The sequence below is a fragment of the Mastigoproctus giganteus genome, chromosome 14 (assembly GCF_048544385.1).
Source record: "Mastigoproctus giganteus isolate SK-2022 chromosome 14, ASM4854438v1, whole genome shotgun sequence".
NCBI classification, from domain to species: Eukaryota; Metazoa; Arthropoda; class Arachnida; order Uropygi; family Thelyphonidae; genus Mastigoproctus; species Mastigoproctus giganteus.
Window position 1 is genome coordinate 116,547,414 of NC_143588.1, and position 141,001 is coordinate 116,688,414.

At 39.5% G+C, this 141,001-nt stretch overlaps 4 protein-coding genes, 1 non-coding gene and 6 pseudogenes across 7 annotated transcripts; 3 read left to right on the forward strand and 8 right to left on the reverse strand.

Moving 5' to 3' along the window:
* Positions 1-17,315: 17,315 nt before the first annotated feature.
* LOC150075628 (uncharacterized) lies at positions 17,316-52,269 on the reverse strand. The gene is made up of 3 exons (XM_090388599.1): positions 52,155-52,269; positions 25,640-26,874; positions 17,316-18,550 (listed from the first exon to the last, which is right to left on the reverse strand). Exons 2-3 carry the CDS (start codon positions 26,868-26,870, stop codon positions 17,316-17,318), a joined length of 2,466 nt encoding a protein of 821 aa, XP_090244725.1. The 5' UTR covers positions 26,871-26,874; positions 52,155-52,269.
* Positions 28,421-29,647, reverse strand: LOC150075629 (iripin-2 pseudogene; annotated as a pseudogene).
* LOC150075630 (iripin-2-like) lies at positions 36,910-38,139 on the reverse strand. Its single transcript, XM_090388600.1, has one exon. The coding sequence runs from the start codon at positions 38,137-38,139 to the stop codon at positions 36,910-36,912; it is 1,230 nt and encodes a 409-aa protein (XP_090244726.1).
* Positions 52,270-66,528: 14,259 nt separating the features above from the next.
* On the reverse strand, positions 66,529-93,107 carry LOC150075631 (iripin-2 pseudogene; annotated as a pseudogene). Its single transcript, XR_016547909.1, has 2 exons — positions 92,737-93,107; positions 66,529-68,121 (listed from the first exon to the last, which is right to left on the reverse strand). The product of XR_016547909.1 is annotated as an iripin-2 pseudogene (transcript).
* Positions 89,810-89,891, forward strand: TRNAL-AAG (transfer RNA leucine (anticodon AAG)). The gene has a single exon. It is a non-coding gene; the product is annotated as a tRNA-Leu (tRNA).
* Positions 93,108-96,068: 2,961 nt separating the features above from the next.
* LOC150075633 (serpin B3-like) lies at positions 96,069-101,142 on the reverse strand. Its single transcript, XM_090388359.1, has 2 exons — positions 100,842-101,142; positions 96,069-97,311 (listed from the first exon to the last, which is right to left on the reverse strand). Exon 2 carries the CDS (start codon positions 97,307-97,309, stop codon positions 96,113-96,115), a length of 1,197 nt encoding a protein of 398 aa, XP_090244485.1. The 5' UTR covers positions 97,310-97,311; positions 100,842-101,142; the 3' UTR covers positions 96,069-96,112.
* Positions 101,143-102,972: 1,830 nt separating this feature from the next.
* LOC150075634 (intracellular coagulation inhibitor 3 pseudogene) lies at positions 102,973-112,957 on the forward strand (annotated as a pseudogene).
* Positions 110,531-114,730, forward strand: LOC150075635 (intracellular coagulation inhibitor 3 pseudogene; annotated as a pseudogene). The gene is made up of 2 exons (XR_016547892.1): positions 110,531-110,655; positions 113,166-114,730. The product of XR_016547892.1 is annotated as an intracellular coagulation inhibitor 3 pseudogene (transcript).
* Positions 114,731-116,516: 1,786 nt separating this feature from the next.
* LOC150075636 (serpin B3-like) lies at positions 116,517-117,860 on the reverse strand. Its single transcript, XM_090388318.1, has one exon. The coding sequence runs from the start codon at positions 117,765-117,767 to the stop codon at positions 116,556-116,558; it is 1,212 nt and encodes a 403-aa protein (XP_090244444.1). The 5' UTR covers positions 117,768-117,860; the 3' UTR covers positions 116,517-116,555.
* A 1,225-nt stretch (positions 117,861-119,085) lies between these two features.
* On the reverse strand, positions 119,086-120,875 carry LOC150075637 (serpin B3 pseudogene; annotated as a pseudogene).
* Positions 120,876-121,067: 192 nt separating this feature from the next.
* On the reverse strand, positions 121,068-122,357 carry LOC150075638 (intracellular coagulation inhibitor 1 pseudogene; annotated as a pseudogene).
* Positions 122,358-141,001: the final 18,644 nt, after the last annotated feature.

The window sequence follows — 141,001 nt, forward strand, 5'->3', positions numbered from 1 at the left end:
GGGAATACAATGTGTATAGAAAGGATAGACAGGACAGGAGGGGAGGAGGGGTTATGCTATTAGTTAAGAAACACATAAAGTCCAAGGAAGTGAAGCCAGTCGACATCGATGGACAGGGCAGTGTCGAGTCAGTTTGGTGTGACATAAGCATAGGGAAATCAAAATTGAGAGTAGGAGTGTGCTATAGGCCTAATGACTCTGATGACTATAATAAGATATTGTACAGGGAAATAGAGTGGGCCAGTAAATCAGAGAGTCTTATAATGGGGGATTTTAATTTCCCAGATATTGACTGGAATTTGTGGGTTGGTCACTCGCACACTAGCAAGGCTTTTGTGGATTTATTGGATGATTGTTTTCTACATCAGCATGTTCGTGAGGCAACAAGAGGGAGCAATACTCTTGATCTGATTATCAGTAGCGATTCTTCATGCATTAAGAATCTGCAGATAAATGAACCACTAGGTGGCAGTGATCACAGTGTGTTGAAGTGGGATTTACTCAAGGAGGTAACTACCATCAGAGGTAAAGGGAAGGGATTTTGTTTTCGTAAAGGCGACTATGATGGTCTGAGACAGTATTTAAATTCTATACAGTGGGACCAACTGATGATGTTACCAACAGCAAACTCAAAATGGGAAGCATTCAAGGAACTAATCTTGAAGGCTACCAGGCTTTACATACCAACTAAGAAATATTGTTCAAGGTTTAGGCCTAAATGGTTGTAAGATGAACTAATGAGACAGGTGGCAGAGAAGAAAAATGCATGGGATACATACACATTAATGGGTGACATGGAAGCCTATGATAGATATAATTTGGTCTGTAACCAAGTCACAAAGGAGATTAGGCAGGCAAAGGCAGACTACGAAAAATCCTTGGCAAAGGATGCAAAGAAAAACAGAAAAGAGTTCTTTACATATTTAAACTCAAGAAGGAAAGGGATGAATCAGATTAGTCCACTGGATATTGATGGTTCAACAGTTGAGGATCCTGCTCAGGTGGCTAACAATCTAAACGACTATTTTGCATCTACATTCACGCATGAGGAGTTATTCAGGAAGGAGAATGATGTAGGTAAAGTAAACATTGGTAGTGAGCTGGATGATTTTGTAATAACTGAGAAGAAAGTGGAGGAGAGATTGTTGAGGATAAACATAAAAAAGGCACCTGCGGTGGATGGGATCTATCCAGTTATATTAAAGGAGGCAGCAATGGAAGTAAGCAAACCCCTAGCCATAATTATGAGAGCTTATTTGGACTCAGGGGAGGTACCCATAGACTGGAGATGTGCAAATGTAACCCCAATTCACAAAGGAGGATCAAAGGCTGACACAAGTAATTATAGACCAGTTAGTTTAACTTCTGTTCCAGGTAAATTAATGGAGGCACTGGTTAAAGAAGCACTGCAGGATCATCAGATCACCGGCGAGGTGATCTGATAGAGGTGTATAGGGCTTTGAATGGTTTGAGCATGCTCATTGCCAATGGGATTCTTCATCTTGCTCAGAATAATCACCTCAGAGGGCATAAATTCAAATTGAGGAAGGACGGATGTCGGATAGATGTGCGGAAATTTGCCTTTGGCCAGCGGGTGGTTGGTTGGTGGAACCGACTTCCATCACTTGTTGTTGAAGTTGATAGCCTGAACAAATTTAAAGCTCAACTGGACAGGTATTTCGAACGAACGGAGGGGTGAAATGGGAGTGGTGTGTTTTTTTTTTTTTTTTTTGGCTGATGCTGAATAAGCTTGCTTTCTTGCATCATATGCCTCTACTAATGCTAATGCTAATGCTAGTTCCAAGTGATTAGTGGAGTTGGGAGAACGGTAGAGACAACAGATGAATTTTACACAATGAGGTAGAGAGATTTTAAGCCAGAGAAGATCAAAGACAGTAGATTCCAAATTGCCAAGTCTCTGACAGGGAATATCAGAACGGACATATATGCACAACTACCACCTTTGAGGCGAAAGGAATCATACAGCGAATAATTTGGGCATCTGAGATGAGCACTAGTTGAATAAACCGATAACTTGGGATGGGATCTATCCAGTCATATTAAAGGAGGCAGCAAAGGAAGTAAGCAAACCCTTTGCCATAATTATGAGAGCTTCCTTGGACTCAGGGGAAGTACCCATGGACTGGAGATGTGCAAATGTGACCCCAATTCACAAAAGAGGATCAAAGGCCGACAAAAGTAATTATAGACCTCTTAGTTTAACTTCTGTTCCTGGAAAATTAATGGAGGCACTGGTTAAAGAAGCACTGCAGGATCATCTAGACAAGACTTCAGTTATAGCTCAGACACAGCATGGTTTTGTTAAGGGGAAGTCTTGCCTGACCAATTTGATTGGATACTATGATGCAGTCACAAATAAAACTGGATGCAGGGAATAACTTTGATATTATATACTTGGATCTTAGAAAGGCTTTTGATACTGTTGCACATGGAAGACTGCTGCACAAATTGGAGCAATGTGGCATTGGAGGCAAATTGCTGCTATGGATAAAGGGGTGGTTGAGGGGGAGAAGACAGAGAGTGGTAATCAATGGACACTGCCTATCGTGGACTAACGTTATTAGTGGAGTCCCTCAGGGTTCAGTATTGGGTCCATTATTGTTTTCTGTATTTATAAATGATATCGATGATGGTATATCAAGCTTAATGTCCAAGTTTGCAGACGACACGAAGGTTGGTAGGGTTGTTAAGGACACTACTGACACTATGCTACTGCAACAGTATCTGGAAAGGTTGAGCAGATGGGCTGAGAGGTGGCAAATGAAGTTTAACATTGACAAATGTAAAGTACTACATATGGGAAACAGCAACCCCAGAGCAACGTATCAACTCTGTGGTACTACACTGATAGTGGTAGAGAATGAAAGGGACCTGGGGGTGGTTGTGCAGGCAAATATGAAGTTTTCTGAGCAGTGCAGACAGGCTGCGAAGAGTAGCTCATGGTGTATTGTCAATGATATATAGGAATTTTTGTAGCAGGTAAAAGGAAGTGATTATTCCCTTGTATAAGGCAATGGTCAGGCCACACCTAGAGTACTGTATTCAGGTCTGGAGGCCTCATTTCAAGAAGGATGTAGAGATGCTGGAACGAGTACAGAGAAGGGCAACAAGATTAGTGAATGGAACAAAGGGGGGCTCTTACGAAGAAAGGCTTAAATTTTGCGAATTACAGTGTCTGGAGACTAGTTACCAGCGAGGTGATCTGATAGAGGTGTATAAAGCCTTGAATGGTGTGAGCATGCTCAATGGTGATGAGATCTTCCTCTTGCTCAGAATAATCACCTGAGATGGCATAAATTCAAATTGAGAAAAGACAGATGTAGGATAGACGTGAGGAAATTTGCCTTTAGCCAGCGGTTGGTTGGTTGGTGGAATAGACTTCCATCCCTTGTCGTGGAAGTTGATAGCCTAAATTAGTTTAAGGCTCATCTGGACAGGTATTTCGAACGAACAGAGGGGTGAAGTGGAAATGGTTATTTTTTATTTATTTAATTTTTATTTTTTTATTTTATTTATTTATTTTATTTTATTTTTATTTTTTTGGCTGATGCTGCATAAGCTTGCTTTCTTGCATCAAATGCCTCTACTAATGCTAATGCTAATGCTAACTGAGATTCTGTCAGAAAAAGTACATGAGGTTTGGCAGACTGCAAGTGGAAACGGACATCGTTAATATTAGAATTGAGACCACATTTATTTGTGAAATGAATTAGGAAGTGTTTGGGATGTTGAGATATTTTTGCAGATAAGCTTGCTCTATTATTTTGACAATTTATGGTGTATTCAATAGTAAGAAAAAAGTGGATGGGACATGCTGTATGAAGTAATGAGATTTTTGGATATGGCGTACATGTGGTAAGAATATACCCAGATCCTTGACATAACGTGGCCTCGACAATGCTCCCCGCATATACACTACTCGGACTCCCACCAGCCACTATCTTTCAGAGTAGAGGTAGCAAGATTATACACTAGCTGATCGGGAAGCCTCCTAGAGAGTTACCAATAGGTTTGGCCCGGTGTACTAACTAGCGGCTGGCCGGAGAACACCGTTTTAGAGGTGTACCCTCGAAATGTAAGGAATATTGGATCTCTCCACGACGTTCATCATAACCTCAAAAGTCATCAATCATACTGAATGTGGAAGAGATAGGGAAGGGTTGACCGGAACTTAGCTTTAGAGACTGAACATGGGTTCCACCACTTCAAGCCTCCAATAAGCAAAGTGGTGGTATTGCACCGTTTGATGAGAGTCATCTACCACCTAGTACTGCCTGGTAACATAGAGGGGCGGCGTTCCTCCATGTGGTGTGGGCGCCACACCTTGACCCCTGCTTACGTTTGTTCACACCTGGGTGGTCACCCACAATGTACTTGTGCATGGAGGTTATACCCAGGATTATTAACAGTCCCACCATCATGAAGGTGCAAGCAGAGGATTTGGCTGTCACAGACCGTCCGGGCTTTGCCGAAATTGGGTCCACTTGACTTGAGTGTCACCCGAATATCAGTTCCATCAGCGTTTTAGACTCCCAGGTAGCAAGTGCAGCTTGTCTAGCATATCTGAGAGAACGTCTGTGACAACCTCAAGGACCACCAGATAAGAGCGCCTGGGTTTAAAGCCAACCCACATCGGGCTATCATCATGAATATTCACAAAATGGCTTCCTGTTGCCTTTGTAACGTCCTATGTTATATTATCTCTTTATGTTACCTTAGAATATCAGAGAATATATATAAATCTCAACTAGTAAATTGAAATTTAATTACTATTTTTACTCGGACATGCGAAGTCATATTTTTACCTTCTTACTTGAGAAGAGCCATCAATTCGATCCTTTTCTTAAATGCTGCCACTAAAAATCGTTGTAAGGCAGCAAAAATATCTGGGCTTTCCACCAGAAGGTTAACGGTCTGTTAGCGTGGGTAGATTTTCCAGAATTTCCAGTCTTTCGTTGTCATAATTACTGTAATCCAGTTACTCATGCTTCATGTCTGGAGCCCACCCCCGTAGTAGCAAAAGGGGTTCGGCTCAAGGCCTCTATCGAAGACTTTAGTCCCGAGCGAGCTGTGGCCCGTCAGAAGATAAAGTAAAGTAAAGTCTTGACTGGAGAAAACCAAGCTGCCACGACACGTTTTTCAGCAAAGTCAGCCTGAAGAATAAATAAATTTTCTGTTTATAATCCGGGACGACCAAACGGTCAGAGGAGTTGGCATGACTGATTGAATATAAGAAACAGCACCGTATTCAGTAGTCACTGGCTTGAACCCTCGTCACTCAAGGCACGTGTACTTAGCACCCCCGCGCCCAACCACAAGGCTACGGCGGTCTCTGAGTTGCTAACATTGTATCAAATTTTCCCATATAAGTCATTTCTCTTCCTTTAAGCTATTTGCAGGATTCTATTCAATTTCCAAAATGTCGGTAGAAACACCTTTTTTCAGTTCATATATTTTATCTCTGAATATAACAACTAGATGCAAGGGTAAAGTTCCCACTATGAATTGAAGTGCATCATTCGATACAGTCCTGGGAGCTTGTAGGAAGGACAAAATTACTGCTTGCTGGAGTGAGTTGAGTTGAGTTGTCTTAATCTTGGACTTAATAGCAGCCCGAAACCATACACTCCTGTAGCATATGTGACGATGGGGAGAAAAATGGTTCTGTAGTATGAGAACAAGGTTTTTTGTTCTGTGCCCATTACTTGTGTGTAATCCAAACCGGAATGGTAGCGAAGTAACGAATTTGAAATGCAATGTTGTAAACACGAGTAAGGAAACTTAATTTATCATTGATTATTTTCTCTAAATATTTGGTATGAGAAACATACGAAAGTTGATGGCCATTCAGCATTACTCTGGGTAGCCTACCATAGTTAAACTGCTTTTTGAACACCATGAAGTTAGTTTTTGTTGCTTAAATTTTTAGTTTATTTGTTTTAGACCATGCAGAAAGATCATTTAGCACTGCCAGAATTCGTTGTTCTAAAACGATTCTTGACATACCCGTCGCTCGAACCACAAGGTCGTCCGCATATGCTGTTTTAATATATCCATCGTTATCTCTCATCAGCCACTGGTCCAATACTGCGTTCCAGAGGAGAGGCCCCAATACTGACCTTTGAGGGCATCCTCTGGAAACAGTTGTACTATATTCAAGGTGCCTTGCATAAATTTTGATTCTCCTATCCTTAAAATAAGAATGCATTACTTGGTATGTGTATTGGTCACATTTCAATCATCTTCTGAAAGAGCTTGCTGAGATTCGCCAATAGAAATATTGGCCTATATGCTCTTAGGTCTGTTTTCTTCTTGGCCGGTTTATTCAGGATTTTGAAGAGAGAGAGAGAGATTGAAGAAATTGCATGTAGTCTCTTTTCAAGCTTCATTTATAAAAAAAAACATTTTTTCAAATTTTTTCTCACATTTTTATAGTTTTAACACGTTATATAACTGAAAAATTTCAGAGAAAATTTAACTGAAATTATTTAACCTTATTTAACTGAAGATTTTCAGAAACAAATTACAGTTAAATAAGGTGTAAAAACTAAAAATAATTTAAAAACATGTTTTTTCATAAATGGAAACAAATTCTGTGTGAAATAAAAATGAAAGTGAATTTAACTCATCTCATCCTTATTGCAAAGATTGTAAACAAAAATATCAAAACGAATATTATAAATCTAAAAAACCACTCAAAAAAACAGAAAATATTTTATGTGAATATAAAAGAAAAGTACAAATAATTATTTGGAGAAACAGAAATACAGACTTACATGTGAGAAAACTTATGGGAATTAAAGGGAAAAAAGGGTATGCACAAAATGATAAAAGATAAAATTCATACATTAGAATAGGGTTATTATTAAATTTAAAATTAAATCTTCTTTATCTATCCATGAATTAAATGAATCTGAATAACCTTTCCATTTAACTAAATATTTCCTTTTTTTCTAATATTTTTTTCTGTTTGATAAACAACATCTTGTTTATTATATTTTACTCTTGTTCATAAAATGAATCTTGTATTTGTTCATTATTGAAGTCTCTTATCTTATATATAATAGGCTCAATCTTCAAAATTTCAGAAATATTTTCTCAGTAAAATTAGGTAAATAACCCTTTATCACTACAATTTTGTGGGTGATGGTAGATGGCTCTCTGTCTTCTAACTTCTCCACTAATGCCGGTATCCCCCCAATCTTCAGTTCTTTCCCCCACTCTTCCCTTTGTATATTAATGACCTTCCATTGACTGGAAATCCTATCCATAATTTTGCCGATGACAGCACATTGCATTCCACTTTCCATTTTGCAAATCCTTGCACTGCTCAATCAGCTTCTCGAATATCCGCTGCCAATTCCTTAAATGCCGATCTCCAGGTAATTCTCCAGTGGGGCAAAGACAACTTAGTTGATTTCAATCCTTCTAAAACTCAGTCTTGTCTTATATCTCGCAAAAAGGATTCTTCTGCTCTTATGCTTATCTTTAGTGACATTCCGATTTCTAGGCAAAATGCTATATCTCTTTCGAGGATTACCCTGACTTCTAATTTCTCTTGGCACAAGCACATTACAAATATTGCTTCCTCTGCATCTAAAAAACTTGGTTTCCTCTTTCACCCTCGGCGTTACTTTTCTTCCAAACAGCTGTTCACTTTTTACAAATCGCAAATCCGGAATATAATTGTTCCCACATCTGGGGTGGTGCCCCGAAAACCTCTCTCAGGCTTCTTGATTCCATTCAGAAGAGGGCACTTAGGTTAATTAATGATTCATCCCTAACAGAGTCTCTCCACTCGCTGTCTCATGGACGCACTGTTTCTGCTGCATGGCTCTTCTACAGATACTTCCATGGGCAGTGTTCTTCTGAATTGGCTTCTATAATTCCCACTCTCTCTCTTTCAAAAAAGTTCGAACACGTGCCGCCACCAGCCAACATCCATTTGCTGTCCAACTTCAAACTCACAGAGCCAACTTTTCATCTTCCTCGTTTATTCATTCAACTGCCGTTTTCTGGAACAACCTTCCTTCATATGTATTTCCTGAAAATTACGGTCTACAGAAGTTCAAGTCCAATGTCAACAAATATCTTCTTTCATCTTCTCAACCTCCAACCCAAGCACGGTACTAAGTACTATAGGTTCTAATACCTCTCGTGTTCGGGGTATACATTAAAAGAGAAAAAAGAAAGAAAAGAAAAGGTATCATTACGGCTTCCACCACTTAAGCCTTTATTTATTATAGAAAGTAATTTTTTACAAAATATATCAGGAGAAACTGCTAACTTGTTATGGAAGTGTGGTAATGTATGCTTATCTAATATAATAAATAATAATGGTAGTAATTGGCTAATTTCTAAAACAGAAAAATCATCCTATATAAAATTTAATAAAATAGCTGGATTTGACAAATGAGGTCAAAATTCAGGTCCAGTCTCATGTGAAAGACTATGAGTGCAATTATGAGGTAGAGGTCCCGGACGCAATAATCTAAAAGAAAATGAAACTGTTGATAACAACAGCAGTCTTTTCTCAAAAACCTTTCAGGAAAATGCTTGGAAAGGTCAAAATATCCCAACGATAAGCATGAATTCCTGGCCGGTCTGAAGAAAACGATTCCTGAGCATTCTTCTCTGATCCTATTAGTTAATACATGAATGTAATACGTGATCCCAGCTCTCAACTCCACGCAAAGACATAAATCCGTAGTAGCCTCCAATAAGCAACATTGGAGAACAATAGCTAATACCTGTAATGCAGGGGTCGAAACTGTACAACATTATCTAACTATGGATAACAGAATTGTTTATCTGCAGAGAAGTAGAAGGAAAGTCCACGGTGACCTATCGATGATTTATCGCACGTTATCCTGTAGAGATAGGGACGTCGTAATCCCACTGTATAAGGCAACTGTAAGACCACATTTGGAACATTGTGTTCAAGTACGGAGAACTCGTCTGAAAAAAAAAAACAAAAAAAAAAACCCAAAAACAATGAGCTTCTTGGTCCAAAGACGGGCAACTCAAATGAAGTGGTCGTCCTACCAATCTCACTATTCACCTATATACCTGCCAAGCGGTGGGTTCGTCCACTAGCGAGAGGGGTGACAGCGTCGCGTTGCCCAGGAACTAGGTATCCCATGAATTCTATCCTTTCAGTGTACATCATAGATAGATACCAAAGTCCGATGATAATTTGTTGCACAATACGTTTAAAATATTGTAAGTTGAAATCAATTATAGATTAATTTCCTGTAATTCTAAACTCTTGATAGGCGACCCCAAAGAACACATACAGTATAATAGGTATTTCTTACATGTTATACTTAATTTTTATATTAAAAACGAGTGTTTTATTTAAAAAAACAAACAATAAATTAGCATTTACCATAGACTTGAAGTGCAGGGCTGATGAAATCAATGGTGACGTAAATGTAGTGGATCTAGATCAAGTGTCAGGTGTCTTTTCAGTCTTTTGTTTTTGCTGCTACTGGCAAAGAAACTGTCCAAAGTGGACTGTTTTGGCGACCGTTTTTTTTTTCTGAAGTAAATCATGGAAAATATCTGGAAAGACAAAAACGTCAGCCTTTGTCTTTCCAGATCTTTTCTGACCAATCTGATTAGCACTAGATTCAATAACAAAAGAGCTGAATGCAAAAGATTATTTTGATATCATAACCTTGAATTGCAGTAAGGCTTTTGATACCGTTTGAACAAAAAAGACTGCCATACAAAGTGGAACAATGTGGCGATAAGAGAAAGTTATCGCTATGGATAAAAGGATGGCTGAGTGGGAGAAGAGAGAGAGAGAGAGAGAGAGAGAGAGAGAGAGAGAGAGAGAGAGAGAGAGAGAGAGAGAGAGAGAGAGAGAGAGAGAGAGAGAGAGTAGTAATCAATGAACATTGCTCTTCGCAGTCTAATATTACTAGAAGAATCAACCAGATTTTAGTGCTGGGACCATTGCTGTTTTCAATATTTATTACTGATATCGATAAAGATATACACTGTGGTGCCACTTTATTAGATACAACCCTGCTGTGCACACAAATGGTTTGTCCCACAACGTTGCAAGTCACATGACCACAGTTGTGGATATAAATGCAGCAGAACAACCTTTCTAGTATCAGTTAAGCGTGCAAACCGTAGCAAGAATGAGAAAAAGGAGTGATCTAACGGACTTCGAAAGTGGCATGGTAGTAGGTGCAAGACGTGCTGGACAAAGCATCTTTGAAACGGCAGTTCTCCTGAACTTTTCACGCACCACAGTTTCAAGGTTGTATCGAGAATGGTAGAACGAACAGAAAACATCCTCTCAACGCACTCCTGTGGAAGAAAATCGCTTGTTGATGAGAGAGGTCAGAGGAGGACGGCTAGAATTGTGCAAGCAAACACGTAAAACCAGTTCCAAAAATAAACAATTCTAAAACCAGTAAAGATTTCAGGCCCATCGCAATCGGATGCTCTCTGCAAAAAGTTTTTGAGAAAGCAATCCTCAACACTGTCAATCAGCACTGCTTTGGGGACAGATCAGAATACTTACATTCTGTGCTTCCTCGAAGGTCGACTATTACAAATTTAATGGAGACTACTCCGAATACAGCTAGCTTTAAACAATAAACAACAGTTGGACATCGTTTTCCCTGGATGTAGCAGCAGCCTTCGACAACGTCTCAATTCCAGCTATAACAGTAATCCTCAAGGAGTATTTCCTCATTTCAGGAAGCACTTTAAGCATTCTCACTAACACCCTTCAAGAAAGACAAATTATCGCAATAAACGGGAAACAAACAGCAACTTACTGTATCTCTAGGGGAGTACCTCAAGGGGGCGTATTGTCCGCCACCTTCTTCGCAATAGCACTAGCCCCATTTTTAGCTCAAAACTGTGAGCAATTTATTACATATGCTGACGATTTGAAATTTTTTGTAATCTCTAAAGAACAAGAAACTGCACCCCATCTATCAGAGGAAGCAAACAAGGCAATCAGGAAACTAGAAGAATATCTGCACTACATTGGCCTGAAAGTTAATGAAAAAAAAACTGCCCAAATGACCTTCACCAATAAAAAGAAGAAAAATGAAATTACGATTTTCGTTAACAATACCAGAGTCCACAAATCTCCCGCACATGTTGACCTTGGCCTTAAGTGGGATGAAGGATTAAACTTCATACCTCACTTCGAATACATTAGGAAAAAGACATACGCAGCACTCTGGAGCACTAGACAAGAACTCACCGGTCTCCGAAGCCCTCATCTCATGATTCAATACATCCTTAAATGCGTTACACAGATTCCGTTGTACGCATCGACTATCTGGTCATCGGCCCCCGAGAACAACATCAAGGCCTTCTTAGGAGTAGAATACTGGCTCCTGAGATGGCTAAACAAGATCGCCGGGAAACCGTTTACCATCTCAAGAGCGGTCTTGTCTGCCAATCTGGACATCACACCCTGGAAGTATATCATCACAACCAGAAACATCTTAACTCTGGCAAAGCTACTAACGGAGAGAACAGATGCGCCGAAAGTGGGAAACGTGATCACTCGCCCTCGGATGACACGACCGAGAATAAACAGAGAAGAACCAAGTTTCAAGTGCCAACTGACTCAATTGGACTCTCTGGGGAGATTTTTCCCAGCAAATACTGTGAATTATTTTAATAATTTAAATATAGATGCAGAGAAACTATGTACAGACAAAATGTATAGGTCAGAAATATTTGGTAATGTGTACCGGCAGGTACAAATATAATAAGAAGACTAATTTAATAATTTATATAATAATATTTAGCATTTAACAATCATTCGCAATTAATCCATTAACACATATTCTGTGTTTTGTCATCTCCAAATATTGTAAATAAGTTCATGTAAATATGCTTGTAAATACTGATATATTGTAACCACACCCTCTAGCCACGTGCTGTCTATGGGTGTCTCGTAAGAGAAATAAACAGATAATAATAAAAAACAGACGGGCCACAATTTCGCACATCACGTCAGAATACAACCATGGTGCGCGAAACAAAATATCAAAATGGACCACGTCGCATTTTGTCGCGAATGGGCTACAATAGCCGACGGCCGCATCGCGTACCTTTGTTATCAATGAAGAACAACAGAGCAGGCCTTCTGTAGGCACAGCAACACCAGCACTGGACTATCGAGAATTGGAAAAAAGTTGCTTGGTCTGACAAGTCCAAGGTGGGTCGGAAAACTGCTAGATTGGGGGGATACAAGGACTAATAGATTAACAGTAGCCACTGGCAGAGGTGAAAGTCATTCTTGCACTGCTTCTATTGGAATGAGCCGCAGCCTGGAAAATAAGATGCAGGATATTTCAGAGACTGCTGGGAATCATTGGGGTACAAGTAAACACATGGGTTGTGTTAGGGTAGCTAAGAAAAAGAACAGGTGCATGTATACTTGTGTGTACACCAATGCTAGGAGTTTAGTAAATAAATTTGATGGATTTGAGGTATTGCTCAAAACATCAAAGGCAGATATTGTGGGGATTTCAGAGACGTGGTGTCACACAGATATAAGAAATGCAGAACTGGAATTTGGGGAGTACAATGTCTACAGAAAGGATAGACAGGATAGGAAGGGAGGAGGGGTTATGCTATTAGTTAAAAAACACATAAAATCCAAGGAAGTGAAGCCAGTCGACATCGCTGGACAGTGCAGTGTCGAGTCAGTTTGGTGTGACATAAGCATTGGGAGATCAAAATTGAGAGTAGGAGTGTGCTATAGGCCTAATGACTCTGATGAGTATAATAAGAAACTGTTCGGAGAAATAGAGTGGGCCAGTAAATCAGAGAGTCTTATAATGGGGGATTTTAATTTCCCAGATATTGACTGGAATTTGGGGGCTGGTCACTCACACAGTAGCAAGGCTTTTGTGGATTTATTGGATGATTGTTTTCTACATCAGCATGTTCGGGAGGCAACTAGAGGGAGTAATACTCTTGATTTGATTATCAGTAGTGATTCTTCATGCATTAAGAATCTGCAGATAAATGAACCACTTGGTGGCAGTGATCACAGTGTGCTGAAGTGGGAGTTACTCAAAGAGGTAACTACCATTAGGGGTAAACGGAAGGGGTATTGCTTTCGTAAAGGCGACTACAATGGACTGAGACAGTATTTAAATTCTATACAGTGGGATCAACTGATGATATTGCCAACAGCAAATTCAAAATGGGAAGCATTCAAAGAACCTATCGTGGAAGCTACTAGGCTTTACATACCAACTAAGAAATATTGTTCAAGGTTTAGGCCTAAATGGTTGTCAGATGAACTAATGAGGCATATGGCAGAGAAGAAAAATGCATGGGATACATACAAATTAACACGTGACACGGACGCCTATGATAGATACAAGTTGATCTGTAACCAAGTTACAAAGGAGGTTAGGCAGGCGAAGGCAGATTACGAGAGATCCTTGGCAAGGGATGCAAAGAAAAACAGCAAAGAGTTCTTTACTTATGTAAACTCTAGAAGGAAGGGGATGAATCAGATTGGTCCACTTGAGATCGATGGGTCAACTGTTGATGACCCTGCTCGGGTAGCTAACAAACTAAATGAATATTTTGCATCGACATTCACACATGAGGAGTTATTCAGCGAGGGGAATGCCAGAGGTGTATTCAATTCTAGCAGTAAGCTAGAGAATCTTGTAATAACTGAGAGCAAAGTGGAGGAGAAATTGTTGAAGATAAACACAAGAAAGGCACCTGGGGTGGATGGGATCTATCCAGTTATATTAAAGGAGGCAGCAAAGGAGGTAAGCAAACCCTTAGCCATAATTATGAGAGCTTCCTTGGACTCAGGGGAGGTACCCATTGACTGGAGATGTGCAAATGTGACTCCAATTCACAAAGGGGGATCAAAGGCTGACACAAGTAATTATAGACCTGTGAGTTTAACTTCTGTTCCCGGAAAATTAATGGAGGCACTGGTGAAAGAAGCACTGCAGGATCATCTAGACAAGACTTCAGTTATAGCTAGGACACAGCATGGTTTTGTTAAGGGGAAGTCTTGCCTGACCAATTTGATTGGATACTATGATGCAGTCACAAAAGAACTGGATGCAGGGAATAACTTTAATATTATATACTTGGATCTTAGAAAGGCTTTTGATACTGTTGCACATGGAAGACTGCTGCACAAATTGGAGCAGTGTGGCATTGGAGGCAAGTTGCTGCTATGGATAAAGGGGTGGTTGAGTGGGAGAAGACAGAGAGTGGTAATCAATGGACACTGCTCATCGTGGACTAATGTTATTAGTGGAGTCCCTCAGGGTTCAGTATTGGGGCCTTTATTGTTTTCTGTATTTATAAATGATATTGATGATGGTATATCAGGCTTAATGTCCAAGTTTGCAGACGATACGAAGGTTGGCAGGGTTGTCAAGGACAGTACTGACACTATGCTGCTGCAACAGGATCTGGAAAGGTTGAGCAGATGGGCTGAGAGGTGGCAAATGAAGTTTAACATTGACAAATGTAAAGTACTACATATGGGAAACAGCAACCCCAGAGCAGCGTATCAACTCTGTGGTACTACACTGACAGTGGTAGAGAATGAAAGGGACCTGGGGGTGGTGGTGCAGGCAGATATGAAGTTCTCTGAGCAGTGCAGACGAGCTGCAAGAGTAGCTCATGGTGTATTGTCAATGATATGTAGGAATTTTTCTAGCAGGGATAAGGAGGTGATTATTCCCTTGTATAAGGCAATGGTCAGGCCACACCTAGAGTATTGTATACAGGCCTGGAGGCCTCATTTCAGGAAGGACGTAGAGCTTCTGGAACGAGTACAGAGAAGGGCAACTAGATTGGTGAATGGGACAAAGGGGTTCTCTTACGAAGAAAGGCTTAAGTTTTGCAAATTACAGTGTCTGGAAACTAGGCACCAGCGGGGTGATCTGATAGAGGTGTACAAAGCCTTGAATGGTTTGAGCATGCTCAATGCTGATGGGATTCTTCCTCTAGCTCAGAAAAATCACCTGAGAGGGCATAAATTCAAATTGAGGAAAGACAGATGTAGGATAGATGTGCGGAAATTTGCCTTTAGCCAGCGGGTGGTTGGTGGGTGGAACAGACTTCCATCCCTTGTCGTGGAAGTTGATAGCCTAAATAAGTTTAAGACTCAGCTGGACAGGTATTTCGAACGAACAGAGGGGTGAAGTGGAAGTGGTTATTTTTATTTATTTATGTTACTTTTTTTTTTTTTTTTTTTTTTTTTTTGGCTGATGCTGCATAAGCTTGCTTTCTTGCATCAAATGCCTCTACTAATGCTAATGCTAATGCTAATGCTAAGTCGAAGTTCCTGGTGCATCATTTTTTTTTTTATTATTATTATTATATTAGCCATATGGTATAAGGAAGCCTGAGGCTTATGCTGCACCAGCCAAAAAAAAAAAAAATTCCCTGAGAGAGAGAAGTAGAAAGGAATCATCAAGAAAGAGAAGAATGATGATATCCATTCAACCTTTAATTGCCAATTCATTTAATTGAATATGGGTTTGCCAAGCCCATATTCACCAGATGTGAGCCCCCGGGGTTAAATGTTGATGGAAGGCTCAGAATTTTACGAAAACATTAATCCATGGACCCGTCATGTGTGACGACTACTGTGCAAGGTGGTGGGGGCAGTGTTATGGTGTGCGGAATGTTTTCTTGGCACATTTTGGGTCCACTGATAGGTACAATGTTTAGGTACAATGTGGCATTCACGTCTGAATGCCACATTGTACCTAAACATCGTTGCTGACCAAGTGCATCCGTTCATGTTGACAATTTATCCTCGGTCAGCTGGTTACGTCCAGCAGGATAATGCGCCGTTGCACAAAACCCGAATCACTATGGAATGGTTCCAGGAACATGACAATGACTTTACTCTGCTGCAGTGGCCCGCTCAGTCCGCGGATCTCAATCCTATTGAACATCTTTTGGATGAGTTGGAAAGGGTTGTTCGCTGCAGGCCTACACCTCCTCCGTCGAATCTCAAGGAACTGCGTGACACACTCATGTCTGCATGGTACTCCATTCCTGCACAACGTTTTCAGGGTCTTATTTAATCCATGCCTAGACGAATACAGACTGCTTTGAAGGCTACTAGGTAGGTGTACCTAATAAAGTGGCAGCATAGTGTATCATGCTTATTTTGTAAGATTTCATGATGATTTTATTATGTAAGATTTCAGATGATACAAAGGTTTGCAGGGTGGTTAATGACAATCACGAAGTTATGCCACTGTAACAAGAACTAGAAATTAGTTTCATGGGATGATAAATGGCAATTGAAGTTCAACTTTGCAAATGTACGATGCATATGTTTAGCAGTAATCCCATAGTAGCCAAAAATGAAGAGATTTCGTGGGTAATTGTGCAATGACATATAAATTCCACTGAATAGTGCAGTCAGGTAGCCAGCTCAGCTCACGAAGTTTTGTCAATAATATACAGGAACTTTGCTAGCAGGAAATGGGAGAAGTTTATCCTTTGTACAAGGCTATAGTTAGGCCCCTTCTTCAGTACTGTATACAGATTTTGAGGACTCATTTTTGGAAAGCCGTAGATCTGCTGAAAAGGGTAAAGAGAAGGGCAATTTAGTTGGTGAAGGGGAAAAGAAAATGATGCTTTTAATAAGAAATGCTGCATTTCAACAAATTCGAAATTGCATCAAATTCTTTTTTCTGCTATTGTCGCTGAACATTTCAAATGTGAATTATGGACATTTACTTTCGCGAGACAATTTAAAGCTGAATTTAATTGCTGCTTTTTCAGTAAAGGTGTTTTTATCATCAACAATAATTGTATATTTTACTCCATCCTCTACCCCACCTGTTTGAATCCATCAGGAACAAAAAATTCTCGCTGTGATTTCGGCTTTTACTCTGGAGATACTTGTAGAATTACTGGAAGAACATCCAACTGTTCTTTTTGGACGTTCTTTTACAAATTTCTCCTAATATGCAATTTTTTAGAGGGCTACCTAAGTTTCATTTGAATATCATCGTATCCAGTTGATATTCAAGTAAATAATGTGTTTTTCACGAGCAAATGTTACTTCACTGTTTTAAAGATGAACTGCAAAGTTAACTCAAAGATTTGTTAAAACAGAACAATAATTATGATTTTATTATTTTTGTCAATACAGAATTTGTTTTTTACATGAAGCTTGCTTCGCATGTCAATTAGAAATTGTCACAACAAAAACGAAGAAAAGCAATATTTTGCCTTTCAGAGAAAGCCAAAAGTCCAGTAGATAGTAGTGAAATCCATGGTTATTATGTCGGTGGAAGTTCATTCACACGACCTGCGAACAGGATCATTCCATTTCGGTTGTCCACGATAAAGAACATAAAGGGATGATCGGCTTCAAATAGGAGCACACGTGTAGAACTACTACTACTTAATATGAGATCTATGATGATGGGAACATCAGCAGCCTGGCAACCTTCTTCGTTTACTTCGATTGCAGCTTTGTGAAGTACTTCAGAAACCCTGATTTCACCTTCGCTAGCAATGCCTGACCAATCTGCAGAACTAAACACAGTTTCCATACCCATATCTGTCAGATCTTTTTTCAAGCTCTTGAAATATTCCAGCTGGAATTTGGGAATGGCCACATGAGCTAGAGACATATTCAACATGTTGCTGTGAAGTTTACGAAGATAATTTGCGGTTAGCTTCTGTTCTATTGCAGGCAAGCCATCGAGTTCCTTCGGTAACAAAATTAACATACTAAGGTCTCCACCCTTGTACGGTAACTCTAAAATTTTCACATCATTCTGCTCTGCATAGTAGAAGGCCACATTATAAAAGTGCATTGTGGGAACTTCATTTGTAGACCCAAAACCCTGACCGTGGAAGGGTGTGGAAACTATATTTTCTTCATCAAATTCGAATTTCCAAGTGCCTTTGAAATAGACAGCATTTAAAATGTCGAAAATAATGTTAGGATCTGGTTCAGATAGTATGGAATCTATTTTATTTTTAGTTTTACCTTTCACCCAGGCATTGATTTCTTTCATAGACTTTTCTGGTTTTCCAACAAAATCTGCCAGTCCAACTGCAGCCTTGTACACGTTTTGTACACCCGATGAATAATCGCTGGAAACGTCCAATCCTTTTTGGAAGAAAGCGCCATTGGCAATATCCAGTTGATATTCGTCAGGGGAATTTTCCAGAAGAGTAAGAAGTTGGTTGTATCCTTTCTCTATATTCTCATTGGAAAGTGCGTATTCATCGTATCCCAGAACTTCCCTCATTTCCGTCTGTGTTTTTCCTCGAGCTCCGTAGAACAACATTGCTAATGCTGCTGACACGCTGAAGGGTGAAAAGATTATGTTTTGTGGACTTTCTTCAAGCTGTTTGTAAAGATCTAAAAAGAAAGAGTTGCTTGCATCAGCTAATTTTCGCAGGATAGTGTCATCCGTGTCATTACAACGAGTTGCAGTTAAAGGTATCTGAAGCACCGCCACTGTAAGCAGCAGGAGATTAGATTGGTGGGCCCTCATAGCTATGAAAGAAGAAGGTAATAAAATGATTCATTGCAAAATATTGCACTGTTAACAGTTATCGGAAGGTCTGCTAATATTAAAATTTCATACATAAAATTGTGTAAAAATAAAATTGGATTACTTTATTTTTGCGAAATGTTGAGCATGCCTCTATAATGAACGTTAGGGAAAGTTGCACTTTCCTCTATAGGCTTTCATTGCAATAAGTTTTAATGGTCACAACTCTTTCCAATTTAATTTCATCCTTAAAAATAAGCTAATCCAATTTTATCCTCGGAACTAAACGTAATCCTCAATACAATTAAAAACAAAGTTACCTAGTAACGAGAACAGATTGTTACATTTACATGGAAAGAGCCAAGGGGTCCATATAACATGGAATTATTTCAATGATCACTGAACGTGTCCATTTAGATACTATCCTATTAGAAGTATTCCTGTGGTCAGTACAGTTGGTAGGATCGCCGTCCTCTCCATACTGGGTGGAAAAGACCCGAGTTCGAGTCCCTTCGATGACGGAGAGAATTTATGTGGGCCTTTTTCATAACATGGCTGAGTTAGTCAGTCTCATGTGAGAGTAGCCTGATTTTTCCTCCCGGAAACTCGGGATTTTTATCCAACAAATCTAAGAAAATTTGTGGTTTTTGATAACACTGTTCTCTACTGAAAGAAGTCATCTTGGAATTATCTGTCTTTTGCTAACTTTCTCGCCAAAAGGTTAACTGGCAGTTTGTCTGAAAGCCGAGACACCACTTTGACAAACTATTTCAGGACTTACTGGTAATAGTAGGCTAGGACAATTGGACTACTAACACAATTCTGAGACAAAACATTTCCTTCTGACAACAAAAACACATGAAAGGAAAAGACAGACCTTTAAAGTTCTCATAATTTCTCTCTTGCAATGTTGTGTTAGTAATATATAATATAAATTTGAACTTCATATATCACAGACGCTTTTAATGTGTAATTGCCTGGGTTTTGTAGTCGGTTTGCTGTTTGTTCGACAAAAAATATCCCATAGTTTCCGTTAGAGAACTCTATGTGATCCTCTCCTGAATCCGATGAAGAAAGCTGGTATACAACTTCCTGGAAAATTTCGCTTATCCTATGCAAAGGAATGGAATTTGAGCCCCTGGTTGTAAGAAACGGTTATATATTTTTTTATATTTAATATATTAATATATATTTTTCATTAATTAATGATAAAAAGGCTGCATTATTTTTATTTCGAGTTAAAGGAATTAAATGAATTAAATAAATAAAATGAAACTGCTTTAAAAATTAAATAAGAACGCTAATTGAGAAAATATTAGTTATTTATTTATTTTTAGTTAATTAAATATTGTGCTGAATTGAGCGAGAAAGTTTTGTGCTCTTGAAATGAATACGAAATTAGGTGATCGTTAGTAGCTGATCGTGTTAGGCCTAATTATGCAGAAAGCTGCACTGTTTATTACAATCATCAGAACAGAAAAGAAAAACGTAAATGTGTAAGTTCATTAATAAATATTAAAGTCTTGTTTAGTTAAGGGTTTGCTGTTTCGATTTTAAAGTGATTATTGAAAATTTTTTAAAGAAAATCTTACCTAATATAAGCACTCAACAGTTATCGCTGTTCACATGGTATGGTGACATCTGGCGAGAGATAAACTGGAACCCAACGAGAGTTAAAAGTTTAGCATTAAATTGCTCATTATATATATATATATATAAAACTCTTCTGACCTGGAGTATAAACGGTAAATTTATTAATTTATGTCTAAAGACGTAAATCATTCGCATCTGTAGGAATCTGCAGCCATGCTGCCTTCAAGGCTTTCCACAGTGTCAGAATAGATGATGGTTGCGTGTCTATACGCCTCACTTCCTTCCAAAACATCCCACAGGTGTTCAATTGAAATGAGATCAGGAAAATGTGAAGCTCAATTAAGATGAGTGCTATCTTCATTGTGTTCCTGGAACCACCCATGCAAGGACGAGCGCGGTGAGACGACGCATTATGTTCTTAAAAGGTTCCGTTTCTGTCTGGGAGAAATGCAACTTGTCAGGGTGCATATGGTCTCCTAAGAATTGCCAGCAGACCTTACCTTTTTGGACCACTTTTCTGGAATTTTGTTTTGCAAGACTGAATTACTTGAGTCTTTCAGAACGTGAAGATCATCACATCATGAAGACAACCGTACTCCCTATACTGCAGTTTGCTTCTCCTATATGGAATTCACACCATGTATGCTTGATACAGCAAATAGAATCACTCCAGATGAAATTTATCCACTATCTTTCCAGATGTAACCTCATGTTTTACCACAGAATCTTATACCGGAATTTCTGTTCCTACTTCAAGCTTCAATCTCTGGAAACTCGGCGAACTGTTCTTGACTTAAAACTGTTGTACCATATTTTCGCTGGTTCAACCTACCTGCCGGATCTTCTATGTCATATTGACCTTCACGCTCCAGCGGTGGCTACTAGACAGAAGACTACATTCCACATCGGTAACTCTAGATTAGAGATATCGAGGAACTCCTTCTTTAAAAGAACATTGGCACTCATGAACAGCAAGTTTGACTTGAGTATGACTGTGAACAAGAAACAGTTTCACAGAACTATTTGGAGTAGGTTGACTGATTGACGGATGAATTCTGGGCCAAAGATGTCCTCATTAATTCGTGTGAGTGTGATGATGTCTCCTGCAGCAACCTGCTCTCTGCGATTTTTCATGGCGCTGGACTTGACGTCATGAATAATTTCCGTGAATTGGACTTTTCCCGTTTGAATGAACTTTCATTGTACAAAGTGTATTACTACTTATTTTTATGTTTTGTACAATCTTTGTTCTGTTATCTTTTTTTTTACTCTGTTATACACTTTAACTGGGCGCATGACTGTTGTGTATATTATATGTTAAAAAATAATAATAAATAAATAAACAAAATAAACACATGCGGATGAGTTAACGGTCCTTGTTGGTGGTAATTCAAAATCTTCAGTTGAACTATCTATCGAGAAAGTTTTATCTGATCTTCAATAAAGGACACTTGCAAAAAAAGTTAAAAATTAAGTCTTACCAAGACAAAAATTTGGCTCTAAATTGCACGTTCATCGACCGCCAAGAGTTAAAATTAACAATGCACAAATACCTCTGGTAATGGAAATTAATCTTTTGGGAATAACTATTGACAGCAGGTTAAATTTTGTCTTCAAATTATCTAATCTGCGCATTAAGATTAAAAATTTCACTGCCGCCCATTTCAGAGTTTATAGAATTAAGTAGGGCTTTCTGGAAGATCTTTAATAATTTACAATAACTCTGTGTTCCTCCCTATGGTGTCTATGCTGCTGGTGCTTGGTTCCATAGAGTGGGGACAGTAAAGTTTCAATCAAAATTGATATGAATCCAGCTTAATACGTTACTTTGCATTTTGAAAATCTGTCGAACGGTTTCAACATCTGCTTTGCAGGTTTTAACTGGGACATTACCGCTTGATCTCTATGTAATTTTTAGAGGCTTATGTTTTCGCCTTAAACCTCAGATCCCCGCTCAGAATCTTGGAATTTATATTAACACTCAAGTCGATGCTAAAGCTGAACGACGATGGCAAGAATTGATCAGTTTGTGGCAAAGTAGGTGGAACACCACATCACTGAGCTGCGTAACACTTAATTTTTTCCTCGAGTTGACATTCTTATGGATAAAAAAGCTGCAGTCTTGAATTGTTTATATCTTATTTGTTATCAGGACATAGATCATTAAACCAGAAACTGTTTTAATTTCGCTTGTCTCCTACGAAACTCTGTCATTGCAGGCGGTGTGGAAGATTGTCAGCACGTTTTGTATTCGTGTCCCTCATACAATTAATTTCGAGTGGCTCTGCAGAATGCAATTCCCAAGTTTTCATTATGATTGGAACCTAATATTGTATCCAATGCCACCATTAATCACGACCTTCAGGATTTTGCTAAGGCAGCCTTCAATAAAAGGCTTACAATTCTTTTTACAATTACTGCATCTTCTAATATTTAAAATTCAGCTCAAGACCCCTCCAATGACGTCCACTTTCTATCATTTGCTTATCTTCTAACTAACGGAAGTTAGAAGTTTATTGTAAAGTTGCGCATGACGGTTAAAGGCTACTGGCTTAGGTTTAGTTTTAAATTTTTTTAGGTTGGAGATCGCGATCCTTGATTTATTTTCTCTGATTTTGTATATAACCTTTAATGTTTGATATTTATGTTTACATTTAAAATTTAATGAGATTACTTGCTTTGTAAACATCAAAGTATTGTTTGATTACCTCATGGTATAGAGATTAATCTTTTGTACAGTGTATAATTTTTGTATAGTTCTTAAAATACTCTCTTTTTTCTTTTTCTTTTTTTTAACAATGTTTGCCAAGATGTCACATTTAATCTAATCATGGCGTCCATCTCTTCTGCTGCTGGTTAGCAGTCCCAGGTTTACCTTCCCGTTGTGGTGGTGAACGTGCATTTGGTTTTGGTCGTCCAGGTGTTTGCTGATTCCAGGTAACCAAACGGCCAGTTCAACACAAACAACATACCACACACATATCTGACCATTTCTATAGCGGTGAGGTCTGTATATATAAATACATACAGACCTCACCATTCTCACCCGGACTTGTCAACTGCTGACCGACCCCTACCTCCAGGAGTGAGAGAGCTCTGCTTAACCCGCAAACCAATAAGGATCAGTGCGTGACACATTAAGCAAAAGTTCCACCGCTGCCTGGCTTGAAGTCGTTCAACAGACAGCCATCTCAACGAATCATCTAAAGCAGGGGTGGCCAACTTGTGATGTGATCTACTTTTGTGATGCCAACTTTGTGATGCGATCTACTTTTTTTCTTCAAAATGTGCCGCGATCTACCATTTTAAGAATTTCATTGCACATGGTTAAAAAAGTTAATCAATACATATTGAAAAATGTTGTTTATAAATTTTAAAATTAAATACAATTCAAAATTCTTATTTTAAATTCGCACGTATTTAAATTTTTAATTTATGCGATGTTTGTGTCTTCGTGTCATCTGCCAAGCTTTCAAAATCGGGGATATATTGTGATAAGGCCAACCGCAAAGAATCTTCTGTATGCAAGTCCATAATACTTTTAGTATTTAATCTTTTGCAGGCTAACACTTGTTGGTGGATGATACAGTGGTAACTCAAAAAATCTGGGAATTCATCATCCTTTTGGCACGATGCGATGAATCCGTTAAGATGCCCTGTCATTGCTTTAGCTCCATCTGTTGTTATTGATACGAGATTTTTTTCATTAATTTTTTCAAAAATTTTTCATTAAAATTATTGAATGCGTTAAATATATCAAGACCTCTAGATCTTTCTTTTAACGAAACCATACCCACAGTTCTTCTCTAGTGGCAGAATAATCGAAAACCATAAGAATAAAAACGAGCACTTGAGCTGTATCACTGACGTCTGTAGATTCATCCAGTTGTCAAGAAAAAGACACACAATTAGCAATGTGAGCATGTAATTTTTTGGAAGCGTTGCATCACAGTATTTCGAGATAATTGCAGATCTTGAAGAGCACTTTTGATTTCATTTTTGTTTTTAAAAATTTCAAAAAGAGAATCTGTTATTCCTAAAAATGCGTCTTTGATGAATTGACCATCAGAAAATGGTCTGCATTTTTTTTGCAAGAAGATGATTCACTTTAAATGATGCTACAGTTAACTGCTTTAGATTGTAAATTAGGTGTCATGAAGAAATTTTGTTGCGCGAATAATCTGGATTTAAGTTCTTTTAATTTATTTTTTTCTAAGGTCACTATTAGGCGCTAAATCCGATTGGTATTTACCATGGAGTTGCATTGAACTGCCTTTCTAAATTTCCTCTTTTGGGTATAGCCACGTAAATCAAACATTTTTCTTTCATCATTACAAAAAAATATTCTAGTTCCCATTCTTGACGAAAATGATACGTTTTACTCTTTTTCGTAGTATTCATTTTAAATCAAAGGGCATTAAATCAACGTATGAGTACTGTCCAGTTATTAATATTAAGTAAGCTAAATAAAAATTCGACGCATGCACTATGCTTTCTCCACAGCGTAACTGCGTAAATTTCCACTAGACAAACCTAGCGGCTGTACGGCGACAAGGGAAGTCACGTTGTTCAACGGATTTGTAATAAGCGTATGCAGTGGGGCGCCTAATAATAATAATTTAATCTGCTTTTTATATATATTTAAAATTCGAAATTAAAGCTGCGATCGACTTGTTGGCCACCCCTGATCTAAAGGACCATGAATTGCTATCCTGAGTACTGGAGGGGAGAAAGGCCAAAAGACAGGAAAGAATTGTTGTGGTCTCAACCCGTGTTTTTATAGGCATGAATAATTTGCATAATGAACGGCTCTGTAAGATAGTAGATCGATTTCTATTGGATACACGGAATTTGCATGCCAGGATGCCTGTTACATCAAATATTCACCTTGGCGACATATATTATTAAAAAACATTTTCTTCTGTTAATTTTGTCACGCAGTGTAGTTGCAAATTGGCTTTAAGTTACGTGCTGTTAATGTAATACCGTTTTGAGGTACATAATCTAAGATTTGAAGACTCAGTAGCTTGCAGTATGTAACTTAAGGTCATTTTCCAACAACAACACTTGTTGCGTACTTGGACATACACTCTATTCAGGTTCCAGCAAGAGATCTGGCAGTTTGCTGAAACCTGGGCGATTGTACTGCTTATAATCTTGAATTATCTCATTAACATTTACGTATGATTTTAATTTGAAGTTAAAAATCATGTTTTCGGACTTTATCCAGTAGATATTCAAGTAAATAAAGTGTTTTTAATGAACAATTGTTACATCATTATTTTCAAGATGGACTGCGAAGTCAAATCAAAGATTTGTTAAAACAGAATAGTAACTATGATTTTATTATTTTTGACATTACATATATTTCTTTTTAAAAGAAGCTTGCTTCACATGTCGATTAGAAATTCTCACAACAAAAACGAAGAAAAGAAATATTTTGCCATTAAGAGAAAGCCAATAGTCAAGCTGATAGCAATGAAATCCATGATGTTATTATTTCGGTGGAAGTTCATTCACACGACCTGCGAACAGAATCATTCCATTGCGATTGTCCACGATGAAGAACATAAAGGGATGATCGGCTTCAAATACGTGCACAGGTGTAGAACCACCAATACTTGTTCTGATACCTGTGATGAGGGTAACAGCAGCAGCCTCACTACCTTCTTCGTTTACTTCAATCGTAGCTTTATGAAGCACTTCAGAAACCCTGATTCCACCTTCGCTGGCAATACCTGACCAATCTGCAGGACCAAACACACTTCCCATTCCCATATCTATTAGATCTTTATTCAAGCTCTTGAAATATTCCAACTTGAATTTGGGAATGGATACATGAGTTAGAGACGCATTAGACAGGCTGCTGCGAAGTTCACGAAAATAATCTGCTGTGAGCTTCTGTTCTATTGCAGGTAAGCCATCGAGTTCCTTCGGTAACAAAATTAACATACTGATGTCTCCGCCCTTGTAGGGTAACTCTAACATTTTCACATCATTCTGCTCTGCATAGTGGAAGGCCACATCAAAAAAGTGCATTGTGGGAACTTCATTTTTAGATCCCAAACCTTGGCTATGGAAGGGTGTGGGAACTGTCTTTTCTTTATCAAATTCGAATTTCCAAGTGCCTTTGAAATAGACAGCATTTAAAATGGCGAAGATAATGTTAGGATTCGGTTCAGACAGTATGGAATCTATTTTATTTTTGGTTTTATCTTTCACCCAATCATTGATTTCGTTCATAGATTTTTCTGGTTCTCCAGCAAAGTCTTTGAGTCCGACTTCAGCCTTGTACACGTTTTGTAGACCGGACGAATAATCGCTGGAAACGTCCAACCCTTTTTGGAAGAAAGCACCATTGGCAATGTCCAGTTGATATTCGTTAGGGGAATTTTCCAGAAGAGTAAGAAGTTGGTTGTATCCTTTCTCTAGATTCTCATTGGAAAGTGTGTATTTATCGTATCCGAGAACTTTCCTCATGTCCGTCTGTGTTTGTCCTCGAGATCCGTAGAACAACATTGCTAATGCTGCTGACACGCTGAAGGGAGAAAAGATTATGTTTTGTGGACTTACTGCGAGCTTTTTGTAGAGGTCGAAGGAGAAAGAGTTGCTTGCATCAGCTAATTTTAGCGGAATAGTGCCATCCTTGTCATTAGGAGCAGTTGTAGTGAAAAGTATCTGAAGCACTGCCACTGTAAACAGCAGGAGATGAGATTGGTGGCCCATCATAGCTCTGAAACAAAAAGGTAACAAAATGATTCATGACAAAATATTGCATTGTTAACAGTTATCGAAAGATCTGCTAATACTAAAATTTCATAAATAAAATTACTTAGGAAAATAATTGTATTACTTCATTTTACAGAATGTTGTGCAAGCCTTTAATGAGAATGGTCCACTTTCCTCATTGCAATTTCATGTTACTAAGTTTTTAATTCTTTTTATCTGACAACTGCTTCCAATTTCAGTTCATCTTAATCGACATGTAAGTGGTTGGGAGAAAAGTTTTGTAAAAATAAAGTAATCCTATTTTATTCTTGTCACTTTTATCCTCGGAACTTAAGATCATCCACAATACAATCAAAATTAAAATCACCTAGTTACGAGAAGTTATTGTTATCTTTATGATAACATGTAAAGAGGCAAAGGGTCCATATAACATGGAATTATTTCAGTGATAACTGAACGTGTCCATTTAGACACTGTCCCACTGGAAGTACCCTTGTGGTTAGTACAGTGGGTAGGATCGCCGACCTGCCCACCCGGGTGGATTAGACCTGAGTTCGAGTCCCATCGGTATCGGGTGGAATTTTTATGGGCATTTATCACAATGTTGCTGAGTTACTTGGTCTCAGGCGAGGGTATATGGTTTTCTCTCCCGTAAACTCTGGTTTTTCGTGCAGCAAACGGAAAATCGACTTCAGGACAGAACTTAATGAATGCTACTAGTTTAGTGCTCCTTAGGAGATTTCGTTTTCTTTGAGTTGCTGTGATATTGTACTATATTCAGACACTATTTCGCCTATTTTGTCTGCAAGAGGATACCATCGTGACTGCCTTTTTCAGGACTTACTGGTACTAGCAGGTAGCCTCTACTGACAATTCTCTGACAAAACCTTTCCTTCTGGCAACAAAAACAGATGAAAGAAAAGACAGACCTATAAAGTTCTTATAACTTCTCTCAAGCAATATATAATGTTAGCTATATATAATATAGTTTGAATAATGAATTCATATATAAGAACTCGTGCGTGTAATTGCATGTATTCTGTAGTCGGTTTGCTAGAGAGAAAATCCAATAGAGTGTTTGATTTCTGGAACAAACTTCTAGCAGTCGTTGTGGAAGTTGATAGCTTAAATGGATTCAAGGAAGTACTGGATAAATTTTTCGAGCTAATGGATAGATGAAATGGAAGTTTTTTTGCTCTTAACTTTGCATAATACATTTACAAAATCGAGAGATTTCATTATGTGATGCAACATCGTAGATACTGCATTTGATTTGTATTGGGAGCATGTTAATAATGATAAGATAAGTACATTGTGAAACTCAGTGCACAATTGGCGCTGTTGCTGATGAACTGCAAAGTTAACTCAAAGATTTGTTAAAGCAGAATAATAATTATGATTTTATTACTTTTATCAATACAGAATATTATTTTAAATGAAGCTTCCTTCGCATGTCAAATAGAAATTGTCACAACAAAAAAGAAGAAAAGAAATATTTTGCCATTAAATAAAAGCCAAAAGTCCAGTGAATATCGTTAAAATTCATGATGTTATTTCGGTGGAAGTTCAATAACACGACCTGTGAACAGAATCATTCCGTTGCGGTTGTCCACGATGAAGAACATAAAGGGGTGATCGGCTCGAAACACGTGCGCAGGTTTAGAACCACCACTTATGCTGACACTTGTGACGATGGTAACAGCAGCGGCCTCACTGCCTTCTTCGTTTACTTCAATCGCAGCTTTGTGAAGCACCTCAGAAACCCTGAGCCCAACTCCGCTGGTAATACCTGACCAATCTGCAGGACCAAATACACTTCCCATACCCATATCTATCAGATCTTTGTTCAAGCTCTTGAAATATTCCAACTTGAATTTAGGAATGTCGATATGAGACAGAGATGCATTAGAGAGGCTGCTGCGAAGTTCACGAAAATAATCTGCTGTGAGCTTCTGTTCTATTGCAGCCAAGCCACCGAGTTTCTTTGGTAACAAAATTAACATACTGATGTCTCCGCCCTTGTAGGGTAACTCTAACATTTTCACATCATGCTGCTCTGCATAGTGGAAGGCCACATTATAAAAGTGCATTGTGGGAACTTCATTTGTATGCCCCCAACCGTGATTATGGAAGGGTGTAGGTACTGTCTCTTCTTCATCAAATTTTACTTTCCAAGTGCCTTTGAAATAGATAGCATTTAAAATGACGAAGATAATGTTAGGATTTGGTTCAGACAGTATGGAATCTATTTTATTTTTGGTTTTATCTTTCACCCAAGCATTGATTTCGTTCATAGACTTTTCTGGTTCCCCTCCAAAGTCTTTGAGTCCAACTTCAGCTTTGTACACGTTTTGTAGACCCGATGAATATTCATTGGACACGTCGAACCCGTTTTGGAAGAAAGCACCATTGGCAATGTTCAGTTGATATTCGTGAGCGGAATGTTTCAGAAGCTTAAGAATTTGGCTGTATCCTTTCTCTAGATTCTTATTGGAAAGTTCGTATTTGCGGTATCCCAGAACTTCCCTCATATCCTTCTGTGTTTTTCCTCGAGCTCCAAAGAACAACATTGCTAATGCTACTGATACGCTGAAAGGAGAGAAAATTATGTTTTGCGGACTTTTTGCGAGCTGTTTGTAGAGATCAAAAGAGAAAGAGTTGCTTGCATCAGCTAATTTGAGTGGGATTGTGTCATCCTTGTCAGTTGAAGCAGTTGCGGTTAAAAGTATCTGAAGCAACGACACTGTAAGCAGCAGGAGATGAGATTGGTGGCCCATCATAGTTCTGAAACAAGAAAGTAACAAAATGATTGAATGCAAAATGTTGCACTGTTAACAATTATCGGCAGATCTGCTAAAATCAAAATTTCATAAATAACATGACCTTGAAAGATAATTGGGTTCCTTTAATTTTACGGAATGTTGAGCAAGCCTCTAATGACCAACTTTAGAGAACGGTTCAGTTTCCTCTTTGTGATTTAATTTTAATATTTTTAACATTCGGAACTCTTTCCAACTTAATTTAATCCTGCTCGATACTTAAGGTGTTAGGAGGTCAGTTCCGTAAAAATAAGGTAAACCAATTTTATCCATGGAACTTAAGGTCGTCCCCAATACAATTAAAAATAAATTTTCCTATTAACGAGAACTGATTGGAAATAGCCAAAGAGTCCATATAACATGGAATTATATCGATGATGACGGTTGTTGTTGTTATTTGGTTTTTAGGAGCATTAGCAACTAAGGCCATATTGCTCCGGGAATATGCGGTGGTCATTCCCTTGACCTTTCCGCATCCTCCGTATTTGGTGGTGACGGGCTCGAACCCCAGTCTAATCAAGAAGCATGTGCTATGCACTGCTGCTCCTTCCCACCTGGCTACAGAGACGCCTGATGATAACGGAATGTGTCCATTGAGACACATTTACTGTCCTACTAGAAGTATTCTCCTGGGTGGCAGAGTTGGTAGGATAGCTGTCCTCACCACTCCGGTGGAAAAGACATGAGTTTGGGTACCGTCGATGACGGGAAAAATTTTTATGGGTATTTTTCGTGGCTGAGTTAGTCGATCTCAGGCGAGAGTAGCGTGGTTTTTTCTCCAGGAAACTCAGGTTTTTCGTCCAGTAAACAGAAAATCGACCACAGAACACTCGTAATTACAGATAATATAGGAGCATATGGCCTTAGTAGATGATGCTCCCGAAACCCAAGAAGAATAATAGCTTTATTGGTTTTTATCAGCCAACAAAATTTAAAGTGCTTAGTGAATGCTGCTATTTTATTGCTTCTTAGGAGATCTCTTTTTGGTTTGGTATTGCACTATATTTGCAAAAGTTTAACTGGCTATTTGTTTGCAAGCCGAGACATTATGGCAGCCTGCTTCAGGATTTACTGTTACTAGCAGGTAGGTTCTAGTGACATTTCTCAGACAAAACGTTTCCTTCTTGCAACAAAAACACGTGAAAGATTATTCTCTTCAAAGAACGCGTTTATATGTTTCACCTTTTAATATGGTGGGTTGTGAAGTTCGAAGGTGAAAGGGCCACTTTAATAAAATTGCCAAAACGTTAATATTAGAAGCAACAATCAAAAAAGTTGGCAATTTTTATTCTAAAATGCAGTGTTCCAATTGAGCAAATAAAGCATTTATGTGGTCTGCTATTAATTTTAATAACAGATTTAACAACACTCCAAGTAATTTTTTATAATTTTTTTTGGAAAAAGAACTCCACAAAAAAAAAAAAAAGATTCCAATAACCAAACTATTTAAAAGCAAATTTGGAGACGTTTCGAAACCCTTTTGGATAGCATTTCTAGTCTAGAGGGCATATACCCCTTCATCCCACCTCTTTAAGAAAGTGCTGATTTAAAATTTAGAAAAAGTTTCCCTTCTTTCCCCCCACTGGTGCTGATTTAAAATCGGGAAACAAGTTTCTCCCACCTTGGCACTGTTTTTATATCGGAAAACGATTTCAAATCATTTTCCCCGATTTCAAACTAACTCCAAAGGGAAAGTCGTTTTCAGATTTTAAACCAGTACCGGTGAGGGAGAACTTGTTTCTCGATTTCAAACCAGCACCAACGGGGGGGGAGAACACGTTTTACAATTTTAAACCAGCACCGATTTGGTGACGTTAAGAAATCGCTGTGGATATCATTTCTAGTCTAAATGAAGGGGAAAAAGGTTAATCTTTACAAGCATATACCCATCAGGCCGTGTCCTGGCTTAAAATTGAGAAACTGGCTCCCACCTCCTCGGTGTTTGTTTAAAATTGGGAAACGAGTTTTCTCCACCTAGGCACTGTTTTTATATCGGAAAGCGATTTCAAATCAGAGCCAAGAGGGAGTTAAGACTTCGTTTTCCGATTTTAAACCAACACCGGTGTGTGTGGGGGGGAGCTAGTTTCTCCATTTTAAACCAGTACCGATGAGGGGGGGAACTCTTTCCCGATTTTAAACCACCATCAAGTCGGCATTCACTCTTTCAGCATTCCTTCGCATCTTCATAATCTTTAGAAGATAAGTGGGTGGAGCTACACGTGTATCACTGCATGTTGCAATGATAAACAAGGTAAAACATGCCCCACTTGTATAGATTAAATAGAAATAACAATGTGGTTGTAAGAACTGGTTTTATCAAATTTTCAAATAAAAAAAAATTGATATAACCAGTTTTATCACTATTTTTAAATTAAAGAAATTATGTGAATTTAGAGCAAACATTAGTTTAGAAGAAACATTTTTTAATTAATTATTAATTAACTGAATACTGAATCGATAACTTTGAAATTGTCAAGTATGGAAAAATTAAAGAACTAAAAACGCTGTTTTTATTTCGAATTAAGGAGTAATTAAATAAGAACATCAGTTGCAAGATCACCATAAGTTATTTTAATTAATTAAAAATTGCGTTGAATTTGGTGAGAAAGTTTTGTAATTAACATGAATTAGGTAAACGTAAGTAGCTGATCAGGTTAGGCCTAATTATGTAAAACTCTGCATTGTTTACTGTTTATTACAATTCTCAGAAAACAGAAACAAATAACACATAAATGGATAAGTTCATAAATAAATATTAGCTTCTTGGTTAGTTAAAGTTTTGCTATTTTGATTTTAAAATGATTATTGAAAAATTTTTACATAAAATCTTACCTCATATAAACAGTCGACGATATCACTGTTCACGTGGTATCGCGATATTTCGCGAGAGATAAACTCGAACCCAGATGAGTGTAAAAATTTGGATTTTACAAATAATTATGAAGCTGAAAAGAAACTTGGTTTTTAAACATAAAATATTACAGAATTTCTAAAAACCAACTGAGAAATTACTTAATTCCGTTCTTTGCAGCAGTGGTGATAATGCTTTTGAATTAAGAGATTTATCAATTTTTTTTTGATAACACTGTTATCAAATTGCTGACTGTCGTTTTGATAAAATGATATCAACCTTTATGATAAAACTTATGTCGGTTTAGCAATAAACTCAGCAACATATATATATTAAACTTTATACATAACATAATATAATATAATTCATCCATTAATTAGTTGATTGCTAGTTACAATCGCCCATGAACAGCATGCAAACTACAGGGGAATATTAGCAAGTGAGAAAATATATTTACAATAGTATTTACACTGAGTGGACAGATTTCATGAAATATCTACCTCGTAACGGGTAGGCCCCAGATAAGGGCAGTCACACGGCGAGGTATTGAGTCCACTAGTTCACGTAAGCATTCCACAGGTATTTCCATCCATGCTTGCTGCACCGTTGTCCATAATTCCGTCGCATTCCTGGGTGGAGGATCCAAAGCGCGAACGGGCCTTCCCACAGCGTCCCAAAGATGCTCCACATGGTTCATGTCCGGTGAACGGGGAGGCCATTCCATGGTGGTAAACTGTGCGCAATGCTCTTCTAACCATGTTCTAGTCACCACGGCTCTGTGAGGATGCGCGTTGTCTTGCTGGAATAGTCCATTGCCCTGTCAGTGCACGATGGCCATGAAGGGATGCAGATGATCTGTAAGGATGGACACGTAAACTGGACCGTTCAGAGATAAGTCTAGACTAGACGTACCAGAGGTCCCAATGTGTGCCAATTTAACCCGCCCCAGACCATTACCGACCGTCCACCTGTTTGAACAGTTCCTTGTTGACATGACGAGTGCATAGCTTCGTGTGGTTTCTGGCAGAAACCACACGAAGCTATGCACCGAAATAACCGGAAACAAGACTCATCAGACCCGTCTCCAATCATGCAAGTCCAGTGCCGATGTTCTTTCGCTCATTTGAGACGTACAGTCTAGTGTCGTGGTGTTCGCAACGGAACTCTGGTATGTTCCACAACCTATATTGGCTAATGATCGCCTGATGGTCTTGGTGGAGAGGTTTCTGGCACCTCCCTTTGAAGTCGGTGGTGATTTGTGCCACTGTCCATCTCCCGTTGGCTGAAACAATGCGAGACAGAAGTCGACGGCCACGTTCATCTACCACCATTCTCCTCCCACAGCGCTGTCCACGATGAGATGTTAATCCGGAAATGGCGTATTCCGATACACTTTTGATACTGTCGAACGCAGATAGTGCAATTTCTGTACCACCTCCGCGATAGAGTGAACCATGCGTCGGGCACCCCACTATCATCCGTCTTTCACAGTCAGTTAAATCACGTTTATTGATACTGACATCGAATTACCGTCTACCTGAATGCAGTGTACCTATATATGTGCCAAGCGGTGGTTTCGTCCACTAACCAAAGGGGTTAGTGGACGAAATGGTTAGTGGATTCATGTGACAGCGTCGCATGAATTCTGGAACCATGAATTCTGTCCTTTCAGTGTACAGTTTGAGGGGAAAAACAAATTTGTTTAAATAATTGAGTTGTTCTTCATTGCTAGTTGACTTCGAAGGGGAGCATAAGCAGCCATTCTCAATACACAGTTAGCAATCAGACTGCTTTGTTGCAGCATGGCTTTCAGGAACATAACTGCGCCCCGAGACTGTTAACATCCTACACGATATCCTCGACCACGATTCATAACTAGGAGAGTGTTGCAGACCCCTTCCAACAGGACGCCTGCCTTCCAGCTCAGTTTTTGTTTGCACTGCAAGCAAAAGACTATGGGTTCCAGTTAGTACTGTCGGAACTCAGTTGTTTGTCGGAAAATAGTCGTTCTGTAGGCCTTACATATTTTTTCACAGTTGACTAGGTATTGGTTAAGGATTTACATTATAATCAGTGGAAACATCCTTTTGGTACACTTCAAGTTGATGCGACTGGAGTGGAGTGGCTTCTTTTGAAGACTGCATGGTTGCCTCTGACTATGTGGATGTGAGATGATGCCTGATAGTACTGACGCGTTGTATCTACCTGTCAGTGCTTGGCCAGGATATGAATATTATTCCTTATGGCAATAACCATCCAAGGTGTTCACTCCATATTCGCATACAGTATGCCTCTTGATACGGTGAATTATGTATATATTAAAATTAGAGCGCGCACACACACACACACACACACACACACACACACACACACACACACACACACACAGCCCTACCATTAATATCCCAACACCCTATCCATGGAAGGATGGAAGGTGAAACAGGTCATATGCATGTAACACGTCACAGAACCTGTTATAAATATGCACACTGAACAGGCAATTGCCAAAGTGGGCATGCAAGATGCCACGTTCAACAAAATTAGCTCAACAGTTCAACAGAATTGATCATTTCAACAAATGCTAGACGCCGATTCACATGGTGTAAGGATTGCAAATCCTGGACTGTAGAGCAGTGGAAAACAGTTCTATGGACTGTTTTCCACTGTTCTACTGGTCGAGGTTTGCACTCTATCAGTCTGATGGCTGTTGCTGATTGTGGCGAATGCCACGGGAACAGTTCCTTTCTGATTGTATCCTCGCAACAATGAAGTTTGGCGGAGGTAGTGTCATGGTATGGGACTGCTTTTCATGGTTTGGCTTGGGCCCATTAGTCGTTATCGACAAAACCATGAATGCTGTGCAATACCAAGACAGCCTGGACAATTAAATGCTTCCAACATTATGAACCCTATCGAGCATCTTTGGGAAGATGTATTGGATCGTCGGGTACGTGCACGTCGAGATCTCCCAAAGAACAAGGTCGAACTGGTGGCTGCATTAAAGGCCGAGTAGAAAAACATATCACCTGACATTCATGGAAAGCTGGGTGAGAGTATGCGGCGAAGATTGAAGGCTGTCATAAAAGCAAAAGGTTTCAGCACAAAATATTAAAGGACACAAAAAAGCTCTTTTTTTTTTTGTCTAAAAGCAGGTTTCCGGATATTAATGGTAGGGCAGTGTATACATTTTACTGACTGATTACTGGATTGTGGTTCAGGTTGTCTGTAAGAATACCTTCGTGCTTAAATTCTTTTAATATATTTTTTAGATTTTAATATTTTCTTATAGCTGACATTTAAAATTTCATTATTACCGCATAATTAATTACAAATATTTTCATTATGTTCACATTTCATGTGAATTTAGCGAAAATATTAGTTGTGAAGAAATAGTTCGAATTGAGACAGGAGAGGAGTTAAATCACCCAGGAAGGATCACCCAGTTTAGAGAAAAATCAAAACTATACGGCAGCCTCCAACAAATCCACGCCTCGCGAAACTTCTCCCTACATCTACCGTATTCAAAATTTCTGCAGTTCCTTGTAAAAATATCTGATTTTTGTTTTAAACAAATGAGCCCTAAATACTACATTATTTAAATCCCAATAATCGTTTTTGAAAACAAAACTTTGATCGCGAAATGGATTTTGTTCTTTACTAGCATCTAAAACTCACCCTCTACTGTAAACTGTATCCTGTTTTTAGTCAAGTACATAACTTTCTAATGTCGTTTCAACGTCCAGGTGTAACAACATGTATTTGTAGGTAAACTATACAGTCAATTGAGACAGAATTTCTGCAGCAGGATGATAAAATATTTTATTATTTTTGCATCAATACAAAATGTGCTTGTAATTTAAGTGTGCTTTGAATCACATTTAAAAAATGCCACATTAAAGTACAGCAATATCTTCTCAAAACGACATAATCACATCTCTAGAAGATAGCAGTGAAATTCAAAGAGTTGTTATTTTGGGGAAAGTTCCTTCACATACCCAACAAACAGTACCGATACACTCCAGTTTGTCCATGATGGAGAATGTGAATGGATGGATGATCGGTATCGAATACATACTTGAGAATAGGTTGGTGTTAACTATAAGTGCTAATTCTGATGGTAACTATAGCAGCCTCACTGCCTTCTTCGTTTACTCCAATCGCAGCTTTGTGAATGAGCTCAGAAACTCTAATTGCACAATCGCTCATAATTCCTGACCAGTGTGCAGAACCAAACACACTTCCCATACCGATATCTTTAAGATCTTTTTTTAAAACAGAATTTTTTTCACAACAAAAACAAAGAAAAGAAATATATTGCCATTAATAGAAAGCCAAAAGCCCAGTAGATAGCAATGAAATCCATGTGTTATTATTTCGGTGAAAGTTCATTCACACGACCAGCGAACAGAATCATTCCATTGCGGTTGTCTACGATGAAGAACATAAATGGATGATCGGCTTCAAATACGTGCACAGGTGTAGAACCACCAATACTTAGTCTGGTACCTAAGACGATGGTAACAGCAGCGGCCTCACTACCTTCTTCGTTTACTTCAATCACAGCTTTGTGAAGCACCTTAGAAACCCTGATTCCACCTTCGCTGGAAATACCTGACCAATCTGCAGGACCAAACACGCTTCCCATACCTATATCATTCAGATCTTTGTTCAAGTTCTTGAAATATTCCAACTTGAATTTGGGAATGGCCACATGAGTTAGAGACACATTAGACAGGCTGCTGCGAAGTTGACGAAAATAATCTGCTGTTAGCTTCTGTTCTATTGCAGGCAAGCCATCGAGTTCCTTCGGTAACAAAATTAACATACTGATGTCTTCGCCCTTGTACGGTAACTCTAACATTTTCACATCATTCTGCTCTGAATACCGGAAGGCAACATTATAAATGTGCATTGTAGGAACTTCATTTGTAGACTCCAAACCCTGATTATGGAAGGGTGTGGGCACTGTCTTTTCTTTATCAAATTCGACTTTCCAAGTGCCTTTGAAATATACAGCATTCAAAATGGCGAAAATTATGTTAGGATCTGGTTCTGACAGTATGGAATCTATTTTATTTTTGGTTTTATCTTTCACCCAAGCATTGATTTCGTCCATAGACTTTTTTGGCTCTCCAGCAAAGTCTTTGAGTCCAAATTCAGCCTTGTACACATTTTGTAGACCGGACGAATATTCGCTGGAAACGTCCAACCCTTTTTGGAAGAAAGCACTATTGGCAATGCCCAGTTGATATTCGTTAGGAGAATTTTCCAGAAGGGTAAGAAGTTGGTTGTATCCTTTCTCCAGATTCTCATTGGAAAGTGCGTATTTATCGTATCCGAGAACTTTCCTCATGTCCGTCTGTGTTTGTCCACGAGCTCCGTAGAACAACATTGCTAATGCTGCTGACACGCTGAAGGGAGAAAAGATTATGTTTTGTGGACTTTCTGCAAACTGTTTGTACAGTTCTAAGGAGAAAGAGTTGCTTGCATCAGCTAATTTTAGCGGAATAGTGCCATCCTTGTCATTAGGAGCAGTTGTAGCGAAAAGTATCTGAAGCACTGCCACTGTAAACAGCAGGAGTTGAGATTGGAAGCCCATCATAGCTCTGAAACAGGAATGTAATTATTAAAAAATAATATATTGAAAAATACTTGCATTGAGGATTTGTATATTATCTAATACCATTTACTAAGAAATTTGCTAGTGCTAATTAAAAATTTCATGAACGAAATTGAGCACTGATGAGAACAGATCTTTTTCTTTTTTGAATATGGTTAGAGAAAAGAGATTTGTACAAGCTGAGAGAATATTTATTGTAATAAAATAATGTTTAGAGATGTTAAGAAAACAATTGTTAAATAAAATAATGGAATCAAACGTTTCGTGGTATTTCCCACTTCTTCAGTGCAATATCACTTTCGCAAATTGTCTTTCCAATATCACTTCAGTCACAAGAACAACAAGTCCAATCAATAACATAAAAAGGATTAAATCGGAAGCTCCTATAAAGCAGGATTTTCCTGAGGAGGCATTACCACAACTTGAATATCTTTCTGCTTCTGAACTGACCCTTTTTATACAGTTCCTTGCTTTTCTCTGAGCAACTAGGAAAAACGTAATCGCCCCCAAAAATGCACAATGGTGGTCAAGGGAACTTGCAATCGTTCGTCAACAAGTAACTGCATCATGCCTGACCAATTTGATTGGATACTATGATGCAGTCACAAAAGAACTGGATGCAGGGAATAACTTTGATATTATATACTTGGATCTTAGAAAGGCTTTTGATACTGTTGCACATGGAAGACTGCTGCACAAATTGGAGCAGTGTGGCATTGGAGGCAAATTGCTGTTATGGATAAAAGGCGAGAAGACAGAGAGTGGTTATCAATGGACACTGCTCATCATAGACCAATGTTATTAGTGGAATCCCTCAGGGTTCAGTGTTGGGTCCATTGTTGTTTTCTGTATTTATAAATAATATTGATGATGGTATAACAAGCTTAATGTCCAAGTTTGCAGACGATACAAAAGTTGGCAGGGTTGTTAAGGACACTGCTGACGCTATGCTGCTGCAAAAATGATCTGGAAAGGTTGAGCAGATGGGCTGAGAGGTGGCAAATGAAGTTTAACATTGACAAATGTAAAGTACTACATATGGGAAACAGCAACCCCAGAGTAACGTATCAACTCTGTGGTACTATACTGACAGTGGTAGAGAATGAAAAAGACCTGGGGGTAATTGTGCAGGCAGATATGAAGTTCTCTGGACAGTGCAGACGGGCTGCAAGAGTAGCTCATGGTGTCTTATCAATGATAAACAGGAATTTTTCTAGAAGGGATAAGGAGGTGATATTCCCTTGTATAAGGCAGTGGTCAGGCCACACATTGAGTACTGTATACAGGTCTGGAGGCCTCATTTCAAGAAGGATGTAGAGCTGCTGGAACGAGTACAGAGAAGGGCAACAAGGTTAGTGAATGGAAAAAAGGGTTGCTCTTACGAAGGAAGGCTTAAGTTTTGCAAATTGCAGTGTCTGGAGACTAGGCACCGGCGAGGTGATCTGATAGAGGTGTATAAAGCCTTGAATGGTTTGAGCATGCTCAATGCTGATGGGATTCTTCCTCTTGCTCAGAATAATCACCTGAGAGGGCATAAATTCAAATTGGGGAAAGACAGTTGTAGGATAGATGTGCGGAAGTTTGCCTTTAGCCAGCGGGTGGTTGGTTGGTGGAACAGACTTCCATTCCTTGTTGTGGAAGTTGATAGCCTAAATAAATTTAAGGCTCAGCTGGACAGGTATTTTAAACGAACGGAGGGGTGAAATGGGAGTTTTTTTTTTTTTTTTTTGGCTGATGCTGCATAAGCTTGCTTTCTTGCATCATATGCCTCTACTAATGCTAAAGTGCACCAAGCTCGTGGTAATTATCAAATACACCGACATTGGCCTCAACATAAAACCGATAGACTTTGGCTAATCGATAAATATTGGAAAAAAAATCTATGTGTAATCTATTTCAACACATGAGACTAAAACCTGAGAAGATTTAGTTTAAATAACAGGCAATGAAAACCCATGGGGCATGATGCATAAAATTACACAGAATAAAATTCACCCCCAAGAGATTTATAATAATATCTTGAATAATTGCAATGAAACTAAAAACTGTTACTGCAACCTTGGGTCGTCTTCTTCCATCCGATGAACATGCTACATTCCATCTTTGGTCAATGCTATGTACACAGAGAACAGTGAACTGTTCTATTATAAATTTTATTATTAAACTGTTCTCTGTGAAGAACTGTTTAGGAAAAAAACTTTTCCTCATATCTGTAAAATAGCTCTATTAAGAATATTCTATTAAGAATATTCCCTAAACTGGACAAGCTTCCTTCCGACGCTAAATCTTAACGATCGGTATCTTTACTGGCCAATCCGGGAAAGTTTCTAGTCTCAGTGAAATAAGAATAATAAATCTATTTGAAATAAATAATTTGGCTTCACTAAAACAGTATGGATTTAGTCCCGGAAGTTCTTGTGCGGGCGCACTCATCGATTTCTTCACCCACTGAGACATCAAACTACAAGTACAAGTTAACTCTCTTTGTAGATTTCGAGGGCACATTTGATTCTCTTTGGTGGGAGCGCGCCCTAGATCGACTTAGGAGTTCCTCTCCAGCTTTATCATATAGTCCGTAGTTATTTCCCGAAAAGAAAGGCTCTTGTGGTTTCAAAGCATCAGATTGGTTCCAGAGTGATTACTCGAGGGTGCCCTCAAGGGTCTTGTAAGAGGTAAAATCTTACATGGTTAATATTTTAGAAGAAAAAGTGAGATTTATGTAAAATAAAGATTAGGATATGGCAATATGGGGGAGCGAACCTTACAAGTCAAGGGATTAAATTAGACAACGTCTGTACAAGGGGAGCGGTAAGTGGAAAGCTATTAGCAACCTGGGTACACTCGATTCCCAGCTCACACAGACAAACCAAAACAATAGAAGAGCGCAACTACTGCTATTTAGCAGAAGGTGGCAAATCTGGTAAACAATAGCGCCGTGGAACATCCTACTGTCAGGACATTTCTTTAATCGTGACACCTGGGGAAGAGAAGATAATATATACGGAACGAAATGCTGGGAATTAGATTTAAGGCTGGCGGCTGGTTGTTGTGATGGCAAAGTTGTTAGATCGTGGGAAATTAGTCTACCACAGTGTAGCTATAAGCGGCTGACTTCAAAGGTACTGACAGCCTGAGAAATTTTACAAAGTTCTTAAATTAAGAAGGGATAGGGCACAAAACGGACACCGTGAGAAAGATTAAAATTAGCTCTGAAGATACATACAGCTTGAGGAATTTTAAAGGACGAATAGAAGATAAAGAAAGTGGATAAAATGAGTATTATTGGTTAACTGTAAACTAGGGCGGATTTTTGGCATATGTAGGCGGTACAGAAATTCAGGGTAACAAAAAGTGAGTGAACAGGGGGAGACAGAATCACTGACCCCGAGTTGAGCTTTATGCGGGTTTTTGCTAAAATGAGTTAAGGGAGGACAAAGTGAGATTCTTGTGGGTGTTTGGGGAATCGAGTTAAGAACGACAAAGTTAAGATTCTTGTCGGAGTGTAAAATGAGTTGGAACAGACAGTTGGGTTTTTCGTCGATATAGGTAAAAATGTGTTAAGAACATGTACAGTTGAGGGTTCTGTTGTAGTAGAAAATATGTGTCAGTTAACAGTTGAGTGTTCGGTCGTGTTGGAAAATGGGAAAGGTAGCGCCCTGGGAAGTTATCTTCTGGAAAGAATTTTCAATAGGTGGAGCGGAAAAAGCGAGGTAGCACCCTATGAGCTTTCTCCTTGAGAAAGTTTTTAATAAGGTGGAGAAAAAAGAGCGAAAACTGCAGAATTAGTAGCTCGATGGAGGAGCGAAACTGCAGAATTAGTAGCTCGATGGAGGAGCAAAATCCGCAGAATCAGTAGCTCGTGAAGGAGCGAAAACTCGGAATTAGTAGCTCAATGAGAAGGAAGGAAGCAGTGAATGCCAGGTAGCCAAATAAAGTGGAGGAAGGACGCCAGATCCATGCAGCAAGGAGTTCTTGATAATTATCTATAGCAGTTCCAGGTGAAAGCAGATGAAGGAGAACCTCAGTGAGCCAAAAATGGAAGTTTGAAACCTCTCCGGAAAGGAAAGAAAAAGGATAATAGTAAGTAATGTAAGTTAACAAGGACTGTTAGGAAACAGTATAGTGATTAATTAAAATGAAAAAGAGTGGTAGCACTAGAAGTAAATTGATAGATAAATCATCTCTGAAGTAAATTATAGATATACAAACAGAGTTTAATTAGTCAAAAAAGGCTATTGTAGAATGCAAGATAAACGGAAGATAAGTAATAGATTAGATTGTTGTCAAATGATTATATAATGTGTTAGGAGGATAGTAAATTTAATATGAGAAGGTTTGATTATGTTTTAAGGATAGATAATTGTATATAGTGATTGTATTAATGAAGAATTGTTGGTTCAAAGATAGATAATTGAATTATAATTGAATTGAATTTAATTAGATAATTGATTGTTTTAAGGATAAATAATTGAATATATAGTGTTTGTATTGAAGAAGAATTGTTGGTCCAACTGAAAGACTAATAACAATAGAGACTTTAGGAAAATTAAGATTGGTCTTCAGTTATTGTAACAGAATGGTGAGAACACAGAGTATAATGATTGTTAATATAAGAATAATATATGCAAGGTATCCTATATTTAACCTGGTATGAATATTACATGTTTTTATTCAATTGCATATTATGTTGTATATATATATATATATGTAAATAAACATTGTTGCTTATTAAAGTGTGTTGTTTGTTATTCCTGAACACTCAGCCTTTCCGAAGGGAATTATAATTAATAAAGAAGTTCCCTTGAAACTGGAATTCTCCTGTAAAGTAAGGTCAGATGCGTAAGTGGGGGAATTAGGATAAGGTGGACAACAACATCTATAAGGGAACAAATAAAAATAGAACTAAATAAATAAATAAAATAAAAATAAAATAAGAATAAAAATAAATATAAAAGAAAAATATTTAATAAAATCCACCCCCCACAGTCTATCTTGGAACCTCTTGTTTGGAACATTGCGTTAGACTGTTGGCTCTTGCTTTACTTTGACAGTACTCATGCCACAGCCTATGAAGAGGACCTCACAATCGTCATTTTTAGTGGGACCCGCTCTGAACTGGAACATCATGAAGAAACACTTTTCAATGATCTATATGAATGGACTTGCACTCATAAACTAAAAGTTTCACCTTTCAAAACCAATATGATTGTTTTCGAGTTTCAATTAAATTATGTAGATCGCCAAAAGTTAAAATAAATGGCTCACAGGTTCCAATGATTACAGAAACTACATGTTTCTGCTTTAACATTGATGACAAATAAAGATTTATTTCTCATGTCAATCATGTTGCCAAAATCAAAAGATTCATTGGGATTTTAATAAAAATTTGAAGACAGTAATCCGGGGGCTGAAGGGAAAAACTGTACACATTTACTATAATGCTGTGTTTGTACCTAGGGCCACGCATAATGCAAAGGTGTGGTTCCATAGGGTCAAAAATGTGAAATTACAGTCCAAACTCAATACAATGCAGATTCATGTTACTTGTTATTGTTAGATCTTGTCGGACGCTCTTGACAATTATTTTTCAAATCCTGGCTTGGGCTTTGCCTCTTGAACCTGTATCTTGCCGTTAAAGGTCTCAGCTACAAAAGAAGAGAATTATGGCAAATTCGATGAGATACCTCTACAAAAGGAATTATCACAACAAACATTTCAAGATGTTACCTTTGCTGATGATAAGAATAATAAGAAATGGTTCTTCCTTAAGATATACACTTCATATTTAATCACACCCGGTTGAAAAGACCTCAGTTCAAGTCCATTGATGACATGAGGAATTTTTATGGGAGTGTTTCACAACGTGGCCGAGATAGTCGGTCTCAGAAAAGGGTGGCATGGTTTTTCGTTCAGAAAACAGAAACTCGACAACAGAACACACGCAATTTACATATAGTATACATGGATCAATATGGCCTTTGTTGCTAATGCTTCTAAAACCCTACTACAACAACAATCAGACTTATCATCTATTTCCTGGAAAGCTTTCTTTGACAGGTCAAGGTGAGTTTCTGAAGAGGGGAAAGGCTATTTCCTCGGGACTCTATTATATTATTAAAATCTAAAGATCATGACCTGAAAAGATTACGCAGACATCAGCTAACTGGTTACTACTATACTCCATCATTATTTTGAATAACTAGTAATTCACCTTGAACAATTCTGCCAGAATGCGGTAAGCACATCGTATTTCCTTATGTAGAAAGCCACAAAACCTAGGTTGAATATATCACTCTTACTGAGACACCTTTTGTACTCGTTTTCGTGTAGGTCTCCAATATCTACACTTTCCTATTATTTTAATTTTCCTCTTTTAATTCTATATTTTCTTCATTAACGTTTGTTTGTTTTCTCTAATGTTTACGCTGCTGCTCGCTATGTACGCTCACGTTTCTTTATTTAAAATGATTTGTTGTTGTTGTTTGCTTGTTGGTGTTGCTGTTGACTTCCGCCCTACTGAAGTCATAGGCAGGCACAAATCGTAACTTTGGTGCAATTCTAAGGAAATTCCAAATTGTAGGATGTGTAAAGTGGTGAGTTAGAAGAGCATGAAGACGACACAAATTTTTCATAAATAAACTTTTAAGCATTATATAACAAAAATTGCAAAAATAACAAATTTTTAAGAGACTTATATGACACAAAATTTACATATATACATATAAATTCCAAATTTAAATTTACATGTATAGGAACTATGATACAATCCAATTCACCATCTCACACACGTCATCAACTATTCTCAAATATTCCTCATATGTGTCCATAATTTACTACAAATCATCAATGTCTATCATTTCACCTATATATTAAAAGACATATCAAATCAATTACTATTTTTTATCCCCTTACATCAGTAATATTTTCTGCAAATCACTTATTTCTATCTTAGTTACTTCCTTAGTTAGCATCTTAGTTACTCCCCTTTTCTAAGACAGAGCAGGGTTCCCCTTTTCTCTCAACGTCTCTGAATAAAATGCATTTTTCCCCCTTCACACATTAACACTTTACCTATACACATTACCACATTCTCATCCTGCTACGCCTGTAATTTATTCTATTATTAATTCCCTTTTATATTGTTGTTTCTTCTTTACCTCTTTAGTCCCCTTATATCATTTCATGGTTATTAATTTTATCTAAAAAAAAAAGATTTCCTTTGAAAGACTGTCAAACAATATCTCAGAGTTCAGTTTCAAATCTCTCAGGTGATGTGTCACTTCTTCGGGGCTCTTGGACTGGATTCTCTCCTTCAACGTAGATTCTCGACTCACATATCTGTGCACCTGGCTCATTCTCGACAGGCTTGACCCTAGACACACTTGTAGATCCCTAATCAGTTATTGAGTTCAGAAATATATCATGTTTATACGTTGCTAGGCACGCCAATCACCCGATTGATGGCCAACTCTACCTTTACTTTATACTTCAGAATACGTTTCCCACTAGTCCTCACTTCACATAACTCTTTCGTTTCTTCACCTTTCCTTTCTCTCATATCTCACTATTTTCAAATTTATAATTTTAACTCAAAAATTTTTTCCCTGTCCTCACCTCCTTTCATCTTACTTCTCTTTCCGAACTCCAACAACTACTCCGACAATTCTAACAACTGAATTCAACTCACGACTCTCCCGAACTCACATCCTAACCCATTTTCCTCAACAGTTTTGGAACGCCTCCCAGGACGCTCAGCCAATCCCAATACTATACTAGTTTTTCACTCTCTCCTATTTGTTAAAAACAACTTACCATAAATTCTCTTCCTCGTGAACAAACCAACGCTTTTCTTGTGATTTCCTTGCTTTTCCTGTTTATTTAACACCCCTGCGTTACAATTTTTTTCATCTAAGGCGATCGCTTCGCAAAAGTAGTTATTTTTCCTATTTTCACAGTTTGCTAAATTGGTACCAACTTACCTAAAAATCCGCCACACTAACCTGCCTTTCCCACACAAACTCTGGCTGCCCTGATTTATATCTAGATGCCACTTAGATCAAAGGCACTTCTTCTTTGGGTCTTATTGTTTACGCTTCTAGTAACCCTTTCTCGCCTGTTCGCAAATGACCACGCCTTCCCTAGTTCACCTTCTTTGTACTACTTCTTTTCCCTTCAGTTCACCCTCTTTGTATTACTTCTTGTCTCCATTTAACTACTATTTAATTCACACCATTTGCAACCTCCCTATCTCTAAATGCTGTGTTTTCAAACCTTAAAATTTACCATATTCAAACTTAATGTTCAAACCTTAATAATTATTCTCACTTTTCTTCACCCTACATGAATTTATTTCAGATAAATAAATATTCCCATTATATTTGTAAGAGTATATACTCTTACAGCTTTAATTCCCCGTTGAAATTTTGTGAACAATGCGTCAGCATGGGAAGTGCGTTTGCCATTAGATGCTGACTCTCTGGAAAGTTTATATTTGGAGAACTCGAAAATAAATTACCGATGAATTGCCCTCGTGGGCAGCACAGTTGGTAGGGTTGCCGTCCCCTTACACCGGGTGGAAAAGACCTGAGTTCGAATACTATCGATGAAGGGAGAAATTTTTATGGCCCTTTTCCACAACGTGGTGGAGTTAGTCGGTTTCAGGCATGGTTTTTACTCCCAGAAAGTATGGTTTTTCTTCCAGCAAATAGAAAATCAGCCTCAGATCACACGCAATTTATAAACAGTATATATAGAGAGCAATGTGGTCATAGTTGCCGATACTCCAAACTCCATAGCGACAACCTAATACTCAAAAATCATACAAATATCGTTCAAGACCGAACAACGTGGCCACATTACGTAAAAAGCCGATAAAAGTTTCTCCGTTCTTAGATGGCAACCGAACCCAGGTTCTTTTCCACCTGGTGTTGTAGAACCCTGATCATAACCACTATGCTAACTACGATGGCCTTGGACTGTCACTGTCGGACTTCTTATGCCTTCGTATTATGAAGTTTAAACAAACAGTGGGCTCGGATTCTATCTTAAGTGTCCACTGCATATTTTTACTCCTGGCAACTTAGATGTTTCACCTAGTAACAGGTAAACTAGCCATAGACCACACACGTCATATGTACAAACTTATTTTCCTGGGCGTAATAAGCAATGGGTCCAGTCGTCGTGGCTGGAATACAAGAGATCAAATGCAATTAACAACAAATTTAATATAAACTAAAACCAACTAATCGATATGAAACATTTAGTTAAGTTTCAAACTATGTATTCACCAACTGATTTAAAATGGCATCTGAACAGCCTCATCTACTCAGCCACAGCAAAATTTTCTGCATAATGAAGATGAACAAAACTATTGTCCAGTATTAAATTAGTTGGTAAATCAGTCTACCATTCAACAAATAATAAATTCACTGAAACAAGTCACATCAGGCCCACATGACATTCCAACCTTGGTTATTGAGGCGTTCAGCGGTTACATTACCGCTCCTGTGGTGCTCATTACCAAGAGATGCGTCAGTCCGGCATATTTGCCCAGAATTTAGAGAACCTACAAAATCAGTCTCATTCCCAAGACCGGACACAGAGAGACATCAGATAAGGGCCTGTTTCAGTTCCTTGACAACTGCAAAAATAATTGAAACAGCTCTCCTTCTGAACCTCTAAAATTTGATTCACAGATGCTGTCCACTAATATCTATCTTGGTCTAGCAGGCACATGGGACCAAAATGGACCATCATCATTAATCTCGTCAATATCCTTAATGGGATAAAATCACCATTTCAAGAAAAAGCTCAGTGTGATATTCTCAACTTAGATATTAAGTCTGCGCACGTGCCACAGTGACATCGTACCGTCCTTCCCACACTGGGTGGAAAAGGCCAGCCTTCGAATCCCTTCAATAGCAAGGGGGTTCGAATTCCTCCCGGGAAACTCCGGTTTTTCGTCCACAAAAACAGGCAAACCGACCAAAGAACACACGCAATTTCACAAACGTAATTTATTATGAAATTAAGGGACTTTAGAGATGTGGCTATAAAGATCGAGGAATTACTTTACGAGTAAGTTAAAAATTGAACTCACCAATTATTTACTGTTGTCTAGTTTAGAGCAGTTTCCTTGGGTAGCTTCACATGCAATTACGATTGGAACCAGTTCTTGAACTCACATACATATCCAATTTAGTGCCTTCGACGCTGCTGACTTATTCCAATGACCCAACTGGTGTTATTTTCAGAAAGTTTTTATACATGGTAATAGGAATAAGGCAAATGAAGTTTAAATGAGGAAGATGTCCCATCTGAAGGATCTATTTCAAATGAGTGGTTAATCAAGATGGGGTACACTTAAATAGAAAGGGTGCAAGAGTATTTGCTGATGTAATCAAGGCAATGATGTAATCAAGATGTGGTGTCATCAGATATAAGGGATGCAGAATTTAAATATGGGGAGTAAAATATGAACAGAAAGGACAGGAGGGCGGTTATGCTCAGTTAAGAAGCACATAAAATCCAGGGCAGTGTATCCAGTTGACTTGGGTGGACGGTGCCATGTTGAGTCAGTTTGATGTCACATAACCACTGGGAAACAAAAATGACAATAGGAGTGTGTTATAGGCGGAATGACTGTGATGAATGGTGCAACGAACTACTGTACAGAGAAATAGAGTGGCCAGTAAATCAGAATGTCTTATAATGGAGGATTTTAATTTTGCTGTTATGGTCTGGAACTCGTAGGTTGGTTGATCCCACACCAGCAAAACTTTATTTATTGGAGACTCGATTTATTTATTGGATGATTGTTTTCTACAGCAGCATGTTTGAGAGGCAACAAGAGAGAGTAATACTCTTGATTTGATTATCAGTAGTGATTCTTCATGCATTAAGAATCTGCAGATAAAGGAACCACTAAGTGGTAGTGATCACAGTGTACGTACTGGGTGAGATTCACTTAAAGATGTAACTACCATCAGGGGTAAAGGGAAGGTGTTTTGCTTTCGTAAAGGAGACTACAGTGGTCTCAGACAGTTTTTAAATTCTATACAGTGATCTTATCATCAAATTCTAAACTATAAGCATTCAAAAATAATCATACAAGCAATTAAGCTTTTCATACCAACTAAGAAATACTGTTCAAGGCTTAGACCTAAATGGATGTCAGCTGAACTGTTGACACAGATGACAGGATACAAAAATGCATATAAATTATCAGATGACACAGAATTTTATGGTAGATATAAATTAGTCTGTAATCAAGTCACAAAGAAGGTTAGGAAAGCAAACGTAGATAACCAGAAATCTCATGGAAAGAATACTAAGAAAAGCAGCAAAGGATTTACAGTAGAAATAAGGAGTTGAATCCCTTTAATCTACTTGATGTCGATGATTTAACCTGGTGATCCTGATCAGGTTGCTGACAAACTGAATGAGTACGTTCCAACGATGACTAACACATGAGGAATTCTTTACGGAAGAGGTTGCTGGACGTTTATCAAACCCTAACAGGAGCTGAATGATTTTGTAATAATGGAGAGAAAAGTGAAAGAAAAACTTCATTGGGGTGAATGGGACTATCCAATTGATAGTCCCATTCACCCCAATGAAGAAGCAAAAGCAAAGGAGGTAAGCAAAAGCAAAGGAGGTAAGCAAAAGCAAACCGTGGGGTTATCAGATATAATTATGAGAGCATATTTTGATCCAGGTACTGGATTTTTTGGTCTGGCGATGTGCGAATATGCCATAAATTCACAAAGGGGAATTAAAGGATTACATGAATAATTACAGACCTGTTAGCTTACCTTCTGTTCCAAGTAAAACAATGGAGTCACTGGTTAAAGACGTAAACTTCAGTCGCAGCTTGACTTGCTTAAGAGGAAATACTGTCTAACCAATTGATCTTGTCTTGTCTTGTTTGAACGTGTGGAATTTTTGTAGGTATTTTTACGCAGCGTGGCTGAGTTAGTCGGTCTCAGGAGAGGGTAGCATGGTTTTCCTTTTGAAACTCGGGTTTTTCATTCAGCAAAGAGAAAATCGACCACAGAACATACGCAATATACAGACAGTATATACGGAGCAATAAGGCCTTTGTCGACGATGTTCCTAAAACTCTACTACTACAACTTGATCCTAAAAATAATTTTGATATTATATCCATGAATTTTAGGAAAGGTTTGATACTTTTGCGCATAAAGACTACTGTACAAATTTCAGCAGTGTGGTATTAAGGGAAAGTTATTGCTATGAATAAAGAATGGCTGAGTGATAGAAGACAGAGAATGGTTTTCAATAGATATTACTCTTCGTAGACTAATATATTAGAATTTCATAGGGTTCGGTGTGGGGCCAATCGTTGTTTTCTGTATTTATTAATGCTGATGAGGGTATATTAGGCTATATGTCTAAGTTTGCAGATGATACAAAGGTTGGCAGGGTGGTTAACGATAGTAATAAGGTATGCTGCTGCAACAAAATCTAAAAAAATTAGCCAGATGGGCTGAGAAATGGAAATTAAAGTTTAACACTGACAAAAGCAAAGTACTACATATGGGTAGCAGTGATCGCAGAGTAACGTACTAACTGTGTGGTATTACAGTCAGGGCATTGGAAAATGAAAAGGACGTGGGGTAATTTTAGTCTGATATGAAGTTTTCTGAGCAGTGCAGATAGGCTTCCAGGACAGCTCATTAGGTTTTGTCAATAATACACAAGAATATTGCTAGCAGGGTGATGATTATCTCCTTGTATAAGGCAATGATTGATTATCCCTTTGTATAAGGGGATAATCCCCTTGTGATGTGATTGTTCCTTTCTATAAGGCAATGGTCAGGCCATACCTTGAGTACTGCATACACGTCTGGAGGCTTCATTTAGGAATGATGTAGAACTACTGGAACGAGTACATATTAGTTCAGCGAGATTGGAGATGGTAACAAAGGGGTGCTTTTACCACTAAAGGCTTCAGTTCTGCAAATTGCAGTGTTTGGATTCCAGGCACCTGTTTAAGGTGCCTAGTCTCCAGTTTGTGTTAGTGTTTAAGGCTTTGAATGGATTGCGCACACCCAGTGCTGATGGGATTCTTCCTTTTGTTCAGACTATGCGCATGTATTTGAAATTGAGGTAGGATGGCTGCAGAATAGATCTGTGGAAGTTTTCCTTCAATCACATGGTTGAAGGCAATAGGTGGTGTTGCTGATTGCTTGGACAACCTTCCTTTCGCTATTGTGGAAGTGCATAATTTGAATAAATTGATGGAAGAACTAGACAGATTAATGTAGGGGATGGATAAGTGTAATGTGAATTTTTTTTTTTTTTTTTACTGATGCTGCTTTCTTGCAGAATTTGCGCTATTAATGTGTAGTTCGAATAAGTTCGAATTCGGCCATATAAATGGTCAATTTGAGACTTTGAGTAACTGAAAACTAGACTAGCTGCTGAATAGTTTTCTAGGTGAGCTGGTGGATATCTTGCTGGAATGTCAAGTGCTGTCTAGGGAATATTGTTTCATTCAGGAGCTTCAATATCTCCATTGGATTCTTCAGTCCGAAGAACAAAGTGATTACTGATATGTAAAGGTTGCAACATTTTGGTACATTTTTTTTTTTTTTTGTTTAATGTCCAAGCACAAAGTTCGACTTGCTACGTACAGGCACTTTCAGTCTTAACTTAACATAGATCGTAGTATGTATTCCCTTGTTTGACGTTAACTAAGGCATGATTAGTCTGTTTTGTTCTCTGTGTTTTTCTCTACAAATGTGTTCAGTTCAGTCATCAAAAATTGGTTATTAAGGTGAGTTGGATAATTCTTCAAGAAGAGTAACACACTCTTGTTTAAATGAACAAATAACACTCAGAAAATCACAAAATAATTGGTCAATCCTTTACGAATTTGGACGGAGATAAAATATTTCTTTACAATTGAGAAACAGTTGCTTATTTTAAACGTGATTAAAAAATATGCAATTTTAGAAAAGATTACTTACCTTTCACTCTTTATTGTGAATTTCACCAAGAGATGAAACAAGACTACGTGTTATGCCAATTGAGCAGAGCTGAAAAGTTCTGGTTTCCAGCAGCGGGTTGTTCATAAACGCTTCATTACCTGTCCAATTCCCAAGGTAATCAGGTAATCATCCCATTGGATAACAGTGATCTCCGATGTGCACGTGGCATCAGGGTTCACTTATGTCATTCATTTTCACTTTTTCTTTGGTTTGCTTTGGGAATTCCCCTCAATAAGTTCTCCCTGACATATTTCCGGATTTTATTTAATTTTTAAGTGTTCCTGTTCATTCGTTGGCTGATGGAAATTAGAAAGATAGACATAAACGAAGGATGAAGATGATATTAGAAACAGTAAATAAAATGAACGAAAAGGAATTGGAAGAATTTATAAATAAATACACTGAAATGGAAAATAAAAAACCTTATCAACTGCTGATCATTGCGTTTCAGTAAAGATTGCAAAACTTGAAAGGTAGGTTCAATTCAAGAAAAGATGAATGTAAGCTCAATAGTTTCCTTGGCACTCTGATATCTTTATGGATTCTCCTCAATTAGTTGTTAGGAGACGCTGTTTATTACAAAGCAAAGAAATAAACTTATTTTATTCGTGTAACATTTCGTAAAGGGAAGGGAAATCTTCATGTCACGGAACTGGGTTGTTTAGAATTTTTACTGAGGCAAATAAGGCCATGGCTGTTGTAGTTGTTGCTTTTGGGTTTTAGGAGCATTAGCGACTAAAGCCATATTACCCGCTATGCACTGTGAGTAAAAAATGCGTGTGTTCGGTGGTCGATTTTCTGTTCGTTGGATGAAAAATTCGAGTTTCTGGGAGGAAAAATCATGCTACCCTCAACTGAGAGGTAGCATGGTTTTTCGACTAACTTAGCCACGTCGTGAATAAAAATTCCCCTCTGGTCATAGATGGGACTTGAACCCAGGTCTTTTCCACCCGGTGTGAGGAGGATGTTGGTTTTGTTGTTATTGGGTTTTAGGAGTATTCGGTGATTAAGTTTACTCCGTGTATATTGTCTTTAAATTGCGTGTGTTCTGAAGTATATTTTCTGTTTGCATGATGAAAAACCTGAGTTACAGAAAAATCATGCAAACTTCGCCTGAGATCGACTAACTCCAACTCAGCCACGTTGTGGAAAAAAAGTCCAAAAAAATTCCTCATGAAACTGATGGGATTTGAAGCCAGCTTTTTCCCACCGTGATTCTACAATTATTTGTCTACAGAGTTTCAGGACACGAGAATTATCATTAAACTTTAAAATGATAACACTATAATTCTTGGCTCGTTCGTGGGCATCACGTACAAATCTTTCAATTTAGCTTGAAAACCGCTTTCTCTAGCAATTAAATTGTCATAAGTGATGAGGAAATGTTGGAGAAAACAATAGTCAAGGATGATTCCGGAAGTCAAATGAAGTAACCTTTTATTCAATCAAACACTGTAAATGATAGTGCTTCTAATGATGAATTTAATATACCGCGAAATATAAGTTTTCCTTGTGGTTCTTTTCGTATGTAAAGATATTTGCAGTTCAAGGCAATCCACGTAAAGATGGCACCCAAATAAGGGAAACAACCCGGTTTCCAAAAATTAAGAAAAAGACTTTCATAATTAGTTCTTTAGAAGTAAAGATAAGTCGAAATTCATTCGGATAAAAAACTTCTTTTGACAAAATCATAGGAATCACCTTTGTAAAAAAATTACTTTTATAAAGAAAGTTTCAGAAGTACGTACTTATAATAATTATTATTTATTTTGATAAAGTACTTTTCGTTATTTTTAAAAATAACACAACGTCTGTCCCAAGCTGAGAGGGCGCTACGAAAGTTTTATTTTTGAGTAGAAGCTGATTATCACGAAAAGGCCTTGTGTAGTAGTAGTAGTAGTAGTGGCATGTGATGCAAGAAAGCAAATGTATGAGCTTATGCAGCATCAGCCAAAAAAAAAAAAAAAAAAATCACACCACTCCCTCCAAATGCCTGTCCAGTTTCTCCTTAAATTTATTCAACCTATCAACTTAAACGACAGATGGAAGTTTGTTCCAGCAATTAACCACCCGCTGGCTAAAGGCAAATTTCCGCACATCTATTCTACATCTGTCTTTTCTTAATTTGAATTTATGCCCCCTTAGGTTCGTAATCTGAACAAGTGGAAGGATCCCATCAGAATTCAGCGTGCTCAACCCATTCAAGGCCTTATACACCTCAATCAGATCACCGCGCAGGTGCCTAGTCTCCAGCCAGTGCAATTTGCAGAACTTAAGCCCCTCTTGGTAAGAGGATCCCTTCATTCCCCTCACCAATCTTGTCGCCCTTCACTGTACAAGCTCAAGTAAATCTACATCCTTCCTAAAATGAGGCCTCCAGACCTGTACGCAGTATTCAAGGCATGGCCTGACCATTGCCTTATACAGAGGGACAATCACCTCCTTCTCCCTGTTAGAAAAATTCCTATATATCATTGACAAAACCACATGACCTGCCCTGGCAGCCTGTCTGCATTGCTCAGAAAACTTCATATCTGACTGCACAATTACTCCCAGGTCTTTTTCATTTTCTACCACCTTAAGTTAGCTTCTCTGCTTAAGTTTATGAATTTGCGCTGTTGGCGTAAACGGTAGGTATCAGAGATCTGATTAGCTCGATGACAGATGGTATGTACAAGGTTCGTAAATATGATAGGCGAGATCTTACCCTGCAGTTTTTGTAAGAGTCTGGACTTGTTGTAGTCAGCGCTCTTGATTTCACGGTGGAGATGGGTTATCCACAATTTTAATGTTTGCAGACTGAAGTTGAAACAAGAATGTTCCATGCGAGAGTTGTAGAACGGCTCTGTAGCGGAACCCTTTAGGGATTATCCGTTTGCTTTTGCACCTATGTGCAAAGCGTAGATGCTGTCTGTTGCGGGCTATTGAAAAGAAGGAATTCTGTAACTGCACACAATCGTTGTAGACCTTGTGGCCGTAAAGGGAACGTATTATCACGAAAGGGCCTTGTGTACTGGGGTCCATAGTTAAGAAAGAAACCAGAACCCAGTAAATGTATTTAATGTTTGTTGTTTGTTTGTTATTTGGTTTTTAGGAGCATTAGCAACTAAGGCCATATTGCTCCGGGATATGCGGTGGTCATTCCCTGACCTTTCCGCATTCTCCGTATTTGGTGGTGACGGGCTCGAACCCCGGTCTAATCAAGAAGCGTGTGCTATGCACTGCTGCTCCTTCCCACCTGGCTACGGAGGCGCCGCCATGTATTTAATAGCACAAATATACAGCAGAAGCTTTCGAGGCTGAGCTCTTTGTCAACTAATAGATACTTTTTAAAATAGTTTTAATACTTTTTAAATACTTTTTAAAGAAATACTTTTTAAACATAAAAAATAACAAAACAAAACAGTGAAGTAAATCCCAGGTTGAGGGGGCGCCACGGAAGTTTTATTTTTGAGTAGAAGCTTTGAGTAGAATTTTTATTTGTAAGTACAGATTATCTTATAAATATAGAAAGAATTTTAGAATGATAAACCAGAATTTCAGTTAAGTTCCATCATTAATTATAATTTACAAAAGGGCCTTATCGAAATTAATATTTTGAATGATTAAAATAATAATTTCAAAAAACTAAGTAAATATTCTCTCTACTTGCCAAGCGACAACTTTCATTTTAGAAAATTATTATCTTCCTAAGCTGGATTTTAGTTTAGATAACAGCGCCCCCTCAGCCCAGTATGACGTCACTGTTTAATTTGATATTTTTTATTTATATACTGTTTTGCAATCTTTTAAAAAAATATATTCGATATACTTTTTAAAAAAAAATTGCGGAGAAAAACATGAAAAAATGAAATATTTGTTGATTGTATTGGGTTTATTTTAATGTACAGTAATTTCTGTTTAAGCGAGCAAGGATAAAACGATTTTTTGAATACTGTATAACTATGAATTATAATTATATTAGGATGGCTTATGTAATATGTATGAAAAAATAAATAATAATAATATTTTTAATGAAATTTGGATTGTTCCACAAATCTTTCTAAAAGGGCACACATAAAATTTAATGGTTCCATCCACTCAAGTTATATGCATATGAGGATGGACCGGCAAAGAAATAATAATTGCCTGTTTTCTATTGGTCTGATGTAATGAAATTTGGAACGGCTCGATAAGTTTTTCTGGAAGACCAAAATGTAAATTTTCTCGAAAATACGTCAACTGTGGGCCCAATTACCGTAGAATTGTTTAATTTGAAATTTTGTTTTAATTTTTATTATTGCTAGATAGTTAGCGTAGGCTATCTCACCTTTCCAGCACCATGGCTGAGTCTGTCGGTAGGGCTGGAGCTGAATTGGGTTTTAACCGAAAAATAGGGGAATTGAGATTAATCTAGCAAAACAGATAAACTGACCAAAGCAGACACACAGTTTACAAACACGATATACTGACGTCTCATCAGCTCTGGTACCTTGACGCAAATTTAATACAACTAAATTTTTCTAGATGATGCAAAGGCAGAGTTCTACAGGATCTAAATTGAACATGTACAAACATGGCTAGAATGGCTATTTTCTGGACTATAAAATTGTACAAGACTTGGGTCCAGTATTTTGAACCTAAAACCAAGGAATGCGGTTTTAGATTCAAGCAGTAGTAATATTCTCAGTGACCACTTCCAAAGAAATGAAGGGTATAGGTGTCCTCATGAGTAGCTCAGTTGGTTGGAAAACTGTCCTCCATCACACTGGGTGGAAAAGACCTGAGTTCGAATCCTATCGATACCAGGAGGAATTTTTATGGATATTTTCACAACGTCAGTGAGTTAGTCGGTCTCAGGTGAAGGTAGCATATTTTTTTTTCTCACGGAAACCCTTGTTTTTCGTTCAGCAAAAAGAAAGTTTATCACAGAACACAACACGCTGTAACAGCTCAATCTTAAAACTCCAGAAAAATAATAAATTTCTGTATTTTGAAACTAATTATTTTTAAACAGAGAGGGTAAGCTAAGTGCTTTTGCATCTAAATCCGCAATCTGAAGCAGATTGCTGATTAGTAAAGCCAATGTGAGCAAGTACAGAACAACTGGAAAGTGACAATGTATGGCAAGTTTGATTTCTAAAAATAATGGTTCGGAATGCAGTCAATGACAGGAAAGATATGTTGGGGAAGCAATAAAGTCGCCGTTCCAAATTATCCGTTAATTGTGGTATATGCTTGATTAGAGTAATGGACTGTGAACCTAGTAATGGAAGATAACTTAAGTTTCAGGTACATACAATGGAACTGAACATAGAATGCATTTCAGAAACAGAAGGGCGTCTGTTTTTGACTACGAGCGGAACAAATCGGATTAAGGGAAAATACAGTTAGGGAAAAGTTCCAGAAGGAAGTGGCTCCGCAACCTTTGTACTTCGGGGGAAGGATGCCCAGCCATACAGTACGGCTGAAACAAAGATTTGAGATGAAGGACGAATGAGAGTAGAGATGCTGGAAGAGGTGATTGTATTGGTTAAGAAGAAGGCGGGATAATGGAAGCAAAAAGCAGGAGCACGAGGAGTAGAAAATTTTTGGTTTTGTGAATATCTGAAAAATAATGTAACATCGTGTCGAAAAGAATGGTCATGAAGTAGTGCCTGTGTTTGATGTAAAGGTTGGAGCGTGAAGATAGTCGCTAAAATGAGACGTGTATCTGATGAATGGACTGCTGAATGCTCAAGTAGCCCGAGCCTCGTCATAATAAGAAAGTAAATGGGTGGAGACTGTCGCCCATCGATTCCTCTAAAGGAGAATCTAGGAAAGGAATTCCTGTAGAACTCGTAAGCCAAGCACAAGGAAGACGGCCACAGAGAAAAATCAGAAGTGGAGGATCAATCTACTGGTGGCTGCGAATATATATCCCTAAGTTGTATATGTTTGTGAAAGAAAAAACAAATTGGTAGATATTTGATTGATAATTGGCTAGAGGAGTAGTATTTTGTAAGGCTAAAAGGATTGTTTTCAGAGAGTTGTATAGTCTGAGACTGTTAGAGGAAATGTGTTCTGTGTACAAAAAAATTGAAAGAAAATTTTTAGATTAATTAAAAAAATGTATGACGAATATATATAAAGGATGTAGAAGGAAAGCTTTTATTGATTCTGAAGTTAACATTAAATAAAAGTAGTGTTGTAAAATTTCCAGAAGGAAGGTGGTGATAATGTTTCTTAACTTTAAAGGCGATAAAGATGTGTAAATTTTGTTGATATTGAAATAAACCCTTGTTAATGTTTATAAATTCAAATAAGTGCCTCATTATTATACACCGCTTTCAAAAAAAACTTGCACTAAGTCCAAGCCTGTACAAGGAGAATAAATATATCCTCAGTGCCCAGAATCTTCTGTGACAGAAGGAATAAATAAAGCAGTCAGGTAGCTTGTGAGATTTGGAGGAGTGAGGAGCCAGTTGTGTTTTAATCGAGATAATACACAACTACCTAAATTGGGTTCCAAAGCACTGGGTATAACGACACTTAACCGTATAAATAAATAAAATAAATGGTAAAATCCCCGGTTCTCACAACGCAATTTACAGACAATATGCAGGGAGCAATATCGCAAAATCTTACTACAACAACAACAAGGATATAGTCATTTACTGGTAAGGTGATGGTATCAGTTTTCAGCGACTGGCTTTCTGTGATCCTCACTGTTATTTTTAAAAAGGGCGTCAACATTCTGTTCTGCTTTTGTGTAATTAAGCTAAATCTGGTAGAAATTCTAATGAAGGTTGTACGTTGCTTCGCAATACTGCCCTTACATGCAATTATCATGTTGCCACATGGATTGCAATGCAACGTGCATCCTTCAGATTTCTTCCTCTTTCTGTTACTAATGTTCTATTTGCGTTCCTATTGCCTTGAAACCACGAGGTTTCAAGGCAATAGGAACGCAAGGACAAATGCAATTCTACAAGAATTCCTGCCGGAATTGGTTGGTACAAATGTGTCTGTTTGATTGGTGGCTGCATAGAAAAAGCACTAATAGATGTGTTTGTGTGGCGTTAATCTTCCTTCACCAGGCGTTCTAGGTTAATATGGATTTACTGAACAATCTTGGCATGTGACACAACTTTGTGGAAAGTGAAAGTTCAAGCAAATTTTGAATTAAGAAATAATCTTGTAAAGAAATATAATTTTGTTTTGAACATTAAAATCTGGAAAACTATAGCGTCCGCAATCGTAGATTAGACAACTCAGTTATTATTGTCAGCATGTGAGTTCTACCAGCGTGCGAGTCCCAACCTTACTCAAAAAAAAAAAAAAAAAAACAATTTGCAATTACCAAATGCCCTTTAGCTAAAGGGCATTAACCTTTAGCTGGATATGGTTATCCTGCCTTTATTTTAATTACATTTATGCTTGGGCAGGAGTCTGATGCAGTGCTGGCGTTGAGTGTTGCTTTGGTTCTTTCTTCAATTTATGATTTTATTTTGGATAAGTATAATCCTAATTGTAGCACTAATTTTCTTCATTAGTCTCGTGGTGTATTAGTGTTTCCTTTTTTCTGTAATGTAAGATTATTCTTAATAGAATAGTTCATCGTCTATTATGGTTATAATGGCATTGTACTGCGATAAAGGGAATTTGTTTCTTATTATTGCGTACATCAAGACTGCAACTTATTTCGAAAAAGATTATATATGAGAAGGGTTCAAAAAATATTTATATTCATCCAGAAGTAGTTGTGATTGAAATTTGTTTGCAAACTCTGAATGAAGTGAAGTTTCGCAATGGATAAAGTGGAGTACAAATCATGATTCGGTTCCCCTTTCTGCAAGGGAAAAGAAATGGTCCACGAAGAAATGGTCTCCGTTTATGGAGAAGACTGTCCAGGTTACAGCGTTGGCGCACCAGGAGCACCGTTAGACATAGGCAGGGCAGACTGCATATTACTGCATCCTATCAAAGTCAACTCTGTTTTTTTTTTTGGCTCTCACTATGAGGCCCCAAAATAAAAGTATTTTTGCTTGTAGCTGCATAAAGTCTAGCGGCGGGCTAGTGTTGTTCATTGGTATTAACCCTTCAAATCTGGAAGAACCTCAGTGTATTTTATAAAAATCCCAGCACGCCCAGCAACTACTGTAACAGAAGAGAGTATTGCAAAAATTGAGGCATTAATCGTGGATTACTGTATTAGGGTCAAAGAACTAGCTGCTGAGTTCCAAATTGTTTGTGGAGAGATTCATCATCAACAGTGATCCTTCATCATTCATCAACAGTGTGTATGAGTAGAGGGTATGCTAGATGAGTTCCCAGACTTCTGATCCCTTACCAGAAGAAGGAAAGGGCACAATGTGCGCAAGAAATATTATCCATGTGCCAGGAAAAAGCAAGAGGAATATTTTTTACTGCTAGTCAAAATGGATGAAACTTGGATCCATCACTATGATCCAGAAACTAAGCAAATGTCAAAACAATGGGGGGTGCATGCAGAATCCCCCCCCAAGGCAAAAATGCAATCAAGTGCTGTTAAGATGATGCTGTCAGTTTTTTGGGATCAACATGGTATAATACTAACATATTACCTTCAAAAGGGCTGTACTATGAGGGCGAAGTATCATTTCACCTCCCCATAAAGCTACGTGCTGCTATGAAAGAAAAAAGACGGGGAAAGCTGTCCAAAGGTGTGAGGCTGCTACCCGATAATGCTTGGTTGTAGTAATTTAATTATTGCATTGGATTCCAATGCAAAGTCTAACTTATGGTTTAGCGGCATGACTGATCAGAGAGGTCGCTTAATGGAAGACTTTATTTTAATGAATAATTTGTGTGTAGTCAATATATCAGGTCAGCCTTATACTTTTAATAATGTTCATGGCAGGTCGAACATTGATTTGACCTTAGTTACTCAGGGGTTATCCAGACGAATCTGTCATTGGCTTGTGAAAACAGACTATACGAATAGTGATCATAGATCTTTGGTTTTTCATATTAATTTGGCTGATTTAAATACTACTTTAGATTTTGATAATTTTGAATTAACTAGATTTACTGATAAGAAGATTAACTGGTCTAGTTTTGCACGGTCAGTGGCTTTAGAGTTTTCAGGAAACAATATGGTTAATTTGAATTTTTTAAATGCTTGTGAGTATGCTGCTTTCGTTCAGTCTTCATTACTTAGAGCCCTCAGTTGTGCCTCAAGAAGACAACGAGTTGTTAATTGGTGGAGGCGAGTTGTTAATTGGTGGAATGCGGAATTATCCAGGTTAAGGAAAGAAGTATTTTTATGTAGGAAGGCATATCAGAGGTATAGGCGGTGGGAGCTGAATGAGGCTCAATTTTATCATGCATGTTATAGGAATAAAATAAAAATTTATTATAGGGCTATTTATGAGAGTAAATTAAAGGCTTGGAGAAATCTAGTTACTAGTGTGGGCAATACAGATCCTTGGGGATTTATCTAAGTATGAATAAAGTAAGACCTGGAGAGATAATGAATACCGTAATCGTCAATGGTGTGGAAACAACTGATTGGATTACAACAGTGTAGGCAATAACATCGGAATTGTTTCTTCATGAGGAAGAAAGGGGGGAGACAACAGAGCAAGAAGGCATCAAGGACTCTAATGTAACATACCTTGGGGTCTGTTGATATTAGCTTATTTACTTTAGAGGAATTGAGAGCCGTTTCTAAACAAATTAACATTTCCAAAGCTCCGTGGATCGATTTAGTAGAGAATATCGCTGTTCGTAAAGTGATTGAGCTTTATCCTAACATCTTGTTAAACTTATATAATAAATGCTCACTTCAAGGTACCTTTCCTGGGATCTGGAAAGTTGGTTTGATCAAGCTGTTAGTTAAGCCGGGTAAAAAACCAAATGACCCAAGAGGGTATAGACCAATTTCGTTATTGGCCAATCTTGGCAAAGTTTTTGAAAGATTGTTATTTTTAAGATTGAACCAAGTCATGGATAAAAATGGTTTGACCCTGCCTTATCAGTATGGTTTCAAGAGAGGGCATTCTACGGAGGATGCCATTAATGATCTCACGAATTTCACCAACCAGGCAGAGGATAAGTATGTGTTAGCCATCTTTATAGATTTTACTGGAGCTTTTGACATGGTGTGGCATGAGAGTATTCTGTCTGCATTAAGGGGTATGCAATGTCCAGACTTATTGTATAGGATACAGAGTTATTTGTATTGTAAGAAAATTATACTGAAAGCTAAGCATCTACAGTTTAATAGGAATCTTTCGAGAGGGTGTCCACAGGTCTGTATTGGGCCCACTTTTTTGGAACTTAGTACTTAATTTATGGCTAGAACAAAACAATCACTTGAAAATCTGCATAAGATTGCTTATGCAGATGATTTGGTTTTATGTGTTACTGGTAAATCCAGGTCTGTGCTTGAAATAAGAGTGGTCCAGGTATTAGAAAGTCTAGTGTCGTGGGCTGATCTGCATAAACTATTGATATCTACAACTAAAACTGTTATGATGCTTCTTAAGGGGAAACTAAATTATGCGCGACACCCAAAAGCTTTAATTTAATTAATTATAGCACTACTTCCGGTGGGTGCGGGATTTTTGTGCATGAGCCACTTAAAATAGAAGACCAGGCCCAGCACCAAGTGAATATGGGCGGCCATTAGGGTCTCTTCGCCACCGGGGAGCGGCTGTGCAGATGCCAGCTGCTCCCTGGTGGCGAAGAGACCTTACATACAGGTCTATTTTGCAGAAGTTCTGCACAAAGTCAGCCTATCAGGTGGAGATAGACGGAAGTCTAGGTGTCACCTTAGACATAATAATAATAACACCCGATAATGCCTCTGCACATTCCTCGCATGCTGCAGTGAGGTATGCCCACGAATGTGGGGTTGAAATATTGCCGTATCCTGCTTATTCTCCCGACCTTGCAATCTCGGATTTCTTCCTCTTTTGTACCCTGAAGTCTTTTCTTCGTGGAAAACAATTTGCTTCTGTTGATTTCTGCTGCCGAGTCGTAGTGTGAAGGACAGTCAGAGGACTTCCAGAAAATGCAGAAGTTTATTTAGAGGTGGAAAAGATGTGCTATTTTGTCTGGTGACTTGAAAAAGTGTAAGACATGGCATTTGTTTCAATATTCTGTCACAACTACTTCTGGGCGACTACAAATCGTTTTTGAACCCTCCCCCCCTTTTCCCCTTGTATTGGAGCAGTGCCAACTTACGATCTGTTCCCTAAGCCGGTATCATAACAGTTCTGGCATTACGATTTTGACTACCAAATTTTCAACGTATATTCTGTTGAACTCCGGAGTGGTTCTAGTTCAATTCCGATTTCATAGCATTCCCCCCTAGTTTCCCATACAAAAAAATTACTATAACTTTGGAATGGGCTGAACTACACTGCTCGAGAAAATTAACAGGACAAAATGTTATTCATGAATCTTTTATTGTGAAAAATGTCGCCGAAGACGAATATTTGATATAATAGGTATCCTGGCATGCAAATTCCGAGTATCCAATATAAATCGATCTGCCAGCTTACAGAGCCGCACATTATGCAAATTATTCATGCCTATAAAAACACCGGTTGCGACCACATCACTTCATTCCCGTTTTTTGGCTTGCTGAGTGGGAGCCACGTCTCCAGTACTCAGGTTGGCAAGTCATCATCCTTTAGATGATTCTATGAGATGGTGAGCCGTTGAACGACTTGAAGCCAGAAAGTCGCAGGCAGAGGTGGCGCGTTGGCTTCATGTATCACGCAGTGTCATCTCGGCACTATGGAAGCAGTTTCAGGAAACAGGACTCAGTACAAGAAGAGCTGGCCAAGGTCGCCCGAGGGTTACGTAGACCAGAATAGACCACTGTCTGGCTCTAACAGTAAGACGGAACCTTACAATGTCTTGTCATCAACTATCTCTTGAGGTTGCTGGGAGCCACAGGTGAAAGCATTTCCAAGAAGACTCAATTCAAATAGGCTCTACGCAAGGAAGCCAGTGGTTTTCATCCCGTTAACCTTAAACCACCGCAGAGCTCGTCGAAACTAGTACCATGAACATGTGACTTCAAGCCCTGATAAATGGAGCTCTCTTCTCTGATGAATCCCGTTTTAGTCTACAAACAGATTCTAGACGTTATTTCGTCTGGAGACAACGAGGAATGCCGTCCCATCCCTCGAACATCAGACAAAGGGACACTTACGGTGGCGGCAGTGTTCTCGTGTAGGGCGGAACAATGATCAGAGCCTCGAATTCTATGTGCGGATTTTTTAGAGGTGCGGTTGGCGCACATTTTCTTTTATGCATGACAATGCTACTGTACGTAGCACTCAAGTGGTGGAGGAATGTCTTGAAACTGAAATATCCAACGACTTCCGTGGATATTTCACTTTCAAGACATTTTTCTAATTTAATGTTAAATTTTTTTTCATATTATGCCATCAATATGTATATTGCATCATCCTTACGTTTGAGTTATAAACAGCAGGTCAGCTGTGAAAGTTAGGTGTTGATAGATGGTTGCACTAATTCCTGTTAAAATGGCTGAATTAACACCAAGAAAACGTAAAGCTGTTATAATAATGCACAATGAGGGCATTACTAATGCTAGAATAGGTAACCAATGCCGTCTTGTGGATTCAATGCCTATGAGGTGGCGCCTTCGTAGCCAGGTGAGCAGGAGCAGCAGTGCGTAGCACACGCTTCTTGATTAGACCGGGGTTCGAGCCCGTACCCACCAAATACGGAGGATGTGGAAAGGTCAGGGTATGACCACCGCATATCCCCGGAGCAATATGGATTTAGTTACTAATGCTCCTCAAAACCGAATAATAACAACAACAGCCTAGGAGATGTAAACGCTGTTATTGAAGATAACAGTGGCTCAAAAAGCTACTCATGCCCAGTTTATAACTTAAATGCATTCCATTTTGCAATACTTTTTGCCAGGAGTGTAGTTATAAGGCGTTGAACTAGCACTCAAGAACTGCTGCGCAGAGACTCATATACACTGGTGTGCAAAACTTAAGGACCAACACTATTTCTACAGGTTACAACCACAAAATCTTTACTTAAGGTGCTCTTTACTGATGAGAGTAGATTCAGTCTCAGCAGCGATTCTGGACGTCAGATAATCTGGCGAGAGGTTGGCACACGGTATCACCCCGCAAACATCACTGAAAGGGATTGATATGGCGGTCGGGGTGTTCTCGTCTGGGAAGGCGTTATCTTGGATGGACGCACACAACTCCAGTTACTGGAAGACGGTACTGTAGCCGGTGCACGCTACTGTACTGAGGAAATCCTTCCCCATGTGCGTCTGTTCCGAGGTGCCATTGGCTCCGAGTTCGCGTTTATGAATGATAATGCCACACCCCATCGCACTGCAGTTGTTGATATGCTTTTGGAAAGTGAGGACAATGTTCACATGGATTGGCTGCCCGTTCCACGATCTAAATCCCATCGAACACATATGGGACGCTTTGGGGAGACGCGTAGCGGCACGTCCACACCCACCAGAAAATGTTCACCAGCTGAAGATGGCGCTGACAGAGGAATGGACGATGTTACTGCGAGAACTTATCAACAACATTGTTCTAAATATGGACAAGCGGTGCAAAGCCTGCATCGACATTAGGGGGTGGCCATATCTCCTACTGAGGAGCACCTCTTCCCTTTGCTCCATCTTTGGCAGTGATGCATCTGTATCATGGCAACCAGTACTATGTTGCCATTTTTGAATCCCTCTGTACCGTTTTGTTACCGTTTTTGTGTCCTTCATCATTTCTGTATCTCACGAGGTTCCTTTTGTATGCTTTTTCCATATCCAAGCCACTCCTTTGAGAAGCTACAGGTGAAAACCTGACTGGTCCTTAAATTTTGCACACCAGTGTACTTACATACATTCTGACGATCAATCCATGATCTTAGAAAATGGAAGTAAGGTATATCACTACCAAATGTAAGGTTTTGCACTTAGGGAACAGTGCAAGACCTTACATTTGGTAGTGGCAGGGAAGGCACAGGATGACCCACCCTATCAGTGGCAACTAGACATCTCTGTAACGGAGTGGAAGCAGATTGTGGTTTATTGGATCCTGAAGGCGACCAGCGTGTTTTCACTGTTAGGAGAAACAAGAACCAGGCGGCACATTTTAGGAGGAACAGCAGAAGGTTGAAAGAAGTTTTCTTTCGAGCCGATGTTACAGACCATTTTTCTTCAGAATGATTTAGATCGTTTGAAATTCCAGTACCAAATGTGAAGTGAATTCTGACATTTATTCCGAGGACTTTGAAATTTATTTGCTTTATGAGAAAAATTGATTACTTTTAAGAGATCCTGGTCCACGGATATCTCATCCGAGTTAAAAAAAACTCCACAAAGATCTCATCTGACTTAATTATTTATTCATCTTAAAATATTATTAACAACAAATGTAAAAACAAAACAAAAGTTCACCGCCAACATAAAAGTTTATCGTTTCAATGAATAACAAAAAATTATTTGTCGAGGTGATTAATGCGTCCAGCGAATAAAATCATGTCATTACGAGTGTCCACGATGTAGAACAAGAAGGGATGATTTGCTTCGAATTTATGGACAACCAGAGGCCTGCTGCTACCACTCCTTGTAATGGTTACAGCTGTGATAGCAGCTGCTTCACTTCCTTCTTCATTAACTTCGATCACTGCCTTATGAAGGACATCGGATACTTGCAGAGGACCTTTGCCCATTCCAGATAAATCACCTCCTCCATACATACTTCTCATTCCCATGGTGATGAGTTCTTGATTCAAGTTTTTGAAATAGTGTAGCTTAAACTTGGGGATGGTAACTTTGTATACGGTGCCGTTGGTCAATTTGCTGAACAATTGGTTTAGGTAGTCGGGTGTTAACCTTTGCTCCACTGCTGGCAATCCATTCAGCTCTTTGGGGAGAACAATCCTCATGACGATGTCATCACCTTTGTAAGGAAGTTCGAGAACCTTCACGTCAGGGTCTTCTGCATATTGGAAATATCCTTGAAGATGTTCCATCGTCGGAACCCGGTTTGATGAAGAGTTGATTCCGTAGTTGTGAAAGACTTGATCCGTAGTGAAGCGCTTATCAAACGTAGTCTTCCACGTACCTTTAAAGTAGATAGCATTGAGTAGAATTGCAATGAGATTAGGATCTGCAGTCGTAAGAATCTTATCAATTTTATGTTTAGTTTTCTCTTGCACCCAAAGGTTAATTTCATCTTTACTCTTTTCTGGTTCTTTTGCAAAGTCTTTGAATCCCACCTCAGCCCTGTACAGGTTCTTAAGACCCGATGAAAAGTTTTCGGAGATCTCTAAGCCCTCCTGAAAGAAAGCACCGTTGGCCACGTCCAGTTGATAATCACTAGGAGAGCTTTCCAGAATCGACAGCAGTTGACTGTAACCATCATATACATCCTGGTTAGTCAATTGATATCTGTCGTATCCCAGAGCCTGCTTCATTTCTGCTTCTGTGATCCCACGTGCTCCATAGAACAACATGGCCAATGCCATGGACACACTGAAGGGAGAGAAAAAGAGGTTATCATTACCAACTGAAAGCTTTTTGTAAAGATCCACTGAAAACGAATTGCTTGCTTTAGCTAACTGCTGAGAATTGTTCTTTCTGTCAGCTGGAAATTGGGAGCTGCCTTTTCTTTGTGGAGGAAACAGCGGGGTGCTTAATAGTCGAAATTGTGGGTTGATTTGCATAAACTGTGGGTCGATTTGTTGTGGAAACTGTGGGTTGATTTGTGGAGGAAACTGTGGGTTGCCTAGCCTGTCAACTGGAAACCGGGGGTTGCCTTGCCTGTCAGCTGGAAACTGGGGATTGTCTTCCCCATAAGGATATTGGGAACTAGCTTCTTCATATGGGTAGATGACTGCAGCAGCTGTTGAAGCTATTAGTACAGAGGCTAATGATGTTAAAACAAATAGTTTGTTCTGATGATGCATTGTTGACCTAGAAATAATAAACAAACAAGATATTAACCAAAGTATTGCATTCATCTTTGCATTCAAAGTATACATAAATTTAGACTATAAATTTCACTAATAAAATTGTACTGGTAGTAAGACCTTTGCTGTTTTTTTATGTTTTTTATATTGTTTGTTTGTTTTTGTTTCTATAGTTATGAAAGCAGGGTCGAACCTAGAATTTTTGGACCCACGTGCAAGAATTAATGTTGGTACTACCTATTCTTCATTGCCGGGGCTGAGGTGAGCCTTCCGTGTTTGGATTTGAGGCCAATTTCAGTTGGGAGCCGAATGCGTTGTACCGCTGTAACCCGTAATAAGGAGTTGCAGTGGAAGGTCAGATTGCCGTGCTGGAGATGTGGACTTCAGCATCAGAAACGGTCCATGAAATACTTAAGTAGAAAAGTGGCGGCACGTGCTTTTCCAATCTGATGGCTTTGGATTTACCAAGTGGTCAGAGAACGTTGTTTATGAAGTTTAGAGAATGTGCTGTCACCTTCTGGGGTTGTTTATGTGGTTCAGGATTGGACCATTGGTCGTCGTTCTTGGAGAAATGAATGCCACGCGATATATTGACATTTTGGACAATTCCACTCTTCCTACGCTTGGTAACAGTATGAGGAAGGCCATTTTCTGTCTTCATATACATGAAGTAGTATGTAGTGGCTTATGTAGAGAGCACTCGAACGTTAGTTCAACTCTGTGGTGAATGCAGAACTCGGTAAAAGACCAGAAATATAATAGCTTGTAAAGAGTTGCAATAGAGGTAATAAGACTGCAATACCTTGTAACGATGCAGTTCAAACTGTTCTACAAGAGCTAGCAAAAAGGATCGTTGGACATTGTCTAGTTTGGCTCTGAGAAACCAGACGCTGGTTGCACATGTAACGATTGGAATAAAAATTTTGTAGGCCAAATTTCTGAGAGTTTCCTTTTTTGAACCACAATCCTGTGGAGAGATTTTGAATAAATACACCCGAAAAAGTTTTAACTTTTTTGGAAAGATTCAGGCTGTGTGGTGAGAATGACAATTTTTCATCCAAAATGATCCTGAAAAGATGCTTATGAGTGGTAACAAGAGGCATAGACACTCCATTAAACTTGACATCAGCAGGTCTATTATGGTCTAGTTTTCCGTGAAGGGTTGCTCTACAGGTAGGGTTGATTTTGGTATAGCCAACGAGATTTTTCTATGAGATGGCTTTTGGGCACCTGGATATATTACGGGGGATTTTACCTTCGGGTGTGTTGGTGATAAGGGTAAGGTGGAAGGGCAAATCTATGGATTTAGTTGTTTAGAGTTGTCGGAATCTCCTTTTACTTGTGATCGTTTCCAGGATTTCTGCTTGAAATAGATTTTAATAGGCGCCGTGGGAGGCGACTCCTTGTTTCTTGTTTATTGCTGACATTTTGAAATATTTTATGAAGTAGGCTTCTTAAATATTCTTCTGGAGTATGATATACTGTTGCCTCTGGATTTGTATGCTGCTTACAGAGGACTAGTATTTAGAATCAAAAACAGCATCCCCACTAAGTTCCTTGACATCGAGCTTGATCTTGACACTGACCCAAAAGCTGAGAAAGCCAGATGCTACAACGAGTTAGTGAACATCTGGCAGACCCGATGGGATACATCCCAGGTTGGAGTGGTTACTAGAAGATTCCTTCCTGGTGTAACCTTTACATCCTCTAATTTGGTCCAATCCTGGCTTTCCCTCACCATGGAGACTTCCTTCCTAGTTACTGGACATGGCTCTCTTAATGAAAAACTGCACCAACTAGGCCTCTGTACGATTGACCTGTGGAGCCAAGGAAAACTGGAGGTACCTCTTTTTGACTGTATTCTGTACGAAGACTTGAGACAAGATTTAGTGACCACCATCGCGATATCAGAAAACCAATTAGACCAGTTACTCCAAACCCCTGAACGTTTATTTGCTCTTCACAACTTTGCTATGGAAGTATTTTCTCGAAGGAGGAGATCATATAGAGTGGTCAACACCCCTGGCATTGGGCCTGAAGTGGATTAGACAATGGTGGGTTTTTTTTTCCCCTTCCTCTCCTGCTCCTCCTTGCATTCTGTTTGGAGTCAGACACTCCACACTTACTTTTATTATATATATATATATATATATAAATATATACAGGGTGTTTCAGTTAAACGTTTCAGAACTTCTAACAGGGGTAGGGTACATCCTGACAACTCGAAATCATATAGCAATGTGGGGTCGGAAATGCTTTCCTGAAGCGGTGTTGTACACAGAAGCACCATAAAGACGTAAGTGAGAAATCGTTTTAATAATACATGAAAAGAAGCAAAAGGTACATGGATTAAAGTAAGTGTTCGAAGTTTCTTCCACGGGCTACAATGCACGCCTCACATCTCCGACGCATGGACATCCGAACATTCTGGAATACTCCAGGCGAATTTCGAATTTCTTCGGCAGCTACTGCGATTCTTGCAACCAGCTCCTCAGCATTGTCAACAGGGGTGTCATAAACTAGCGATTTCATATGACCCCAGAAATAAAAATCAAGACATGATAGGTCGGGTGACCGAGCAGGCCAACGCACGGGACCACCACGTCCGATCCACTGTTGACCAAATGTGACATCCAGGTAGTTACGAACATCTCCGCTATAATGGGCAGGGGCTCCATCGTGTTGGAACCACATTGTCTGTTGCGTCGATGCAGAAATCTGTTCATCTCTCAAAAGTTGTGGCAATACTTGCTGCAGAAAGATCAAGTAGATAGGTCCGGTTAGACGACACGGTAACAGGTAAGGTCCGATGAGGTGATCTCCCATAATACCGGCCCATACATTGACCGAAAATCGAATCTGTGCTGCACGACGTCGTATTGCATGCGGGTTCTCGACCGCCCAAATATGGTCGTTATGCGTGTTGAAAATTCCTTCCCTTGTGAAGGATGCCTCATCGGAAAACAACACTTCAGCAGGAAAAAGGGGATTTGTAGCACATTTTCCAAGGTACCACTGTGCGAAAGCAATACGAGGTTGAAGAAACTTCGAACACTTACTTTAATCCATGTACCTTTTGCTTCTTTTCATGTATTATTAAAACGATTTCTCACTTACGGTCTCTTTTCTTTATGGTGCTTCTGTGTACAACACCGCTTCAGGAAAGCATTTCCGACCCCACATTGCTATATGATTTCGAGTTGTCAGGATGTACCCTACCCCTCTTAGAAGTTCTGAAACGTTTAACTGAAACACCCTGTATATATATTTTTTTTTACTATTATTTTTCTTTGTTTTATTTTATTTATTTTTTATTTATTTATTTATTATTTTTATTTTTTTATATATATATTTTCTTTTCTTTTCTTTCTTTATTTTGTTTTATTTATTTATTATTATTATTTTTTTATTTATTTTTACCAACACCACGGGTTGTTTTTTTTTTTTTTTTTTTCTTTTTCTTTCTTTTTGTCTGCCCCTCTGGAATGGGCTCCCAAAGGATCCTACCTGCTGGCAACATCATGTGGGTCAGAGTCTCTTTTGAGACAGTACGTGCATTACTGGGACTGGCCCACCTTCCCGTGGTATGGACGAGTACCCAGAATCATCTGTCCAGGTGATTGATGCTTCTGGCTAGCCAAGTGGCCAGACACAACAACAGAACACACACAAACCTACGTCACACACATCTGGCCCAATTGTAGTGATACTGTTCTTCACAGAGATACGAGGCGGTGTTGAACAGATGTTCTAGATGCCGCCCTTTACAAAAACACATGTCCACATGTTGCCCATCATACGTCTGCGCGGGTGGCACAGTGGTATCGTCACCGTCCTCCCCACACCGGGTGGAAAAGGCCTGGGGTTCGAATCCCGTCAATGACGCAAGGAACTTTAATGGGCTTTTTTTCACTCCGTGGCTGAGTTAGTTGGTCTCAGGCGTAGATAGCAAGGTTTTTCTCCCCAGTAACTACGGTTTTTTCGTCTAGCAAAACAGGCAAATCAACCATAGAACATATGTAATTTACAGACACAAATACGGGTTAATGTACTTAATTACGGGCAACCCTAAAATAATAATTAATAATTTGTTGCCCATCATACTCCAGAAGAACATTTCAACAATCTGTCAATAGTACAAGGATGTTGGTAAAGTCCCAAGTGCCTCTGCGTGGAAGACTGTTTATGATTTTAGGATTCTGCTGTGCTGTATATTATTATTTATTATTATTATTATTAGCCATATGGTACAAGGAAGCCTGAGGCTTATGCTGCACCAGCCAAAAAAAAATTTCCAAGTTACCCCCCTGTGAGAGAGAGAGAGAGATGTAGAAAGACATCACCAAGAAAGAGAAGAATGATGATATCCAGCTCAGGACCCTGGGTTTGCCAAGCCCATACTCACCAGATGTGAGCCCCCGGGGTTATTTCTTGTGTTCCTCCATTCTTTTATTTAGTCTTCTATATGATTCGCTGATGTAGATTGAGTTGCATATATCCAGCCCCTGTGGTTTGATGGTTGATGTTGATTCTTGGAAAGCACTGGATATTCTGTTTTAGGGATCGGGTTCTTGTATAGTATATATTCATGTATATCATGTTATGGGTTTTTGCTGCTTTTGCTTAATGCTACTGATTCCTGGAATTTATGGTATAATGAACTGGTTCTTTGGTTTTCTTCTTTCTTATGCGGGTGAGGGGGTTGTAGTTATTGTTGAGAGTTCTGTTCATGATTCTATGTGCTAATGCTGGAGGATTTTTGTTCATCAGAGCTATAGTCTTTATGGTTGCGATTTCTTGTTGAAGTAATTCCGGTTTTTAGAAAATTCTTAGTGCTCTCTTAACGTAAGTCCTGATGATGGCTACTTTGGTTTAGAAGGAATGCGACGACCTGACGTTTAGGATGCATGCTGTGTTTGAGGGCTTTCTATATACTATCATATCTAGATTATTCGGGATTATTGAGATAAGGATGTCTAGAAACAGGAGTTGTTTGTCTTCTTTAGTTTCTTCTTCATCTCCTCGGACTTCAAGAACAAAAAGAATCGATCCAAAATTTCTGCAGGAAAAGTTATAGTAACCATTTTCTTCCATTACCGTCAACGTTTTGCTATCAGATTTCAAAGAACCTGATGCTCACATGAACTTGGAACGATATGCTATGCTGAAACTTTGTACCACCTGTATCTCAGTCTGTGACGCGAGTGACTGGGACAACTGACAAATCGTCTTGCTTTTTTATAGCACATACGCCACTCCGATGCAAGCCTTGCGTCAAAAGATTCGCTGAGAGGTACTCAACCATGCGCATAATCAAGATTTTTCACCATGTAATTTTCATATGTTGTTGGTTCTTGAAAAGCTTCGAAAGGACATCGCCAAGTTAAATGGTGAATTCAAAACAGCCGTCGAAAAATGACTTCATCAACGGCCAAGAGAATTGGATTAAACTGTTGCTAAACACGCGGTCGGAACTTGATCATTGCTGCCATCTGAACACGTGCGCGAGAGTTTGATCTGTGCTGCCATCTAGTGATCTTATGGATTAACTGAATATAGGTCGCTTGCTGGATTTTCTGTAATAATTTTCTGTCCCTTTACTTAATAATATATCTTTATTGCAGGCAGTGATTGGTTACATGATTGCCTGATGCAATAATACCCACAACAGCGACAATGCTAGGGGTTTAACATTAAACAACTTATACAAGAAAAATTACTTAAAACATATTTAGGACATAAAACGTATAATTACATATTTTACATCTAAAATTAATATTAACATGTGAAATGAAGACACATGAAAAGCGATGAAAAGAGGATGGCTTGTTATTTCGTTATTTGGTTTTTTTTTTTTTTTTTTTTTTTTTTTTAGGAGCATTAGCAACTAAGGCCATATTGTTCCGGGATATGCGGTGGTCATTCCTTGACCTTTCCGCATACTCCGTATTTGGTGGTGACGGGCTCGAACCCCGGTCTAATCAAGAAGCATGTGCTACGCACTGCTGCTCCTTCCCACCTGGCTACGGAGGCGCCCACAAGAGGATGGCAGTCACTCGGTTGAAGATGAAAGCTGGTCCCTGATGATGCGTCTTCTGTACGATTTGTCCTCTATGAACTTTTTGTAGTCCACATCCATCTCCTGGACATTGTGGAGCATCTCCATGGGCAGGAATATATCCCCTATTCTGAGCCTCCACGCCACAGACTGCAGAGAGGTGGAGGGCTCTTAAGGGTTTTGGAGGGATCCTCCAATTGCACATCTGCCAAAAATTTGGCGTATTGACTTCACCCGCTATCATTTTAATTGACACAAGCAAGCGGAGGGCAAATATCCGTTTGGAGACTTTTCTGTAATTTAGAAGTTGGGTGATATCTGAAGTATGTATGAGTGGTGGCAGTTTATGCTTGAAGAGGATCCACCGAAGAAGCCAGTACTCATCAGATGCAATGGTTTTTAGCGTGGTTTTCGTTGCCGACGCCCAGATTTCTGACCCGTAGGTGATGGCTAGCTGCCGAAACCGGTATATGTATTGGAGCGTGTACTCAGGCTCTGTGACATGAAGGAGGTGTTGTTTGGCAAGCCATCTTGCTCTGCAGACGTTGTTGTGAAACTGAGTTTAGGGTCGAATATAACGCCGAGATCTTTGTGCTTGATGACTGGGGTGATGGGGGTTCCGTGGATTTCCAGGTTTAGTTGCGTTGGGTTTGATTTGAGGGAAAATACCATTTGTGCAGATTTGTTTGGATTTATCTTAAGAGAGAACTGTGTCAAGCATGTAATCAGATTCTTGAGGCTGTTAATAATGTTTCCAGAAACAGAATCAGGTCGAGCGGTCCAGTTGATCCGATAGAGGAGCTTCAAGTCGTCTGCATAACTGATAAATTCTGTTTGCTGACACAGGAATGGGTGGATGGCAGCCGTAAAGAGGAGCCCTGAGAGAACTCCGCCCTGTGGTACACCTACACAAACTTTCCTTGTGAAAGATTTTTTATTCACCGTCAAGTGAAGGACCCTGGTCGTAAGTAGCGACTTCAAGAATTCCAGTATATTGCCTTTTATCTGGCATCCATCCTCACAAAGTTGCAGGAGGGGCTGGATGTCTATGCTGTCGAATGCAGACTGGATATCCAGATAAACAATTGCCATCTCAGCCCTATCTTGTAGAGCCCCCAGAATGGTGTTGGTGGTTTGCAATAGGTTTTTAATGGTGGACCTGCGTTTCAAGGCATAGTGAATGTATGGTGATTCATATGGCAGAACCTGGTTGGTTAGAATAGGAAGAAGGCACTTCTCCATGACTTTGAGGAGACATGAGGCTTTCATTATTGGCCTGAATTGTGAAATTGATGTCGCTCCTTGTGTTTTGGGGATTGGTTGGACAATATATTGATTCCAGGCTGTTGGGAAACTTTGCGTTGTGAGGATTCCATTGAAGATACCTAGGAGTGCATCATATCCAGTGCAAGACGTTGGTGGGATATCATTGATGGCTCTCAATGATATCTCTCTTTTTGTGATGATGATGGAAGCGAGGACATCTCGCTGACAACTGTTGTGAATGCTCTTAAAATCTGATGCTGACTTTGGCTTAAATCTTGTGATGTAGTCTAGCCATTCCTTGGATTAAGTTGTTGAGGGAATTCATCATGCCTTGCCTTAAACGGTGCTTTCCCGATCTTGATTGTTTTGTCGATATAGGCTTTAATGGCTTCAGATTTGCTTCTATTGAACTGGGCGCGGGCTCTTGAGTATGCAATTCTGTCTAGTGGGTCTAATTTTGCTTTCCATTTTGCATGTAGTCTTTGTTTATTCCGAAATTTAAGGCTGAGATCTTGGGTCCACCATGCTTTGCTTCGACAGGAGATTGAAACTGTTTTTGATGCTGCAGTTCGAGCAATAGACTGCAGCCAGCAGATAAGAAAGTGCAGCCCGAGCTGTGGATCACATTGGTTTAGGGCTTCCCAAGGAAAAATAGATGCTGCGAAGCAGCATTTCTCTGGATTGAGGAGAGAAGGGCTAATCACTGTCTTCTTAACTGGTGCCTGATGTTGCCAGGATGTCCTGGGAGTGATTGGAAGAATGAGGCCTACTGGTAGATGGTCTGACATGAAGGCTGTTTCCGGTTGGTTGTCAACGGTGAGGGTGTCTGTTGCATGATTTCTTCCTCATAATTGTAAACAGAATTATTGCCTTTGTTGGAAAAGTCATAATAGAATTCTGCCTTTTTTTAGTGGGTTTTTTGGTTCTCTTCCATCAAAATTTCAGCAATGTCCCAGATCATTTCTCCAGCGTTTTCACTTGAGGTGCCCTTGGAGTGAAAAAAAAAAAAAAAAAACTGTATTCACGGTATATCTAAAGACAGGGTCGGTCCTTTGGAGGTGGAGGGAGGATTTAGTAGGTGCAAAGCACCTTCATTGCAAAGTATGTAGTATGAGATTAATGGATAAAGTCTAAACAGCCATAGAACTCAATTTTTTCATAGTAAAAAGCAAAAAGACAAGATTTTTCCAAACTAAAAGCTATAGGAATAAGAATTATATATTGGATCATATGTCTGAGATATTGGATCTCTTATCCCATTGTTGATTGATGAATTTTGCCCAATGACTAGAAAGTGTCAGCTGGCTTATCGAATAGACTGAAGTCTGTTTTTTTGTAAACTGATGTGCCAATTTAGAATTTCATTTTGTGTATGCGAGGTGGAATCCTGACTTCCTCCCAAGTATAAATGAGGTCTGATCAAAAAATTCTAAAACTTTATTCTTCTGATTAAAGTACATACAATTCTTTTATGAGTGGCCACCTTCACACTAGTTCCTCCCTGATTATATGCAAGTGTCCCAAAATTCGTATCACTCCTGAACGCACTTCTTCTACCACTTCTACCTAACAATTCTACCACCTCTACCTACCACTTCTTCTCTTAACTCTTTTCTTCAGTTGAATCAGAACCTCCTTATACCCAGGTCTGACTTACTATGTGAAAATTCCGAACAAGTAATGAATGGTATCTTGAATATTGAAAAAAAAAAACAGCAACATTGTTTTTACATTCGACCGAACCGGTCATTCTTTGGATTGAATCAATCCGTTCACCAATGTTCTACCACCATAAACAATGCAACTGATAATAAAATTAGGTCCCCTTTTTTACCCATTACTATTGTGGCAGAAGTCTATGACAAGTCTGACCCTTCGCATGCGCTGCCCATTATTGATTTGGTGGAGCGGGAAGCTGCTTGAACGAATAATATTAGCATTAGTAGAGGCATATGATGCAAGAAAGCAAGCTTATTCAGCATCAGCCAAAAAAAAAAAAAAAAACACACCACTCCCATTTCACCCCTCTGTTCGTTCGAAATACCTGTCCAGTTGAGCTTTAAATTTGTTTAGGCTATCAACTTCAACAACAAGTGATGGAAGTCGGTTCCACCAACCAACCACCCGCTGGCCAAAGGCAAATTTCCGCACATCTATCCGACATCCGTCCTTCCTCAATTTGAATTTATGCCCTCTGAGGTGATTATTCTGAGCAAGATGAAGAATCCCATTGGCATTGAGCATGCTCAAACCATTCAAAGCCTTATACACCTCTATCAGATCACCTCGCTGGTGCCTAGTCTCCAGACTCTGTAATTTGCAAAACTTAAGCCTTTCTTCGTAGGAGCAACCCTTTGTTCCATTCACTAATTTTGTTGCCCTTCTCTGTACCCGTTCCAGCAGCTCTACATCCTTCTTGAAATGAGGCCTCCAGACCTGTATACAGTACTCAAGATGTGGCCTAACCATTGCCTTATACAAGGGAATAATCGCCTCCTTATCCCTGCTAGAAAAATTCCTGTATATCATTGACAAGATACCATGAGCTACTCTTGCAGCTCGTCTGCACTGCTCAGAGAACTTCATATCTGCCTGCACAATTACCCCCAGGTCCTTTTCATTCTCCACCACTGTCAGTGTAGTACCGCAGAGTTGATACGTTGCTCTGGGGTTACTGTTTCCCATATGTAGTACTTTACATTTGTCAATGTTAAACTTCATTTGCCACCTCTCAGCCCATCTGTTCAACCTTTCCAGATCCTGTTGCAGCAGCATAGCGTCAGTAGTGTCCTTAACAACCCTGCCAACCTTTGTATCATCTGCAAACTTGGACATTAAACTTGATATCCCGTCATCAATATCATTCATAAACACCGAAAACAACAACGGACCCAACACTGAACCCTGAGGAACTCCACTAATAACATTAGTCCACGTTGAGCAGTGTCCATTGATTACCACTCTCTGTCTTCTGCCACTCAACCATCCCCTTATCCATAGCAGCAAGTTGCCTCCAATGCCACACTGCTCCAATTTGTGCAGCAGTCTTCCATGTGCAACAGTATCCAAAGCCTTTCTAAGATCCAAATATATAATATCAAAGTTATTCCCTGCATCCAGTTCTTTTGTGACTACATCATAGTATCCAATCAAATTGGTCAGGCAAGACCTGCCCTTAACAAAACCATGCTGCGTCTGAGCTATAACTGAATTCTTGTCTAGATGATCCTGCAGTGCTTCTTTAACCAGTGCCTCCATTAATTTACCTGGAACAGAAGTTAAACTAACAGGTCTATAATTACTTGTGTCAGCCTTTGAACCTCCTTTGTGAATTGGGGTCACATTTGCACATCTCCAGTCCATAGGTACCTCCCCTGAGTCCAAGGAAGCTCTCATAATTATGGCTAAGGGTTTGCTTACTTCCTTTGCTGCCTCCTTTAATATAACTGGATAGATCCCATCCACCCCGGGTGCCTTTTTTATGTTTATCCTCAACAATCTCTCCTCCACTTTCCTCTCAGTTATTACAAAATCATCCAGCTCACTGCCAATGTTTACTTTACCTACATCACTCTCCTTCCTGAATAACTCCTCATGCGTGAATGTAGATGCAAAATACTCGTTTAGATTGTTAGCCACCTGAGCAGGATCCTCAACTGTTGAACCATCAATATCCAGTGGACCAATCTGATTCATCCCTTTCCTTCTAGAGTTTACATAGGTAAAGAACTCTTTTCTGTTTTTCTTTGCATCCTTTGCCAAGGATTTCTCATAATATGCCTTTGCCTTCCTAATGTCCTTTGTGACTTGGTTACAGACCAGCTTATATCCGTCATAGGCTTCCATGTCACCCATTAATTTATATGTATCCCATGCATTTTTTCCCTCTGCCATATGTCTCATTAGTTCATTTGACATCCATTTAGGCCTAGACCTTGAACAATATTTCTTAGTTGGTATGTAAAACCTAGTAGCTTCCAAGATAAGTTCTTTGAATGCTTCCATTTTGAATTTGCTGTTGGTAACATCTTCAGTTGGTCCCACTGTATAGAATTTAAATACTGTCTCAGTCCATCGTAGTCGCCTTTACGGAAGCAATAACCCTTCCCTTTACCCCTAATGGTAGTTACCTCTTTGAGTAAATCCCACTTCAGCACACTCTGATCACTGCCACCTAGTGGTTCATTTATCTGCAGATTCTTAATGCATGAAGAATCACTGCTGATAATCAGATCAAGAGTATTACTCCCTCTTGTTGCCTCACGAACACGCTGATGTAGAAAACAATCATCCAATATGGCCTGTGTTGACCCCTTCCTATGCTTACTCATCATCTTGGTCCTCTACCTGCACTGCTTCTTTTGCAATAAATAGTCTCAGGACTTTTCGATGAGACCTCGAATACGTCAAATAGTGTATTAAATTCCCTGGAGAACCGTCACAGACGGAGCTATGTGCCTCGTTACCAGGAAGCCATGGAAATCCTATTCATCAATATGTAAATAGAGAAACTATTTACATTATTACAATTACATTATTATTATTATTATTATTATTATTATTATTATTAACATCATTTTATTTCCACATCAGTTTGCACTCCTGGAACAGCCTGGTTCGGCTAGAAGGGTGTACATTATGCAAATTTTTGAGTTGATTACATTGATTGTAATTGCAAGAAATTAAAACAGATCGAAATTACAAAACAAAATAAAAATAAATAAATAAAAAACAACAACGGTGAATCCAGGGAAGCCTTGGCAGGGACGTATTTCCACATAATGTTTATTGTTCGTGTTTATAGAGTTCTTTTAGGGTGTCCTGTCTGTAGCACATCGAGCTGCAGAAAGATGAGGCATCAATTCCCAGGGAGTTATACATTCCCAACGTATACGCCAGAAACACTTATCGAAGGTATTGCACGTTTTGCAGAGAAGACTGTGGACAAGGTGTTGAAGTGCACCAGGTTCGTTCTGAGGTCCGAGGGTTTGTAGAAATACCCCAGATGTCAAGCGAATCCATAGAAGTTGTGCCAAGGTGTGCAGGTTCCTCTCTTTGATGATGGTTTCCCAGGGTTTCATGTCAAGGTTTGCATAGAGCACGCTCCTAGAGATGGTGAAAGTATAGCCCGTGTCCCTGTTTAGCCATTTCAAGGGTCAATATTCAACTCCAAGAAATTTCTTTAGTTGAGGCTCCTGACCAGAGTTCCGAAGAGTAGAGCGGTACGGGTGTCAAATTCCTTCGGACTTATTCCAAAAGGAACCCTCCAGGCCTAAGACCGACTAACTCCTGCAGTATTGTTCAGAGTGCCGCAAGCGTTTTTAGCCTGGCCATCTTGAGGTGCTCATTGAAAGTAAGCCCTTCATCCCACTTCAATCCCAAATCCGTGTGGGAGTGAACATTTTTAATGGTGATCCCATTTATTGTGAGTATAATTTCATTAATAGTCCTCTTGTTTGTGTAGGTCATCTGAACTGCTTTCTGAGGATTCAGTTTAAGTCTCAGATGTCCAAGATAATCCTGGAGTTCAAACAGTACTATATGATTTCCATAAGCGACTGTCTCAACTTTTGCTGGAACTTCGGATGTGACCAGCATTTTAAGATCATTAGCGTATGAAATGAAGTTTGGGTGCTTCGCAAGGAAGGGCTCTAGTGCTGCGGCAAAAAAACATGAAAGAACTCCCTCTTGTGGGATGCCAACAGAGGTCATGGTGGTCCTCTCCAATCTATGGTCATATTTAATGAATATTTGCCTGCTGATCAAGAGTTGATAGAGGATAGCAAGGAGGTTACCTTCGATTCTGAAATAATGCTTCAAAATTTTAACTAGCTCTATTGTGATGAGTTTGTCGAAAGCTGCTCGTATTGTCAAAGAAGAAGATTTCAAGTTGTTTCTTAGAGTTTAGAGCTTTTTGGATTTTGCCCAGCTGGTCATTAATAGATTTGACAGCGTAGATCTCCTAGGAATAACAGTATGAAAATGCTGTGGACGCCCATTGAAGCTTTGATCGACTAAGATGGACTGTATCGTTTTTTCAAACACTTTTAGTAGTCCACAGGAAATAGAGATTTCTCTGTAGCCTCTGGGTCTTTTGGTTTGTTAGTTTTTGTAAGTGGTAATGCGTGATAAACATTCCAAATTGTCGGTGTGACCAGTCTCGATGATACGGTTGAAGATGTGATGTAACAGGTCAATCACATTGATAGATGTCCCACTCCTATACTTCTATATGCCTCCGAAATCTAGTCCTCAGCACCTGACTGTAACAAATTTCTGACGATGGAATATTGGATTTTGCGGTGGCTGAACTGTCCAGGAGGAAACCCGTATTCACCACTTCTAAATCTATTCTTATAGTCAATCTAGTCATGACCCCCTGGAAGCTCACTGTTCTCAAAAAAACTGACCACACTCATTAAGTGGTAACCCACAAGGTAGATGCGCCATCGATGGATGATATCTCACTCCCAAAAGCAAGAAATAGAAATTCAACAAATGGCACAATAGCTTATTGAATATAAATCCAGAGCCCATAGGCCTTAATGCTTATAGAAATAGAAACCACCAGAGCTAGAACCACCCACTTATGATGAAGCTCGCTAACCAGGACACCTTAAAAGGAATGCTCCTATGTAACACCATCCTACATTTCAACACCTTCTCCATAAATCCAAATAAGTTCGAAGTCAACAAAGCCTACAGAAACCAAATTATGGATCAATTGTGGACCAAATCACCAGAACTACAATAAAAACTGAGCTTAATTTATATCAGAAATGTGTAATATGTAAATAATTTAATGCAATGATATGAGAAAATTTGTATAAACTTGTATGCTGTATTTTGCCAAATTTTTGTTCAACCTCCTAGCCCGGAGGCTGTTCAGGGGGCGACCCTATGATGAATAAACGGATGATGATAATAATTATTATTTATTTTTCCTCTCATGAAATAACAGTTCGACAATGAGTCAGATGGTTTCCCCTCGTGGGGAGGAAGGTGATGTTGAAATATTAAATAACTAGCGTTTGATTTCAAAATATTTCTACACCATGGTTTCCGCTACTCTGGAGAAATACGATATATCGAAAACCGGGGATATGTAAGCTAAGTCAACGAATTTACTCAACATGGTTTATGGATAAGCATACCATTAACTCCTATTGTGTTGCATTTTATATTTCGCAATTTTCCTTCTAGGAGAGAAGTCCTTGACGAAAAGGAAAAGTAATTGATGTCACATTCACAATTAGCACATTGCTGTAACTACCTAGAAGGTCATTCCAAAAATATCTCGGCAGAGCTAACCTCTCGTTTTCAGCTGATGAAGAGTTGTGAACTTCATCTACGATCGATCTTTCTTAATTAGGATTTAACAAAGAGAAACTCATGAATCCAAATCATCTAGTCATCCAAGAGTAAGATATAATAACGAGGGAGTTAAAGGGAAAACACCTAAAACAATCCACGAAGAATTGGTTGCTGTTTATGGAAAAGACTTCCCCAAGTTACAGCGTTATTTAACATTGGTACAAACAACTGAAATGTGGAAGAACTGCAGTGCACGATGAAGAAATCCCAGGATTCCTCGCAACAACTTTTAACAGAAGAGGATTAACACCTCAATTGAGGTGTTACTCCTGGAAGATACTGTACTAGTATTAAAGAACTAGCTGCAAAGCTCCAAAGTAATGTAGAGCCCGTGGAGAACGTCATCCATCAACATTTGCATACGAGTCAAGTGTCTGCTAGATGAGTTCCCAGACTTCTAATCACTTATATGTACATGAAATATTATCGATGTGTCACAAAACACTGAAATATGCCTCATCCTGATTATTCCCCCGACCTTACACACTCGGATTTCATCCTTTTTCCTATCCTGAAGTCTTTTCTTCGTGGAAAACATTTTGCTGCTGATGACGAGGTGATTTAAGATGACAGAGGACGTCAATAAACTGTTTGTTTTAACCTTCTGTCAGAACTATTTCTGGGTGTCACAACTATTTTTGGGTGAATACAAATCTTTTTTGAAACCCCCACGTAATCATAAGGTACTGCTTTAAGATATTTATGAATGTCTTGTAATAGGCACCTATGTGTTACTTTGTGTTTATTTTTGGGAATTCAGCTACCATTCAAATACTTCGTTTTCTTTATGGTAAAAATTATGGAGATTCTTTTGGTGATTCAGCCATTTCCTTTCACAAAATAACCTGCTTTTCTACAAAGATAGGCAATAGTTAATTTTCATTAATGATATCTGAGCAGAAGTTGCAACGGCGCATACTTCCTTAAAAAACCGAAGCCAGAAATCCTAAAGTAAGCCAAGCGTGGACAATCCACACAATCTCACGCTGAATCTTTTGTGTCCCTTTCTATTAAAAATAAGAGAAAAGCACCAACCGTAGCAAAATACCTCCTACCTTTACATTTCTTTGTTAAAATAGTCTTCTTACCTTAACCAGAAAAACTGTCCGTTGCGGATAGCTTAACTTCCATGAAAGTGAAGTAACTCAACTGTTGAGAGACAGTGCCATTTTTATTCCCATGAAAGTTGTTGACTGTTCATTCAGACTTGTATTCTTATTCTACTGGTTTATTTTAAATGGAATATACCAGTGTTTGGAGAAAGAAAGTATGCAGACAAATATCTGTATTGTATGTAGTTTAATGGTTTCTTCTAGTTCTTATTACAATATATAAGAATTAATTTTAATTACTTTCTTGTTTTTAATTAATATTAAAGCATTTTAATGTGGGAATTCGAATTTCAATATGAAAGTGTGATGTCATAATAAATCTTTATTGTGAAGTACAGAGAGATACAGCACAATGTCCCATCACGGCAACGAGTGCCAGGGGTTCCCATGTAGCAGTTTGAGAAAACAGAACCAAATACGGCGTACAAATACAAAAGAGGTTACAAAACACAGGGTACAAATACAAAAAAAAAACAGAAGGCAATGATTCAGCAGGGCTCCAGTGATAACAGACTTTAACCTGGGGATGGAAGCATCGTGATCCTCTTTTAGTAGGTCAGGGTTCAAGGGCTTTGATAAAATTGTATCTGTCCTTCTTGTTACTTGTCAAAGTCGGCGTCCACACAGTTCAGGGCGGCGAGCATCTGCTTGGGGAGAAACCTCTCAGTGAGTGCAAGCCTCTTGTGGTGAGTCACAAGTGCAGGTGACGATCTTAGGCTTGGCTGTGTAGGAGGCCCTCTCAGACCTGGTCCTGCATCTGGAGATGTCTAATTACAAATACGAAATGGCCTTGTTCATTGATTTTGAGGGGGGCCTTCGACGTGTGGTGGGAAAGCGCCCTGGAACGTCTGAGATCGGCAGAATGCCCTCACAATCTCTATTGGCTAATCCGAAACTACTTTTCAGAGCGATCGATCATTAAAATCTAAATATCAACAGATCCATAGGCCTGTTTACCGGGGGTGTACACAGGGGTCGGTAGGTCAGTACTGGGACCCCTGGTCTGGAATATGGTGCTTCAAAACTGGCTACACAAATCATTTGAACATACTAAAGTCATTGCATTTGCCGATGATTTGACTGTCATCATCTCAGGTCATTCAAGATCGGTCCTTGAACTGAGAGCACAGAAAGTCCTTGATAGTCTCACCTCCTGGGTAGCAACCAACAAACTTCAGATTAATCCCACCAAAACAAAGATGATGATTTTAAAAACCAAACCTGACATAAGAAGGCCCCCCCCCAGGTCAAAATTAATGGTATCCAGCTACCCCCTGGTCGTGCAGGCACCTACAACACCTTCGTGAAAAAACCAGGAAGTTTACAGCCTCCATCATTAGAATTTCAAGAAATGAGTGGAGCCTGTCTAGGAGGACCCTGCTACTTTACTATAAAGTGGTATTCCTTCCCATAGTCTCATTCGTGGCCGGAGAGTGGTTCCACAGAGTGGTAATCGTCAAAATGAAGCTAAAACTCAACTCAATCCAGAGGGCTATGCTACTAGCAACACATCGCATCTGCCGAACGGTGTCCACTGCTCCAATCCAGTTTATTGCTGAGACTCTGCCTTTAGACCTATATGTAATATTTAGAGGATTATGCTTCAGGCTCAAAAAAGGAATACCTACCTCCATCATGGATATAGATCTATCGCTGAATGATGACAATAAAAGGGAAAAAGCTCGATGCTTTAAAGAGCTAATAAATGTCTGGCAAACAAGGTGGGACAATTCAACTGTTGGCACTGTAACTAGAAATTTCCTACCTGATGTCCCCTTTGTGATGTCAAAGAAGGTTAGCTCATGGTTTACAATTAGTCTGGAAACATAGTATCTTATTACTGGGCATGGATTCCTTAAGGAAACAGCTAGGCCTGTTAAACACTGACCTCTGTTTTTGTGGAGCAAAAGAAAACTGGCAACATCTTCTCCACGAATGTGCCTGCTATGAAGACATTAGGAACGAGTTGCGAAATGAAGTCCCATCCTTCAGCATAAATCAAGTTGACCAACTTGTTCTGACCCCACATCACTTGTCTGCACTCCAGGCTTTTGCAGCTGCTGTCTTTGCCAGAAGGAAAGATATGCTTACAACTAATGCGGTAGCAACATAACCTCAAGCACCAATCAAAGATCAACTTATTGACCTTTTGAGGCATATTATTATTCTATTTTATTTTTTATATATAATTTTTCCTTTCCTCATCTCTCTCTTTTTTCCCCCATCTTCCCTCTTTTTTCCCCCTTTTTTCTTTCCTTTTTTTTTCTTTCTTTCTTTTTAATATTTATTTATTTTTTATTTTATTTATTTATTATTATTTTTTTCTCTTTCGAAACCTGCACCACGGGTGAATGTTTTTTTTTTGCTGAAGTCCCTCTGGAATGGGCCCCCCAGAGGATCCTGGCCCACCTGCTGGCAACACCAGATGAGTCAGAGTCTCTTTTGAGACGTTACGTGATATACTGGGATTGGCCCACCTTCCCGTGGTGTGGACGAGTACCCAGAATCATCTGTCCAGGTGACTGATGCTTCTGGGTAGCCAAGTGGCCAGGCACAACAACAGAACACATACAAACCTACGTCACAAACATATCTGGCCCATTTTTTGTCCAGATGTCCACATGTGGGATCCTCCAGGAGCAAACATTCCAAATATTGGGAGATGATATCTAGCCTGTGGAGAGTTTGGCCGTGAAGACCAGCCTCTTCTCCAAGATCCCTCGGGATTTCGAGTGCTTGTGCAATCGTAGTGGTTGTGGTAGCGGAAGGCAGACGAAGCTTGTTATTGGCCCATTTCAATAACCAGGGTTTTTTGGGAGCATCGGCAACCAACGACATATTACTCCGTGTCTGTAAATTGCGTGTTTTCTGTGGTCGATTTTCTGTTTTCTGGATGAAAAGCCCGAGTTCCCGGGTAGGGGGGAGGAACCACGATATCCTCGCCTGACACCAACTAATTCAGCCTTGTTGTGATAAAAGAGTCCCCTAAAAATTCATCGACGGGCATGAAATAATATGAAATCTAAGCTAAATAGTGAGAATCCAAATCGTCGTTTATTGTGTACATGTTCAAAACTTCAGAAAAATTATAAGCTATAATATTGCATCTTAAAGAAGAAATTATATTTTATGAATAAATCTCTGTTATTTTTCTGAAATTATTATCTTAAACAGCACTGGACCTGATTGTCCATTGCTCTTTAAGTGCTAAACATGTATACCCTAAATAAAGATTTGGGTGTCAAACTCTCTATTTAGCTCAGATTTCATATTATTTCATTCTGCATTGCCGTCGTAGGTAGCACAGTTGGAAGGATCAGCATCTGCCTACACTGGGTGGAAAAGACCTGAATTCCAGTCCCATCGATGAGTGAGGAATTTTTACGGGTATTTTTTCACAACGTGGCTGAGTTAGTTGGTCTCAGGCGAGGTAGCCTGGTTTTTTCTTCCATCAAACAGAAAATCGACCTCAGAACTCACACAATTTACAGACTGAGCAATATGCTAGTCTCTGATCCTCCTGAAACACCTACAAGAACAACAACAACACCCAACAAAAACATTCTGCATTGCTTAATTGAAAGTTTGTAATGTAAGCGGAAATATGACAATGAAAGTTTACAATTACCTATTTGTGAATTCCTTGTATAAAAAACAAGTACTTCATGTATTAGTTTTATTTTCTTTTACAGATCTGGAAAAGAGTTTTAGAAATTTGGAAAAGGGCATCCCTTTTAAATTGCAAATTGTAGACGCAGATGTCGTATTATCTTAATGTTCTTCAGCCCAGTTGAGTCTTTCAAGTAACGCCTATAGTTGCTGCCACCTTAATTTGACGAACAACGTCCTGACTATGAACGTGTACTTGATGACTTGGGGCGCAGGACAGATTATGAGTGAAGATACTCATAATACTAGGCTCTGGGGGTGAGTTGATACAGTGTCCACCTGGGAAAGTCGTAATTGCAGGTTGGCATTACTTGAGGCCTTAGCGGTGTTCCAGTGGGCGTCGCTAGTGTTATCTGTAACATGATTGTTGCGCTTGGGGGTTTCCCGATTATAGGGCTATTTCCATACATTCCATTCGAGATAAAAGGGTGATAATTGAAGCACCAACGTCTCAACACATTAAAAAGATCGTGACCTGCCTAAGATTACCGGAATTAAATTTGGATGTGGACTGTCCCTGAACTCTCTCCAAAACTAATAAATTTTGATGTTGACAAGTTAGTGATTCGAGAATATCTACTAGACCAGCTTTAGTCTAGAAATTTACACTATACTGGGATTTCCAAGGAGGCTTTCCTCTAGATTGAGTCTGTGGTTGCTAGAAATAAGCTGGGAGGCAAGGCGGGATATAACTTCGTTGTACAAGCTTAAGGACTGGTCAGAAAGCTCTTAGTGTGAAGACCAAGAGTATATATATACTGCTCCTCGCACAGGGTGGGAGATCTCCTTGTGCCGATCCAGTGGTATCGCTGTATGGGTTATGGCTAAGTAGCGAAATGCTGCCAGGGCGATATCTTTTATGACTGCTGTAACTGAAGAGGACACTCTTTAACACAATATCCTAATAAGGATAAGGAACCTATTTGTGTTAATTGTTGGAGACGTAAGGTCCCTTCAACGAATACTGTAATGCACTCGATATTTTTCGACGCAGAACGGATTATGGTTAGGGTTATTGACCTCTTGGTCGGAGGGTAATGTGTGTCCTCTGGAGCTCTCAACATGCTGTGGTCATGGCAGGTTGGTTGGTATATCGGTTATTTTCTTTGGTGGCTGAGGGGCAATGTGTTATTCCTGGACCCAGTAGTATTTGCAGACAGTATGGAAAACAAAAATCTTTCTTAATAAATATCTCACTGTTAAGAATAATGATTACAGCTGCATTTCTGCTTAAATTATTAGTTAAAAAAGGTGGATATACTTCAGGGAAAAAAGAAGGGTATTAATAGAGGCCATAACAACAAAGCGCAGATTTATCGAGGGGCACAAGGGCTCCAGACTACCTAAACCCACCATTGAACAAGGGAAAAGTTCGCACCGAAAATATCTTCAATGTATCTGCTGTATTCTTCTGTTTTACCACTCTGTCGTTGCAGCAAGACAAGGAATTAGCATGCAGTAGAGGAAGAAACATCGCCCATGGGTGTCACCATATTATGAGGGAACTCCTTTCTTAACTATATTTTAAAAAGCCTCAACTAATAAAAAAGCTACGATAACTATTGCATTTAGGTATATGATTTTCATTAATTATATTTTTATGAAAATAATTTTATGTTCAAGCATTAGTTCAGGTCGTCAGTAAAATAAGGGACAGTTATTCATCCCGGTTGGTATTTCAGGGACACGTGAGATGTAATGAGATCAAGGACATGATTTTACATTTGGGGCATCTGGGTAATCATATTCTAGCCAATTTATCTTAGGATGGTGAGAACAAATTCCCACACGTTCAGATTAGTTAGATAAGTTTTTTCCAGCAATTTCAATTTATTGATTTGAAACAGTTGGTTAACGAAATTTTTAAGAATAAAATTAAATAATTTTTCATTACAGAAATTAATGTAAAAATGCTCAAGAACATCTTTTCTCTAAACAAGAACATTGTATGGAATATCAAAAAAATTCAGAGCCAACTGGAGAATAAACTAACAAGAAACGGTTGGCATAATTTCAAATTAAGGAGGAAGAATTATGCACTGGAATGCAGGAAGTTTTCATATAGAGAGCGAGTTGTTGTTGGGTTTTTGGAGCATCAGCGACTAAGGCCGTATTGGATTTATATTGCTCCATATATATTGTCTGTGGTCAATTTTCCCTTTGCTGGAGAAAAAATTGATAACTGGAGTAATTAAAATAGATTGCTATGTGGTGGTAGGGTGGCCGAGCGGTCTAAGGCGCTGGTTTAAGGCACTAGTCTCTTCGGAGGCGTGGGTTCGAATCCCACCCCCGTCAGCAAATATTTTTCTTTCATTTTGTATTCTTTTACAATTGATGATATGGCATATTGTGACTCCAAATATAATTCAAAAGGCCTCCGTGTTTCTTTTTGAAGGTCATCAATAAATTTATGGCATCTTTTCTGAATTGGTCCTGGTACTCTGGTTAAAATCACCGTTCTTCTCTTGCCAGTGGGAAAAGGCTCGTGCTTGGACCTCCATCATCAATGACGCGACGAAATTTTATGGGCTATTTTCACGCCCTGTTCAGTTATTCGGTCTCAGTATAGCGAGGTTTTTTCTCCCGGAAACTGGGTTTGTTGTCCAGAACTACAATCAAACTGACTAAGGGACACACGAAGTTTATGGACATAAGACGTGTGCATGAGATTATTCTTGGGTAATCTTAATAATACAGATTTTTCTTTTCTGTGTTATTGTATATAGGTAACTACAGAAGAATTTCACCATAAATTTTCGACTTCAAAAACGGACAAAGTTAAATTTAGCACATATATTTCCACAATAATTTTTTTTAAAATAAATACTAAAGGTTGTTGTTGTTGTTGTTGTTATAAGGCTTTAGGTGCATCATCGACTGAGATGTTTCTCCATATATGTCTGTAAAATGCGCATGTTCTGTGGTCGATTTGCCTGTTTGCTGGACGGAACACTGAGAGAAGAAAAAACATTCTCACCTGAGACTGACTGATTCAGCCACGTTGTGAAAAATGCCCATAAAAAATTCCTTGCGTCGTCGATGGTATTAGAACTCGGACCGTTTCCATTTGATTAGGAAGACAGTGATTATACTAGCTGTGCTACCCAAGAGAGCAAATACCGAATGAAACGTGGGACATCTGAAAAATGGCACATTAAAACGGAATAATCCTATCAAAAAAGAGTATAGTCACACTACTTAGCAGTCATTGATAGAAGGTCAAAGGCGAAAATGGGAGTTGTACCTCCAAACAAGGCAAATGGACATTCTTCTACTTCGTCGGGGGACCTCATTCTGTCAATAACTTCAGAGCTAAAGACCAAATAATGGTCATCATTAAACAGCTGTCTCAATAAATATCATTAATCAGAAGATATCATTAAACAGCTGTCTCAATAAACTGCCCTCGCGGGTATTACAGTTGGAATAATCGCCGTCCTCCCCACAACGGGTGTGAAAAGACTTGAGTTTGAATCCTCTCAGTGAGGCGAGGAATTATTATAAGTCATTTTCCCAACGTGGCCGAGTTAGTCGGTCAATTTGTTGACTACAATTTGATCTTTCAATTTTAATAGGTTCTAATACTAAAATTGAAATATATTCTTCAAATTCGGTGGTGGAAATAAAGATTTTGTGACTCAAGCCTTCGGTTGCGTCCGAAAATCTTTATTATTTCCACCAATCAATCCGTCAGAACCAGAAGACGGCATTCATGACGGATTTAAGCTGTAAGGGGGACGGAAGCCCAAAGTTGATACGTGGGTCCTTCCTACAGTCATCTTTCCAAAGGAAGGCGATCTACCCTGGGCCTTCCCAGCCAGTCCCTCATAGACCAATCTATAAATTTGGTCAGGAAGCCATGGTGCTGCAACAGTTGAGTGACTATCTCAATAACAATTAGAGTTGTAGCCAGGCTCAGATTTATAGATTGGGTGTGTGACACTAAACACAGTTTTCTGTACAGTGCAGATAGGCTACAAGGAGAGCTCAAGGAGAGCTACAGGAGGATTTTTGCCAGCAGGGACAGAGGTGATTGTCTCGTTGTATAAGACACTGATTAAGCTACTTCTGCAGTATTGCATACAGGTCTGGAAGCCTTATTTCAGAATGGATTATGGATCCGTTAGAAGTGCAATCAGAACTCTGTAAATTGTAGCTTCTGGAAGCCAGACATTTGCGGGAAACATGATTAAAGTGTTTCAAGGTAATGGTTTGCACAAACTAACTTCTGATGACATCTTTACTCTTTTCTATGCCAACACACGCGAGGGGGACAAATTAAAATTGGAAAAGGCTGATTGCTGGATAGATGTAAAGAAATTTACTTTCACCCACAATGTAATCGATTATACAAATAAACTTCTATCTGAAGTTGTAGAAATGGTAGTTTAAATAAATTTAAAGGAGGATTGAACAAATTGTTCGAAGGGCCGGACTAAGGAAATGGCTGATACTGTATAAGCTTTTTAACATCACAAGATAACTAACAAATACAATACAAAGTTTGTAACCAAATCCACACAAGTATCTATTAAATTCATAGATGGGTATTTATTCTTAATCTTAAATATTTCTTCTTAATCAAGAAGAAACAAAACTTGCAGAATAGCAATACAAACATCGATGGTATGTCTCTAACTTAAAATACAATTAAACTGGATTTAGTTCTTTCACAGCGATATACTTTACACTAATTTCAAATAAATTTATCTTCCTATTGATGTCTTTCATGCAGCTGTTTTTTTAATTAAACAACTGTTTCAATATTTATTGAAGAAGAGATAAACAGCAACGGAGTCATTGCCCCTTGATAACACCTAATAAATGCCAGAGATCTAAGCTGTGGAACGAGAAGGGTTTGAACCAGAAACAGCTGAGCTCTGCAAATAAATGTACAAATACCATGGCGAAGAATAACTGAAAACGCATATTTTGCAACTCACATCTGCTGCCTTGTCATTCTGTCCTTGACAGTGGTAAATGGGTTCGCAATTACCACAAGTTTGGAGATTAGTAATAATGGGTGTAAAATTACCACATGTAATTTTACACCCATTATTACTAACAACAGTATTGTAAATAACCTTTCCAGCAACTCTTAACTTTAAACTGTCAACAGGTACTTGTCAAAACTACTAACCTGTTTCCTTATCCCGATTCTCCACAGTTTCTTCAGAGTTTCTAAATAAAACAGTCCACAAATCACCAAACACTCTGACCGAACAGTAATCTTAATCTACACTTTGATAATACCTCCCAGAGGTTACGAGACGTTCTGTTTTTAAAATATTTGAATTCGTTCTTATCGCTCAATCTAAACACATCTACGTGTCCACGCGATGATTATGATTGGTCGAGACTTATTACGTTGCCAGTGACGACAGTGTGTGGACATATTTCGCCCATTTCTTTCGCCTGGGTTACTATGTCACCTGAAGGTAACATAGAACCAACCCGCCTCGTCTAGGAACTAGGGAAAGATTTCCTGCCTCCACAGCGAAGCTCGAAGACGATGAAAAATACAGAATCCGGACCGGATTCCGGTTTGGTTTCGCATTAATTCCTGCCGTTTCGCTTTAAGTTGTGTCATAATTACTTTGTGGTCTTTCCTTTTTGAATAGTGAGGCGTATAAGTTCCTCTGTCAGCAAGTATTAATAATAATAATACGCATCATGGAACAAACGAATGCCTGTTGCGAAATTTCAAATAGGATCACGGAACTGTTGCAAAATTAGGGAATTTCCACTTTGCTACATGGAGTGCAGAAAATAGAAATGTCGATATTACGTGTCACTAGTTCTTGGTTGAGCAAATGTTCAATCTAATTATAAACGTTTCCAAATCCTCCTTTATTTATGCAACTCAAATTAAAAACAAAAGTTAGATAATACGCGCAAGCTTTGCTTTTTTTTAAAAAAAAATTCTTCATTTAGGATTCATGTAGCATTTTCAACAGATCAGTTGTAAATTTAAATAACTTAATGATTTTCTGTTGGCTGGATGAAAATTCCTCACATCATCAACAGAACTCGAACTCATTTCATCGATAGTTTTCTAATAAAATTTGAACAAATTAAATCAAGACTTACTCTTGTAAATTAGAATTTGACCACTTCGATATAATCAACTTGTTGGGAAGTGAATTTTATGATGTTAGGGACATTATACCATTTTTTTTTTCTTTTTACACTGTCTCTACCATCATTCTTCAGTTTTGTTTGTGTTGAAAGGTAGACTGGTAGACTTGATAGACTGGTTTTGTCTTCAAAGGATATTTACTTTTGACAAGGATTTTTTTTTTAACACAGTAGAAGCTGTCAGCTCAGGTTGCTTCACTCAATACCATCTCACATATCACTTTAAGAACTTTGAAAACAATCGAGGGGGATTAAAAAGGTGGCCACTCATGTTCAGGATTATTTTCGCATTCAAAGAGAGAGAGAGAGAAAGAATGTAACTAGTGTAAATGTAGTTGTGAACAAAGTTTCAGACACTGGCTTTTTTGCTTGGTGCCTGCAGAACTGTCGCAATTGATGCCCTGCAGGTCATAGCTGGAATATTACCTCTGGACTTGCACATTTTACATCGTGCCTTCTGTTACTTTCTAAAACATCAGACCTCCATGGAATTCTGTAGAATACAGAATGATGTCCTTGTAGACAACAAAGCTGAAAAAACCCGAATCTGGTCTGATTTAATAAAGTTTTGGCAACATCATTGGGATACAACCCCTAAAGGCAGAACTATATATAAATTCATACCAGGTGGCTCCTTTACTGCCAATAAGAAAAATTCCCTATGGTTCTCTCCAAACCTCTACACATCATTTATCGTTACTGGACATGGCTCTTTCAACTCCAAACTCTTTCAGTTCAGAATAGGCAATATCGATTCTTGCCTTTGTCTCCAACTGGAACCACCTGCTCTATCACTGCCCTTTTTACGCTGACCTACTGAAATCCCTACAAAACTGTATAAACACCTTCGACCCACTTCCTCGTGGTGTAGACGGGCACTAGGCACGCTTTCCAGGAGATCGCTTGCCCGGTGGAAAAGAGGCCAGAAACAACTAAACAACACATACTCCTCTCGCAAACATAACACTACAAGTTTGTGGCCATTCTACAGAGTTTTGTATCATCACCCAGTAAGATGGCAGAGATGAACTAATGTTCGTGGAGCAGCTGCACAGAAGACACTATAAATATCTACATACATATGCGGCACAGTTCATTATTAACGAAGTAATCATAATAAATTGATCACTGAGTGTATATACATATATTTCGATGATTGATATATCGATTATGCCCATCGGTGCCATTAAGTGGAGGTTGCAAAGATCTTGAGACTAACTCTGCTACTAGTTCACAGGCGAGCGAAATTGTAGGAGGATCTCCTCTGTGAAGATCTACCATTAAACACCGTACACTCCTGCACTGATGGTCACATCTTATCCAAACATCACTTATTGGACACAACTATAAATAAGCTGGTAGACAATAGTACTATTGTGAAGGCAAGATGCCTCCATCGACGCAGTTAAGAAACTTCCCGTGCGAAATGATAATAGGGTTCCACATGAGCACTCGATCCGTTTATGACATTGCTGAAAATCCAGAGGTCGACGATTGGTGATGTGATCTGCAAATGGAAGAGGACTGGTTTTGAAGCGACCTGGAAAACCTCTGAAACTGAAGGAATGTGACAGCAGAACCATCTAAAGAATCGTCTGCTCAGAACCCAACGAACGCAGGCACTCAGTGACACATGTCTTCACCAGTAGGGTGCGCAGGTCTCTGCATGATATGGGTTATCACTTTCCTGCAGCCGTCCACAAGCCCCTGATCACCGACTAAAAGCCACACACCATCTAGTTTGGTGTAAATCCGCCGTTCTTGGACAGTTGACCAATGGAACGTTGTGCTTTCGAGTGACGAATCACGGTACATGATTCCAGTTTGACAATCGTGCCTTGGTGTGGCAGATTCCTGAATAGCCTAATGGCCAGGGAATGGTTTACCTTGGGACCGTTGGTTGTTTTGAATGGTGAGGTCTAGCTTGACGTCTTGGACTATAGTGCCTTACCTACGTCGTGGTGGCACATCGAGAAAATCCCTCATATCAGCAAGACAACGTTCCATGCTATGCTGCTCGTTGTGATGGACTCGTTTGGGGACATGAGCATCGAAAAGGTGGAGTAGCCAGTCCAGAGCCCTGACCTCAATATTATAGAGAACCTGCGATGCATTGTATCTTCTGGTGCGTGAGGGAGAGAGATTTCTCAAAAATCTGAGCTGAACTGGTCACCTCATTGAAGGCGACAAGTTCAGTTCACATGTAAATGCTCAGGATGGTCTTTGGTGATATTTGAAACAATTACTTTTTCCTAAAAATAGTTAATTTTTAATTAAAAACTATATACTGAAATAGATAAAAGCCAAACACATTAATTAATGACACCACTTTATTATCATAACATCTACCATCGTGTTTTGAACTCGAATCTCTTCTATTAAAGCTGAGTAATTCTACCCGAGAATAGCAACATGTTGTTTCTTTTATCCACAATGAGAAACAGGAAAGGGTGGTTAACATGAAATACATTCAGGGCTATATTTATAGAAAGGGGCACAGTTTGAATGCTAGTGACCGCAGCTGCCTCACTACCCTCTTCGTTCACTTCGATAAAAGCCTTGTGAGCCACTTTGGAAACTCGGATTTTTTCCTGATCGCTGATTCCACTTAGGTTGGCAGTGTCTTCAAAAGCATTTCTCATGCCCATCCTTTGTAGAATATCATTGAGTTCTTTTGCGTATTCCAACCGAAATTTCGGAATCGTGATGGTGTCAATTTTCACTTCTCTCAGAGATTTTTCAATATTGTTCAGAAGATCGATCGACAGCTGCTGGTCGAGTGCCTGATAGCCATCCAGCCTGTTGGGCAATAAAATCCACATTGCAAGGTCTTCTCCCTTGTAAGGCAACTCTAGAACCTTGAAATCACTTTGATTCATGTTAGCAAAACGAAAAATTTTGTTGCTCATTGTCATCATGGGCACGGACTTCTGTAAAGAAACTAATCCGTTGTTGTAAAATGCTGTTTCAAATGTATATTTAGGATTAAACTGCTTTTTCCACGTGCCTTTAAAGTATACTGCATTTAGAATCATGACAACAGTTTCCGGTGGTAGTTCATCCACAAATTTCTTTATTTTCTCCTTGGTTTTCTTGGCCACCCAAGAGTTGACTTGTTGAGTAACGCTCGCGGAATTAAGAGCGAAGTCCACATTGCTCGCTAAAGCATTATAGAGTCTCTTGAGACCTTCTACATACCCTGAAAGGATTGGGAAGTCTTTCTGGACAAGTATAGCATTGGCTATTTCAAGGATATAGTCATCAGTGGCTGATGTGAGAAGATTCTGTAATTCTTGAACACCAATATGCAGATCTTCGTCCGAAAGGGTTCGGCCGTATTTCATTGTATTGCGAATGTCTCTTGCTGTAACTCCTCGTGACCCATAGTGTAGCATGGCAAGAGCAGTGTATAAACTGAGAGGAGAATAAAAGAGATTTCCAGGTCCATTTGATAGCTGTTTATGTAAGTCAATGGCAAAACTGTTGCTTGCAGTCGCAACCTCTTGGGATAATCTTGATCCGATGACACCAGAAGCAAAGACACAAGCGCAGAGGAGCAGTGATTTGAAAGCCATACCTGGAACAACAAGGAAATATTAGATTAGAACAGTAACTCCTTAAATCAACAAATTGAGTGCACCTTATTCTATTGAAGGAGTAACTCGAGTTACACCACTTTTTCTACGTGTTCTGTTAATTTTGTCGAGCAGTGTACTTAATTATTTTTTCTGTATATTAATGTAGGGCGGCACCCGAATGCAAGTCTTGAGTTATCAAAGATGAGTTATTGACGTATTGTAAGAGTGGGCAGTTAGCAACCAGGAAGCAGTGATCATTTGGAAAACTGCTTCCTGGTTTCTGTTCCTGCATGAAGCTTTATTTATTTTTTTAACACGCATTGGTTGCACAAAAGCATGCAATCTGAAGTGTGACAGGACTGCCGTTCCATCGAAATGGTTACCCCCCCCCCGAAGAACCTAGACGACACCAAAAAAGAAAGAAAGAAATAAAATAAATATAAAGATTAAAAAATAAAATATCCTGTACCAACAGAGGCACCACCAAAATCATCCCCAAAGAGAATCAAGGGCAAGCAAAAATAAAAAAATGGTGTATGTATAATCCATACCACCAAGGTGGGATCTTTCTGATACCACGAGTTAGGTTCAGTCCCAAAGAAAAAGGGACCAGAAAGAAAAAAGAATTAACAAGAACTCTAGCAAGTGCAAAGTTCAAGTAAAGTCGTCAAAAGCAAGTGAAGAGTCCAGCACAGAGCCCAATAAAGACTCTTCTGGATAGCACAGTTGATAGAATCGCTGACTTCACCACATCAGGTGGAAAAAACCTGGTTTAAGTCGCTGAAGCGCCTAAAACCCTACAACAACTGTCCATTGTATGGGATCCTTACCTTTAATGGACTTAATTTCTTAGTGGATTGTGGCCTGGTGATAAACTCCAATAAACAATTGAATGGTCTTCTTAGCAGATGCAGAAGTAGAGTAAGAGTGCAAGTAGAGGATAAAGGTTCAACAGTAAGACAGTCTAAAAGAAGTTTAGGTAAGATCTTCACCAGCAACTGATACAAATGAAGAATCTAGGTAACAAGAAGGTTTGAGTTCTAATGTAACTAAGCTCCACAGGATGAGTTTCAAGAAGAGTTCAGGCCCAGAAGAGAATTCAGGTGCAGAAGAGAATCCTATACGAAAATTAAGGTGCCTGCTTTGTTGATACCTGGTAGGATCGGTGCATGGACTCATGTCATTTTCCCCATATTCTGCTCCTACTATAGGAGTGAAAGTGCAAGAACCGGGATTCCTCAGACTCCGCAACATTTTACCAGTCCTCCATTGTCTAGTGTTGGTGTTACTGAGACCATACATTTTTTTTATGATTAAACTGTTCCCTCAATGAGTGTGCCTTTCACACCCCTCATTTCTTCCCTTTACAGTTGCATTCTCCTTCCATCTCGCACTTATTATATGACTTTCGAGACACCTTTCTGAAAATCAGAAAGATCACCTGCCTTCTTCATGCCCGGATCAACAAAGAAGCCCCTGGAAAGCATCTAATACTAAGAAACTTGAAATCATACCATGTGACAACTTATCGTTTGGCGTAACTTCCAAAGGGTTTCTAATTTTTTGGCCAGTGAATGTAGAAAGAGTACAAAAGCATTTTCCGATCAATTATTTCCCCTCCACACTCTGTCTAAATGAAATTTCTATAAATGCCCTTATCTCCTGGGAAGATCATCAATATTATGGCTTTGTCATTGACACATGCGCAGAAGTATGGTGCCACAATATTGGTTGAGACAACAACATACGATGACTATTTTGGGTTTCCCCGTATTTGTTTCCGTGCGAATGTCAGTGTAGCGTTTCACTGCACTCCAGACTTGTTCCTCCACTTAGGTCTGCTAACGAGAACTACTGGAAACACATTTCGTGGAATATTCTACGCGTTCGTTTTCCTCGAAGTCCTAATTGGTATTTTAGACGAAGATCCGATTGGATTAGAAAGTGTTCCAGTTGATGACTCATTTTGATGACCTGATATTGCGTTCTCAACTTCTTTCGCATTTGGAATTAAATCTATAATTCTCGAAACAGGCACAGTATAAATTTAAATATTTTGGTGAATTATGAATACAAAACCAAAAATTGTTCATCGAAAATAAATACTTTCTTTTGTAGGATTTTAGGTGCATCGGTCAATTAGGCTATAGTCCATCGTATGGGGTAATTTGCTGATGTGTACAGTGGGTGGGAAAATAACTGTAACACCCAATATGAACCGTATACAGAGGGTGGAGAAAATAATGGAAACGCCATTATTTTCCCCACCAGTAGTTTTTGTATGACGTCTTTATGACCATGCAGTGATGATTTTTTGTAGTGGGGTTCTAGGAGCATCCGCAACAAAAGCCATATTACTCCATGTGTGTGTTCTGAAGTCCATTTTCTGTTTACTGGATGAAAACAACTGTTCCTGGAGAAAAAACCAGGTTATTCGATAACAGGTATTTTTGAAGCCAGAATGGGGAAGAGGCATGATCTATCAGACTTTGAAAAAGGTCTTATCGTGGGTGCACGTTTAGCAGGATCCACGATTCAAGAGCTGGTTTCTCAAAAGTATCCATCTCAAATGGATTTCATGACTGGAGAGTAAGTGGTTCTTCCATTTGTGTAAATGTGGCAGAAAAACAATATTTCAAGGGCAAAGCCATTGTACTCGAAAGGAGGATTATAAGAAAAAAATAGGATATCCAGTGTGCAGCAAACGATATCAGAATTCAACCAATCCCTTGAACTTCTCTATTTAAATCATATCATCCACAAGGAATTGAAGAAATTGGGTATTGACAGTGTGCCCCCGCTTGCCTTGTTAATGTTGTACTAATACGGATTTAGGAACATCAGCAACTAGGGCCGTATTGATCCGTGTATACTGTCTGTAAATTGCTTGTGGTCTGTGGTCTACTTTCTGTTTACGGGATGAAAAACCCGAGTCTCCGGGAGAAAAAGCCAGAGACAGACTAACTCAGCGAAATTGTGAAAAACGCTCAAAAAATTAGATCTTTCCACCAGGTGTGGGGAGGACAGCGATCCTATCAATTGTGCTACCATTGAGGGTACTTAACACAACGCAAGCATCTGGAGAGCCCTTGTGGATAGCATAGTTGGTAGGATCGCTGTCCTCCCCCCCACACTGGGTGGAAAAAACCTAAGGAATTAAGCTGAAATTTAACATATTACTATTTTATTGGTCCCTTTTTTTTTCAAGAACTAGGCAAAGCTCTATCTTTGGCCGACACTTGAATCATGGGCGTCTATGCCAGCGAGAGGACAGGTAACTTAGCTCATCTGGACTCGGATATTGTGTATGGATCCGGGAGAAAAGGAAACAAACGCAAACTCTAACTCCATTACCAAAGTATCAGGACGCTATTGAAATTGTTGAGTGCAAAACGCAAAAAGTTGGATACATTCGAAGCAGATGGAAAATTTAATGAACACACGCATGCGCATTAAATAACAAAACTAAATATGTTATATTAATAGAGATCTGTTACGAAAAGTCAAGTACTGGAGACAGTGGACTTACCTGAGAATAAATCTCCTTCACCGTAGATTAAAAACACTTAAGTTAGCTGTTGCCAAGACGTACAGGACCGGGCATCTGATGCTGGGATGTGTTTTTTCAGTGTTTAAAACAGCGGTTTTGTGGCTTGGAGCAATGTTGCACGTTAGTTGCTTAGCTGGTCTTCAAGGCCACTGCCATACCCCACCAGTAAGCCAAATTGTGATGACAACACATTAGGGGTAGAAGTTGTAACCAACAGCTTCGAAGTACGTGCCGGGTAATTTTTAAACATCTCGTCAAACTGAGGGTTTGCTCTACTAAGCTGAGGAAATGGCTCATACGAAAATAGGTCCCGAAACGGTTCCCATCCAAGTTATTTTTCTTTATAGAGGTCAAGGCTCCTGTAGCTTTAATTTTTTGTAAAACGTATATTCTCAATTAAGAAAAATGTCCTCCAAAGTAATATTCTTTAATGTTTATTTTGCTTGTAAGTCCCATTGCGTAATATCCCTAACAGGAGTGAAACGTGCCGAGTGCAGCCAAAGTAATCACAAATACACGCACGCGCTTTAAAACAGGTTTCGAGTGCATAAATTAGAAAAGTTCAAGTCATCTCCAAGAAGTGAAAATTTTGGTCAGCACCGGCTAGTTATCCAAAATTCTGAAGTGACTTTTTCGTTGAAGGTCATTGGCACGAGGACAGAACTCGTTTGTAAAGATTTTTCCAAGCTTTAATGATTTGTTCTCTGTTTCCGTTCCTGGTATTACTCTGCGTGTGGTCAACTATTTGTTTATCGTTTCAACGTTATAATGTCTGCCAATGTCCTTGACCTTTCTGGCCACGCGTCAAACGAAATGTTCCATAATGGTGTCTTAAAGAGTGGCCCACACAAATATTAAAAAAAAAAAAGAAGAGAAAGCGTTTCTTTTGGCAACTTCTGTGGTAATTACTGGCAATTAGAATCCCTCTTCGTGTATCAAAAACTCGATGCCCTTGAAAATAAAATGAAACCACTCGTATGATTCGTCAAGTAGCGCCCTCTGATGTTACGCACAAGAAACAAAATACTGTAGTTTTAAAGAGTTTGGGATCATTCTAGATATAAAAAGAAAATAAATTAAAATAAAATACAATATAGAAAAATAATAATAATATAAAGTGAATAAATACCAGTGGGTGCCAGCAATATCCTCTGTCCTTAGAAGCCCAGTTTGGGAAAAAAACAAAAAACAAAAAACAAAATGGTCTTCAAGAACTTGAAATCATGTCATGTAGACGAAGTCCATTGCAAACTGTTGGAATCTCTGACAATTTGTTTAGAGAATTTCGCTGAAAACTAGAACAGTCACAATCCGGTGCTGAAGGTTTACTTTCAGTGTGACCAAAGCTGACAGTAATAGTCCTTGAGTAGTATCAAAGAAAAGTGGTTGGGAAGTTCTTGAAAATTAGTTTCTTTAACCTGATAAGAAGTAAAGTTGTTCAAGCTCTAGTAGTGAAAGTCCAGATTGAGTAGTAAGAACTGGACGGACAAGATCCGCTCAACGCTGGTACAATCTGGTGGTGAGCATGTGTTCAATGGGAATGAAGAACTCGATGAGGTCCATGTTTTCATCCAACTGGGCAGTCTGGTGCAACTATTTACCTGCTTGCTGTTCAATATGCACCAGTCCATGGAGCTGAGTTGGAACCTTGATTCATCAGACCAGGCGACTCTTTTACTCCACCTGCAGCTTTGTCCGCTGCAGGTGGAGGTGTCATTGATGGTCAATCCGTAGGGCTTCTGCCGGATGGTGTGCTTGGAAACGTTTCTCTCTGCGTTCTGGTTGTAATCAATCGTTAATTTAGAGATCGTGAGCCGTCTATTGCTCAGACAGCACGTACCAATGGGCCGTTCATCTCAACTGTCAACCGGTGGTCCCTCTGGGCCCACACGATCGGTGGTTGTGTGTCTCTGTTCGGGCCATTCCCATCACTCCTTCACTATGACCGTCGTTGAACAGCGGACAATGCCTGCGATTGACGAGATGCATGCCTTCTCCTTTCTAAAGTGGCAAATCATTCCCAGTTCCAACTCCATCAGATCCTTCCCTTTTCCCATTTCACGGGTTTCGTACTGACGAACTGAAAGGGACTACCGTGCCGTCTCTATATATGTTGCCACTGTCGGTGACGTCCCTCTTGGTGTTGTGGAATGCGCCCACTAGTGACCCCCAGAGTAACCTCCCAGCTGTGTGTGGTGCTAAACTCAGGGTATTGGAGAATAAAAGAGACTTGGGTGTAATTGTGCAGTCAGACATGAAGTTTCTGAGGAGGGCAGACAGGCTGCTAGAGCAGGTCATGGGGTTTTGTCAATGATATACAGGAATTTTGCTAGTAGGCATAAGGGTGTGATTATCTTTTTGTATAAGGCAGTGGTCAAGATACGCCTTGAGTACTAGAGCACAACACTGCAGTAGTACTACTGCTTACAGGTCTGGAAGCCTCATTTTAGGAAGGATGTAGAGTTGCTAGAATGATAACAGAAAAGGGCAACAAGATTGGTGAGGGGAACGAAGAGATCCGCTTACCAAGAAAAGCTCAAGTTCTGCAAATTGCAGCGTCTGGAGACCAGGCACCTGTGGGACGGTCTGATTGAGGTGTACAAGGGCTTGAATGGGTTGAGCATGCTGAATTCTGATGGGATTCTTTCGTTTGCTCAGCTTAATCGCCTGAGGGGGCATAAATTCAAATTGAGGAAAGACAGTTGAATAATTGATGTGGGGAAGTTTGCCTTTAGCCAGAGGGTAGTTGATTGCTGGAACAAACTTCCATCTGTTGCTGTGGAAGTTGGTAGCTTAAATAAATTAAAGGCAGAACTGGACAAACTTTGGAACGTATGGATGGGTGAAATGAGGAGAGTTTTTTTTTATTTTGGCTGATGCTGTATAAGCTTGCTTTCCTGCATCATATGCCTCTACTAATTCTAACCGATTTTTCCAGAAGAAAAAACCAGCTCTGAGACCGACTAACTCTGCCACGTTGTGAAAACGATCTATTAAAAGTCCTCGCGCCATTGACGAAATTCTAACTCGGATCTTTTCCAACTGGTGAGGGTTCGACGACGATGTACCTAATGTGGTACCCACGAGAGCGGCATAGCTCTTTGGATATCTGCACCTTCGCAGATGGAGTGGGTGTTCCAGTCCATTAATGGGCCTCAACAGGTTTTAAGAGATCTGTGTAGTCAGCGACATGCAAAAGGCTTCCCATCTCATTGTTCAAAATACATTTTATGATAACAGAAAGATGTTTCATTTTTGACATCGAGGGTTTCTTTCGGTTTTCTTTAAATGCAGAGATTTTGTCATTAGCCATGAAAAGTTTTCACCTTTAAGTGCTAGGTTCTGTGTGTTCAGTTTGTTAAATAAATCGGCAAGGTATATAAGCCCTTCTGTTTTACAATCACGATGAATCAAGTCCACGAATCTGTGCAGTTTATCTCCAGTTGTTGTTGCTGTTGTTGTGGTACAGTTTAAGGATCATTATCGACTAAGGCCGTATTATTCTGTGTATATTTTCTGTAAATTGCACGTGTTCTGTGGTCGATTTTCTGCTTTGTGGATGAATAACCCATACCACCCTCGCCTGAGACCGACTAATTCAGCAACGTTTTGGAAAAGGCCCATTAAAGTTGCATCCCTCATGGACGAGACTCGAACTGTGGCCTTATCCACTTAGTGTGGGGGAGGACGGCGATCCTACCCAATGTGCTACCCACCAGGGCTGTTTTCCTCGTGGATTCAGCTTTACGATCACTAGGAAACATTGAAATTTCAGATCTTAGTTCTGATAATCTTATCAGCAGTTTACCTCCACCCAGAAGACATGCTTCAGTGTCTTCAAAAAAGTAATCAGTTGTAGTCGCTGCCCATTTGGTAGCAAATCTGCCGGAAATCCTTGCATTTAATCCCACAGATTTCGATTTCTATTAGTGTCTTAAAAATATCTTTCAGTTTTTTGACAGCGAAAGTTTCCCTGTGGAGTAATTCCTTGCAATTTAGAGACAGTATACACAGAGCAATGCGGCCTTAGTCGCTGATGCTCCTAAAACCCAACAACAACAACAACAACAACAACAACAACAACAACAACAACAACAACAACAACACAGCTTGACACTGTCCGTTAAATACCATTTACTTTCTAACCCCATTAAATTCAGTTAAAAATGAGGATAGGTCCTGGTATATTCCCATATCTTGAGTTGAGATCTTTAGTTCATTTGGGGAGAGTAGAGAAGAGTCCAAGTTATCATCAGAACTACCTTCAGAAGCATTAGAATGAATCTCACAATAAGAGTCTTTGAATGAAGATTCCAAATCAGTAGTGATGAAACTCTGGGGTTGGTTATTAAATAGATGAAACACGTCAATACGAAACTGTGGAAATATCAATACGAACAAATTCTCTCTCGATCTATCTTGAAAAGTCCTCTGACCCTAAGTAGCCGGGAGAGAAGATAAACAAAAAAAGTATTTCCTTCCTTGTACATACCACCCTCTGACAGATTTCATTCTGTACACCCGAGAGCAATGCGCATGTGGGGAATCCAGTATAAACCTGTTAAGTGAGTTTCATAAGAATATATAAGTAACCAACTCGATTTGAAGGCTTAGACAGTTACGGGTCACTGTCAAGGAGCTTCAGAGTAGTCCTATCCCTCCCCAGTATACTTGAGAAGAAATTTAGCTAGTTTCATCTAGATGTTAAGTATTTCTGTCTCTGCTCTTTCTTTTAAAAGTTTACTTTCTAACATTTTCCTACACTGTGCAGTAAAAAGTAAATAAAACGGTAAGGGTACACACAGGAGCCAAAACACTAAGACCACTTATCTATATATAAATAATAAAATATAATTTTTGATTATTAGTTGAGTTTTAGATATGGTTGTTTGTTTTCATCATGCAATATTTCGGCTTCTACTAGGAAGGTTTTCAAGAAATTTCATATTTCTTGAAAATCTACCTAGTAGAAGCCGAAAAAATTAAAGAATTCCAGTTTTGTCATGTCCGTCTTTCTGGTTTTCCAGATTCATTCTTTAACTCCAGCTGCTCGCTGAATAACGTCAATGAAATGTTAGAAGAAATGTTATCTTGAAAAGTTCTCTAACCCTAAGAGGCCGGAAGGAAGGGGAGATAAAGAAGAAATTTATTTCCTTCTTTATACTGTACATGCCACTTCCTTAAAAGGTTTCTACCTTTTAAGTTTCACAACAACATATGAGTCCCCACAACTCGATTTGAGGGCATAGAGAATTGACGAGCACTGTTAAAGTGCAAGGCTTCATAGTGGTCCATCCCTCTCCAGTATACTGGAGGAGAACTTTAGCTAGTTTCATCTAGAAGGTAAGTGTTTGGGCATTGCTTATTGTAAGTAGGATCAGTTCCTCTCATTTAATGAAAAAGCTTTGGAACCTACAGGCCAGTAAGGCTACTTGGGTTGATGGCATTTACCTTATAATCTTAAGGGAGTGCATTGAACCATTGAAGCTAATTATGAGAGCATCACATAATTGGACTCGGGAGTGATTCTGCTGCATTGGAAAAGTGCCAATCTTAAATACATAAGGGCGGTTCTAAGAGTGAAGTGGGAAATTACCGGCCGGTTAGTCTAACTTCAGTAGTAGGGAAAATCATGGAGATTATGATCAAGGGTGGAATTCTCAAGGATACTCAGCATGGTTTTGTAAAGGGAAAATCACGTTTAACTAATCTGGTCAGCTATTTTGACAGGGTCTCTCAAGAGCTGGACTTTGGGAATAATTTCGACGTTGTTTATTTGGATTTCAGCAAAGCATTTGATTCAGTCCCACATGAGGTTACTTTATAAACTGGAACAGGTGGGAATCACTGGGAAAATCCTTAGATGGATAGAAGGATTGCTTCAGGGCAGGAGGCAGAGGGTTGTGATAAATGGCTATTCCTCAGACTGGGTTCCTCAAGGATATTAGGGCCACAGTTGTTTTTGATTTTCATAAACGACATCGATGAAGGGATAGAGGGCGTGGTGTCTAAATTTGCAGATGATGTAAAGATTGGTAGAGTACTTAATGATTGCCGTCATTCAGAGAGACCTAGACTTCAGGAATGGTTAGAAAAATGACAGCTATGCTTTAATCCAGAAAAGTGTAAGGTATTGCACCTGGGGAAGAGTAACCCCAAAATAACTTATTCACTTGGTGCAGTTCAACTAAAGCCGGTAATGGAGGAAAGGGACTTGGGTATTACGATACGGTCAGATATGAAGTTCTCAGAGCACTGTAGACTGGTTACAAGGAGGGCCCATGGTGTCCTATCGATGATTTATCGAACAATTGCTAGTAGAGATAGGGACGTCATAATCCCATTATATAAGGCTCTTATTAGACCCACCCTTGGAATACTGTGTTCAAGTATGGAAACCCCACCGAAAGAAAGACTTTCTTCTTGAACGGGTCCAAAGACGGGTAACTCGCCTGGTGAGATCTGCAAAAGGGCGTCCATATGAGGAAAGACTTCGAATATGTGGGTTGCAGAGTTTGGAAACTAGACACCTTAGAGGAGATTTGATTGAGGTGTTTAAGGCTCTGAGAGGGAGGCATCAGTAAAATGAATGAGGACGAAATTTTCACGGTCATAAATGATTGTAGAAGTAGGGGCCATAATTTCCAGTTACGGGGGGAAATGTTTAGATTGGACTGCAGGAAGTTTTATTTTAGCCAGCGAGTTATAAATTACTGGAATAAGTTGCCTTCATGGGTGGTAGAGGCTGACAGTTTGGGGAAATTCAAAGGTCAACACAAGCATAGGTTGTCCATTTCCGTTTCTGTTATTAATTATTATTATTATTTTTAAATTTTCTTATTATTAATTTGTTTTTATTCTTCTTATTATTATTTGATTATTATTTTTATTTATTTATTTATTTTGGCTGTTGCAGCATAAGCCATAGGCTTCCTTGCACAATGTGCCCATTACTAATACTAATATTAAGGTCAGGGAATTTGCCTAACATCATACTGTTTAAATGATAAACAACTCGCTGACAACACGCAAGATGCTATCCCTCTTGGCAATAATGAACAAACCATTGAAGTTTCGAAAAATCCTAATCAAGCGAGTTCTGTCCACATACCAACGACTCTCAGTGAGTGTAGGTGGTCAAGTGAAACCTGTTTTAAATACACCGGTGTGCAAAATTTAGGGACCAGTAAGGTTTTCACCTGTAGCTTCTCATAGGAGTGGCCTGGAAATGGGTAAAGCATACCAAAGGAACCTCGTGAGGTAAAGAAATGATGAAGGAAACAACACCGACACAACAACGGAAACAAAACGGTACAGAGGGACTTTATTCAAAAATGGCAACATAACAGTGGCTGCCATGATACAGAAGCATCACCCAGTGCGGTGAGGACGGTGTTTATCCATATTCAAATATCCTCATCTCAAACAGCAAACAGTGTGGAACAAGGGATTCTTTCTTCGTATATCAAGGAACTGGCCAAGTCTTTGATGACGGATGAAGGCTGCCATTGGAGCGAAAGCTGGACCTACATCTTATTAATTTGTTTATTAAGTCTGTAGCGATGGCGCTGGACCAGTGACGTTCTATTCGAAAATGATGAACCCACGTTATTGGCTGAATTGTTGGCTAAATATAGAAATCCATGATTTTCTATACTTTCCTAAACACAATCAAAAGATTTACTTGGCATGGCATTTGTGAAGACAGACGGATTAAGAAAATAACAGAATGGTACCCAAGAGGAACTAAAAGAAAACCCGAAAGACAACAACAGAGATGGACAGATGAAATTCAAAGGTTCGTGGGCAGTAAATGGAACTGGAAAGTTGCTGCAGTGGCTTTCATCCTGCAGTGGATTGAAAATTGCTGATGGTGATGGATTTGTTAGATCACGTGGGAGTAATCTAACAAATTAAATCTATCCACTTCAGATAGCAACGATTTTTTTCTCCCTGAAACGTTGGGTTTTTCATCCAGCAAACAACCAGAATACCACAATTATAAAAAAAAACTCTACAAGAAAACAAGAAGAGACCTGTTGGATAAAATTTTTAACCAATTTGGCTTTACTAATTTGAATATCGAAAAATTCATTTAAAGAAATTTAAAGACTACATTTTGGTCGCCCTGTTTTCTTTGACTCAATACAGAAGACAGGGGTGGTAAAATAAAGAGCAGATAATGGGGAATGAACATAATAAGCTATGTACATCGACACAAACAATCCCTACTTACCTTCTGGATGCATTTACAAATGGGGAAAGGAGATGCCAATGACCACGACCACTTCTCCAAACTTCAGGTCGAGTTCTGGCTAATGTTTCTATGAAACTCGTGTAACAGCAGCTGTAGAACTTCTTACTGACATGCGCAGTGGGCACCTCTGTGTAGTGGAAATCTTCGAGAGGAAAACTTGTATCAATTCAACATACAACAGATTGTTTCACGCACCTTAAAAACAACAAGAAACAAATTTTCTTCTGTGGTGGACCATTTATGAGTATGCACGAGCGAACCATTTTACAATATGCAAATTTTGCGCTAAAATTTTAATCGAGGTTCATAATCGGGTGGATAGTTTGTAGGCACTCAGTATGTCTACAAATTGCGTGTGTTCTGTGGTCAATTTGCTGTATGCTGGCCGAAAAACCCCAAATTCCCTTGGGAAAACCCTGGACTGAAACCAACAACGCAGCCACGATGTGAAAATGACTCATAAAAATTCCTCACTTTATTAATGGGATTCGAATTCAAGTATTCCCCACCACCTTCCCACCCGGTATGGGGATAGACAGTGGTCAATAAACCTGCAATCAGATTCTGATGAAATTTATAAATAATCAAAAAGGGAATTCACTTTGAATATTCGTTCCTTTTCAGATAACATCAAAATTTTGAAATTCATATCTTCACCTCACGACCTCGTCTACAATTGTCTTAATGAGACTTCCCTCTGGTTGTTGGTAACAGAATAGACCCCTTAACTCACTCCAGCTACTCCCTAAACAACCTTGAGTTTTAATATATCAGCGCCATTCAGAATTTGGGCATCATTCTTATCCTAAACATTATCTCTTGCAATTGAAGATCAAATGGCCAAATTAAACCAACTAAAGCTTTCTTTCCTACTTTGCGAATGGTGTATTGCAATGACGTAACCCAATGTCCATTACCAGCAAAAATATCACTTAATTTTTTCAAGAAGGATATTTGTAAAGCGTGACTTCATTACTTCTGTTGCCTCCCCACAGAGTAGATTTTAACCTAATGGTATAAATCAAACTCCCGCTGACCTCAGGTGCAATTTAAAAGTGCAAACTCATCCAAAACGAATCAAATCCAGCGTCTGTACCTTACATCGTACTTCATTTTGAAGTATAATTGAAGACAACGTAAAAACATCCACCAATCAGTAAACAAACATTTCCTAATACCACCGGAGGCTATGTCTTACTTGGACACCACCATAAATCTTAGTCAAGATGGTTCCCTAAGGGCAGCGAAGAAACGTAAGTTGATTTTTGGGAAATGGAGCTGACGTCATACAAGACACGCTCTGAAAGATTTTGCTTTCTACTGAGAAGTGACCATGGGAGAAATGCGCATGTTTTGTAAAAACCAGTATTGCAGCTCCTACGTGAGTCGCGTTACAAGCACGCCTTATAAGTAGCCAAAACTTGATCTGAAGGCTTGGAGAAGTCTTAGTGGTGGTCGTTGACAAGGTAGAATTCGCGAGTGTTTCCCCCCTATCTAATACAGTGGAGTAGCAGTCCACACAATTTCATCGAGAAGGTAAGTATCTTTAGTTTCTTATTTGTGTTGCGGTGGGTTCAATTCCCGGTATTTTGATCCTTAAATTTCGTGTTTGTTGTGGTTTACTAGGGTGGAAAAAAACAAGGGCAAAAAACGGATTTTAAAACAGGAAACTTGAGTTTTTTAAAATTTAAATATTTCAAAGATAAGCAACGTTAATTTTTGGTGAAGAACTTAATTCTTCAAATGTCCTTGCAGTGAAAATTGTACTTAGGTCAGAAACAACCATCTCAGAAGTGATCTTGAAGTGTTTGTTAACTCCTGGCAGAATACAAAATAATGAAATCCAAAATTAGAACAAACAAAATTAGTCGATAATTCCATGGGTCTGTGAGGTTGCTGCTAGCTTTTTTCTAAGGAACCAGTTTCCAAGAGGTTAAAGCAACATTTTTTTAAAGATAAGACTGATATGATAACCTTAAGGATAGAAGGTGAGAAGAGTCCTCAGACAGTTGGTAATCTCTAGTGGAAACACGCAGACAAAACAGTTTTAAAGAAGTTGTTTGACGTGACCTGCCATTCGTTATAAAATGAGAGTTTCCAAAGTTGTATTATAGCTAAAGATATTTTTGTCTCCTAAAGGTATTAATGCCCTACTTTTCCTTTCTTCCAGCCATGGGTCTCACCACAGTGCTTTCAGGAATCTGCCTGCTCATATGCTACGTTTTCAGCACGCCCGTGCAAGATTCTAACTCATCTCACCAGTTGGCGAGGGCAAATAACTACTTTGCTCTAAATCTACACAAGAAGCTCTCAGCTGAGAAAGGAAACTTGATTTATTCGCCATTTAGTTTGTCCACAGCCATTGGCATGTTGAAAATCGGAGCCAGAGGATCCACTGCAGAAGAAATCAGTCAGACGATGGGTTATGACAAAGAAAATCTTGTGGATGATGACATACCCAAAGGATACCAGCAGCTGCTGAATTTGGTAGAGTCATCACCAACAGAATACCTTCTACAAGTTGCCAACGCTGTCCTTGTGCAAAAGGACTTCGAAATCAATGAACAGTACATCGAAGAACTGAAGATTTATTTCAAAGCATTTATAAGATATGTGGATTTCCAGAAGGAAGGAGAGCAAGTTGTAGAAGAAATCAACTCGTGGGTTGCCGATAACACAAACCAGAAAATTCAGAAACTTGTAGAAAAGTTAAATCCACGCACAGTTGCCATGCTTCTCAATGCCGTCTACTTTAAGGGCACGTGGAAGACGCAGTTTGATCCACACCACAACCAAGAATTAGTATTTTACAATAATGGATTAAAGACTTCCAGCAAAAGTGTAACCATGATGAATCTTAGATATCAAGTCTTTCCATACGCCTTTATCGAAGAAAGAGGTTTCAGAGTGCTGGAGCTTCCCTACAAGGGAGAAGATATTGTGATGAGGATTTTGTTGCCAGAAGCTTTGGATGGTCTGCCTGCACTGGAGGCTCAATTGTCAGAGGACCTTCTGAATAAAATCAACAGTAGTCTGGAGAAAGTAGAAGTCGAAACTATCGCGATTCCTAAGTTTAAATTGGAATACACCAAGGAAATGAAAGAGACACTGGAAGATATGCAAATGAGGAAAGTCTTCAGCACTAACGCAGATCTTACCAGGATCAGCTCCACCGGCAAGCTTTCTGTGTCCACCATTATTCACAAAGCGTTCATTGAAGTAAACGAAGAGGGAAGTGAGACAGCTGCTGCAACAGGGATTGGGTTTGTCGTGGTTTCAGTTAATCCCTATGCCCCGAGGCTCATCGCAAATCACCCGTTCCTGTTTCAAATTGTTGATAAGAGGAATGGAATGATTCTGTTTGGTGGAAGGGTCAGTGAAATGTAGTCATTAGTTAACAATTTGAGTGATGCCAGTTTATTAGCATACTGGCCACACATTGAAATTACCATTGATCTTAATGGTGCTTTTCCTGATCTTGAGGCACACCATAAATGCCATGGCACATCGATTGAGATATTAATGTGTTTTAGAAGAAAATTTGTGAAGGAAAATGGAGAAGATTTATAATAAAACAGTTTCTACCAACAAATGTGGTTAATTCATTGTCAGAATTCCTAATTTCACTGCAAGTTCATTATATTTCACTGAAAAACGAGGGATTCTTTTAAGGGAACCATGATGGGGTTACTCAGCAGACATTGAGGGTTATACCGTCTTTTTAGAGTGGGATATTGAAATACTATGTTAAATGAATCTACAACATACATAAATTGGACTAAAGGATATCTGACAGTTATTCTTTATCCGTTCGTCCGTCTGCATGTTATAATTGGACACCCACTGGACAGATTTCAATGATTTTTTTTTTCGCTTTGTTAGAACGATTTATTGAACCTTCCCAAATTTCATTAAAATAAGATCAATAAAAATCCGGCAATTGTTTTTATTTTTATGAATTAAATAAAATTATGTGATTTTTCGTATGTTAATTTTAATTAAAGAAAAAATCAAGTTCAGGTTCGCTTTCTTTTCCTCTCTTCCAGCCATGGGTCTCATCGTACTGCTTTTAGAAATCAGTCTCCTTATGTGCTACGTTGCAAGTACCCTTGTACCTGATTCTGATCACTATGACCAACTGGCAAAGGCGAATAACTACTTTGCTATGAATCTACACAAGACGCTCTCAGGTGAGAAGGGAAACCTGTTTTATTCACCATTTAGTTTGTCCACAGCCATTGCCATGTTGCAAATCGGAGCTAGAGGATCCACAGCAGAAGAAATAAGACAGACGATGGGTTATGACAAAGCAAATCTTACGGATGAAGAAGTACCTAAAGGATACCAGCAGGTACTGGAGCTGATGGAGTCATCCGATGAGTACAATCTTCAAGTAGCCAATGCTGCACTTCTACAAAAGGATTTAGAAATCAAAGAAGAGTACATCGAACAGCTGAAGAATTATTTTAAAGCACTTGTAAGAAACGTGGATTTCCAGAACGAAGGAGAGCAAGTTGCAAGTGAGATCAACTCGTGGGTTGCAGAAAACACAAACCAGAAAATTACGGAACTTGTAGGAAAGTTAAGTCCATTAACTGCTGTCATGCTTTTGAATGCTGTCTACTTTAAAGGCACGTGGAAGACGAAGTTTGATCCAGAAGAAAACCTACAATTACCATTTTACAATAATGGATTGGAATCTTCTCCTGGAAACGTAACTACGATGCAGTTGAAGAAACAACAGTTGCCGCTTGCCATTATTGACGAGTACCATTTGAAAGTTGTGGAACTTCCCTACAAGGGAGAGCACATTGTAATGAGGATTTTGCTTCCAGAGGAGTTGGATGGTCTGCCTGAACTGGAAGCCAAACTCTCAGAAGACCTTCTGAAAGAAATCAACAGTAGCTTGGAGAATGAAGAGGTAGATCTCATTGAGCTGCCTAAATTCAAACTGGAATACTCCAAGGAAATGAAAGAGACACTGGAAGATATGCAAATGAAGATCGTTTTCAATAGTACTGCAGATCTCAGTGGGATCAGCGCTGCTGAGGTGCTTTCTGTGTCAGCTATTACTCACAAGGCTGTGGTTGAAGTGAACGAAGAGGGAAGTGAGACAGCTGCTGGAACAGGAGTTGAAATTGATCGTCGCAAATCCAGAAAGATCGTCATGGTAGATCATCCTTTTCTGTTTCAAATTGTTGATAAGAGGAATGGAATGATTCTCTTCTGTGGACGGGTCACTGAGCTGTAGTTGAAACAGTTCTTTCTGCACCAAACACGGTTCTCTCTGTGGTGGAACATATTTTAAGGATGCTTATCTTTTGCAATACTTTCCTTTTTTGTGGAAATGAACTCTTCAAATGGACAGTTTACAGTATTCCATGGACAGCTAAGTATTTATTTCTTTAATCCTGATCCAGTATCTTTTATAGTAAAAGTTTCAACAGCAGACGGACAGTTGTAGTGGAAGCCTTATTTGATGAACAAAGTTCAACCCAACTGGTGGGAAGAATATTCCTTTATTGGTCGTTACTTGTGGAGTGATCTTCGTGCCCTTCAGTCTAAGGAGTGACGTCTCGAAAGTTTTATCCTTTTGGCGTTTTTTATTTATTAAAAATCTGTAAAATAATAAATTAAATTATCAGAAAATTGATCTCTTCATTAATTGACCCATTCATTTAAAAACCCTCTAAATCATCTTAATATAAAAACAAACATGAGGTCTCTACTGAAGAATTGCCACCTTTTTGACCAAAGTTAAATTCCATACATGTAATAAAGAAACGAAATCACTGGTGTGTTGAAAGCAACCATCTCAGAAGTACTCTGTGAACTCAACTGTGCCATCCACAAGAGTTTTTTACTCAATGAATGGAAGACACGAAAAGAGAATGCAGCTCTTAGCCTACACAAGTAGGTACGCCCTCCCAAAGAGACATCTATCCTAACTAACACACTTGACTCTTCCTGGTATAATGAATTAATTTTAATCCTTGGTTCTACCTTCTTATAGATAACGGTTTCATACACACTCAAGCCATGACCACATATCTAAAAGCGCCAAAGAGGTATTCATTTGTCCTCGACCAGCTGGACGGAACGAGGTTGCAGAGTTTGGGAACCGAGCGAGGCACCAGCGTAGACTGGTGAATGTTGCGTTTCCCCCAAATGTTAGATGAGGTTGAATTGGAGCAATTTGGCAGCCAGAGGAGCACACGAAGTGTTTCGACTTGATTCTGCACAATGTAGGACTTATGACAAGGCGCTGTCTTCTTGAAAGAGTCCAGCGTTATTTGGATACACATTAACCATGTAGGACAAAGCTTGGTCCGAATCATTGCAGATTTTAGCACCTGGAGATGAGGCTGTGTCCAATGGTAATGACGGGAACTAGTGATGTCCATGTAAAACTCTCCCAGATTATGACACCATCTCGCTTCCAACCTGTTTTCGACGAAAGATGAAATTGGTCGTAGCTTCATCTGCTCGTAGTTGAGCACACCCGTCCATCGGCATGGTAGAGCCATGATTCATCAGTCCAGGCGACTCTTCTCCAGTCGTTTGATGCTTAGGAATGGTGCTCCTGTGCCCAATGCAACCGATGTCATTCATGGTTGGTCAACATGGGTGACATCTTTCCTCCCTGATGTGGGATCCGTCCACTAGAGGAGGTATTCTTTGTTTATTATTTGATCGACAAGACGAAATCAAAATCAGAAACGGAATTTTCTCTGATGTCACTTGGCCTTCGATATTATAATCGTTGAATATTGTTTTATCTTGGGACCTCGAAACGATGCTACCTTTCAGTTATTCACAAGGGTCACTGGAATTTAATAATTCACATAACAAACCCACCCATGAAAAGAAAAGCAATACTTTTGTTTTCATTGTGGGATTTGTGTTTATCCTGGAAGGACCAATGCTCCATGAAATCAGAAGTACCCAGAAACGTTTGGTTCCATGAGGCATTGATCTTTTCTCGATTAAAATTAATATCTCCATATTTTTCCCTGCCCAGACTTCTGACTATTTTAATTAGAATTGTCTATGATCATGTGTTTACAAAGGGCTGTCTCGATCAACTACCCATTCAACACTGACAACCCCAGCGTAACATCCACAACTCAATTTACCATTAATGAGTGAAGTCAATGAAAGCTTATTTAGAATAATCAATGATCGCTTGATTTCGGTTGGAAATTTTACCTCTTGGAGGTAAACTTTCCAAGGATTGAGATATCAGAATGTTTCATCTGTGTTACAATATGCCAGTTTAACATTTCTTTTACAGTAACCTCTAGATTGAAAGAGAGAGAGAGACATTTATCTTTAATAACACATAAGGAAAAGAAAGAAGTTTCTCAAAATATTTATTGTTATTATTCGAAGGTGGTTACAGGAGATTTCATTGACGTCAATCTCTGCAATGATTCTCATATCTCGGTTACACGACCAATGAAGAGCAACATATCATTTCTTTCGTCAAGAATAAAGAAGAGGAATGGATGATTGGCATAAAATCTCTTTGCACTTACATCAAAAGACAGATAGACAGTCTCAATAATAGCTGCTGCAGCAGCTTCACTGCCTTCTTCGTTCACCTCAATAAAAGCTTTGTGCAAAACTTTTGAAACCTGGATGTTGGCGCGTTCAGTGATTCCCCTCAGATTTGCATTTTGGAACGCACTCCTCATGCCCATTCCCTGCAGCACTTCCTTCAGTTGTTTGGAATATTCCAGTTTAAATTTTGGAATCCACAAGCTGTCGATCTCCTCTTCTATAAGAGTACCCTTGATGTTGTCAAGGAGGTCGAGTGACAGCTTTTGCTCCAATTCTGGAAGACCGTCGAATTCGTTAGGCAACAAAATCCACATCACCAGATGCTCACCCTTGTACGGCAACTCCAGCACTTTGAAGTCGCTTTCCTTCATGTCAGCATAACGAAAAGGCTCCTCTCTCATCGTCATCATGGGAACTAAGTTATCCCGAGAATATTGCCCATTGCTAAAAAAAAGCATTTCGGATGTTTCCTGACGATTGAACTGTTTCTTCCACGTGCCTTTGAAATACACCGCGTTTAGAAGCAAAAGGACAGCGTCGGTTGGCAGTTCATCTACAAATTTCTTTATTTTATCCTTGGTTTTCCCGGCTACCCAAGCATTGACCTCCTTGGTGACATTATCTGAATCTTCAGCAAAGTCTACGTTTCTGACTTCAGCTTTATACAGGGACTTGAGACCATCTATGTAATTTGGGAGGACTGGAAAGTCTTTCTGCACGAGGACAGCATTTGCTACTTCCAGAAGATACTCGTCAGTTGTATTATTTGTGATCATATTCAGTAGTTGGTGAATGTTTGTGTGGATTTCTTCTTCTGTAAATGTGGATTGATCATAACCCATCGTGCTCCGAATTTCTTCTGCTGTGTTTCCACGAGCTCCATATAATAACATGGCCAAGGCAGTGGTCAAACTGAGCGGGGAGTAGAAGAGGTTCCCGGGTTCTTTTGCCAGCTCTTTGTGGAGATTCAGAGCGAATTTGTTGCTTGAAATGGCCACTTGGTTGACACAAGTAGAAGGTAGATCGCATCCCATGCTATATTGCATAATGCAGAATGTCCAGAGGAGTATTGTTAGTGAATCCATGTCTGAAACAAGAAGAAAATATTAAATTGGTACAGAGAGAGACTTTGAAATTGAAGGGGTGTCTAAAATAACAAGCAACTTTAGTTAGTATTCAGCTCTGGATCTACACCTAAACATGCAGAATTCCTACAGTATGGACTAAACATCTAATTTAGAAAACGCTGAAGGGGTTGGGTCTGCTCTCCCTCGTATCAGCCTGCCTCCCAATGTGGCAGAAGTTATTCTGATTAACTTAAAGAAATTGAAGGATTACAAGGAAGCAAAAAACTCCCATCGAAAATGTCAAAGATTTTTATGGTGCTTGTTCATAACGTGGCTGAGTTAGTTGGTATCAGGAGAGATTGTATGGTTTTGTGCCTTCGGGTTTTTTGTCCATTAATCAGTAAACAGACCATAGAACACACGCAATTTACAGACAATATACACGGAGCAATAAGGTCTCAGTCGCTGATGCTCCTAAAACCCCACTACAACAGCAACAACGTTGCTGAACATCGCTTCGAAAATCAATCTTCGGATAAATGTTGAAATATTCAACATTTATCGTTGAAAGCTTCCCTGATGCCCATCTTCTTCAGGATTAACTTCAATTCTTAATGGTATGTCAGTTTAAATTTGGAGATCCATATATCCTCAAAAGAGTGAGGGTATTTGGATTCCCAACATTAGGAACAATCTTCCTCGGCCAGAGTGTTCCTAATGTTGTCGAGAAGATCAACTGAAAAATTCTCTAATCCTGGACGGTCATGATGGCAGTGGTACATGGTTCATGTACCACTGCCATCATGAGCAGGAAGTTAAGGTGAGAAATCTGTCCATAGTTGTGGAACGGATTTTCGAACGTGTCTCGAGGATTGAACTGTTTCTTCCATGTTCCTTTGAAGTACACAGTATTTAGAAGCAACAAAGCAGCATCTCTTGGAAGTTCATCCAAAAGTCTGTTTATCTTGTCCTCAGTTTTTTCAGCTATCAATGCACTGATTTCTTCGATGGTATTCTCGGAATCTTTACATATCCATTTAAATAACCTTTCAGTCATTCAAAAGGATCAATCGATTTCACAGTTGACATACCCAACCATGAGAGGAAAACCAACCACATACTTTTATTTTAATGTCGGATTTATGTTTATAGAGAATGGGATTTGTGTTTTTCCGGAATGGGATCTGTTGTTAATCCAGGAAGGACCAAGCTCCATGAAATCAGAAGACAGGGATTTGCCTTTAATAAGGAAAAGATAGAACTTTATCACAATGCCATGTTTATTGTTATCATTAGAAGGTTACAGATTTTAATGATGTAAACTTTGCCAGTGTTTATCATAACTCGGTTACACGACCAGAGAAGAGCAACATGTCATTTCTTCTGTAAAGAATGAAGAAGAGGAATGGATGATTGGCATAAAATCTCTTTGCATTAATATCAAAAGAGATATACACAGCCTCAATAATAGTTGATGCAGCAGCTTCACTGCCTTTTTCGTTTACCTCAATGAAAGCTTTGTGCAAAACTTTAGAAACTTGGATGTTGGCCCGTTCAGTGATTCCCCTCAGATTTGCATTTTGGAACGCACTCCTCATGCCCATTTTCTGCAGCACTTCTCTCAGTTGTTTGGAATATTCCAGTTTAAATTTCGGAATCCACAAGCTGTCGATCTCCTCTTCTACAAGGGTGTTTTTGATGTTGTCAAGGAGGTCGAGTGACAGCTTTTGCTCCAATTCCGGAAGACCGTCGAATTCGTTAGGCAACAAAATCCACATCACCAAATGCTCACCCTTGTAGGGCAACTCCAGCACTTTGAAGTCGCTTTCCTTCAAGTCAGCGTAACGGAGAGGCTCCTCTCTCATAATCATCATGGGGACTACGTTATCTCGAGAATATTGCCCATTGCTAAAAAAAAGCATTTCGGTTGTTTCCTGACGATTGAACTGTTTCTCCCACGTGCCTTTGAAGTACACCGCGTTTAGAAGCAAAAGGACAGCGTCGGTTGGCAGTTCATCTACAAGTTTCTTTATCTTATCCTTGGTTTTCTCGGCTATCCACGCATTGACTTCCTTGGTGACATTATCTGAATCTTCGGCAAAGTCTACGTTTCTGGCTTCGGCTTTATACAGGGACTTGAGACCATCTATGTAATTTGGGAGAATTGGAAAGTCTTTCTGCACGAGGACAGCATTTGCTACTTCCAGAAGATACTCATCAGTTGTGTTATTTGTGAAGATATCCAGTAATTGCTGAATATTTGTGTGGATCCCTTCATCTGAAAATGTGGACTGGTCATAACCCATCGTGCTCCGAATTTCTTCTGCTGTGTTTCCACGAGCCCCGTAGAATAACATGGCCAAGGCAATAGTCAAACTTAGCGGGGAGTAGAAGAGGTTCCCGGGTTCCTTTGCCAACTCTTTGTGGAGATTCAAAGCCAAACTGTTGCTTGAAGTGGCCACTTGGTTGACGCAACTAGAAGGTAGATCGCATCCCATGCAACATTGCATAATGCAGAATGTCCAGAGGAGTACTGTTAGCGAATCCATGTCTGAAACAACAAGAAAACATTAAATTGGTACATGGAGACGGTGAAATCGAGGGGAGGACTCTAAAGATATCAGTCAACTTTGGTAAGTGATATTAATGTCAGTTAAACTTAACTGATTAGCCTTGCTGCTTCATTTGATTCGTTCTTGGAAAAGTAGAACCTTTCAAATCAGGTTGAGGTCAATAAAATGCTGAAGGGGTTTTGTCTGTTAATGTTGTTGAAATTATTAGGCATTGTAGTTTACAAGTTATGTATATACAGGTCTGTTCTCCGAAATACTGAAGGTCTGTTGCATGCCCAGTTGAAGCACCAAGACTACTCGATGACTATGTGGTGCATAGCTCCATGGTTGCAGTCTGAAGGACTAAATGGTTTCTTCTATGTGCATTTTAAGTACACAGAGTTTAGAAGTAAGAGAACTAAATCTCTTAAAAGTCCATCCAGAAGTCCCTTTATCTTGTTCTGGGTTTTCTTTCTTATCCGCGTATTGATCACTGCGATGACACTCTCGGATTCTTCACAGAACTCTACATTCCTTGCTTCAGCCTTGGTAAAATAGTCTCAGTCCATGATCATATATCAGAAAAATGAGGATGTCCTTTTGCGCGAAGACAGCATTGATCATTGTCGAATTTATACGGATTCATGTTAGTCTGGGTGTTTTAAAATCGTGTTTCCAGTAATCTGTGAACCGCATCTAGGAAAAAAAAAGTTAATGGTCTTAAACTCATATTTCCATGAGTTTAATAATATAGAATACATACAAGTCAACAAACTAATACCATGTTTATTGTTATCATCAGAAAGCTACAGGATTTCAAATTGATATTAGTGGCTCTTGGACAGTTCAGTCACTCGACCACAAAAGAGAAAAATGTGATGTCTTTTGTCAACTATGAAAAACAGGAAAGGATGGTCCACAGAAAATCTCTTTTCGTCTAAATCTAGCATACGAGGTACAGCTACAATACCAGTGACTGCAGCAGCCTCACTGCCCTCTTCGTTAACTTCAATATAAGATTTGTGATAGACCATCGAAACCCGGATGTTAGGTGTACCAGTAATTCCTCGCAGGTTGGCAGCATCACTGAAAGCACTCCTCATGCCCATGTGTTCCAATTCATTCTTCAGTTCTTTCTCGTATGCCAATTTGAATTTTGGAATTCTAACAATTGAGATTTCTTTTTCTTCCAAAGAGTCTCGAATTGTGTGCAGGAGATCGAGGGACAACTCTTGCTCCAAGAACTGTAGACCGTCCAGCTCGTTAGGCAACAAAATCCACATTGCAATGTGTTCACCCTTATATGGCAGTTCAAGTACCTGGAAGTCTCCTTCTTCTATTTCAGCATAACGTAGAGGTTCGTTCATCATTGTCATCATGGGTACATAATTATGCTGATGAATGATTCCATAGTTGTGGAAAGGTGAATCGTACGTTTCTTCAGGATCAAATTGCTTCTTCCAAGTACCCTTGAAGTACACGGCATTTAGAAGCAAGAGGACAGCATCTGTTGGCAGTTCATTTACCAGCTTTGTTATTTTGTTCTTTGTTTTTTCAGCCACCCAGTCATTGACTTCTTTGATGACATTCTCCGAATCTCCACCAAAGTCCACATTTTTGACTTCAGCCTTATAAAAAGTTTTAAGACCGTCCACATAACTTGCAAGGACGTGAAAGTCTTGCTGCAGGAAGACAGAATTAGCTACTTCGAGATCGTATTCGTCAGTTGTATTTGTGAGGAGGTTCAACAACTCATGAAGACCCGAGTGGACATCTTCGTTTGAAATTGTGGCTGTGTCATAACCCATAGTACGCCGAATTTCTCTTGCTGTAAATCCTCGTGCCCCGTACATCAACATACCCACAGCAGTTGACAAACTAAGTGGAGAGAAAAATAGGTTCCCTCGTGGACTTGACAACTGTTTTTGGAGATCAAGAGCAAAACTATTGCTTGCGATAGCCACTTGGTCGATGTAGTTAGAAGAAGGAAGGCTGCATCCCATAGCATATTGTAGAAGGCAGCATATCCAAAGGAGTATTGTCAATGAACCCATTCCTGGAACAACAAGAAAACATTAAAAAGGTTAGCCTTCGAAAGTGGAAGTATAGGATCTTATCATTCAAAATTTAGCCACAAAACTCAATTCTAAAGATGATTATTTCAAATCTAAAAGTGATTGAGAAGTTATTCAAACAAAATAGTTGGTAAATAATTAGGATTACATCTACTGTCCGTCCCTATTTATTTATTTATTATTAATATATAATATCTACAACAGACATGTGCCCTTTAAGGTGTATTTGGCACACACAAAAATTGATGAGGATATCTTTCATCTTGAATTCATCCATCAACCAGCCAACCTACTCCAGATAGTTCTGTGAAGCCCTTTCCTATCCACAGCTATGTCCAGATCAAACTTGTTCACAAATGCCACAGTTCTTTTAAAGAAGGAGTTCTTGGATATCTCCAACCTAGAGTTACTGATGTCGAAAGTAGTGTTCTGTCTAGTAGCCACCGCTGGAGCGTGTAGGTCAGTGTGGCATAGAAGATCTTCATAGTTGTCGGCAGGTACCTTGTCCCAATGTGAAAATAGATGACTCGATAGTCAGCGTCCAATCCGGTATCGTGACCCAATCCCAGACGCATGTCCGTAAGTCATTGGTGGTTAGTGTGACATCAATATTAGATTGTCGAATGGTGTTACAATACAGTGGAAGGTTGTTGGGTAGGTTATGGGTGGTTAAATTTCTGTTTGGAATTAAATTCTTTAGAAGTCGCCCACACGCATCGAAGGAAGTTGAGAACCATAATGGGCATTTGACATTAACGTCTACTGTTATTAGTATACTGTTCGATCCAAGGTCTATGGCAAACTCAATATATCTTAGGAAGTCATCTATATCCCTGGAAGGCAGACAGTAGAGGGAGATGATACTGAGTATGACTGACTGAACTTCGTACAGAGCTCGTGAAGTATAAGGACATCAATTTGTTTGTTGAGTAGAACTATGTAGATCTTAGTGTTAGTGTCAGCAGGCTGTCTTGTCTGTATTGAATAGTCCATTACCTTGTGTGTGTTTTCTGCTGGGACTTTGATGGTGTAAGGCTTTTGTATTACAATTATGTTGATTTGGTGAGCCTCGGCTACCTGTCTCATTTCTTCTGGCTGCTGAGGGTAATGCTGCCAGGTCCTTATCCATTAGTGGTCCTTTGCCGTGCCATTTATAGAGCGCGTTGATACTCGGGGAAATTTACCTCTCTAACCGAGTATTGATGGTCTTTCTTCTTCCGTTTGCAGTTAATGCAGCTTGGAAGTTCATCTCGGTGCGCACATTCAACATGAACTTGTCCGCACGTTGGAGAGGTGTTGGTGCAGTGGAGTGAGGTGCGTCCATAGCCCATGTAAAACAAGCACTTGGTTACCATAATGAACGGCCTGAACTTGTGGGCTACAACACAGAAAAAATTCTGTTGAGAGACAATTTTTTGTACTTGTAGGGTTCTAGTGTTATGACCCTGTGGGCAGTGGAGCAGCCTTTCGCTATTGTGGAGAATCTGAATGTTACTCCTTCCTTTATTTCATCCAAGGTGACTCCACAGTCCGCTAGGTTTTTCTGAAACATGTCTTCTGACAGCTCATCGTTGGTCCCCGAATTGGGGACATTATAGATGACCACTTATAGGTTACTCAGCTTTGGAGGATCAGCTCTTACCCCAGCAGTTTGAAATGAACCCTCTGTAGAGACGTTGTTCAGGTCCTGTTTTGAGGCAGTTTCGATAATAACTCCCCTGCTTCTTATGAGGCGCAGTGACTCATTCTTCAGGGTGTTTTGAACAAAGTCCTATACCGCGCTACTTGTTTTCAACTCGGAACTTTCATTGCCTCTCAGTAGCAGGACGTGTTGCGGTCTCTACATTTCTGATCTATTAATCTGTAGGTTGGAGGTTGGCTCTGGACTGGTTGTGGTCTCACTGCAGAATCTGGTGGGATTTCCAAAGGATGGTTTGGGTGTCGTTCAGAGCTCTCTGACAGATATGGTGAGAACGTGGAGAAGATATCAACCACTGTTTCTAATAACTGGATTTTGGACTTGAGTTCAGCATTAACTGCTTTGAGTTTCTCATTGTCTATTAGGAGAGCTGTGGAGATAGTTTCCACGTTCTTCCATAGCTACTGTACCGTATTGCGGGCTGACTTTGTAATCCTACTAGAATCTTGGTTGAGGAACGCAACCAGTTTTTTTTTAGGTAGCATTGCTGCTACCTGATTCAGGGAGGGGGCTGAGTATTATCTGTGTTGAGAGTAAGAGTTGGGGCTTATGGACTGGAATCGCTAACTTTCTGGAATGTTGAATTTTAGCTACTACAGTTTAATCAAGGGCCGATTGTGCCAGAGTAGCAGCAACTGGTGAGCTTGGTTGGGTGGTAGAGGCCGTGTTGGTAGGTACTGCAGGAACTGGAGTAGCATTGCTTGCAAGGAGTGAGGCGGAAGCTGCTTTTGGGGTTGGCAATATCGGTTGAACTGCAGCAAGTTGGAGGGCTGCTGAAGATGCAGAAAAACATTTAGTGGCCAGTTTCGGGAGTGGTGAGGAGGCTCAGCCCTCCCACACCCTCTGGAGCTGAGAAGCTGGACTCTTCACGAGAACTCATACTTATCTTTGTGCTGGTTTGGATAAAAATCCGATAAGGTACAGCAGTCTACCAATTTTAATGTCGGTTTCGGGACAAAAGTTATTTTGGGTTGAAGATTTTCTTCTGATATTTAATAGTTTCCAATTACTTCCAGAAGGGGGCGTCAAAATTTACCATACTTCAGTAGTCAGAAGATCACGTGACTGTAATACGACGTCAGTACAAAGTAGCCCTAATTAACAGCCGATTAAAGATCAAAAATCATTATTAATAGATGCCAATAATAGAATATTAATACAAAATAAGCTATCAATCCCATATCATGGCATCATCATTAAAATAGGATCAGTCTGATTACTAACATTGAGTTCACCAATCGCTACTTCAACCTGGAAACTGTGTCAACCAATGGGAGCTGAGTCACGTGACCACAGACTAAGCCCTTTGTTCTTCAACCGAGGAAGAAGGAATGGCCACCTCCACGTGGTTGTATTTTCTAAACAGAGTTAGCAGCTCTCGAAAAAAAACAAAAAAACTAGACGAGTACACATTTGAACTACCCCACAAAAATACATAATTTAAAAAGTCATTGCAGTTCTATCATAAGATTTAAAAAGGAGATAATTATTTCAATCTGAAGTACCTCTAATTTAAAATTAATTTGAATCTGAAAAACAAAGGCCGAACCAATAGGGCGTGGCCATAGTGGACGTCTTAGAGAAAACGGACACGATGCAAATTTTTTTTAAATCTCCATTTCTGTTCAACGCCTTAGAAGTTCAGCATGAAAAAGACACCAAAACACTCACCTTTTCATAAGGATTGCAGTACACCAGGATTTAATCCGAGAAACTCAAAATAATTAACTAGATTTAACACAAGTTATCAGAGGCAGATCCAACAACTACTTTCTAGACACCTAGCTACGAATTCAACATGCGCTCGACAGTAGAGCACTGCTGGACATTATTTTTCTGACTATAGAGGGTGTTTCAAAAATGATGGTCAATAATTTAAAGCTGAAAAGTACAAACTAAAATAAGCAACAAAGTCCCAGTGAAATTGGGCCACAAATGAAAGAGATAATGCACATTTTCTGTTAAGATCCGCCACTGACTGTGGTAGCACTCTGGAAGGGTAGTCTGTATTGCTGACACCTTGTACATGCTGGATATGGTAGGGATACAGTAATTGGCGATGTAAAATTGGCCACAAACTGCTATGACTCAGTACATGTTCTTGCAGAGCAGCCCTCCTTGTCGAAATTTCTGGATTTTATTCTTTTCTTTCTAACACCCTTTCCTCAACATCAGGTGTTATCATTCTGGACCTACCTGCTCGTACTTCATGTGTGAAGCGCCCATGTTCTTCAAAGCATTGATGTACCCTGATGAATGTGCTCCTGTTGGGCTGGGAAATGCTTCTTGGTACAAACGTGCAGTCTCGAGTGCACTGCCCTTGGCTTTACCATACATGAAGTGCATGTCCGCATACTCTTCGTTGCTGTAACGTCTTTCCATGTTGACTATCCTTTGACAAGTACTAGTATGCCTGCTACGTCTCAGAGATTAAGAGAGGGGAAAGGGAGAGAATGAGCATAGCCTAACCTAAACAAACAAGTCACTGGTGAAGCCCAACTCTGTATAGTCCGCCTTGTTGGTAGTGGAGCCCAATTAGAAATGTGCAATATCTCGGAAACGATTCACTTAAGGACCCATGTTTACTAGGCTTTTTTTTGCATATTGTGGTCTGTACATTTCACCTTTAAACTATTGACCATCAGTTTTGAAACATCCTGTAAATAAAAGCTGCTTACCATAGTTTGGCAGTACGTACTATGATTCATATATTCAGACAATAGATGGAAAACCACAGGACGTGATTTAGCCTGCCATTAGGTCTAGGCACTACTCAGTTACCCATAAAAATCTTAAGGCATCATATACAGTTACTAAAGCTGTACACAAGGGAGGGGACCAATCGGCAACCCTCTTCGCAATGTGGCTGGAATCTGTCATGGCAACATCTCCGAACGTAGATTCTCACGCAGATGACATGAAATTTTTTTATAACCTCATAACCATACTTGCAAAAAAGTGCAGATCACCAAAGTCAGATGCTTTAAAATTACTTAACTTCAATTGATCTTGAGTTTAACCCGATCAAATCACCACTACTAGTAGTGACTAAAAAGAGAAAGAACAGTGGGGGTAAGGGACCACCCATCTTATGACCCAGTACATCAAGAGATGCCTTTTTCCGATCCCATTCTGACATTTGGTACTCCCCTCTTCAAGCACAGTTCAGCAGATACTGTGGGTTCCAGTACTAAATGTTGAATTGGGTTAACCAGCTAAGTGGATGACTTCGCTATTTCAAGATGGATCCTCCATTCCAACCTTCGACTGACCATGGAAAATATAGGTTACAACCACAAAAATCCAACAGCTGAGTAGACTTTGTGAGCCAATTTCATGTCTAAAGAAAAGTGCCCATCGAACTCAGTCGGATTTTGTAATCCTGTCGCCCTAGATCCATACATATTATGCGTGGAAAATATTTACAGGAATCACGCACTGAAGAATACCAGCAGCTGATGGATATGTAGCAGAGCAACAAATTCTGATGGTGGACAGGAACCAAACAACTGCAATGGCCAGTTTCACATAAAAACATAGAACCCTCAATTTCTGTATAAATTGCACTTGTTCTGTGGTCGGTTTTCTGTCTGGAGGCGAAAAACTCGAGTTTCCGGGAGATATAACCATGCAACCATCGTGAGGTCGAGTAACTCGGCCACGTTGTGAAAAAGGCCTTTAAAAATTCCCCACGTCATCGATAGGACTCGAAATTAGGGCTTTTTCACCCGGTGTGGGAAGGACGGCAATTCTACCAACTGTGCTACCCACGAGGGTGACTGAGTCAAGGAATCACCTAACTGAAGGCGAAGGACAAAGAAACCACAAATCTCACAAAATACAGACCAATCACCTGTCTGCCAAAAATATATTAGATGCTGACCAGCTGAATACCTAAGAAGATACAGACCATTTGGACAGCCAGTACATCATGGCCGAGCAAGGAAAGGGATGTAAGAAGATGAGCAGAAGATGCAAGAAGGATTTTGAAGCCGCAGTTATGGAACAAGAAGCACCGCAACCTGTACACGACCTATCGACTATCGGAAGGCCTTTGACTCCGTGCCCCATAGCTGGCCGGTAGAGACAGTGAAGATCTACAAAGTCAACCAGACTATGTCACATTTCCTAGAAGTAACCATGGCAAAATGCAAGACTGCCATCTAGGTCGAGAACTTCACGGCGAGACCAATACCCATCAAAAGAGGAATCTTCCAGGGAGATGCCCTCAGTCCACTATGCTTCTCTGTCTATCACTCATAAAATATCAATTGAAATATCAGTTTCAAATATCGTAGATTAATGGCAGAAAACAAAGACCTGTAATTGGTTTAATCATCTTTTCCATCTATTTTATATATTTATTTTTTTTTTTTCTAGAACATTCGGAAGATTTTTAGAGCATTCCACATTTGGCCACCAGAAACTTGTGGACTTGACTCTGATTCAGGATTGGAAAAGGAGTCTCCAGAATATGCAGAACCCAGAACGAGACCAAAATATTTCAACTCTTGATACTGCAAAGCAGCATCTAATCACTCACTCAGAATTGAACGATTTTGTTAGAGGTTTGGAACTCTCCAAAACAAAGGCTGAATTGCTCGTAGTATCACGGATTCAGCAGTGGAATATTCTTGAAAAAGGTTTTGTCAAGGTGAGTTTTTATAGAAAGAAGCACTCTAACGTAACGATCTGTTACTACATGGATGATGGTGCTTTGGTTTATTGTACAAATGTCGAGAATGAATGAGAGTTACATCTGGAACAAGTTTGCGAGCAGTGGAAGCTTTTTTATTGATTCATCGTAGGTCATTTCAGAAGAAAGGTAGCGTGTAAATTAGGGAAGAACCAGTCAAGTCTTTGTTTGTTGAGGTAGGAGACACTAGGTAGAAATAGCTTGGTAGTACTGTCTTTGGTGGAATCATCCCAACGGATTTGCCAGAGGAAAACAAGTTCTTGTTTCGGATCTGCATCGACAACAGTTTTTGTCCCCAGGAATTCAGTTTCTTTGTTCTTTCTGATGGAATGTGAAAGCGCTGTGAAGGCCGCTTGGAGGTCAACCTAAAAGTAGTAGCTTTGGGTTTCAAGGCGTGTACGCTAAATTTGCTGCTTATTATGGGAGAGGGACAGCCAGCGAAGCATTGTCAGTACTGGGTAATGAAATGGTCAGATTGTCCAGAAAATACACCAGGCCAGAAAAAACCATCCTCCTTTGGTGGGTAAGTCAAAAATCCATTTACCTCCATTGCACATCAAGCTAGGTTTGAAAAAGATATTTGTGAAAGTGATAGACAAAAAAAAGGAGAAAGATTTTCCCCTTTGAGGAAAAGGTTTCGTCGAATCATTGAGGCCAAGATAAAAGAGGGAAGTTTCATGGTTGTTCAAATCGAATTGTTATTCCAATACACTAAAAAATTAAATTCTACAAAAATAAGAGCGTGGAAGGCATTTAAAAACATCTGCCGGTAATTTTTAGGCAATGAGAAATCACAAAATTTTGATGAGCTAATTTTAATTTTAGATCACAAGAAGTTGTGTGCAACGTTTTCTTAAAATATATGAAATCTATTTTTACTAGAAACTTGGTGTTTAAATTTAATCCCTTCTCCCTTAAAATTGGTGGTTATTACAGCAGTATGATTGCCAAATTTGAAATCAGTAGCGTCAAATCTACAAGAATAATCCTAAAGTTTAATAGGGAGTGAAAAAAAATTACACCCTCTCTCTCTTGATGTATGGATGACATCAAATTCTATGCTGCAACCAAGAATCAACTCCAACAGCTACTGCCGATTACTGAAGAGTTCAGCACTGACATCAGGTTACAATTTGGCCCAGACAAATTCAAAATCCTTGGATTGCATCAAGGGCATCCAGTCGGGCGAAACTGCCAGCTGAATTCCGGTGAAGAGATTGAAGCCATGGGAGAGGGAGAGACCTGAAAATATCTGGGGATGATGCAGGCCCACCAGTTAGAATACAAAGATATCATGGCCCGACTGACTGAAAAATACCACCAGAGACTGAGAAGAATGCTAACATCAAATCTGATTGGCGAGAACATTTTAATTGCCATAAACACTTACGCAGTCCAGTGTACAGATGTATTCTTTCGGGATCCCAAATCGGACCAAAACCCAGCTAGAATAGATTATGAGATCAAAGATCGGCCATGGAGAGACCGACCATAGCCCGTAACGGAGGGTATTGACTGACCTGATTGAACAGGAGAAGAATGCGATTAGAACCTGCGCGATTAATCGCAGGAAAACACATACCATTCTACCATGCCATTAGAAAGATAGAGAAACGGCGCACAACACTCAGACTCAACAAGAAGACCACACCGACACAGATAGAAGAAACAAAGATAGAAAGATGGACGAAAAAGACACTCCATGGCGGACAATACAATGACTACCATCAAGACTACATAGATTAGATGGTTTCCAACTGTTGACTCACGAATGGAAGGCGAGCTTGAATATTCTGAAACCGGAATGTTCATGCTCGCCATCAAAACCCAGGTAGTCAACATTAGGAACTATAGGAAATACTTTGCCAAGGAGGCCGAAATAACAGATGACACGTGTTCAATGTCACCTGGCCACAGAAACAATCCAGCACAAAACCGCAGGATGCACGGTGATTAACCTGACGGATTACATTCACAGACGCAACCAGGCAGCCGTGATAATACATCAGAAGTTAGCTCAAAAATTCCAGCTGATCAAGAGCCTCCATAAGAATCTAGCAACAACTGGCCTCCCAGAGAACACATACGCAGAACTCCAGAAATCCTGAATACTTTTAGGCTAGTATGAAAGTTCCTCGACCAGCAATAACAATAATAATAATAGTAACCGGACACACCCAACCACTCAATACACTTGGTACCAGCACCCGTCATGGGGCTGAAAACATCCCCATAAAACGTCGCTGGTAGAATATTGGTTATAATTACTGAAAAGGCCTCAGATGTAATCTCTTAAAATATGAAAGGACTTTTTCCACAGTGGTCTCAAGCGTGGTATTTCGTTCAGCAAACCAACCGCAGAGTCTAGCATTAAAAAGACGTTGAAATAGCAAAAGGGATAAGAAAATCCATTATTATGGCCACTTGAGAATTACCTCATCTACCTGTGTGCCTTATATTTGTAAATTGCATGGGTTGTGGTCAGTTTGAATATCTTTGCCGTGAATCACCATGCTATCCTCGGCTGAGATCAATTAACTTATGCATGGAGTAAAGATCAAAAATGATCACAAGACTAAATAAGAAAGCGCTGAAGTATGGAATGACGATAAACTTTATGAAAACTAAGGCAATGATGATCGGTAAAAGTTACTCCATCGATCTCATTTCCCTTCCGAATTGAGATCGATGGAGTAAGAATAGAACAGGAACACTTTATGTATTTGGGGAAGTTATCTGCTGAGGACATCTCATGTCAAACTGAGATTCAATCCAGAATTGCAATGGCAAAGCAATCTTTCAAGAATAAACTGTCCTTGATTACACAGAAGATGTCAGACTATAATAAAGACATATATTTGGTCAGTGGCACTGTATGCAGCAGAGACATGGATTCTAACAAAGCGAGACAAAAAGAGGTTTGAGACCTTCGAAATGTGGTGCTGGTGTAGGATGAAAAAAAATAACTGACTGAAAAAGTTTCGAATGTGGAAGCAATAAGACGTGTCCAAGAACAAAGAAAAATTTTTGGTAGCATAAGATCAACTAGACTAAAATGAGTGGGTCACTTAATCTACATGGTGGGTTCCTTCTGGATGCAATGGAGGAGACTGTGGAGGTAAATCGCCCTAGAGTTAGACCAAGAAAGACCATCAGGACGTTGCTGGATGAAGCAGGACTTCAAAACTTTGAGCAACGAAACGGCACAAGTGAGACAAAGATGGCGACAGCTGATGAGAGGAACTGACCAGTCACAAGACTGTACTGATGATGATGAAGTAAAGAAAACAACAAAAACCAAAAATTCCTCTCCACATTGATCGGATTCAAATGTATTGGTGCCTCAGAGACCTAGTTGCTTTGACACTTAATATAAACCCAAACTAACCTATCCGAATTGAATGGATCGCTTAACGCATCGGCCATATTGTTCTAATATAGCAACTTCAAATTTACATCTGTTTCTTCGGACTACACTGTCCCCCTGCACATGGTCTAGTTTCCAGGTATCTTGTCCAAAACGTCAGATAGATTATGAACAGATAAGAGAATAGAGATAAGGAAAAAACCCGAGTGTGCAAGAAGATAACATTAAGAAAGCTTCGAAACCGGATATCCCTATGAAAGGAGAAAGAAAAAAATTCAATCTTTCAGAAACAGTGATTAATAGTAGTGAAACGTGTAATTTTATGGTTAATAAACCACTGAGGAAAGCTAACGTTTATCAGAAATACTTCAAATTCACCTGACTTGTCTTGGAGTCTGTAGTGAGTATGAGAAAATTGTGTATATTTGTTCGGTACAGTTGTTTTATTCTTGGATGCAAACTGCGTATTAACTCCCCCAACATAACTCTCTGGCACAGATATGTTGTGTGGCCAATCTGCAACCCTCATTAAACAGTTCAGGCCAATCTCTCATTCTTGAAGCTCATGGAGAAGACATTACTTTCAACCATCACCAATCAAATCACGCCCCACAGATTCTCTATGCCATTCCTGGAAGATCCACGGTCACCAATTTAACATCCATAAACAACACCATTCTCATGCACTAGAAGCTAATGAAGAGCTTGTCGTCACGTACATTGAACTGCAAGCTGCCTTCGACTCCATCAGTGTCCCCTCGCTTGTTCACCTCCTAGAAAATTACTTCTTGTGGTTTATCACACCCCTGCTCTCTGACAGAACCATTCTTCTCAAAGTGGATTAACACACAATCTGGAGAAAGATCACTGCGGGAGTTCCCCAAGGCGGAGTCCTCTCCGGAGCATTATTCACTGCAGTTATTATTCCGTTTGTGCAACAGAGAGAAGACATACTCTGCTATGCCGATGATATTAAGATACATACTCAGATTAACCCCGGCGAACATCTCTCAAACATCAATAAAAAGATCAGTGAAAAGTTACACGACTTAGGATCCTATCTCCATCAATTTGGCCTCCTCATTAATCCTGCCAAGTCAGCCCAAATTGTTTTTTCTCTGAAGCGCCAACCCACTGAAATCCAAGCTTTTCTAGACGGCATTCCCTTCCCAGTGGTCAAGATGCATACGGATTTGGGAGTCGTCTTCGACTATAAACTGAGCTTCAATCCCCACATTGACAAGCTCATAGCAAATGCGCTGGACCACAAAACAACAACTGCTCCACGTTAGGGATCTGGATGTGACTCTCCGGTACATATACACCTCAGTATACTCCGTCGTACTGTATGCCTCGGAAATTTGGGGGTCCTCTGCAGGTTTGCGAAGGATCGGAGGTACCGAAGACAGATCTTTAAGAGCCGACCTTGGCCAGGCAAACTGCACATTGATATGGGCAGCATAATAATGCCCAGTATATTGTAAATAATGGTCAAAGTACGATGTCTTTATGAATGCGTTATGAATAAAGTCAAGAATATATGAATATAAATAATAATATAAATATGAATATATATCTTTATTACTACATTGTAAATACTGTCAAAAGCATAATATTCTGTATGTAATTTGGCACTGATTCCATTGTTGGCTCTGGGGGATGAGCCCAAACCTCGATGAGGGCTCCGTCCCCCCATAATCCGCACCTTATTATCAGCTATATTCTCCGATGCATAATCCCAATTCCTTTATCTGCACCCTCATCTTACCAAACAAAGTTCTTATCCGTGTGAATACTGCATTTTAAAATGGCTAAATAAGATGCTGGTCTAACACCTACAATCTCAAAATCTATCCTGGTCACAAATCTTAATATGCTTCCTTGGAGGTATCACATTATCTCTAGGAACCTTGTTACCTTCTCGCAGCTTCTATCCGGAAAACTGAACTCACTTGATATCTGGGTTATTATCTCCAGACCGTCAGATCGAAACATGCCAAACCAACGCACCCCATACAGATCTCAGCTGCGTAGCATTGCCTCCCTAGACAATGTTTCCATTTAACTCCATCGAAATATTAAATAGATTGTTCACATGCTATACATGGACTGTGGCCAAGCTAATCGGTTTCAGAGAAAAATGCATTATTTTATCTCCACATAATTTCAGTTAAGAATGTACTTAAGTAGAGACACAATATACTGACGGCTCACAGACTTAGTTGCATTGGCGCTTAACAAACTCTAACCATCTGGCTCTTATAATTATAATTCGTCTCATAATCATCACAGTGTTGGAACTTATCATTTAAATAGTCTCAAATTGTGTTCGATCTGGGGAGTTCCTCTGTCTTTTGTTTTCAAAATTAACACTTAAATCTCCAAACCAGGAACTTCTGCCTTTATATAGATGAGGGGTTTTACATCATATTACATAAAATTATGCCTTTATTCACCTAGTCAAAGAATCAACAACAGACAAGAACAACTGAGACGTCTTAAAATTTAAGATCGTTCAGGTTTTTCTTTAACAACACTCCATATTATGTCGCTACCCACTTCCCAGTTCGGCTACATTTGTGCAGATATCCACACTTCTCCATAATATCTCAATTAAAAACCTAAATTATTATCCACTACGATGGCCAATTAGAAATTATTCCAAAATATTTAAATCTTATCAGTTTCCTTTTCAATTTCTTAGCGTGAACTTCTGTTGTTCTTCCACTCAAATTTGAGCATCGACTGAACTTATCAGGCTCTCACATTCGTTTTTTGTTTCATTGTAACTCATAACTCGTAAAAGAAGTAATTGGTAATTCCGGATGCAATTATTCGTTTTCCGGAAGTTAAACTTGCTATCTCTAAAAACATTACATTACTTCCTGTGTTAGACTTCTTATTAACCCTCATTAATGGGAAAATTCAACGCATTCCTTCGTAACCATTTTAATAATTCTGTTTCATAATAATTAGGAATTATTAAGATATAATCGTCCTTCGACTGCCTCTGCTTTTCATCCAGTGGTATCTGCTCTCACGTTGTAAAAATATCAAATAAGTTTATTTCTATTGATGTGAAATTTGAATCGAATTTTTCATAAACTTGAGCGAATTTTTTTTATAAATCTTCTGAAGGGGGGGGGGGCCGAATTCATGTACTGCATGCTTTTCTAACTTTACACATATTTTGATCCCACCTGGCAAGGATGACCAAAAAGTTCTAGGACTTATTTTGAAATATGGAATTGTTTCAAACGGGAAAAGTACAACAGAGGGTGTTGTTCAATACTAGTTTGTTCCACATGATCAAACATCGAATAAGAATTCTAAAAAAACTAGATCTCAGCTGTTAATTGAATCTTAACCTTTCAATCGTTTTTATATTAAACACAACGCGAGTCAACTCAGTAACTCAAATAACAATTAACAGTCTGGTAAGGACACAACAGACGGCCAAGGGCTTCGCCAGCTCTGGTTTGAACTGGGAGAATAAAGGTGTATAAATGATGACCCTTCTCAGAAATGGTCCATCGATTTTGCCAAATGGCCTCCAATTCATCATTGATTCTCTTCTACTCGGATGTTAAGTTCGAAGCAACATTCGCCAGCCCAACCGTGCACGACCAGATGAGGAACTCTTCTCTTCAAGGAATACTTTAGATACTCCATGGCTACCAGTATATTGGAGTGTTCTTCCTCAGGCCATTTTGCCGCGGGGCCTCTAGTGGTACACCTGTTGCACGTCCAGCGCCCGGAGGAGGCAGACCAGGCAGTAGAGGCTGTGATGGTACTCTGGCTGGTCCTGCTACCTAATTGCCTGAGCTTTCAGTGACAAGACCTAAAAAACTCGGTTTTTTCTTTCGCTCTCAGAGTTTCTTTTCTTCCAAACAGCTGTTCACTCTGTAAAAGTCCCAAATCCACTCTACCATCGAATATTGTTGGCGATATTAAAGGAAGCTAATCAGAAATGCTTCAAGAATTTGCAAATGTACTGAATTCGATCTGTAAAGTATTCATAATTACCACCTTTGCTTGTCTCCAGCCCGGATGTTAACTCCTTGGTTAGTAGCCTTCACTGCTCGCTAACCCTTGTCCGCTACCGGCTGTATCACAAGGTCAAGCAGTTGTATTGTGTTGGCAGTTATTCGCCAGTCGACCCCCCCCCCCCTTGTATTGCACGACGTCTACAACTGCGACCTATTTACGCTCCCCCTCTACTTGTGAGACTGCCTTCGGCAACAAGTTGGAAGGAACTTAACAATCAAGCGTTTGGTTATTTGTCAGCTTTTTGCCTGGACGACACTCTCAACAGACCACACTTTGACTCTTAATTGTGAGCTTCCTCCGAATTTATACTGCGCTTCAAGATGCTAAGTTGGCGAATTGGATCAAGACATTTTCTTTTGCTCTGCCTTCTCACTTTCCTGATTACTGCCCACCTACCAATACCCTCCGATGTTTAGAGTGTTCCCATAAAATACGGATTCTACTTTGGATTATCAATTCCCTGGACTGTGACGACCATTTCAGTGGATGCAGCATCGCTTTCTCTACCTGCAGGTAAAATTTTATCTTTTATTTGATGTGGGAAGGCCATTTTACAAGCAAGTGAAATATATCGTCGTATCTTCCCTATGGAAACCCACGTGGTCGCCGTAGAGATAGTGTCACTGAGGCAGTGAAACCTGTAAACTGTGACACTGACTGGGAACGGAGTTCTCCCAGGAAACTTTTAAACTGGTCACCTCACATACAACGTCTTTATTTTAGATCCTAGCAGTTTATTTTACCTTTTACCATGTTTATCGCCAGTCTCCTTTGTTCGCCACCGTATTGTTTCACTTAGCGAACCTACGTTTTTCGAGTTGGCATTAAGAAGCTTCCTGCTAATTGGCTATAAATTCTAGCTGTTTTGAACAACTTCAAAAAATAAAAAAATAAATAATAATAATAATAAATAAATGAGTAATAATTATAATACATGGATAAATAATAATAGGTGAATAATAATAAATAATTGATAATAAATAAAATAGTAATAATAAACAAAAATAAAATTAAAGAAAATATGTCAAAAATCGAATCTCAAACGGGAAACAGTACTCCCGTAGTTGTGCTATTGCGCCCTTCATGCAGAGCACGGCACACCTCAAGCAACCAGGAACTACTTGAAAACACCTGCCCAAACTCAGCTCTGATTAAACAGCTCAACAAACAACCAGCTAAGTTAGGCACTGATGTTTCCTCGCAACGGGATCCAAATAATAGCAATATTATTATTGATGAGGAGGTCGCGGGTGTGGACACCAATATGAATAACCCCACCCCTCCAGCTGAGCGAAAACGGCTAAAACCCAAAAAAAAGGTCAAGAAATCCACTAAAACCTGTTCTCCTTCAGCTACTCTCTGGGAGAACCTAGAAGAAGAACTGAACTCCATGCAGTCCTCACTTGATAAGGATTGCTCTCACTTGGAGAAAATTATGATCCTCAGGTCCATGATGGAATGCTGCCTTCGCTTTGAAGGAAGTAGAGTAACCAAGCCAGCTGCCCAAAAAGTTACAGGCTGCTGGGGTACCCTCGAGAAAATGTTACATGACCTAATACTACAGAATGAACAACTAATTGCAATCAATGAACAACTGAGGGAAACAAATTATACTTTGACAAAGGCCCTCAGCAGTCCAGCTTGGACCAGCCATAGCACTCAGAACTCTTTCCTCCCAGATCTGACAGCACAATCAAACCGCCAGACACGACCAGCACTTCTCCCTACACCTATCCCAGAATCAACCTATGCTGCTATGGTACAGCGGCCAAAAATTAATGCCCATCCTCCCAATCACACTGACTGCCACCTTATGGACAGTGAACCGAATATCACAGTTAATGATTATCACCAGACCAAGAACCGGGAACCAAGTGAAATTCCACAGCGCCCCCGGTCCTATTCAGATGCGCAGAGGATCCAACCAATGGCAGATAAGCTATTTGCCCCTCCCAACACCAGACAGAATAGAGAACAAAACCTAGTCATCCTTCGTGCGACCCAAGAGGGTTGCTTTACTTCAAGCGAGGCTGTCAAGGAGGTTGTTACTACCAACTTGAAACCTCAAATGAAAACCATAAAAATTAAAAGCCTCAGAAAAATCCGTAATTCTGGAATCATCATTGAGACTGCTTCCAAAAAAGATGCAGAAAACATTATTCAAATCCCACAGATAAATGAACTGGGTCTTAGCGCTGAGATACCCAAACCAAAAGGCCCATCAATTGTAATCTTCGATGTCGAAAAAGGAATTTCCAAAGATGACCTCCTTGAGGAAATATATGACAGGAACCTTGCTGATCATATCACTAGACATGAAATTCAAAGTGAACTTAAAGTCAAGTACTCCACCAAATCCAGATCGGGTACTTGTTGCAACTGGGTAGTCGAACTCTCCCCGAAGATATGGCAAATATTATTCCAACAACAACGAATATTTATTGGCTGGAGCTCTTGCCGGTTCAAGGAGCACATACCTACCATCAAGTGCTTTAAATGTCTTCGATTTGGACACACATCCCATGCCTGTGCCCGACAAGACTTCACCTGTGGCCACTGTGCTGAACGCGGACACACCTACAACAATTGTCCAAACAAACATCGAGCCCCTAACTGCGCCAACTGCAAAGCAGCAAAAATGGATCCCAATCACTCCGTCCGGGATGTCAAATGTCCAATCTATTTAAGGGTATTGAGAACCATCCATAACAAAACCGACTATGGCTGTACACCATAATCGCCATTCCACCAACGTCCTCAAAATTCTCCAACTGAATGCCCAAAGAGCTAGAAATGTGGTCGAACAAATTAGAATGAAAATGGATGAAGAAGAAATTGATATCCTTTGCGTTCAAGAGCCCTACACCCACAAGGGACGGGTACAGGGCTACCCTCGCGCTTATAGGATCATTGAGACAACCACAGATACTCCATGGGCAGCCATCATTATTAGGAATACAACAATTACAGTCACAAAGATCGACTCCTTATGCACCCCCTTTGGTGTTTGTGCACACATTATCTGCCAACAAGGCTCTCTGCACGTAGTCTCGTTGTACTGCCGACCACGAACTGATATCGCAACATATATTGAATATCTCCAGTCAGTCATAACCCTCTTACCTTCCAGCAAAATCCTAGTAACGATGGATGCCAATTGTAGATCTCGCTTGTGGCATAGCCGTGTGGATGGCCACATAGTTTCCCAGAATGGACAGCAATTAGAAGATTTCCTTTCATCTTCCCCATTTGAAGTCCTTAACAAACCACATCATCTTTCTACCTTCAGCAATACCCTGTGGGAAAGCAACATTGACGTTACGCTCGCCACACGGTCCATAGCACAAAAGTTCTCATCATGGATGGTTCATGAGGCCTGGACCACCTCAGACCACAGGGCCATCTCCTTCCATCTATCTAGACAACTTGATAGTACTCCTCCCACCTACCACGATATCATCAGATACTCCACCAAAACAGCTGACTGGAATGCCTTCAAGGACAATATAAAATCAAAGCTACAAATGGATACATCCCAACTAAACCATCTTGATCCACAGGAGCACCTCTCCCTCCTAACAAGCACACTCCAACAAGCATGTGAGAGAACTATGAAAAAACGTCAGAAGCACCTAAAGGCTGTCCCTTGGTGATGCAGGGAACTAGAAAACCTAAGGCGGCAAGTCCACACTGCCCGAAAAGCCTTCCAGAGAGCGAGGCACTCCTGGCCTCCTGCTGAGGTCCAGGCTCTACGGGAAGCATATAGAAGATATCGTAACGACTACACAAGCCTCATTCGGCAGAAAAAGAAAGTGTCTTGGCAGAACCTTGTGACAACCACTGGTAACGCAGATCCTTGGGGGGTCGTTTATCGCATTGTTATGAACAAGCTGCCCAGGGGAGAGATGTTAAATGCAACCCTGACTCCTGATGGCAATCCAACACACACATGGGCTGAATCTATGAATAATATTCTGAATGCCCTACTTCAGACAGATGAGAGTCCCCTCAATGATGAACAAAAGCAAATTAAACAAGACAACCAGGCCTTCTCCAACAATAAAATAGAACCTCCTTTCACCTCTGAGGAAATGAACAAAGCACTTGACAGAACAAAAATGAATAAATGCCCTGGTCATGATAATATTGAGGTTGAGGTCATCAAGAAAGCAGCAACACATCTCCCAAACCACCTATTAGCACTATTCAACAAATGCCTTGCGAAAGGAATTTTCCCTGATTCTTGGAAACAGGCAGTGCTTCGACTCATCCTAAAAGGTCCAGATAAAGATCCTACTCAACCCAAATCTTACCGCCCCATTGCTCTTCTCCCGGTCTTGGGAAAGGTAATGGAGCGGCTGCTTCAATCCAGATTATCCACCTACTACCAGACAGCCAACTTAGACTCTCCAAAGCAGTATGGCTTTAAGCCAGGATGCTCCACTGAAGATGCTATGAACAATCTGCTCAACACAGCAAACTCAACCACAGAAAAATATCTACTGGCTATTTCCATTGACTTTGCTGGTGCCTTCGATTCCATCTGGTGGCCCAGCATTGTCAGGAGATTACGTCAAATCAATATTCCACTCAACCTCTACCGCTGTCTCCAGAACTACCTCTTCAACCGCTCAGTCACTGTTCAAACAAATTTTCAGAAAACCTCCCGACCAGTTGTTAGAGGGTGTCCACAGGGCTCGGTTCTTGGGCCCTACTTCTGGAACTTGATACTAGATGAATTTCTTCTTATGGATTTGGGTCCTGTGGACTGCATGGCCTATGCAGATGACCTCATCCTCCTTATCAAAGCTGA

Excerpts from the sequence above, each read along its gene's own strand:
- LOC150075628 (XM_090388599.1), bottom strand. The coding sequence starts at position 26,870 with ATGATGGGCCACCAATCTCATCTCCTGCTGTTTACAGTGGCAGTGCTT. Across the intron at positions 18,551-25,639 it reads GAATGAACTTCCACCGAAAT|CTATGAGGGCCCACCAATCT; the intron begins AATAACATCATG and ends CTTCTTTCATAG.
- LOC150075633 (XM_090388359.1), bottom strand. The coding sequence starts at position 97,309 with ATGGCTTTCAAATCACTGCTCCTCTGCGCTTGTGTCTTTGCTTCTGGT.
- LOC150075630 (XM_090388600.1), bottom strand. The coding sequence starts at position 38,139 with ATGGGCTTCCAATCTCAACTCCTGCTGTTTACAGTGGCAGTGCTTCAG.
- LOC150075636 (XM_090388318.1), bottom strand. The coding sequence starts at position 117,767 with ATGGATTCACTAACAATACTCCTCTGGACATTCTGCATTATGCAATAT.